The 115,741-nt window shown below is 32.8% G+C and overlaps 9 protein-coding genes across 11 annotated transcripts; 5 read left to right on the top strand and 4 right to left on the bottom strand.

Annotated features, from left to right (window-relative positions):
- The first annotated feature begins 19,501 nt into the window (after positions 1 to 19,501).
- LOC122596415 (auxin-responsive protein SAUR36-like) lies at positions 19,502 to 20,481 on the top strand. Its single transcript, XM_043768987.1, has one exon. It carries the CDS (start codon positions 19,825 to 19,827, stop codon positions 20,314 to 20,316), a length of 492 nt encoding a protein of 163 aa, XP_043624922.1. The 5' UTR covers positions 19,502 to 19,824; the 3' UTR covers positions 20,317 to 20,481.
- Positions 20,482 to 25,028: 4,547 nt separating this feature from the next.
- On the bottom strand, positions 25,029 to 26,123 carry LOC122597186. Its single transcript, XM_043769816.1, has 2 exons — positions 25,649 to 26,123; positions 25,029 to 25,345 (listed from the first exon to the last, which is right to left on the bottom strand). The coding sequence occupies exons 1-2, from the start codon at positions 26,121 to 26,123 to the stop codon at positions 25,029 to 25,031; spliced, it is 792 nt and encodes a 263-aa protein (XP_043625751.1).
- A 13,185-nt stretch (positions 26,124 to 39,308) lies between these two features.
- Positions 39,309 to 41,343, top strand: LOC122597774 (plasmodesmata-located protein 8-like). The gene is made up of 3 exons (XM_043770341.1): positions 39,309 to 40,150; positions 40,895 to 41,002; positions 41,180 to 41,343. The coding sequence occupies exons 1-2, from the start codon at positions 39,439 to 39,441 to the stop codon at positions 40,999 to 41,001; spliced, it is 819 nt and encodes a 272-aa protein (XP_043626276.1). The 5' UTR covers positions 39,309 to 39,438; the 3' UTR covers position 41,002; positions 41,180 to 41,343.
- Positions 41,344 to 44,564: 3,221 nt separating this feature from the next.
- On the top strand, positions 44,565 to 49,770 carry LOC122597918 (mechanosensitive ion channel protein 1, mitochondrial-like). Its single transcript, XM_043770506.1, has 7 exons — positions 44,565 to 44,727; positions 44,814 to 45,543; positions 45,629 to 45,900; positions 46,164 to 46,264; positions 47,350 to 47,457; positions 47,690 to 47,911; positions 49,390 to 49,770. The coding sequence occupies exons 2-7, from the start codon at positions 44,840 to 44,842 to the stop codon at positions 49,489 to 49,491; spliced, it is 1,509 nt and encodes a 502-aa protein (XP_043626441.1). The 5' UTR covers positions 44,565 to 44,727; positions 44,814 to 44,839; the 3' UTR covers positions 49,492 to 49,770.
- Positions 49,771 to 50,368: 598 nt separating this feature from the next.
- On the bottom strand, positions 50,369 to 64,463 carry LOC122596057. Of its 3 annotated transcripts, none has more exons than XM_043768565.1 (11): positions 64,297 to 64,463; positions 61,989 to 62,977; positions 61,662 to 61,706; positions 60,330 to 61,328; positions 59,068 to 59,955; positions 56,938 to 57,084; positions 56,139 to 56,245; positions 52,022 to 52,379; positions 51,783 to 51,911; positions 51,583 to 51,701; positions 50,369 to 50,986 (listed from the first exon to the last, which is right to left on the bottom strand). In XM_043768565.1, exons 2-11 carry the CDS (start codon positions 62,967 to 62,969, stop codon positions 50,578 to 50,580), a joined length of 4,182 nt encoding a protein of 1,393 aa, XP_043624500.1. In that variant the 5' UTR covers positions 62,970 to 62,977; positions 64,297 to 64,463; the 3' UTR covers positions 50,369 to 50,577. The 3 variants fall into 3 exon arrangements, with proteins under 3 accessions (XP_043624500.1, XP_043624499.1, XP_043624501.1); XM_043768564.1 differs by lacking the exon at positions 64,297 to 64,463 and adding an exon at positions 63,323 to 63,398; XM_043768566.1 differs by lacking the exons at positions 50,369 to 50,986; positions 64,297 to 64,463 and adding an exon at positions 63,323 to 63,406 and having other exon boundaries at positions 51,613 to 51,701; positions 51,984 to 52,379.
- Positions 64,464 to 70,776: 6,313 nt separating this feature from the next.
- Positions 70,777 to 74,527, bottom strand: LOC122596433 (protein GRAVITROPIC IN THE LIGHT 1). The gene is made up of 3 exons (XM_043769009.1): positions 74,393 to 74,527; positions 72,992 to 73,048; positions 70,777 to 72,406 (listed from the first exon to the last, which is right to left on the bottom strand). The coding sequence occupies exon 3, from the start codon at positions 72,343 to 72,345 to the stop codon at positions 71,068 to 71,070; it is 1,278 nt and encodes a 425-aa protein (XP_043624944.1). The 5' UTR covers positions 72,346 to 72,406; positions 72,992 to 73,048; positions 74,393 to 74,527; the 3' UTR covers positions 70,777 to 71,067.
- Positions 74,528 to 81,199: 6,672 nt separating this feature from the next.
- LOC122596214 (arginase 1, mitochondrial) lies at positions 81,200 to 86,253 on the top strand. The gene is made up of 7 exons (XM_043768755.1): positions 81,200 to 81,343; positions 82,109 to 82,254; positions 82,671 to 82,830; positions 83,609 to 83,742; positions 84,052 to 84,261; positions 84,835 to 84,945; positions 85,722 to 86,253. Exons 2-7 carry the CDS (start codon positions 82,120 to 82,122, stop codon positions 85,980 to 85,982), a joined length of 1,011 nt encoding a protein of 336 aa, XP_043624690.1. The 5' UTR covers positions 81,200 to 81,343; positions 82,109 to 82,119; the 3' UTR covers positions 85,983 to 86,253.
- Positions 86,254 to 86,723: 470 nt separating this feature from the next.
- LOC122598459 (protein NRT1/ PTR FAMILY 7.3-like) lies at positions 86,724 to 92,870 on the bottom strand. Its single transcript, XM_043771055.1, has 5 exons — positions 92,762 to 92,870; positions 88,847 to 88,961; positions 88,541 to 88,758; positions 87,843 to 88,399; positions 86,724 to 87,650 (listed from the first exon to the last, which is right to left on the bottom strand). Exons 1-5 carry the CDS (start codon positions 92,834 to 92,836, stop codon positions 86,819 to 86,821), a joined length of 1,797 nt encoding a protein of 598 aa, XP_043626990.1. The 5' UTR covers positions 92,837 to 92,870; the 3' UTR covers positions 86,724 to 86,818.
- Positions 92,871 to 98,204: 5,334 nt separating this feature from the next.
- Positions 98,205 to 104,839, top strand: LOC122596073 (probable tRNA N6-adenosine threonylcarbamoyltransferase, mitochondrial). The gene is made up of 13 exons (XM_043768587.1): positions 98,205 to 98,590; positions 98,700 to 98,744; positions 100,511 to 100,585; positions 100,753 to 100,849; positions 101,215 to 101,305; positions 102,089 to 102,138; positions 102,721 to 102,911; positions 102,993 to 103,078; positions 103,263 to 103,338; positions 103,437 to 103,520; positions 103,657 to 103,771; positions 103,929 to 104,017; positions 104,468 to 104,839. Exons 1-13 carry the CDS (start codon positions 98,327 to 98,329, stop codon positions 104,600 to 104,602), a joined length of 1,398 nt encoding a protein of 465 aa, XP_043624522.1. The 5' UTR covers positions 98,205 to 98,326; the 3' UTR covers positions 104,603 to 104,839.
- Positions 104,840 to 115,741: the final 10,902 nt, after the last annotated feature.

The raw sequence follows: 115,741 nt of genomic DNA on the forward strand, positions 1-115,741 counted from the left end.
CCAGATATATTTATTAAACAGTAAATGAGTTATGTTCCAACTGTCCCTTATCAATGACAGTGTTTCCATATTATTCTCATGTGTCGCTATCAATGACACTGTTTTTCTACACATGTTGTCAATTTGGTTCAAATTCTGACATTTTGTTTTCAATTCTTGGCATTGATATGTTACATTAAAATAGTTACTGTTTTGTAGGCTTTTAAGTAGTGTTAAATAAAGGAGTATGATATTTATTAAAAACTACGTAGAGCAAAATAATGATACTTTACATCATTATAATTTACAATCAATATGAAATTGATATGACCTCAATGTTTTGAAAAATATATTTTATATAATCAGTTTATATATCTTCCATAAAAACAAACAAAAAACTTTTTTTTAAAAAAAACAATAAAAAAAAAGTTTAATGAACTTGATCATGTAATGTATTGGTAAACAAATGACGAACGCATCAAATGTTTCCACTGATTAAATATCAACTTTGATCTTACCGTTGTGTAATTCATATTTATAATCTATAATTGATAATTCAGTAGAGATGGAAACTTATATTAATATTGATGATTAATATAAAATATTTATTATCCATTACTCGTATTATTATGATGTTTTATTATTTATACGAACTTCATATATGTCGATCATCTAATCTGTTGGTGCTATCATGTTTTATTATTTATACGTGTTTTGTGCAAAATCGTAGTGGTTAAGAATATAAACTAAGTGCTCTATACTTCATATATGTCATCTAATTTATTAAAATATAACCGTTTAGTAATAAAGTGTATGACGTCTGTAGCAGCAAAAATATCAATTATTGCAAAGAATATGCATTAGTTAATAACTTTGGCTACTTTAGCATGAACTAGCATGGTACTTGCGCAATGTGGTGGCGGTGGTAGGGAAGACGATTTAGTGGTGTCGGTGATGATATTATTGGTGGTGGTGGTGGTGGTGGTCTTAAGTGGTGTAGGTTGATGTAATTGTGATAGTGAAAACTTTTAAAAGATAAGGGCTTAAAGTGTTAATTATTAAAATAAAGGTTTATAGTGTAAATTATAATTCATTAAGGGCAAAACATAAAAAGTCAAAGACAATTCTGGTAATACAAAAGTAGAATATTACCTAAAATAAAAAGAGGTATTTGTTTTATAAAGGAGTAAAAAAAGATAAATATAAAGATAAAGATTAGGGTGTTTATAAGTTATAATGAATACATTATATATTAAAAAAAACAGAAAAATATATTTAAAAAGGTTTAGAGCTTAGGGTTTAGGATTTAGGGTTAGCCAAAAGCGAAGATGGCAGCGGAGGATGTTAGTATCTTTGTATTATTTTTTTTATTTGATTATTTGTTAATTTTTTTTTTAAAGACAAAACGGATAAATGACTAACACCCGCCAATTTTAATTATATGTTAACTAGTTGTTACCTTTTGCGTCCTTACCTCACTAGTTTCGCAAATGATTTCTTCATGGTGCATGTTGCAACATCTTTTTGTTTTTGGATGATATTAATAATTAATAATGTGGTCTCATCACACGTTTTTAGAAGGAAAAACAAAAATGAAAAAAGATCTGATTCAAGGTATAATGGTGGTCGCTTGCTAGATTATTTGAAAAAGTAGGAATTAATTGTATTTGAAAACAAACATATAAGCTGGGTCAGGAGAATCTTAAGCTTAATGTGTTTAGTTAAACTTGTAAAGCATTTTTAATTTAACCGAGCATGTTAAGCTTAACACGTAACCTTAATCAAAAATAAGCAAACCTTTTACAAGAAACTATGGTGGGATGGAATGGAAAAATCGAGACATTCATTATGCACAAACCTGCTTCAAAAAACTATTAGAAGGTCAAATAAACTTGGCATGGTCTCTTTTGAACCACGATTGAAAATAATAGTTTTAGACTGATCTGTTTTAACCCGTTACCATTCCCACCTATGTTGCCTAGTACTCATGAAAGGAATTAATAAAGATATCATGAATTTTTGATTAATTTACTACAGCTGTATTTGCTTGTACAGTATCATGTTATAAAATCTCTTTTATGTGATAAATTTATTAGTTTGTACGTACGCGCGGTAAATTAAACTTTAAGATTAATAGATGGAGGAGTTGGAGGACATCCCTTATTTAACAATATTTTTAACCTTATCAGTCAATATATTTACCAAAATATAGATTGATTTTATTGTATACAAAAGAAAGCCTTATATAGATACAACATATCAAAAGAGATGGAATTGATACAAAAATATGAAAAATCACAAACGCATGTGGCTAATTAAACGAATTGAACAGAAAAACAATCCTATATATGTTCCGATGATAGTATTATACATTTCTCCTTTTGGTTATCGAGGTGAACCGTTAGTCAATACTCAGTAGTCACAGACTCTTGGTTTCTCTTTGTTGGATTTTGCCCTATGTTTATTACTCTATCATATACAATTACAGCCCGATAAAAAAGTTACGGCCCAATTAGGGGTCCCTAACTGTTGATGGCCTAAGCAATGGCCTAGCCCAATATGCCTATATAGCCGGTACTGCCAGGACGATTTTCAACCAATCAAAATTAAATAGAAACGAGAATGGGGTGAGAATGGTATATAACCTTCTGCAGCACTTAAACTTCAATTATGGAAATGTATAATATTTGAGTAAATTGGTTCAAAAGGTATTTGGGGAAGTCGTCCAACATTTCAATAATCCACCATTTTAATATTAGTTAAAAGGTGTAAATATGAGATGTTACCGTAACGGTGAATATGTAGAAGGCATGGAAGTGATATGTACATATATATATATATGTAGTGTAAAGATGAGACCTTAATAGAATACTAGTGTCCTTTAATTTAGTTAATCTTCAGTTTATTCGCCTATTCATGAGAACGAATTGTCTTGTGGGTTACACATTTTAGCGTACACGTGTGGTTCAGATTTTTTTTTTTTTTTTGAACTTCGTAAAAAGAAAGAAATTAAGACTATCATTTATCTTTCCTTATGGATAGGTAAAGATGAAAACTACGATAATTTTAATCGCGCGTATATATGGAAACATTTAATTATCATTGTACGTACCATTCTTGAGACAGACAGACAATAGTAGAGTTTTAAATAAAATGCATATATTGCTGCCAAAAAGATTATCACCATTAAACATTTAAATAACGAAAGAGACTTTGACAAAAAGCACAAATCTCAATTAAGAGGAATTACGACAAGAAGCAAAAATCAAAAGAAGATAAATTACCATTCAGTAAATAGAATAATCCTTTTTAATTTGGTTCTATCTAGCTTTTCATCTTGATTTAAGTTTTGGATATTATTAATTTCTTGTTTATGTTCATCTTCGTGATCTTTATTTTCATTTATCATAATAATAATAAGGGGAGTTAAAAGAAAAAAAAATAATAATAAAAAAAAGAAATCACATAATGAAGAATTGATTTGTGTGATTTATGTACCGAAGGAGATTGAGAATATGTTGTTTTTTTTTTCGTGAGAATGTATTGTAGAGTTCATGGCCAAGAGAAAAAATTTGCTTTAACTATATAGAAACGATAGTTCAAAATTTTTTGTTCAGATTTGACTTCAAAAAGTGGTTGTAATCAATCTCTTGAAATTAAAAGTTAATGAAAATGAACTTGTTGTAAACCATTATGAATCTATGATGTATGTAATTATTTTATTTTTCTATTGTATTATGATCTCGTTTTTACATCAATTTCTTGAATCAAGTTTGACTTCCTTTTTTATTTGTTGAATATCGCAATTAGACTGTGTGTATGTTATGAATAATAATGCAAGTAAATGTTTGCCCTTATCTTTCATTATGGATCTATTTTCGTGTAAGTTGGCGGATAACCTTATGAACTTATTAACTGGAGTGGCCTAGCTTGCTTGATCCTTAAATATTGATTGAAGGATGTGTAAGCGGTTTATCATCATAATCTTTGTATTATAACTACTCTTAGATTATGTATCGGCATGAAAATACTTAGGAAGTCAGGATGCTAGTGTTCGATGTTATATATCCTTTGCTTGATTTAAGTTGATTTCATTGCCGTAATACTTCGGGGGAGAGAATGTTGGCTTGCAAACCAGGGATCGAATTTCAATTCCACATGGTTTCAACCATTTACCTCTTCAGACGCGTGAAGGTCGTGTTATCGCATCCTTGGTTTTCAGGGGTGTTTTTGGGTTCTAACCAATAGCATACTACCCGCTTCGATGTCACTGCTAGGGTTTGAACCACTAACCAACTAGCGCCGTTCTAAAGTTAAATAAATAAATAAAAATTATATTGGTAGATTACGTTTATTAAGAAACAAAGTTAATGATTTATTAGATTGATACATTTTCTTCTGTTCAAAGAAAGACAAAAAAGATGATACATGTTTTTGCTATAGTTTGGGCCTGGAGATATGCTACTAATCCTACTATCGGTCCAAAGCTTGTTCGTTGCTATTGTGTTGGACCGAGATACTGTTGAGGATTTGAGGTAACTAAGTACAAGTAACTTACTACGTGTCCAACCATACCTTTCATCTACAAATCTATATCCACCATACGTTAAATAATATAAAATTAGAGAGAAAATACGGAAAGTATGAAAAATTGTATTATTGTGTTGTAATGAAAATGATTTACAAGATATATATATATACAAGAAAATTAAAACTATATCCATTTTGTATCTATTAGTTTAACCGCCTAAACTATTTCAAAACTAATTTTGAATATAACTAACTAATTTACATGTTCAGTCCCTATGTTATATACAAACTCTAATAAGACCCCAATACTTTTATATTTCCCCCTCAAGTTGGAACTTCTTGAAGACCCAACTTGTTGCTTAAGAAAGAATGTTGAGAAGTTCCTAAAGCCTTCGTCATGATGTCAGCAAACTGCAAATGAGTGGGGATATATGCAGTTTGCAGACAATCTTCCTGCACTTTATCTCTTATAAAATGACAATCAATATCCAAGTGTTTTGTTCTGTCATGGTAACAAGGATTGGCTGCTATCTGTTGTGCAGCTTTATTATCACAAAACAATGTAAGTGGCACTTGCACAAGTATGTGTAAATCCTTTAAAAAGTAAGTCAGCCAAACCAGTTCACAAGTCTTAGTTGCCATGCTTCTGTACTCTACTTATGTTGTTGATCTTAAGACAGTGGCCTGCTTCTTAGTCTTCCAAGAAACCAGAGCATGGCCAAGGAAAATGCAGTATCCTGTAAGAGTTTTTTTGTGGATTAAACAGGATGTCCAGTCTGCATCACTGAAGCCAGACACCTTTAATTGAGGTTGAACTGGATAAAATAACCCCCTTGATATGGTTCCTTTCAAGTACCTTAAAAGATGTAAAGCAGCTTTCATATGTGGTTCTCTAGGTGTAGACACATATTGACTCAAATGTTGAACTGCATAAGAGATAGCTAGCCTAGTCATTGCCAAATATAGCAATCTTCCAACCAACCTTCTGTATGCATCTAGTGAAGTCAATAAATTCCCTTTGTCCAAGGCCAATTTTTCATAAGCGGGTAGAGGAAAATTAACAGGTTTAGCTCTAATTAACCCAACATCCTTTAACAAATCAAGAGTATACTTTCTCTAATTGAGATAAGTACCATTTTTGGTTCTACATAATTCAATTCCAAGAAAATATCTTGCAAGACCCAAATCTTTGATAGTGAACTTGTTGTCTAAAACAATTTTAGTATCTTCTATCTTTTTAGAATCATTTCCAGTGACAATTATGTAATTCACATACACTAATATAGCGGTAAAAGATTACCCCTTGGCTTTGAAAAACAATGAACAATCATGTTTGGATTGAACAAAGCCCAAAGAAACAAGAAATTTGGATGACTCAATATTCCACTGCCTAGATGCTTGTTTTAGTCCATAAAGTGACTTATTCAACTTGCAAACTTGATTAGGAGAAGCCTTTATATATCCTTCAGGAGGTTCCATGTAAATTTCTTCTTCAACAAAACCATGCAAAAAGGCATTTTTTACATCCATTTGATGTAAAGGCCACTCTTTTGCAGTGGCAATAGCAATAAGAACTCTAACAGTTGCAGCCTTTGCAACTGGAGAGAAAGTGTGCTTATAGTCAGTTCCTGCTTGTTGATTGAAACCCCTAATGACAAGTCTGGCCTTTAATCTTTCAACAGATCCATCCGGATTGTATTTGGTCGTAAACACCCACTTAGAAGTGATTGCTTTGTGATTGGGTGGCAGTTGAGTTAAAGTCCAAGTGTCATTCTGCTCCAAAGCATTGAGCTCTTTATTCATTGCCTCTACCCATTCTTTATGTTGAATAGCTTGAGCATAAGTAGAAGGTTCAAGGGTAACAAGAACATGTGCTAATGAAGCAACATAGTCAGAGGGAAAAAGATGAAATTTCTCTGGTTTAAACAAAGCATAAAGAAGTGAAGAAGGTGAATTATCAAGAGTCACCATAGAAGCACTAGCATTTTTGGTTGTAGAAACCACAAAATCTTTCAACCAGGCAGGAGGATTAGCATTCCTGTTAGATTTTCTAACAGGCTTAATTGGCAATAGTATTAATGCGTGAATTATGAGAAATATTGGTAGGAGAATTGTTATTTGTGGAAGGAACAAAGGAATTAGAAGGAATGGATTCAAGGTTATGATCAACAAGATTTGGTGTGGCTGATTCTTTTTCTTCAACAGGAAAGAAAGAATGATTTGGCAAAGAAAAAATAAAATCATTTTGTTTGTTATTTTATTAATTTTCCTTAAAGGGAAAACAATCTTCTTCAAAGATAACATCTCTACAATGAAATATTTCCTTAGTTTCCCAATTATACAAAATGTATCCTTTTTTACCAGGAGGATAACCTAAAAATACACTCTTAATACCTCTAGGTTTAAATTTATCCTTATGAGGAGTAGTTATAGCAGCATAACAAAGACAACCTAAAAATGAGTTTTCCATGAAGCATTTCAAAAGGAGTTTTCCAGTTTAGAACCTTCATAGACATTTTATTTATTAGATAAGTTGCAGCCAAAACACAACGCCCCCAAAAATGAGTTGGTAACCCTGCATTAATTTTCAATGCTCTAGTAGTATCTAACAAGTGCCTATGCTTTCTCTCCACCACACCATTCTGTTGAGGGGCATAAACCATGGACCTTTGATGTAAGATTCCTTGAGACCTCAAATATTCCATACATTCCTTATTAACTATTTCTGTTCCATTGTCAGACGTAATGTATTTTGGTCTAGTTTGGAAATGATTATGAACAAAAGAGACAAGACTAGGTAAAACAAAGGTCACTTGATCTTTTCTATTTAACAAATAGGTCCAAGTATTCTTAGAATAATCATCCACCATGGTAAAAAAATAATGAGCTCCATTATGAGCAGCAGTTTTGTATGGACCCCATAAATCAACATTGCATCATCTCAAAAGGCTTAGAAGATCTAGAAACACTTATGGGAAAAGGGATTATGTGTTGCTTTGCCATTACACAAGTATCACAAAAGAAATGAGATACATTCACATGCTTACAATAAGATATATGAATCAATTTAGACATTGAAGTATGCCCCAGTCTAGCATGAAATGGTGCAGTCAACATTCTTATTAGGAGTATTTACAACCATATTTACAAAGGAAGCAAGCACAGAAGTAAAAGATTTGAACATAAAAGGGTCATTGATGACAAAAGGTCTGCAGATTTAAAGGTTCTTGATGCCTTTTCCAACTGCAATGACCTGTTTAGTTGAAAGGTCCTGGAAAATAAACCAAGAGTCACCAAAAATGGCAATAAGTGATTTAGAATTGAGCAATTTGCCAACAGATAGCAAATTAATCTGAAACTCAGGAACATACAGGACATCATGCAGAGTTAAGGTGGAACTAATTGTCACTTTTCCTATGGTGTCCACCATTTTAAAGGTTCCATCTGGCAATTTAACTCTTATAGGTCTTTTTAGAATGACAATATCCTCAAAAAGATCTAAATTAGGTGACATATGGTCTGTTGCACCAGAATCAGACACCCAATCTTTCTTAAAATCAATGACAAACTGAGTGGCCAATGCATGTAATCTGGCATGAAAAGACATACCTGCATATGACTTATTCATGTTACCAAGATCAGTATTAGACCCCATGACAACCTGATTAGACTTTAACATCTTCATCATTTCAGCACATACAGCTGCAACAAGCTTTTGATCTAACTCAGATTTGTTGTCATTAACCATTTCATTCTCATATTCCATATAAAATGAAGAATCTCTCTGCACATTCTGATCTCCGAGACTTGTATGATTTATGCAGCCAATTTAGGTCCCTTTTTAACCTTTTTCCCTTTGTACCAATCAGGATATCCAAGTCTTTCAAAGCATTGTTCATAGAGATGACCATCTTGCTTACAATAGGTACAATACTTCTTATCACCTCTTGTTTCTAATCCTGAATCCCTTCTAGAACCCTGATAAGGCCTATTTTTGTTGTTGACAAAGAGAGCAATAGGATCACTCACATGATTAGTCACTTGTTTCTGCCTTTCAACTTGTTGCACAATATAATAGGCCTTGTTAATATTTGGCAAATGATCCATAGCCAAAATCTGATTCCTCAAAGATTCAAAATCATCATTCAATTTCATAAGAAACTGCATCAATCTAGACCTACTCTCAATCTCCAAGTACTTAGCAACTATACCACAAGAACAATGATCCATTTTCCGACAAGTACAAACTGGTATTCCATTTAAATTATGCAGTTCATCCCAAAATCTTTTCATTCTATTATAATAAGCAGCCACAGACATGTTACCTTGTGAAACTTTTCTCAGTTCTCTTTCAACTTGAAAGATGGGAGGGCCATTGCTTTGTCCATATCTTTCTGACACTTCCTTCCACAACTCCTTGGCCGATTGAGCATACAAGAATGATTCAGATAATTCAGCAGACATAGAATTCAATAACCAACATGTAACCATATAGTCAAATCTAGTCCAACGCCCATAATCAGCATGAGTTGCATCAGGCTTAGCAACTGATCCATCTATAAACCCTAATTTCAATTTTGCACCCAACTCCATCTTCACAGTACGACTCCATCCAAGAAAATTACATCCATTAAAAGGTGCATTAGTCAAAACCCTCCCTGGATAATCGGAATTAGCAAGGTGTATTGGATCATTAGTAACGGATTCAGTAACAGAATGAGTAACGGTATCACTTGGATTCGCCATTTAGTTATTTCAAGAATTAAAAGGATTTTAATAGGTCTGGAAAAATATTCAAATTGAAACCCTAATTTCAATTTAAGAACAGAAAATCTGGGGAAAAATAACAAAAGATCGAATAAGAAGCGAAATCGAACAGACTATGGATTTCAAACGCAAATTGATTGAGCGATTAAGAAATCAAATAGTCTATCGGACGACGATGTGCGAATCCGCCATTGAAGAACTCAATCTTCTGCGCTCTGATACCATATAGAATTAGATAGAAAATGCGGAAAGTATGAAAAGGTGTATTATTGTGTTGTAATGAAAATGATTTACAAGATACATATATATACAAGAAAACTAAAACTATATCTATCCTGTATCTGTTAGTTTAACCGCCTAAACTAATTCAAAACTAATTTTGGATATAACTAACTAATTTACATGTTCAGTCCTTGTAATATTATATACAAACTCTAATAAGACCCCAATACTTCTATAAGTCTTAAAATTTAAATTTTTTGTTATATATTTATTAAGAAGTAAAAATAATTTCAATCAATTATTTATATTTTTAAATATTTCACCAATTAGTTAATACACAATTTAAGCACACTGGTACGCTGGATTACCAAAAGATTATAATCGGTGAAACCGACTATCAGTAGCCACCCTCATTCCTAAATGCATATAATACCTATTTTTTTTAAATTTTAATTGGCACTAAAATGTACATATTGATGAGAAATTTTCAATCTTTGCGCATTGTGTGAGCGATATTTCATTTCTATACTTTAGATTTAAAGGGAAAAAAATTTATCCTTATTATATATTACTCCCATACAAAATCGCATCTCCAATCATTACTCTAAAAACCATATAATATAATTAGTGGTTGACTTGTTTGATGTTTTAATATAAATTGATTAATTTGTTTGACCGTTATTATAATAAGATATCATATATATGTTTGAAGGCGCAAAGTGTATGCTTATCTAAAAATACTATGACCTTAGAGGCGACGCCTTAAAGTACGGGGTCTGGGCAACGGCCTTACTAGCAGAGTTCAAGGGGCAAAACCCCATCTGACAAGGGACTGGGATTGAGTTATCCGTTTAGGCAGTTAATAGGTCTAATAACATTCAATAAACCCGTGATTATCATTATGGTTATTTTTTTTCTGGTTCATACACTCTAAATACCAACACAAAAAAATTTATAGATCTCTAAGTTGTATCCAATTGAATAGTTTGGGTGAACCGCCGTATTCATTCAATCTCAAAGCACACACCTTTTAAAGATTACCATATATCCGGTTTGATTCTTTGTTTACTGATTTTCTCCTACATTAGTTGTACCTTTAACTTCACTTTTCTTTTTCGAAATAAAAATATAATCAAAAGTTTATTTTAAATAATGATTAATAATCCTCTGTATGTACGTAGAAGAAAGTTGGGTTCTTCTAAAAGTACCTTTATATATATATATATATAAGCTTAAGTGTGGGGTGGAAATATAAAGCTGTCGGATATCTAAGCTTAGGTGTGGAACACTCACATATTGTTTTTTTAATCCATAAAAATCATGGGGGCCCATGTATTTATTCATTAAAAAAGAAATAATAAAATATTATTATGTGAGGGGTTCCACATCTAAGCTTAAGTGCCGGACAGCCTTATATCCCTTTTCCCATATATATATATATATATATATATATATATATATATATATATAACCTATTGAAATGAATATTTTGCTCTGTATCTATATTTTAAAGATACAAAACATTGGAGATGAACTTTCTCCCTCGTTTGAGTGTTAAGGCCCGTTTCATTTTTAAGTCATTAAGTGTTAGAGTGTATTAAGTGACTGAATGCATTAAGAAAATTTGTATGTATTAAGTGAAATATAAGTAGTTGCGGTTATTTTTATTTATTAAGTTAAAAAAGAAACATAAAATATTAAATTCTTAATTATTAAGTTTATTAAATAAAAAAGAAATAGAACCTTAGTGATGAATGATTAAATTCTTAATTATTAAGTTTATTAAATAAAAAAGAAACCGAACCTTAGTGATGGATTTATATATCTTTGGACGTCATAGGGTAATGAAGCACGTCTCATTTACAACCAAATATCACAATTTTCGGTTGTTTTGTAATTTGTAAGTCCGTACAATATTAATTAAATTAACCAAGAGATCAACCTCGTCTATCAGAAATAACAAATGCACTACTCACGTAATGGGACAGTAGCGGTTATTCAGGGCCGGCCCAATAGTAATAATGGGTTAGGCACAAAGCCTAAGGCCCACCAACTATTGAGGCCCCCAAAATAATGAAATATACATTAGTCCTACAAATAGGAGTATACTGATTCATTTTTTATGGGTTAATATTTTGTTATCAAGTTCATCTAAGTATGTAATAAAACACCACCTCAATTTTGTGAAGTGTGAACCGTTTCAATCGTCATCACCTTTTTTGAAACTCTAAGCTCCATTAATCTCTTAGAAGTTTGCTCTACGTACGGTTTATAATCACATGACATTGGAATATATACAATTATATTGATTATCCCTCATCTTCAATTTACTATCTCTTGCTTTCTCTAATCTCTCGCTATGCTTTTGCTTTCTGTAATCTCTTAATTAGCTATCTCATTTCGTATGTTAATTAACTAGGCTTCCGAATTTGATCCCGTTTAAGACCTCCAAAAAACTTGAGCCGGCACTGCGGTTATTGTTTGTGGTGTCAGCATTAAGTAGTGTAAATTGACGTATATATAATTGATGTAAAGGTGTAGGGGAAAATATTTTAAAAAATAAGTGTTTAAGGTGTAAATTAATATTAAAAAATAAAAATTTAAGGTTTGAATTAATTTATTTATGACAAATTGGATAATAATATTTTATATTTAAGATATATGGAATTCAATAAAAGTATCGTGAGCAATGTCCCGAGAAAACTAAAGAATTGACGACTACATTGCATTTGCTTCTGAAATATAGGTTTGATATTTACGACCGAAATTGGACCCATTTTCCGTTCTTGTCACTTTAATTAAAGATTACAATTTTATCTTCTTTTTCTTTTCTTGTTTTTACTTTTTATCCTAAATCCTAATCTTTTGACACAGGCAGGCATAGTGTCATACCACTAAGGGACAAGACATTTTATGTTACAGTATAAAAACTCATACCTTTATTAAAATATTAAAGGGCAGTTATCTATATCTATATCTATAATATATCTATATTATCTTATAAAGAAATTTGCATTTTTCTTTAAAAAAAATAATTTAATCTACTTAAAGTACTCTTCTTTATTATTTACTAATTTAAATATCTCTACCTAATATATCTAATATACCCTTAAATTTACACCACTCATTTTTTTCTCTCTCTTCAAATCTCAATCACTCATTTTTTTTCTCTCTCCTTCGTAGATTATTTTATTCCTCTAATTTATTCAAAATCTTTTATCTCAAAAACCGTATGTAGATAAATTATAAAAATTGTATGGGTGTTCTTAAAATTTCATGTTCTTTCATTAGAGAGGTCATTCGATATACTTTCGACGAATTTTTAAATTCAAATGCGGAGCCAGAACAGCTAAGGCATTTGGCTATTACTAGGGATAGTAGATAAACCCGTACCCGATGGGGAAAACCGAAACCCGATACTTTTGAGCCGGGTTCGGGGCCTGGTATGCGGGTCTAAGGCCGGGTATGGGGATGGTTTTGATTATTTTAGCGGGTTCGGGTCCGGGTACGGTTTTAAATGAAAACCCACAAACCCTACCCGTATACCCGAAACCCGCCTCGAACCCATATACCCCACTCGTATATACCACATAATATAATAATAATATGTTTATATAATAACTAGTTTATATCGAAATGACATGCAACTAGTTAATTCAGTTAGCATTTTATTTTGTGCTTTATGATAATATATCAAAATCTAGTAACGTGAAAATGTTGGAACAAGAAATTAGTCAAAAGTAAAGTTCACTTAATAATAAATGAACGTCAATACTAATCAGTAGTGTTCCCAATTTATTTTAGCTACAAATCATCTCAATACTACAAATGTTATGACTAAAATTTCAAAAGAAAATATTAATAATGGATTCCCGATTACCCGCGGGAAAACCCGTTACCCGGCGGTTAGTGAATAAACGGGAACCCGGCGGGTCCGGGTATGGAACTGTGATTTTTAACCGGGTCCGGGATTACCTAAACCCGGCCCGATGCCATCCCTAGCTATCACACTCTATGACTTATTACCTCCAATGACCTATCACCCCATCATCTCACCGCCGTAACGCGCGAGCACTATGCTCGTTATACTCTAACACATACGGAGTATATTAGAAATGAAATTTTACATTTTAGTGGTTTATTATATTTTAGACTCGTGTCCAACAATGGACACGAAACTTACGATATTATTAGTGTTAAATGCTTTTATAACAGTTAATTGTGGACATTATTGAAACAAAAAGTTAATACATATATATAAAGTGAGAAAATTATATCTTTTTTATTGAAAGATGGTATAAATCTTGAATGAATTTCATATTTGTTTGAATTGAGGACTTTGTATTTTATAAAGTTTTACTATAAGTTTTTAATAGTTTTTTAATAACTTAATATTTATTTTTAGGTAGAATTGTAATTATTGTATACTTATTATTTAATTCTAATTTAATATTTATACATATGGATACGGAGTGTAGTCGACATTTTATTGCTATAAAATTTAGATACTTTATTTAAAAATCTAATATCTATATAATTATTAAAACAGTAGTTAACCGAGCTTTCTAAAGCATCCTTAAAACTCAAAACTATTTTTAAAAATTGCCACGTAGGATTTATCCTATGTGGCATCCCCATATTTTTTCACAATTATTTTAATCTTTTTAATTATAAATATATCTAAAAACTCTTTTAAAAAGATTTTAGATGTTTGCACTAATTAGCATCGTTCACTCCTTTTTGTATTTCATCATTAGGTGTTGTATCACAGACATATATCGTGATTTTAGATGTTTCTTTAAAATATTTTATTATACTTTAATGTTATTTTTTGTTTGTGAATTTTAAGACTTATATTTTATTATGATACTTATTTAGAACCAAATATTATTTTTGAGTGGATAATAATTGTATTTTGACTATTGTCATTGAATTGTAAGTTTTGTAGTATTTTATTAGTATAATATATATATATATATATATATATATATTTCTACTTTTACTAATCGTCAATTAATTGTTACATCGAAACTTTTTTAATTTACGTAAATTATTTTAAACTATCGTGCATCGTGCGGGTAAAATACCTATCTATATATTAAAACAGTAAGAATCATAGCCTTCTAAAACCTTCTTTCAACCCAAAGCTAACTTTAAACATTGCCACGTACATCTTTTTTACAATATTTATCTTATAACCTCTATATTTTCTCAAACCAATCTAATTTATTTTATTAAATATAATATAAAATATTAAATCAAAACAAGATTTAAAAAAAAAAAAATCAAAAACCATATTAAAGAAAAGGACGTCCAATACATTTAATAATTTGGCAAAGATATTTTTGACAAAAATAAATAATATTAATATATATATATATATATATATATATATATATATATAACTTTTAAAACTATATCAAATTTTAGAAATTATTTGAAATATTATTAGATTATATATGACAAATTAACTTTGGTGTTCCTCTCCTTGGGCGAAACACATAAAATAAAGTAACCAAAATTGGTTGTTATTCTAGCCACAAAACAAAGTCTATTATATAATGATAATAATAGTTAATTAAGTTTTACAAATGAGTTTGTTATTGATGGGGGTAAAATACTTTATTTTTTTATTGTATTTGGGATTTTTTTTTCTGTCACTACATGAGGTATTTCTTTCATATCTTCAGCATAACTGAAAGCAAAAACCATAATGATTTTCTCTTATTTATCTTATTGGTTTTTACTTATTCGTATTGTATATATATGTATTTTATGACTAAATTATTGTCATGTTTAGCTTTTTGCTTTGTAAATATTATTACGTTTGATGAATAGACATCATGCTAAATTATCTATTTACGTTTGATTTGTTGTAGTGTTAATCTATCAGATGAATACATTCTTACGCCATTTATGGCTACACAAATGATGTTGTTGATGATATCAAAATATCTTAGGTTAAATGTTGTGAGAAGGCGTATGTAAACAATATAGTGGGTTAAGTGAATGTGATATCGACAAGTTGGAAAAGACAAAAGGCAACCAGAGTGATCCAGAAATTAACCATTAACTATAACATAATCAAATTTTTCATAATAAACCTATAGAATAGCTATTTACTAATGCATAAAATAACCTTTTTAATTAGCCGCGCATCGCACGTGGTAAAATACCTAGTACATATATATATATATATTTACCAATAAACTAAAACAGGTTTGTGATGTTTTTGAAACGACAAGTGGCGTAATCCTTGATCGACACGTGTCCTTTTAATTTATTTATTTTATTAAATTAACTTTTTTAATTGTATATAGATTTAAATTCCTTATTAAACTTAGAATTAAACTCCAACTCTTGGCTTATTATATAAAAGACATTATAACCTTATTTGATTGATCGTTTTCTTAATAATAAATAGTCTCTTTTTCTCTATTTATTCTTCTAACTCACATTACTTATAATAAGTTATTAACATGAAGACTTCAAAATTTTGAGTTTACGATCCGAAATCACAAGGCTATTTGTCCTCATCCACTAAGCTTACAAGTTCCTATTTTGATGTGATTTCTAAAAATTTAAGGTAAATTTAAAAGTCTAACTAAAGATATATTAGATTTATCAATAAGTGTTTATTATAATTTAACTTAGATCATCAGTTTAGTTTAAGCACAATTTATTTCATACTCACGAATCATGTATGAGACATATTCGAATTTCTTATGATACAATCTATATAGCTACCGTATATCATACGGGTATTAGAACTAGTATATATATATATATAGGTATAGAATTAGTTGTAAATTAAAAAAAAATGATTCTTTTCATTTGGTTTATCGGTTATTGAATCTAACTTTAGTTTTGCCCGTTGCAACCGCAACTGTTGAAAGATGCTTTTCGGCAATGAAGCTTGTGAAGTTAGATTTGCGTAATCGAATGAGTGATAAATTTATGAATGCTTGTCTGATGTGTGGTATAGAAAGGAAGATACTTGAAAATATTCTGACTAAGAATGTGATTGCACGATATTATATGCAAGATCATAGAAGACAACTTTCATGAATCATGCTATTATTGTTAATCATTTGTTCTAAAATATATTAATCATTTTCTTATATATTATGTTAGATAAATTGTATTACGGGTCATTTGGAATCATGTGTTCCCACTGCATTAATACCGATTCATGTATGACTAAAAAACGATTGGAAAGTTGGTAGTGGCAGAAAAGGAATACAATTCTTTTTACATAAACAAATTGGACTCTTTGTTCGTGTGTGTTGAGGTCCACATCTACGAACCGTACGCTTCCACCCACCAAGTTGGAACTAATGACGTGTCATTTTTGCTGCCGACAATGTAGGTCCCACTTCTTTGTTGATTGGGCCGGCCACTATATCGATCGATCGTATATGTACGGAGTTACGGATATCAAACAATTCTTCTTTTCTTTCAAAATAATATTTTCATTGAAATATATACTACTTTTGTTTCATACAGAAAATTTCAAATCTAGACTTAGAAAAAAGGACAAAGAAATTCTACGTAATGCCGTAACGGCGTTATTCTTATTTTGTTTTTTTGTTGTTTGAATAGTCTTTTAGAAATCTCAAAGGGTGATATATGTTCGGTACTATACACTTGTTGTTATCTATATATGGATCTATGAAATAAAATATTCTAAATCTTAGCTACACAAGTCCAAATACGTGTAGTTAGTAATCTATTTAAATTAAATATATATATATATACATATATATATATATATATATATATGCCTCCATGCGTAAACGTGTGTGTCCAAAAAGAAGAATATATATATTAGACTGTCGATAATTAATAAATTACATAAACCATATCTACGTGGTTTTTATCTATTTATTTATATTCATGCAATTTGTCTTGTAAAATATGTTTGATATCTATATCTCACAAAAGTCATCTCTTGTACATTTAAAAAATATATATGTAAAAATGGAAATAGAATGTATTATCTTTAGGGCCTGTTCCAAAGTTACTAAATTTCTAAATTTGGAGTTTGAAACGTGTTACGACTTACGAGTATATGTTTTCACCGTATATATATCTTTTTTGGAGAGTTTTTTGGAAGATCTAAAGACTAATGTGTATCATTCTTTTAAAAGATTAATCTTTGATTTTAATATATTTTTTGCTTTTGTATAACCTTTTAGTTGACTAACAATTAGTTTGTTTATCAGTTATTTAATTCAATTAAATCTATACTATATTATAAAGTAGATTTTTCTTATATTTTTAATATTGAACTTAAAATTTTCAATATTGATTTCAAGAACTTCCTCAAAATGTCCCTCCTATCTATTCTATATTTATTTAAAATAACTATAATACCCTTTCTCTCTCCTCAAATCTAAACCAATCATCTTTTTTCTCTCTCCCCCATAAATCATTTATTCCTCCAATTCATTCAAAATCTTTTATTCTCAAAAACCGTACATCGATAAATTATAAAAATTGTATGGGTGTTCTTAAAATTTCATGCTCTTTCATTAGAGATATCATTCGATATACTTTCGACAAATTTTTAAATCCAAGGGCGGAGCCCGACTAAGGCATTTGACTGTCATACTCTATGACATATCAACTCCTATAACCTATCATACTCTATGACCTAGGTATCACTCCACCATCTCACTGCCGCAACGTGCGGGTATTTGCTTTCGTGTTGCATAAAGATTGAGTTAAGTTAGTTTAATTAGAACTCTCTGGAATTAAAGTTTTTCACTACTTTTTTTGAGTAAGGGTTGAATATGAAAATTATGAATCAAGATTATTTTTTACAACGTACCGATAAGGAAGTTGAAGAAATGGAAAAGTTGGCGTCTTCGCTCAAAAAGGTTCGTTTGGGTAATGGTAACGACATATGGGTTTGAAGTGGGGGAAAACACACTGTTTTGTTGATTGGATGAAAGCAACGAAGATTGCAATAATAGATTCGTCTTCAAGGGTTCCAAATGGGTATGTAACAAAGAAGTGTAATATCTTTATGTGAAGGCCGGTTGGAAATGAATCGGATTCTGACTACTACAACTCCTACTGCTAGGTTGTGTTGTGACTAGAGGGATGAAACCGTGGACCACCTGATATGTGCTTGGGGGGACTGCAAGGAAGGTGCTCAAATGAATACTCTTTGTGACTTGTTAGGCCACATGGAACGCGAAAATTAAACAAGAAAAACTTTGACAAGGTAAAGACGTGTACTCATTAGGTCTTCTAAAAAGTTAAGAGTGATTGTTTTTTCTGGTATAGTAATAAAGCTAAAAGTTGTTCAATTAATTAGTTGACAGGATTAGTTTAATTTTCAAGTTGAAATAAGTTTTTTTTTAATTGTAATTTTGCTACCACTCATTATTTGTATAAGTTGGTGTTTTTGTGAATTAAAGTTACCTTTAAAGAAAAACAAAAAAATAAACAAACTAGCTAGTTCGTACAAATTACGTAGGTCGGTTACCTTTTTATCAAAAAGATCAATTACATGAACAAACAAGAAATTAACAAATACTAAATTTTAGGATATATCTTATTATATTGAGAGTAATGACAGCATATATTAAAGTTGTATTTAGCGACATATATGTCCTCTCTTTCCTACGAGTTCTCCATCTATACTAAACCTTATCAACTTAATTAAAGTAATCAACACATTAAAAAGTTAAAAAAAAAAAGTTACAAAGTAATAATAAAGTTAAAATAAAGTAATTGTGCCGATAAAAAGGCGTCTTGTTAAATGTCAAATAAGAATCTTACACGCGGCATATCCAGCTGATAAATTCCACTTTGGACTTTTTCTCATTATTCCCAATCAAATCTCACGACCAGCTCCCTCTGTTTGCTTAGTCCGACTTCCATTCAAAAACACACACATCGCGTGTTTTTAGTGCGTGTTACTTGTATATATATCTATACATACACACTTACATATATACACTCCACACTCCAATTTTTTCTTCACAATTTGTCACCTACTCCCATTTTTCAACCTCTTTCATCACCATGCCACTAACTTTGTAACCATAAAACAAAAAAAACTCCCATTAAAACCAATATATGAATCAAATTCTTTCCATCATTAAATCATAGCATACAATACTTTTATATATCTTATTACATATAGCCATGTCTAATATTGACCCTAATTGGCCTTTTTCTTGAAAAAAACAATAAAATTCAATTCAAATTTGATCAATTTCAACTCTACTCTAATCTTTATTTCAAGATTCTTGAAACCCACTTCTAAAAACTCATTTTCTGATCTGGGTATTCAATTTCTTGAAAAAAGATATGAAATTTAGAGGATTTTTGATCAAAAACAGGGTAAGCTCACTTTTCCGGCGAGTTTACCGACGAAGCAACTCATTTCCGGCGGCCTACAAACGATTAGACCAATCACCAACGTCCATATCCAAGTTTCTAAAGTGGGGTTGCAAGATAAAGACAAAAGCAATAGCCATGTGTTCAAAAACGCCTAATTTGCAAGGAAGAAACCCGGTTCTTGAAAGACTATCGTCGCAGCCGCGTGCGGCGGTTCCGAAAGGGAAGATGGCGGTTTACGTCGGTCAGAAAGATGGAGATTTTAAAAGGGTATTGGTACCGGTGATATATATAAACCATCCTTTGTTTGGACAGTTGTTAAAGGAAGCTGAGGAAGAGTATGGGCATGATCATGCAGGAGGGATTACGATACCGTGTCGGTTTTCGGATTTTGAGAATGTTAAGACTCGGATTGCAGCTGTTTGTGGTTGCCGGAAAATGTTGACGTGGAAACGTCGTTGATTATGATGATAAATAATTACGGTAGGGTTATATTAGCTAGGGGAGTTTAATTTTTCTAGTTTTTGAGGGTATTTTTTAGGTTAAATTTTGATAATAAGTAAGTTAAATGTACAGTTTATTTTGGATTCATTTGTCTAATTTATGGCATAGATTTTTTATATGGTATATTTTTGCTTCTATAGTTGATTTTTTTTCTTACTTTCACATTCATTTGTTGGGGATCCGAACTTATGGTGTCATAAGCACTACTATAAAATTAAAAAATTTGAAAAGGAAATACGAGCATCAGCTTTGTGTATTTAGCTTTGCGAGTATTCCAAGCAAAGGTTTTTATGATTAGGAAATCATCCGTTTTGAAGTTTTCGATTAATTAAGCAATTCTGTCTTTTAAAATTTATTAAAATTTTATTAAAAGATGGTGATATTTATATCATTATTTTTGATGGATCCATTACCATTATGCGTTAGTGTTTTATACAGTTAGTTGTATAAACTGTATAGCGTGGTACACATTGGCGAGTCAAATATAATTTATTGATACTACGAGTCAAATAAATATAGGATACAGTTAAATTTTTGTAATATAATTTATGTTTTTTTGAAAAATGATGAATTTTTTATTGATACTACGAGTCAAATAAATATAGGATACTGGTCAATGTAATTATTAAGTATAAAATTTCAAGATATTTTTTTTATCAAAAAACTTCTAAAGATGTATTTGTGTAAATAAATGTGAATTGAATACGATCAAATATCCAAAAACTCTTTAAACCCGTAATAAATAGAAAAAAAAAATCCAAAATAAATGATAAATTAAGTCGTAACAATCTAAATGTTATTAATACTTTACGCTGATACGAAGCCCGTGAGAAAAACTTGTATTACATGTAACATTCGATCTTGGTTTCACTGCTGGTTCCAAATATGGTGATACCAATATCATCACTCTTTATTAAATGCACATTCAAAAACATTCAAAAATTTTAAGTTATGCAAACACTGTTATGATTTTGCGTTTTATAACTTAGTTTACATGAAAATGATGAGTAATTTTAATTTCAAATGTATATGGTCCGAGTGGAGTTTTGAAAACGTTAAGTATGATCCGCAATTTATCGAAAGGAAAAATATCAAACTAACAATATCGCGCAAACGCTAAGTATCATTTAAGTAATTAACTCCACTAATAATTAAACCACAGCTATTTGAAAATAAAATTGATAATCTTGAGTAATAGATAACCCCATTACGTTTAATTAGCTGTATACAATTCTCAACCCCAGTTTTCTAAGTCATCTTTTTTGGCTTTATGCTTTAATCTATCTATACTCCATATAAAAGCAAACTACCTATTTCAACCATTCTACCTTTGAAATACCTATTATACCCTCCTACAAACAAATATCTCTTCCACTCTTTTAAGTGATTTCCTGTACTACCCTTCTATCTATTTTCCAATGTCTATCCCTAATCCCCTTTTCTCTTGCTCTCGCCTGAACCCTAATATAAAAATTAGTTTCATCTCGACAGCAATCAACATCAACCTACAAAAAAGATTGGTTTCATCTCTCTCTCGCTCTCTCTGTTTAACTGCAAAAATGTACCGACACAAAAAACCATCACTTTTTCAAAGGAACCGTCGCATCGCGCGGGTACCATCTAGTTAATCAATATTTTGCTTTGGTTGGTGATCTTCAATATTATATGTTTTATTATAATTAGATAATTTATTTAAAGTATAAAAGATCGATTACTCTTTTGTTTTACATCTAACCATTAACTACATGTATACTTGAACTAAGCAATTTATTTTGGCTTTATTCATATGAAAGTAAATAAAATATACTCCGTAACAAATGTCACGTATGTGGTGGTCGTCCTTTTATTACTCCATTATTTTCACAAACTTACAAGTTAGTTAAACTTAACACACCAACCCACAAAAATATATAACTTGAATTTGGTCCTTGCATAAATAAATGATGATCATGAAGGAAGGAGTATAATACATGGGACGTGATATCAGTAATACTTACTTTGATAAATTTGCCATAACTATGCAATATTGGTTTATACAGTTAGCTTTAAAATTTGTACATTTTAGTACATACATCAAAAATCGTGGTACGGATATCATTTCCCATAATATATATGGAAAAATGATCCGTACTGCAAACTTTATCTAAGCTTAGGTACTGCCACTTTAAAAAAAATTATAAATTAAACCTTTGAATTTGATGAACATACATAACACTCTTGAATTTTACATAGTTTCCCTTTGAATTTTACATAATCCCCCTACTTTACCTAAGATAGATACTGCATTATTACCTAACATTTCTCCGATATATACCAATTAAAAGTGTAGATTAAATTAAATTAGAGTCGGATTCAAAGACCCATTATGCAGTTGAGTAATGATTATATATTATTCCTCACAACATTGGTGTTACTTCTTTGTTGTACGTTTCATCTCATACGAGTATATAATTAGCATTTTAATTAAAATAATTAAGATAATTAAATCTCAACTAAGCATAAATATTGAAATGAAAGGATACTTTTTTCCATGTAGTGAATCGGATTAATTAACTCAGACAAACAATATATAACAGGTTTGACTTGTTAGGATTAGAACGTAAATCAACCAATAAAAAACACTAGCTAGCCACGACTGCGACCTCTAGATCGGAATATTATCGGATCTAAAACAAAAGCAAATTTTTTCGATAAATGAGTAACAAATGGGAATCTCGAGTACTTCCACCTGCATGCTGTCCTTACATGTATTATACTAACACGGTATCCATTTTTTTTTTTTAAAGGTGCATTTCAATGAAAACTTCTTGTCGTGATTCGATAACGGGAAGTTTAGCATACGTTGTTTTAACTGGGTCCGCGCTAGATAGCTTTCTCGAAGTAGAATTGCCTATTTCAAATACCCAATGGGGGGAAAACCCCCAACTAATTCGCCCGAAGGCACGAATATTAATAAGGGTAAACCCTGTCCCCTCAGACTTAAACCTGGGTATACCCAAGTCAAGTCCTCATAAAAGGACTTAATACCAATGTCACCCCCAAGCCTTAAACTCGGGATCTCATATAACGGGGGATGGTCATACAACCATTGTCCATTGAGCTAATTAAAACTCAAGGACAACACGGTATCCACGTAATACAACAATGTTGTGATGATGACAAAGACTAGTGGTAAGGGCATTAAATGGTGTATGTAATTAATGCGGAGTATAAACGTATTTGATTTATAGATTAAAATTATTTTATAAAACGAGCTTGGTACTTGCGCAATGAGGCAGCGCTAGCGGGAACGACGGTTTTGTGGTGTCGGTGATGGTATTATTGGTGGTGGTGGCATAAAATGTTTTAGAAGATAAGGGTTGAAGTGTAAATTAATTTGTTAAAAATATAAAATATCAAAGGGCAATTTCGGTAATTCAAAGACAGAACTTTCTAAAAAGAAAAATAGGCATTTTGCTTTATAAAGGAGTAAAGATAAGAGACTGATAATATAATTTAATATCAACGGTTGATGATAATTTAATTCATTAAGGTAGTATAATATAACGGTTGATGATGATATAATTTTTATATAGTAGTATAAAAATATAGATATGGGTTTTCCAGAATACACGTACTGTAGTTATGATGAACTATGTATATTGTGTTTCTAAAAAACAATTACATAAAACGAGCATGGTACCCGCATAATGCGGCAGCGGTGGTGAAAAAGCTGGTCTAGTGGTGTCGGTGATGGTACTTTTGGCGGTGGTGTAGGTTGATATAATTGTGATAGTAAAAATTTTTAAAAATTAATGGCATAAAGTGTTAACTATTAAAATAAAGGTTTAGGGTGTAAATTAATTCATTAAGGACAAATTTGGTATTTTATGAAAACTATTTCCATAGTAAATGTATTATGGGAAATTTAGTAAATTTATATGTAACTATTGTGTAACTATTTCTAAAAATTGGGGGTGTGATAATTTTTATAAAGGAGTATAGATATATAAAAACAAACTTTGGTCACATTTTTACTATTTATAAAAATAACAATCAAAATATATCTACAGTACTATCTAATAAAGAGAATTAAAATACTTTTGGAAATGTTAAAAAGTTGCAAAGATCAAAAATACTTTCTCTCATTAAATCTTCTCTACCGGTAATGATAAAATAATCAAAAATCCCCCTTGAATGTGAGGGCAGTCGTTCCAAAGATCTGAACAGTTGCAATACAGATAATTTGCCTACATATATACATATGTACATTATAATAAAAATTTGTTAAAAAGTAAATTAGGCCTCACCACCTCGGCGTCTTCAACATTTCGAACTCTCCCACATAAGACTAAGAGGAGTGGTGTCGGAGGAAGGAGGGGGCGACTTGTGCCATGTGGCATGGAGGATAAAAAGAGTTGCCCCTCAAAAAGGGTGGAAATGGGTGGGTTTTTAAGTAAGGGGCGACTTGTGCCATGTGACACTTTCAATGATTGGTTTTAATGATTGATTTTTTTTTTTAAATTTTTTATGATTTTCATATTATTTTAAAAATAACAAAATTTCTATAAATAGTAAAATAAAATACTAACCATTAAAATTAAAATCCAACACATACAAACTAAAACATAAAAACCACACATCAAACACATAAAAAAAAAATTATTCGATACACAAACACAAATAAATAACTAATAACTAATCATCATCGCTAAAGTAGTCATCGACTTCCAGTGGCACGTATGGTGGATGATTTCCCCTCTTGTTTTCCAAATCCACAAGTCAGTAGACGCAACCGCCTGAAGCATCAATGATGGTCTACCAACATCCCCTCTGGTGTGCGAACCGCGCCATGCGGTTGGACACATCTCCCATGGCCAGTGCATGCAATCAATACTACCGATCATACCAAGGAAACCATGAAGCTGTTCATGCACATCGTATATTCGTTCAAGATCCATAGATGTAGGTCTCCGTAGGTATGTCGGTCCATACATTTCATTTATACCTATTTAAATTATTTATAAATACGTAAATGAATTAATATAACTAAATATTATGTACGTAACTATATAATATGAATGTAACTATTTAATATATAACTAAATATTATGTACGTAACTATATAATATATTACTAAATATTATGTACGTAACTATATAATATTTATGTAACTATGTAATATATAACTAAATATTATGTACGTAACTATATAAAATGTAACTAAATATTATGTACGTAACTATATAAAATGTAAAATTAATATAAAATGTACGTAACTAAATAATATATAACTATATATAAAATGTACATTTACAAAAATATATCAGCGACTCCCGGGAAGTCCTAGCCGACATCTCCAAATGCTCGTCAAACAAGTCGACGCTACACCCATATGCTAATTGACGAAGTGCGGAGATAGTCTTGTGTATCGGCATGAAACCCAGCTTCTCACGAACATCCATTCTTTGTTGAAAATATGGATAACTTTCTTCCAAGTCATTTGTAATTCTCAAAAATAGCCGCTTGCTCATACGATAGCGTCGTCTAAAATCCCTCACGCCAAATACGGGTCGCTCAGCAAAGTAAAGGCGGACCAATCGCGCGTATGCCTCCTCACGTCGACGTTCCAGGACCGTTCTTCTTCTAGGCGAAAGTTGGTCTTCCTCGTCCTCCTCGTCTTCCGCGGCTTGAATCATAGTAGTAACCGTCAAAGCAACGGTACTAAGAATAGCGTCGTCGAGATCGATTGAATCATCGGATGAAAAGGGTGATTGAGGATCCATATCCGTAATATATGTATATATCTATGTAAAAATGAAAGAAGATTTATGTGTGTGATGGTGTTTTATATTTGTATATATGTATATGTAAAGGGTGTAGAAGATGAAGTTATTTATAGGAGGTGGAAGAAAAAAAAAAGGAAAAAGAGTCATTAATGGCATGGGAAAGAGGAAAAGGCATTGATTTTCGGAATGGTCAAAGAGGAGTCGGGCGAGGTGGGTGAGTCGGGCAAAAGAGAAGTTGGTGGACGGGGGTGGTGTGGGGGCGACGTCGGGCGGAAAGGGGCGAGGGTCGGCCGAAAAATATGCCACTCCGTTTAGTCTAACAATTTGCTAGACGCCGACTTAAAGACAATCGATCCTTACCTATGGACTATAGTGTCTTGAAAGACACCCCTCCTGGATGCCATTTCAAGACCACGTACTATAGTAAGCGGCCTTAATCACTTCATTTCAAAAAGAGGAATAATGAAAAGTGTATAAGCATGGATGTATCATTTATTATGTATGTGTGAGGTATATATATTTAAGAACGGTTTTTATAGCTAGCGTACAATTTAAACTTTGGATATCAAGCCCATCAGCGATGGGTTTAAAAAACCAAACCCGTTCGCCCTTAAAACCTATGCACATAGCAATTTCATATCTAAACCAACACTCCTTAAAATTTACCTTTACCACTTTTTTGGTTTGAGTCGTATTAATGCCAATTTTTCTTTTCGTATATGATGATTTGCACGATACAGTTGTTAAGCAACTATGTTTAAATGTTTAAATTAGAGGTGTTCATTAAACCGTCAGACTGTTAAAACCGGACCAAACCGGGATACTTGGATTGGTTTGGTCGTATTAAGTTGCTAAAGTCTGGTCTAACGGCTTAAGTTTTGAAAAACCGGGTTCCTTGGTCCGGTTAGAGTTTGAGCAAATAACAAACCGTCAAAACCGGACCGGACCAAAATATACGTGTATGTATTAATATATATATATATATATATCATAATCTGCAACTGAGCATATCGAATATCACAACAAGCATTAATTTGGCATTTGGAGGTTTGTTTATAGTTACGCATTATGCCGTGTATAATTGGAGGAACGTTTATATTCAAGAAAGCTTCGCAATGGATATAATATAGAAACAAATTGGAAGGCATAATAGTGACCCTATTGCAATTCTTTTAAATGAGATATATATAACTTGAAGAGTCTCTCCAATATATAAAGTTTAGTTGTCTTAGAAACCGTCGAACCGACCAAACTGGACCGGCTTACGTTGTTTGGTTTGGTCCGGTTAGACAATACACTTGGTCTAGTTTGGTTTGATACATGTAAAAACCGGATATGTCGGTTTGGTTTGAGATTTAGTTAAAACCGGACCACGAATACCCCTAGTTTAAACTAGCTTCTTTGAATTATATAGTTTCATTGTAAAACTATTACGAGTAATGGTAAATGTTCATTTAAAAGTTTTTCATGAAACTTAATGACCAAATCCTAGCCAAATGATCATCTCAATCAATAGCTAGGATTGAAACTTATGCCCTATTTAAAAAAAAAACACGGAGGGGCATATAAGTAAATTTGCTTAACAAAAAAAAAACTTTCTTTTTCCCTTTCCTCCTCCTGATGGAAACACACACAAACACACACACAAAAACACACACTCTTTCCCTCTCTTCTCCTCCTTGGACGGTGACCACCACCACCACCACCATATCCGACCGCCGCCACCACCACTACAATCTGGATCTTCATCCCAAACCACTAGCAACAACAACAAGTGGAAGATGATGTTTTAGATATTATTAGAGTGATATTTTATGTAGTTTATCTTTTTTATAAAAAAAATGGATAAACAAACCATTTTTATCCATGATTTGTAGTTTTTTTCTCTTATTTTTGTTTTTTATATGATAAGAAGTTGTATCTTTGGTTGTTGTTGTTTAAAATTTTTATAATGAGTTTTGCTCACAAAGTGTTTGATGAAATGTCTAAACCAAAATATATGTACTAAATCAAATTTGATTATATACATATTTACTGATTGTACAGCCAATCATACTTGATTGTACATAGATCTATTCTAAAATTTGAATTTGTTAAATTTGTGTTTTGTAACTTTGTTTGTGCAATCAAATTGGATTATGTATTGAGTTTTTAGTTACCTATGTATTTGTGACTATATGTCTATAATCAAATTTGATTATGTGTTAATATTTTAGTGATTTCTATTTTTGCAACTTTCTATCTAGAATCAAATTTGATTATATATAAAGATTTTAGAGATTTTGATTTTGTAATTTTTTTTGTACAATCAAATTTTATTTTGTATCGAGGTTTTAGTTACTTGTGTTCTTATGCCTAGAATCATATTTGATTTTACTCTTACAGTGTGAAAATCCTATATATAATGAACTATTCAAAATCAAAAATGAATTTACGCATACATTGGGAAAAACCTATACAAAATCATATTTTATAACACATTGAGACAAAACCAAATGAGTTCCATACAAAGAAAACCATTTAAGATCAAAAATAATTTTACCCATAGAGTGTCAAAATTAACCCTATATAAAATCATATATGATTTTATTCATACATCTAGACAGTAAGTTCGGTATCATTAAACCTATTAAAAATCATATATGATTTTGTATATGCTTTCATACAAATAAACTTATTCAAAATCAAAATTGATTTTAAGCATACACTATAAAAAATTTATTCAAAATCATATATGATTTTACGTATAAATTTGATACAAGGCAAATGAGTTCTATACAAATAAACCTATTTAAAATCAAATTTGATTTTATGCATACAATGTGAAAAACTTATACAAAATTATATACGATTTTACGCATACATTGTCAAGAAAATATACAAAATTATATATGATTTTGCATAGCACATTGAGTCAAACCAAATGGCTTCCTTGAAAAAAATTTTATTCAAAATCATTTTTGATTTTACTCATAAAGTCTGAAAACCTATTCAAAATTAAAAATGATTTTATGCATATATTGGGGAAAAGCTATACATTGATAAAGTTTTAGTTTAGGGTTTGCAGTCGTTGGGTTAGGCTAACCCTACGACTTCAAACCCTAAACTAAAACGCGGGCCGCAGGCCCCCGTAATCACACTCCCCCCCCCCCCAGATTAGCTTTTAGCGCCCAACGGTTTAATTTTTAGAATGTAACTTTTCTAAAATGTATGCATAAAATCATAAATGATCTTGCATTGATTTTTAACATTATACACGTGAAATCATTTTTGATTAGAAATTAAGCTTTAGTTTAAGGTTTGTAGTAGGCTAACCCTACGACTTCAAACCATAAACTAAAGCGTGGGGGCCCGTGATAAAGGCTAATCCTACGAATTCAAACCCTAAACTAAAGCACAGGGCCGAAGGCCCTCGTGATCACACTTTCCCCTCGGATTTGATTTTGAATAGGTTTAATGAAATTCCATATATCTATACAAACAAATGAAATTCCATCAAATTTGATTTTGAATAGGTTTAATGATACCAAACTCATTTTTTTGTCTAGATTTATAAATAAAATAAAATATGATTTCGTATGGGTATTTCACACTGTATGCTTAAAATCATTTTTGATTTTAAATGGGTTTCTTGGTATGTAACTCATTTTGTTTTGTATCAATGTGCTATGATTTTGTATAGCTTTTCCCCAATGAATGCGTAAAATCATTTTTGTTTTTGAATAGGTTTCAGACTTTTTGAGTAAAATCAAAAATGATTTTGAATAAATTTCTTTTTAAGGAAGCCATTTGGTTTGACTCAATGTGTGATTTTGTATATTTTCTTGACAATGTATGCATAAAATCATATATGATTTTGTATTATTTTTTCACACTGTATACATAAAATCAAAATTAATTTTAAATAGGTTTATTTGTATATAACTCATTTGGCTTGTCTCAAATTTATACGTAAATTCATATATGATTTTGAATAAATTTCCCATAGTGTATGCTTAAAATTAATATTGATTTTGAATTAGTTTATTTGTACGGAAGCATATACAAAATCATATATGATTTTGAATATGTTTAATGATACCGAATTCACTTATTTTTGAAATCATATATGATTTTGAATATGTTTAATGATACCGAACTCACTTATTTTTGTCTAGATGTATGAATAAAATCATATATGATTTTGTATAGGATTTTGAAAATCTATTGGTAAAATCATTTTTGATTTTAAATGGTTTTATTTGTATGAAACTCATTTGGTTTTGTCTCAATGTGCTATAAAAAATCAGATATGATTTTGTATAGGTTTTCCCCAATGTATTCGTAAAATCATTTTTGATTTTGAATAGGTTTTTCACAATGTATGCGTAAAATCATTTTTGATTATGAATAGTTCATGATATATATGATTTTCACACTGTAAAAGTAAAATCAAATATGAATATAATAAGAACACAAGTAAATAAAACATCAATACATAATCAAATTTGATTGTACAAAACAAAGTTACAAAACACAAATCTATAGAATATATATCAAATATGATTTTACACATATAGTTATAAAAACAAAAATCTCTATAATCTCTATACATAATCAAATATGATTATGAACATAAAAGTAAGCAATAATAGATAACAAATCGAATTTGATGATACTCATACATTTCCACAAAACAAATGGAGTTTATATCCACAAACCTGTACACCAAAAAATTTAATTCAGAATCATAAAAGTTGATTAAATCATATTAGCAAACATTGATTTAGACATTTCATCAAACACCTTATGCAATACTCAATCAAATGTGATTTGATATTAAATCATATATAAGAAACTTTGGTTTAGACATTTCATCAAACACCTTGTATGCAATATTATACCAAACAACAAAGTCAATTAAATATCTAATAAAATTTAACAAGTTCAAATGTTAGAATAGATCTAATCACATATTATCAAATTATATTTGATTATCACCTGAGAAAATTCGAATTTACATAACAAAAAGCAATATATTTGTATTCAATAGATATTCCATTGTTTATTAACATCTTCAAGATCCATTGATAAAGACTGATGGAGATGATGATGATGACGGAGGCAACGATGGCTATACTTTCGATTGGAACATGGTGGTGACTTGAAGATGGTGGTGGTAATGGTGGTGGTGATTTTCCAAGAGGGGGAGGAAGAGTTAGCAAGGGATTAAGATAATATGTCAAATGACAAAACTACCCTTCCGTGTACCTTTTTTAGTTTTTAACTGACCATTGATCTTTTTGATCCAAGGGCTGAGATGTAACAATTGGATCTCACCAATTTTTAAAGATTTAAGTGAATACAACTCTACGAGTAATATAGAAGTATTTATGGTTGTATAATTAATTATTTGTAATTATATTGCTTATTTAGTTAGTATGCAGTCATTTGACATTTGTCTCAAGTGGCCGAGGAAACGAATAAATTTATGTTTTTAAGAGTTGACATCCAAACATTCAAAGATTTATACTTTATATTGACAAAAAAGTCTTAAGTGGGTCCATTTTTAGACAGATAAGATGGTCCAAATATGAGAGTTGGGTACTCAAAAAAGACGCCCCTGGTTCAACTTGAACACTCCAAATTCCAACTTGATATCTTTTGTTAGATTGAGTACGTACATACTAGCTTCCAGAAAAGATTTATGGCGTGTTTGGTTCACAGAATGTTTTTGAAAGGAATGAAATCTATCAAAGAAATTAGAATTTTAAGGAATGGAATTTGACGGAATGTATTTGATTTTTTGTAAATTCAAGTGTGTGAAAAAATGAAATTCCTTTCTCTATCCCTAAGGAATGGAGATTCCATCAAATGATGGAATGTTTAGGAATGTGATTCCTCATTCTTTGAACAACCAAACATACTAAGGAATAAAATTCAATTCCAATTTCATCAAATTTCATCAAATTATGTGAACCAAACGCGACCTTAGAGTCGAATGTCGATTCAAAATGAATGTTACTTTTGCATGTTCAAGGACCGTTCTTTCTTGCACAATTAAACATGTGGAAAGAATATTTTCCTAGTGATTTTAAGATCTGGAGTAAATCTGATAGCGAAAAGAAAAGTATTAGCTTACGTAGTGCCTTAAAGAAACATGCAAAGGGTTTGGAAAATTCAAATGTCCATTAGATCTCTTTATATTTGTGGCTTGATGCAACAGGTATTCAGCTTCGTTCAACAGGTATTCAGCTTCGTTCATAGGAGGTCATTCTTTTGACATTGCGTTGGGGCTTCCTTTCTTATCATAAGAAGATGTTGGTATTTTGCATGTTTGTTTAGTAATGCTAAAAAAATTTCTTTATTTTCCTCTTTTGTTTGTTCGTATATACTAGTTTCTTAATTACTAGCATTTTTTTAATAATGTTTCTAATGCCGTTTAAAAAAAAATGTTATATTTTTCATCATTTATTATGAATGGAAATGGTAGACATCTTCATGTGATTATGTTTAAAATGTTATTATGTGCATAGATATATGCATACAATGATATACTTTAAATCACACCCCGTAAGTATAAATTATAGTGGTATTTAGTGTGCAAATTATTTAAGTATGTAAGATGTTAAACATAATGATCATATATAGGGGAGGTCTTGGGTTCGAGTCTCGCCAAAAGCAAACTTGAGATAATCAGGGCATTATTAAGTGGTTGAAAATCGCCTAGACACTAGCCTAACTGGGGGATTAGTTAGTACATGGATACAGATCCAATTACCCTTTTTAATGATCATATATAGCAGTTATGTTTATCATAGTGTGTAGTAGTTATTGTTGACAAGCAATCCATTATTAGACCTTCTTCCATTGTCATAATACGCTACACTTAATTTGGGTGGGTACAACATTATACTCACTTATATATATATATATATATGGGACTTTTTAAGAACCCATTGTTTTGTAAGAACAGTGAGAACTCCTAAATTTCACATTGAATTACATGTTTTTTTTATTCATTCACAAACGTTATAAAAGCATATATTGCAGAATAAATTTTTTTCCAAATCCTTATATATAGCCGTTTGTCACATGTGAACAAAAAACGTAAACAAATTCATTCACGAGTTCACAAAAGGCTATTTTGAAGGTTTCTTAAAAAAATTTTCTTCTACAACATACATTTTTATATCATTTCACATGTGAATGAACAAAAAAACATGTGAACAAATATATATTTTGCGAGTTCTCATGGTTCTTACAACAAAAATGGTTCTCAAAATAAGGAAACTATATATATATATATAGGGGGATGAGAATATAAGGCTGTCGGGTATTAAAGCTTAGGTGTGGAACACTCACATATTGTTTTTTTTAATCTATAAAAATCATGGGGGCCCATGCATTTATTCATTAAACAAGAAATAATAAAATATTAGTATGTGAGGGGTTCCACACCTAAGCTTAGGTGCCGGACAACCTTATATTCCCTTTTTCTATATATATATATATATATATATATATATATAAGGGTGGGTTATTTGTAGTACATGTACTTTTTATAGTACATGTGTAACATGTGTAACTTAACTTACACACTTCTTCTTCCTTCTTCCTTCCATCTCCGACCACCACCATGATACTCCGGCGACGACGACCATCTCCGGCGAGAGTTACACATGTGTAAGTTAACTTTCCGGTGAGAATCAGGTTCGTTTTCGGGTGGATACGGTACGGGCCAGAGGCCCTCATCCGTTCTAAGCTGACCGTCAAGGGACGCATATGGGAATCGTATGGATTTGATGGGCGGCGATCCAAGAGATGGTGGCGGTGTGCTACGGTACGGGCTCCGCCCTTGCTGCCGGCACCGACGCCGTCGCTGAGTGGTCGGAGATGATGGTGGCTGGTGGTGGTTGTCTCGCGAAGGAAAAAACCTAGAAATTTTAAACGCTAAAATGCTAAAAAAAAGTTGTATTTACACATGTGTAAGTTAGTTACACATGTGTAAGTCTCGCCGGAGATCGTCGCCGGAGGATCATGGTGGTGGTCGGAGATGATCATGGTGGTGGTGTTGGTGGTCGGAGATGGAAGGGAGAAGGAAGAAGAAGGAGAAAATACCTTGTACTTTTTGTACTTTTTCAAACCCTTGTACTAAAAATAACTTTCCTCTATATATATATATATATATATATATAGGTCGGCTATCCAATGCGAACGACTTGAAAATGCGAATGCGTAAGAACAAGTTTTGGACGTTTAATGTTAGTCATCTATGGTTGAGATTTTTTAGGGATTTTCAGTTTTATTTTATAATAGAAAAGGGTAGAATAGGAATCAAATGTTTTACCTTTTTTTCCTCTTACGTAAAACAATATGAAAAAGTCAAACAAAATAACAAAACACCCTCTCTCTTTTTCCAGTTTCAATCAATCTAGTAGATTCATATTCACAACAATATTTACCTCTTCAAATAATTTCCAAAATGTGATTTTCATCTTCAAATAACAAATACTGTTTGTAAATTTGTACCACAATTTTTTGCTATATATTCCCAAATCTCCTTTGTTCTATATATATTTCCATGGGTTACCCCTACTGAATCCAATGATAGTCTTTTTTTCTTTACCACATATTTCTCTTGCCAAACACCAGATTTGTTCCTCTCATCTCATTTTTCTGATGGTGGTTATGGTCGGAAACGACGGTTGTGGATGGTTATGGTTGGCGGCTATGATGGTGGATTAGTGGGGATGGTGCCGGACATGTTCGCCGGAAAAAGCCCTACAAGGAGGCGTCAGTGTCTTAGCGGGATTAATGTGGATGCATTTATGTTTATTATACTTTTATGGATGAATAGTTCATCTAATTACAATTTATATATAAAAATTTATAATTTATTTTTGCATCCTGAGATTTTTGTTCCATGTTATGGTGTTGTTGGATCTAAGTATTATATTTGTGACTTAAAAATCATTGTATAGTACTGTTTTTTCCCTTTTTCTCTTTGGATGCATAAATTTGTGGATGCATTTTTATTCAAATCTTATGGATGCACGATGCATCCTATTATAAATAACTAATATAATTCGTAATAACAATTATGGATGCATTATTAATCAGAAGATTATGCATCTTATATATTAGTTATTCTAAAGCTTAAAAAAAATATATGCATTATTCATCAGCTTGTGCAAGGCATGGATGCACTTTTTTTTTGTTATTCATCCATTAAAGTTTTATTAAAAAGTGCATCTATCTCCACTATAATTTTATTTAAAAATGCATCCATCAATTTCTTAAATCAAAATAAACAAATTTGATATCAAATTGAAAACATTTGAAAACTGATTTTTTTTTATATCCATAATTTGAGAAGAAATATAAATATGTAAGTTATGCTGGATTAAAAAAACTTTTGGACGAGTGTTGGTTACATGAAAATTTGGGAATTAAAAGGAAAAAAAAATACCTATAAGCCAAATTCCATTTATGTCCCTGTTCTCACTGGTTCTCATTTTAAAGGTGTTTGTAGGGGAAGGGGACCCTATATATATATTATATATATAATTTATGATCTATATACTCCCTCCGTCCCATTTTAGTTGTCATGTTGACTAATTTTGACCGTAAATAACTTTGTTTGTATCATGTAACACTTGATATAAAATATACGAATGGATTGGGTTTTTAATGTATTTTTCGTTCATATAAGTTTCATTAACCAATATATAGTACAAACAAAGTTATTTACTGTCAAAGTTAATCAACATGACAACTAAAATGAGACGGAAGAAGTATATATGTATCTTTTACTTGATGATTAATTGGAAGCAGACGAACAAAAGTAATATATGGACCGCTGTTGTGATCATCTCAATGAACACTTTTTTTTCTCTCTAAAAGACCTCATATATAGTCATATATATAGTTATCTAATCTCGGTAAATAACTAAGAGATAATAGTTTTTTATAAGAAATGATATATCTATATTAATTTTTTGTCATCTACAACAAACGTACATATTATACTGCACAGTGTACAACTGTATAAAACGTGCATTGTTGTAGATGGCAAAAACTTGTTGTAAATTTACCATTCCCTTTTTTGATTAGTTAGCAATTATGAGTGTACAATTGTATGAGTGAATGCTATGCATTCTATATAAAATATGTGTTTAATTTGATTTATCTTTAAATTTTATCTTCTTATAAAAATCTAACTAAATAAAATTCGGTAAACATTAATTTTTTAGATCTTTTAATTATTTAATTATATCTTCAAATTCATCATTCATATTAAAATACTAATACTAATATAAATATATAATAATAATTAAATTTTGTTTTACTAATGTATTATATCTTATAATCTTATAATAATAAAAAAATTTTTTAGATATATCTTATAATCTTTAATCAAATATTTTTAGGTGATTTATGGTATTACTTAAATGTTCTACATTATTATTTATAATATAATACCTGTATAGATAATCTTATCTTCTCTCTCCATATAAGTAACATATGATATGTTTTTTCCAAGGTGCTATTTTAGTTTTTGTCACATTAGATTTTTAATAAGTTGTCATTATGTTGTTATGTATTATCTTAATCATCAATTCTAATCATAATCTTAATTATTAATATTTATTTTTCTATTTTTTATATGAGTACAAAGATGTTTATATAGATTATACTATGTTTTTTTTTATTAATTCAAGAATAGTTTTTGTTTTTACAATGAGATTGTTTATTCTATTATGTTTATCTTTTTGAAAAGGTATTTATTATATTATATTTAATGAATATATATTATACATTTGTTTATAATTTATAAATATTTATACTCAGTAATCATGTTTTAACATATTTGATGTATATCATAAACTATAGTTTTATTGTTTGAATCAGTCGTAATCTGACAGATTTTAATATTATCATAAATTTATCAATAATAATGTAATTATTTGTTATTGTATTTTTTTTTTATTTTATGTTCTCAGTTAGTCCCGCACAACGTACGAGTTTAATCTACTTGATAATATAATGCGATAATTGAACTAGTTGACGACTAACCTGAGCAAGTTGGTCCATAAGTGCATTATTATATAAAGCAACATTGAACATCATTATGTACGATTGTGAGTTGTGATCGACATCAACCAAAGCTATGTTATTTTGATTATTTGATAGGTTCAATTATTTTTTTTTATGATTATTTGATATTGTATAACGTTATTTCTCAGTTTTTTAATTATATATATATATATAAGAAATAAAAAAACAATTTTTTTTTTATCTGAAAATCATTGTGTATCATAAAATATATATATAAGAAATAAAATAACATTTGTCATTGTCAGTGACAATTCGTTTAGATGAAAATTACTACTGAGTGTGGAGTAGTGGCCACACAAAGTTTATGATCATGAGAGGTTGATATGAATGGATTTGGCTATGGAATGCTAGTTGGATTCAACTGTTCCAGCTTTTACTATTGCCGTAAGACATATAATGATGATCAAATCTTAATCATTTAATGGCCCTTTTAGATATCTATTATGGAAAAGAAAAGAATAATAAAAAAAAAGCATGAATGAATTACATATAGATTTAAAAATGCCATACCCATAAGTGATATCTTTGTAACTATTGCCCCTTAACTAGTTAACTTAATGAGAAAGTTAAAATTATTTTTGTTTTCCGTATAGATATATCATATATGTCATAAAGAAATGTCCAAAACTTTATTGTTCGTAACATTTTGTAAATATGTGCCCAAAAAGAGTGTTATGCGACTGGAAGTAAACAGGTCTTCCATGTGTTTACAATAAAAACACATTTTACCTTCATACACGAATTGTCAAAATTTTACTATAATAAAATTTTAACATGAGTTTGAAAAAGACGACTCTTGAAAAATTACAAGCCCACATAGAATTAACCCTCCTAAAGAAGGCCCAACAAGCAAATCCTAAGCTTTTTGTTTTTGTTAGAATTTCATATAGTTTGAACGAATTAATTAAATATTGGTTCATGTCAATCGTAGCTTGTTTCATATGGTTTGCGAATTATGGTTCATAATATGGACCAAAACCAGATTTGTTGAGCACATATGAACCACAATTTACAAACCAAATATATTTACGATCGTAGCGCTAGAGATGATGGTAGCCAGCTATTGACTTCGAGTTATTTGACAAAACGAGTATATTTAAAATTGTGTTTTTTTATTTACTTGTTAGGAACGATATAAAAAATAATACCCTCCGTTGTTAAAAAAAATGTAATGTAAGATCTTTACTCGAATGTACGTTTTAATAATACACTATAGATAATACATCCAATTATTGGTGGTCTAATATTGCTAAAGTAACTTGGACCGTGATATCAAAATGGTTTGACATTATTCTGCCATTCCACCTTCCCCCTCTTGAGCTTTTGGAAGCAATTGATCAGCTCCACCTAAATTCTTCTAAAAGGGCTGTCATCGAAACCGTTGTTTTTGCTACCTGGTGGCAGTTGTGGAAGTTTATAAAAATGAGATTGTATTTCAATCTTATAAAAAGACGGCGAACCTATTATTGGTGGTCTAATGAGTTTTTGTTATTTCGATTGTTGATTTTTAGATTGTTTGTGTAATTGTAATTTCGGGCAACTAGTACCTTGATGAGTTGTCCTTATATTTATATTAATATATAATTTTCTGTCGTTCAAAAAAAAAAAATAATACATCCAATTCTTTAAAATGCAAGTTTTTGTAGTTTTTATCGATACAGGAAAATGCTACTATTGTGATAAATGAAGTTCAATTAGTTTAACGTGCACTGAATATAATTCTTTTAGGAATATATATAAAAGAGGAATCCGATACTTCTCTTTTCTATGGATCGATAGGGCATATAAACCTTTTGCTATGATAAATCTACATATATTCTGTACTCTGTAATAGATATATTATATATTATACATAAGAATATATGCCTACTTATAAAAGCAATGGTGATCATAAAAGGATAGTTTGTTCCTATGAATGACTGAATTAGCTAGCGTATGTTATATAAAGAGATAGATTTTGATATAATAAAGTAATATTTGATACTTAAAGATAAACATGTTTTTAACCATATATCCTTTTTAATTTAAGGGCATATATTCACTTGTTATAACGAATTCTATAATATTTACTTGATGACCGAATGCTAAACGTTATTTTGGCGAAATGGAGGAATTACAAAGATATATAATTATCAAGTGTAGCATTTTGAATATTTAAAGCAAAATACAGTCTATCTCCTAGAAACAAATATGATACAACAGTACAACAAAAATGTTCAAATATCACAAACTCTCTATAAACCTTTTGTTGTTCTTCACTTTCTTCTCTTGTTTGGTCAAATCCCATAACTTCATCTACTATGGATGCTCTCAAGAAAAATTCCAAGCTAACACCCCTTATGAAACCAACCTCAACTCTCTACTACCCTTATTTGTTTCTTCCTCGTCCGAATCCTTATACAATAGTTTCGCCATTGGAAACAACACCTCTTCATCAGAAACCGTTGTATATGGATTGTACCAATGTCGAGGTGATTTAAGGACACAAGAATGCACAAAATGTGTAGCAAGTATAGTTTCTCAAGTAGACTTGGTTTGTCCTTACTCATATAGTGTTAGTATGCAATTAGATGAGTGTTTAGTGAGGTTTGAGAATTTTGATTTTTTGGGTAAGTTGGATACTAACTTAAGGTTTCATAAGTGTAGCCAAAGTGTTACTCATGATGCGCAATCTCTTAAACGCCGAGATGATGTATTAGTTGAGTTGGGTGAAATTGATCAAGGGTTTAGGATTAGTAGCTCGGGATTGGTTCAAGGCTTTTCGCAATGTTTAGGGGATTTGAATAAAAATGATTGTAGTTCTTGTCTCGGAGAGGCTGGCTCAAAGCTAAAAAACATGTGTGGATCATCGAAGGCTGGGGACATTTTCTTGGCGCAATGTTATATGCGATATTGGGCTTCTGGTTACTATGATTCTCATTCGAGTACTTTTTTTTTATCTCAATCTCTTTCTTTTGTCATTCTTTTGGCATATTTTTCTATTTTTTGGAAAATAATTTGTGTAAAATTTAATGCAAAATGATCCGTACTGCAAACTTTACTCAAGCTTAGGTACTGTCACTTTAAAAAAAGTTATAAATTAAACTTTTGAATTTGATAAACATACACGAGCATGATACCCGCGCGTTGCAGCGGATATCATTGAAAGAGTTTCGATTGTTGTAATCTTAAAGTCTTTTAATATCGTTAATTACGACCTCCTCTTGATCTTTAAATCTTCGGATCTCGTTAATTACGACTTTTGCTTCATCAAGATCCATATGAATAGACGTTGTACCGTCATAATTGCCGACTCCATATGAATGTGTTGTGTGTATTTTAGGGTATAGAGAAGACAGATATTAATGTGTAATGACTTAATGTGTCTGCTTTTGATGAAGGGTATTTTTATTTATTGGGAGAGGGAAGACTAAAGGGGTGAGGAAGGGCAAAAACGTAAAATCACATGTCCCAAATCTTGTAAACATTCAACATGGGTGGATAATTTTTAATAGGGAGTATAGATAGTCCTTCCTGAATTTTACATAACCTCTCCTGAATTTTATATAATCCCCTGTTTTACTCAAGATAGGTACTGCATGCTTTACCTATCTTACCTAAGATACGCATGCTTTACCTAATCTTTCCCCAAAGTTTAATCACAATAATTGATTTAAAATGACATTTAGGATCATCTGGAGATGACAATGTGGGAAGAACAATAGCCATAATTGTTGGCGTCGTGGGAGGCCTTGCTGCTTTTATCGTTTTTCTTTCTTTTTGCCGAAGATCATGAGGTAAGCTTTCAATCTAATTAGCACTCAATTGTAATGTTTATACAAAAAACATCACAGAAAAAACTAGCTAAAACAAAATCATATCTTTTGAATTTATCTTCTTCTTTTTTCATGATTTTTCCTATTGCCCTTTTTATTATTTGTTTTCAATTAACTTGAGGTCGTGTTTTATTCTAGGTTAATAAAGAAATCATGGACATGTGGTGGCTTCTTGAAAGAGGTTGAATGAATGAAAATCTAATTGGGTCATGACTTTTATTGTCAAACTTGCAAATTCTAATGAATTGAAGTTTATTTCATAATCAAGATCTAGTTCATAATAATACTGTAACAATTTACTACTCGTATTGTATCACAAGGTGCTAGTCTAACTTTGAATCCTAACTGATTGAATAGATCAAATAGATTAATTAACTTAACTGTAGCGTATGTTCTTCACTTATATATCAACTTATCAAATAACAATATTTCATTATTTTTTCAAGTTTATAAATCTACTTGTTTTGCGAAATCAATGTAAGTATGTAACTCAATATATTTGAAAGTTTAACTTCTGAGATAAAAACTTTGACAAAAAAAAAATGAAGTTTACATCGAGTTTTCACTAAAAAAATTTTATTTATAAAAAATAGCCTTTTCAATTCAACTTGAATAGTTCATAATACACTACAATAAAAATCACCGTTAAATCGAGGACATGCATGTTTTCGCAAAAAATCCTCACAGCTGGTTTCTTGCAATAGGTATTTTCCGAAGGCTTTTCTCAATCTAATGTGTTTTTTCAATATCAAGTTATATGTTTGTTTTTATCATAAAGCATTTGAAACTAGTATAAGACTTGTGAAATTAGTGTTAGTCGAAAGAAAGATTAGAAGAAAATCTTATGATTACTAATAAGACTTATAAGTTATTATCTATAATAAGTTAATAACTTATAAAACATATTGTATTCCCTCATTTAATCTTTTTAATATCTCATATTTTCCTTAATTCACACATTATCTTTAATTCTATATCTCTATACACAATCAGACAAACAATATACCAAGATCTAACACACTCTCACTTCTTTCTCTCCTTTCTATTTACACACACGCATATTAATTCCCCCTCCACTGTTTTGTATTATCATCACCGTTTAAATATCGCAACACGTGAGCACTAACCCTCATGTATAAATAAACAGGTTAAACATGGCGTGTATAGTCATTTCAAACAAAATAATACGGAGTATTAAAAATATAATGGGACTAACATGATAACAAAACTGTTAATAACAAACTCTACACATATCTATATATATATTAAAACAGTAGTTAACCGAGCCTTCTAAAGCACTCTTCAAATCCAAAGCTAAGCTAATAAATTGCCATGTAGGATTTATCCTATGTGGCATCTTCATATTATTTTTACAATTTAATATTTTATATTATTAAAAAAAATATATCTCTAATAAATCTTTATAAAATCTTTAAATATTTTATACATATCACAAAATCATTACGCAATATTCACTTTTTTTAAAACCTACAACTTTATTTATTCTTTTTTAAATTTGTTAAAGATATTCGTTGTTATTTTTATTTTGATTATATAGCAATTATATTTTTACGTACTCCATTTATTTTCTTTAACTTTTGGTTCAAGTATAATTAACACATGGTCTTAAGGGTGAGTTAAAAAAGACATTATATTTTCATTTACAATTGCAAGTCTCTCACCAACTAAGATCATTATTGTTTTTAGTTTGATTTATTTAACCTATTTTAATTTTATTTTTTCTTAAGATTTCTTCTTTTGTTGTTCATAGCAATTTTAAGCCCATAAATTTTGTTTTTCAGTTCTTGATCATGTCAAAAGTTAGATAATTTATATTTTCTTATTTGGTCGATTGTTCTATTTTTTCAGTGGTACATAGCAAGAATTAGGTCTAATTCTTATAAATATTTTCTATTCACGTCTCCGTAAAAACAAACAATGCAACAACACCACACTAGCAAAACCGAATTTTGTTGGTTATCGATGCCAATATTGAAAGTTTTAAAAAATCATACAAAAGCCGCGCATCGCGCGGGTAAAAATACCTAGTTGTTATATATAAAAGCTAGAGACATCAAAAATATTCTATTTATCTCATTTAAACATTTTTCACTCGAGAAATGATAGATCTTTTTAAACATCATTTTCCATTTCATTTTCCTCTTAAGATTGATCCATAGGAAACTTTAGGTTTAACCTCATGAGTCATGACGGACTAATTAATAGCTTAATTAGTAGACAAGTCTGTGAGTTTCTTTTCTGAATCACCTGTAACGGCTTATGGTTTACATCTTATAGTCTAGAATACGTGCAAGACTTCACTATTATGCAGTGAGCCACTGAGGTGTTCCCTGATATCAAATACCAACTAACTGTAAAAAAAAATGAAGTATTACAATGTAAAAAAATACAGTATATATATTCAAACTTACCATAACCACACTGTGGCCCTCGTAAGACCGACCAAACGCTTACCACACTGGTGATTATCTATAATACCTTATAAAGCAAACTGGATTCCTCCCTTAACTTAATTAAGAACCTGATAAGACAAAAATGCCCTTAAATAATCTTCCATGCTAAGCACCCTCTCACGCGATATACCAACTATGCCCTTCAACCATTTCGTCTCTAGCAAAGTAAAACCCTATCAACACCACCACCAAATTGTCTTTCCCACCACCGCCGCATTGCGCGGATACTATGCTCGTAATGCTCAACGTCCAGTGGCCGACGTGATGGATAGAAGACCCAGCTACTCGTATTACATACTCTTTTAACTGTTTTAACTAAAAAAATATATAAAATAAAAATAAATTTCCGGAAATATATGAAATCCTACAAGTAGAGGTGCACAAAAAAACCGGTTAACCGAACCGATTCGAAAGTTAACCTATAATCGTAACCGGTTAGTAACCGATACAGTACAAACCGATTATAGGTTAGGAAAAACCGCCGGTTAGTAATCGATTTGCACTTTCAAAACCAAAAACCGATTCCTAATCGGTTAACCGATAATCGGTTTTTATTTTTAGTTTTAACCGGTTAATTGATTAATTATATATAATTGGGATTGTTTTCTATTTTATACCTACCACTCACCACTTACTGGGTGATATATATATACACATCGAGATATAAAAAAAAAAATGAAGTCACATACATCTGGAAAGAAAGAAAAAAACATCGGAGACCGGAGAAAGAAAACCCCCAGTCATATATATATATATACATCGATATATGTGACGGTCATGAGGGATAGATGATGATGAAGAGAAATGGTGTTATCAGTGGTGTTTGTGGGTAGATCCGGACGGAACAACTTGTTTTATATTGAAAAAGAAAACCCATTTTGGCTTATATATTATTGATAGTGGGCGGTTAAAAAAATAACCAATTAGGTTAACCGGTATCAGTTAACCGGTTATTATTAACCGAAACCGATTACACCGGTTATAGTTTTTTAAAACCCAAACCGGTTATTAACCGGTAACGGTTAACCGTACTCGGTTTTTTTTTTTTTTTAAATAACCGGAATCGGTTAATAAAAAAAATAACCGAAACCGGTTAACTGGTATTTGCATCTCTACCTACAACTCAAAGGCATCTTCCTTCATTTCGCTGCTGTCTGCATCTCTCATTTCCCCTGAGACTCGCTAAATCTTCGTCAACACAATATCCACTAGGTCAGTATATATCTCTATATCTATATCTATCTCTATATGTATATATTTTCTTCATTTTGTTGATTTGATTAAAATTGTCCGTACAGTTAGGGTTTTACATTTTGGATGCATCATGACTAGTGGAATTAGGCTTTTGTTCTCGACAGCGAAAACGTCGAGTAGTAGGATGATGACGTGTAACACTATTCCAAAACCTAACAATGTGAATCAAGTTGTTGCGAAATTGAGACCTTGTTTTAGTAGTGTAGGCCGTCAATATTTGACTAACCGAAGTAACAATATGAATGTAGTTCCACCTAGAATGTCGAACCTAAGCCTTGAGAGTAGTTATCCGTTTTTAGGATTAGGCACGGCGTGTTTGTTGAACCGTAGGTTGTTTTCGTCGTCTGCTGGTGGTAGTCGTGGAGAAAACGTGGCAAGTTCGGGTGCTAGTAGTACTAATGGAGTTGACGGAAATGATTTGATACATAAAGTGAAGGAGGTTTGGGAGTCTGGTGTGAATATAGTTTCGCAGACTGGGGAAAAGGCGAAAGAAGCTTTAGGTGAAGCGTCTCCTCATGTGGAGCAGTTACTTGAGACACATCCGTATCTTCGTGATGTGATTGTTCCGGTTAGTGGAACTTTAGCTGGGACTGTAGCTGCTTGGGCTATCTTGCCGACAGTTTTTAGAAGGTTTCATAAGTACTCTGAACAAGGGCCGGGTTCGCTTGTACCGGCGGGATCATTGTGGGGAGCGGTGCCTTATGAGAAAAGTCTTTGGGGTGCTTTGGAAGTTCCAGTGAAGTATCTCATAACTTTCATGGCGTTTTCACAGATGTTAGTAAGCTGTTTTTTTTAACTTATTGATATAGATTTACTTTCAACATCAAGTAAATAGTAATATATGTTCTGTGCTATATAGAGGTGCGATGGTAGCTCCAACAACAATTGCATTGCAGTCCCTTGGACCTGTCTGGAAAGCTGCTGTTGTTCTCTCGTTTGTGTGGTTCTTGCATCGATGGAAGACAAATGTCGTGAGTCGTGCTTTGGTTCTGAAATCTGGTGCTGACCGTGATAAGTTGATGGCTTTGGACAATTTCTCTTCTGTTGGTTTGTTTGTAATTAGTGGCATGGTATTAGCTGAAGCCTCTGGGGTGGCTATGCAAACTGTATGGACTGTTGGAGGGATTGGAGGTAACTTCTGTTACCGTTATACTTTCATATACTGTATTACTCAATAAGCTAACTTTTAGGAGTAATAAATTGACTATTGCTTAAAACATAAAGCATTTGTCATTGGTTCTATATTGACTGGGAAAAAATGGGAGTCTGAATATGGATAAATTAGCATATTGTATGGATTAGAAGGAACACTTCTCTTTGAGGCAAGTTTTTTTACTCATGGAGACACGTTTTAGGAATGTCAAAATCTAATGACCATTATCTTATCGTTTTAGGGATTGCAACTGCTTATGCTGCTAAGGACGTCCTTGGCAATGTCTTGAGTGGGTTATCTATCCAAGCTTCACAACCCTTTTCAATTGGAGACACAATCAAAGTATGTAAATGAAGTTATGTTGTCTTTATATTTTAGTTTGTTCTTGTATCAACATTCAAGCCTGCGTTCTATAGATATCTATAGACGCTAATGCATGACCTGCCTTCTACTCTTGTTCTGAGATATATATTTTGTTAAGTCCCTTTTGTAATTATAGTACAAGATTGTAAGTAGTGGTCTCTGTTTCTGTCCCAATTAACAGAGATTTTTTTTGGATAAACCTGGCTATGTTTATTCACTTTGACCATAAGTAGCCATTGTTAAAGGATTTTATTGCTAATGGGAATGCATCAGTCACCCTGAACATTGAAAACTTGGAGGCAAATGCTTTCCCTTAAAATGTATCTGTCCACAGCAGTATTGGCCAGCACAGAAGCAAGCATTGTTACAGGTTGTGGACAAATGAATCGCTTTCCAAAGGAACATGTCATTGGCAAAATCCACGAGCCCTTCTTATAGAATTTGAGAAGGACATGAAGAGATATTGGGAAGAGTTATGAAATATATGAATTCAGATAATCTAAACTGCAACTCTAATATATATCGTTTAGTGTCCGTGTCATGTTATAAACGCACACCTTTCGATCCGTATAATGTATTTGTCTATCAGAGACATATGCATCTTCTTTTGGGACAAGGTGATCGCCAATTTTAGATGTAGGCATATGGCTTTTGGAGAGAACTGACCGTGTTAGAAACAAACGCTATTCATTTGGACAAGGTGATCTCTAGATTATAGATGTGGGTTTTAGAGCGAATTGACTAACATGGAAATTTTGGTGGCAAATTTGGAAACTGAATTTTCACCATTTAAAAACTCATCTGGCACACAGTTCATATGCTGTTGTTCAGGGTACCTTGAGCTGTAACTTTTGGTGAGCTTTGATTCTTATCATTTTCAGGCATTATGTGATTTTGTTCTTTCCTTGTTGAGTTTGTATGCATAGATAAAGAACTCATCCGAGGCATCTAGGCAATGTAGAGTGCATCACATAATTAAATTTTCATGTTCACTATCTGTATTGCCTTGTATTGTTCAATTGCTTTTCGGCATTTCCTGACTTGCACAACACTTTTCCTTGCAGGCTGGAGCTGTGGAAGGTCAAGTTAAAGAGATGGGACTCACAACTACCTCATTGCTTAGTGCAGAACAACATCTTATAGTAGTTCCAAATTCGTTGTTCTCTGGTCAGGTGAGCATTAATTCATTTGTATCTACCACCCTACTCTTCGGAATGTCATTATTCAACCCAGTTATCACACTGTAATGGATATTAGTTATGAATTTCATGATAACAAATGTTAAGTGCGTGGATCATCTGTTTTGTTGCTTGATAAATCACCTCTACATCATCCTTGATTTATTTGTCATTGATAGGTTGGAAATTTTCTGTATAACGATGTCTTTGAATGTTCTATTCATAGGCTATCGTGAACAAATCACGTGTTGGATGGCGTGCTATGGTATCCACAATACCTGTGCAGATTGATGACTTCGATAAGATCCCCCTGATATCTGAGGAAATAGAGAACATGATGAAAGCTAATGCCAATGTTTTCTTGGAAAAAGATCAGCCTTATTGCTATCTCTCACGAGTGGAAAGATCGTTTGCAGAGCTTAGTCTTGGATACAACTTAAAACAGATGGTATGTTTAGTTTCTAAAACCTTTCGAAATATATAGCTGGCCCACCAGTAATGTGTTTGTGCTTTAGTTTGAACCATTCATTTATATCCATATATATAAATATATATGTTAGCTGCTATAATGATCTACTATCGCATCTTAGTACTTATGGATGCCACATGCCCACCTAGGAATGCAATAGAGCTGGCCATTTGCACAGCCGTTAACATGATAATTTAGTCAACGGTGGCACTTTTAGTTTACTAGGAATAAGTTGATTGGGTGATATTTTATTTAACAGTTCAAATGGGTAAACTTAGACACAAAAAATGTTTGAAGGAAAAAAGACCAAATGTGTACTTAAACATGTCAAAAGTTGCCGAGAATTTATTTCCAAGGCATAAACCTCCCAAATCAGTTTCTTTAGAAAGTTATTTTTTGTTTTACAAAGTAAGAATGAATCAACGTATAGACAAAAGGGTGTTCCAAGGCAACCTGACCTAGCCCATTTACCAGCTTACTTCCCTGCGCATTATTTACCTCATTTTACCAGCAGTCCAAATTCCAAAACGTGTTAACTGACCCAGTGACCCGCCAGTTTTGCCAACTCTACATTATACAGCTACACCTAAGGTATTTTTTGTCTTATTAAGAATATTCATGAGATTTTTACTCTTTACCGAGGAGGATGTAAGTTGTGAAATAGTGATTTGTGAACTTAGTTACATGATGGAAAATTATGTTGAAGCCATGTTCTTTTCTGTAAATATGATAATAATTTAGTTTTTTTTATTTTAAAGATGTCATGTCTCCTTTCATTCAAAATTTTCTTTCCTTCCCTTCAAGAATTTAGGAAAGCTTGTGAAGTCCTAGTATACAGGATACTAGATTTAAAGTATGGTTTGCATAGAAGAACATTGATTCATAGCAAGAATAACAATTATTTAGTATAATATTGGGTTTTAATTTGTTAGCTTCATAATGATTCCATTTCTTATGTTTGATTCTGGTTTTCATTATTCATTAAGTTGTAGCAGATGCTTCATAAGTTTGATGTTTTTGGTAAACTCATTTTACATACTCTTAAGTCTCAAACATGTTTCCTTATATCCCAAATAAATGAACTGTTCTGACTTCTGTCACATATAGTACTATATCTAAGATGGCCTTCACTATTGCCAAAGTAATGTGTTCAAATGTTAGTTGAATTTTCTAAATTCTAATATGTTCTTCAATATTGATAAAAAAAAAAAAAGAGAGATGGTAATGGACGAGGATGTATTTTTTTGAGTTTTTGACGAAGTAATAAAGTTGAGATGGTAATCTGTCTGTCATCTACGAAGGATGATAGATTGACAGCGTTGATTTTATTTACTTTCAACTCAATTTATTTAATATTGATTGTTGCAAGTTTATGGGGGTATGTCCCTAGCAAATCTCGTTAATATTTTCTCCCTATATGAAGCTAATTGCAGCTCCTTTACTTGTCCTCATTGCAGAACAAAAACAAGCTATTCGCTGCACAGCAGGATCTTATTCTCCAATCTGCTGGGATTATTAAGAAGCACGGGGGCATGTTGGCTAGGACATGGGAAACATAGAAATTTGGTTAATTTCTTGACTTAGAAACAAATACTTCAACTAAATAGGTTACCTATATGCCTATATCTCTACGGTGAATAGTAAATACTTGGCAAGATGCTGGTTGATAAGTACGGTTCCTCTTGGATCAAGTCTTTTGAACTTAATGAGCGCTAATGTTTGACGAGTACAGTTTGTCACAGATGTAGTCTTTTGAACAAAATGACTGTTGGTATTTGACAAGTAAAGTTCCGCACGAATCAACTCTTTTGAACTCAATGAGCATTGATATCTTTGAATGATTGTTGTTCATTTAAAATATTTCTGATGTTTTTGGATGACTGGCTTATCTAATATGCAACACAGTTGAGTGGCCTTAATCAAGTTCCACTATTGGTTTGATAGTTGCAATTGTGCAAACGTCAAGCGTGCACTCTTGCGCTGCATATAAAGTTCGAGCTTCAAAACTTTATTGGGAGTTGCATTATCTTTGAAACCTGGAAGAGTTGGGTTTTGCAATTTCTGTCCATTTACTAATTAATAAGCTGATTTAGGTCATGTTTAAGAGCTGCCGGTGGTAAGCTCTTAAATCTTAAAATAAAGAATCCAAACCAATGCAGAATCATTTGTACAATACCCATGTGACATGCCATCTGAGCGCTTTTTTGAGCGTATGATTTATTATTTTAGTACATGTTTATGTTATTTTTAGCTTGAGTTTTTTTTTTTTATCTATAAATCAAGTAAACTACTTGCTATATCTTCTTATAGAAAAGAAATAATAAAAAAATAATTTAATTAATATGTAAATCTATGATACTCGTATATGATAAGTGGCTTAAACGTGATGATAATGTGAATCCATCAAGTTATGTAAAACTCTTGTGTATAGGGAAATATGGTAAACAGTTATTAACGGTTTTTGTGGTGAACTCTTACATATTTTTTTGTTTTTCCTCGTAGGGGTCATTTAAGCCCCTCACTAACCGGTTTCATAACCAGCATAAGAGAAGGTAAATCACATAACACCATGGTACAAACTCGTGACCTCATTCTCAAGGTAACTCGGTTGCAACTATTAAGATGTGGAATACACTCACATGCTTTTACACTAATCGAATTTCAAGGCCGCTTACTATAAGGCCATACATAGTTCCTTCATAAGTTATGAATTTTATATACAGAGGATTATGATTCTTTTCGAGCTCGGAAGCAGGTAAGTTTATTATCGCCACAAGAACCTCCATCCATCCGTCATCCCTTTCTTCAGGATCCCCATCAATATCACATAAATTCCATGTAGTTGGAGCTCTAAAACAAATAAGTCCAAGCTCTTTGTTTTTCCGATCTAAAACATTTCTTACTTTCACAGGACAATGCAACCCATGACATGTATCCGAAAGCTTAAATACAAGGTAACACATATAATTTGTATCTGGTGACAGCATTTGACTTTCAATATTGCCTTTAATAGCAAATACTTGTTGCTTTGAAAGCTCAATTTCCCCTTCAAATCTGCATGAACAATATGTGAGTGCATAATTCCTAAAGACCGTAACATTAACAAGATATCAAGATCTTGAATACCACATCAACCAACTGATGAAACTTTTGTGATTCTTAGTACCAAATAACGTAATCAACCATGCACGATGATCATAGTGTGTAGTGTACTTCAACTTTGTACATTTATGTAAATCACTTGTTTTTCTTTGTCCAAATCGTTAGTTATCGTCTTACCGGCTAGATAGTTAGCCAGTTTTCAATTGATTTTTGTTAATGCTTTTTCTTAGGATAGTGTCTCAGAATGCAAAAAACTGTGCACAAAGTTACATTGTGTGTAACACCCTATACACGAATGTTAATTTGTGGTAGCATATTCATATTCAAGAGATTTTATTATACGGAAAAAAAACGTTATATAGCTACAATGAATATTTTTGAAGTTGGGCATAGTGTGATCATTCATGCATAATTAATTAAATTTTGAGACATTAAGCTGGTAGAAAATCTATCAAGAAAGATTGTTTACGACAAATAATATTCAGTCTAAATATAAATATGAATATAAATGGGAAATGTGGATGGATATTTGTGTTAAAAAAGCAAACCTCGACTGGGCTGAATATTTTAAATGAAAAGGCTTTGCTTTCGAAGACTTGTATGGAGCTTCCATTTCCGAAAGCATAAAACATATCTTTTCATTTTGTACTTCTTTTAGCAATAACTCCTGTTCACCAAAATCTGAGTAAGCTAATTATTCTCTCTATATACATTGTATATAAGATATAGAAGGATATTTTTTTTTAACCTCGTTAGCATTTCCTTGGCTCTTGATCAAGTTTTCCTGAGAATCAACTAGAGAGTGTTGTACTTCCGTCGGATTCTTGATTTCTTCATATTTCTCATCGATCTCTTCAGTCCCATCTTGTTCATATTCCTGAATATATTTAGTTTTCTTGTCATAAACATATAATGTAGGACATGAACTTGTACCTGCAGGTTCATTTACCATGTTCCAAAATGTAAAACAAAATATATAGAACTTGCATTGTCAATGGTCCGAAACTCTATGCCTTCAATATAGACGCTACTTCCACAGTAGCTTCGCGAAAAGCTCTCCAGTAAAACTTCAAATACAGTATCTTCCTCGTAATTCAAGATTTGGCCCAATTCAATCATCATCCACCCGTCTTCTCTCCATGTGGCGAAATCTGAATGTAAATTATCATTCCCCCTCTTGTACTTTAGGTTCACATACATGCGTTCAGCTAGACATTTTCCTGGTTCACGAAACTTAAAGACTAGATGGACCCCATAGTTAACGCCTGGAAATAAAAGTTGAGGTTTTATCTTGATTCGGACCTTCAGATTCGATATATCTAGCATTTTCGCTGCTACCTTAAACCTGCGGACGGTACAAAAATGGTAGTTGCATTAAAGGTGCATCATAGGTGAGATACATGTGGAAACGCAAAATCGCTTACTACACTTCATATATACATTAATTTACGACCACTTCACACTAGAACTCGACTATATTTTATCAAAAACCTATATTCTTATGTTTACACAAAACATGTATCACACTCTTGTTTGAGATCAAGGGGAGAAAAAGTAGTGCATGAAAGTATAATAAACATATATATAACTCTTACTTTTCACGATTAAGGTATCCAACTTGCAGAGTATACAGGGGATCAAACGTATTCAGCTTGAGGTGAAACTACTAGTGAATGATCGTGAGCTGAATGTTGAAGGAAGAGTTGGATAGAAAGAGCCTCAATGTTGTTAAAGTCAACTTGCTTTGAACAAACAAAGTAAACAAGTAATGGTGTTTATGCGGTTCAGGAAAAGAAGTGTTGATGTAGAGGCTTGTGCCGATGGATAACTCAGTATTTTACAGGAAACAATAAAGGGGACTTAAGCGTGCAAATGGATTGGGTCTGTCTTTGATGGTGTTTTCCAAGATCAAAGGGTATGAAATTTGCTAATGAAGTAGTGAAGATTGTAAACATATTATTAGTCTAATTATTAGTCCAAATCTAATTAATTTTGCTAGTTTTCTACTAATCTATTTCCAAATTTTCCTCGTTACCAACAAATCATCAATAATACTTTTTCCAGATTTTCATCAGAAATCACAATACAACACATAAATTTATGACAGTATTTCAATACATGGTCAAATTACTCGCTCTCCAAATTTCAACTTCACATGAAAACACTCACTTCCCATATAAGTTTACTTTTTCTTCATCAACAACAACAAAAGAAAAACATAAAAACTTCATATACATATATTTTTATCCATATAAATATTATAAATACAATAAAAATCATTATATCGGAAAAACAAGTTTTCATGTGGTAAGGCCGGAAGGTACAGATCTGAGAATGCATAATCAGTAACAGAGGGTGAGGGTGCCTGAAGGTACTATAATTTCATTTTATGGCTATGTATAGATCAGAGGATGGATGTTAAGAAATTTTGTATATCCAGTATTATATCATGTCTATTGCTATATATGTGGTACGACGGTTGGTCAAAATTTTACAACAATTAACATGTTTTTTTTTTTTTTAAAAAAATAGATTTGGAATCTAAAAATCTGATTATGTTTGCTAATGAAGATGATACATATATAGATGATGTATGTATGTATTATTAGTGCTTTTATTGAATTAAAAAATTCGGAGTTAATTCCCTTTTGGTCCACAAGAAAATATAGCACATGATGGGTACTTTAACGTCCATTAGTAGTTTGGGCTAAAAGTGTAAACGGAACAAAATTTTTTGGACCAAAACTGTAATTAATGAAAGTTAGGGATGAAACCTGCAAGTAGGGATCGACGACAGGGACGAAAATTGTAATTAACTCTATCTTTAATTACTTTTTTCACGATGAAAGAATCGCGTCCACATAAGTCGAAGTGGTGGAAGGCCCCCTGAGTCAAAGGGAGAGCTTCTACGCCTCTCTCCAAGAGATACGATTCGGTAGTATCTGAATCGACTGAAGGAGAGTGAGAGTTCGAAGTTGACTATATGTCTTAATTTGGTTTCTTTTCTGTTTATTTTGAACGTTGGTTCTGGTAGAATAATAATCAACGAATAGAAAGGGTTACTTTCTCGTACTCTGGGCAATAATCCACAACAAAGAAGGGGTGAAGAGAAGGATTCTTGGTTTCTTGGTTGGTGGTTGGCTACAAGGCCTAACTATACTCAACTCAAGTGATAAGCGTCCATTTTGTGATAAAAACCCCTATCGAAAGCCTCATTTCTATGTCTTAAATGAGTTAATATTCCGGAACTATCGGTACTTAATGAGCCGTATGTTTACGCAGGTTCACGGAAGATGCGAGAGAGGGTAAATGGCATCAAGTAACTCAAGATGAAGGCCTATGAAGTTGAGGTGATTCGGGAGCCGAACAAATAAGTACGAGAAGCAGCGGCAGTTGCGTCGCTGGCAGCCAAGCCAGCGCCGCTGGCCTATGCCCAGTGTCGTTGGGAGCCCATCTAGCGCCGCTGGGCGGCCCAGACCAGAAACCGACCTCAGCTCCTATTTAAGTCGAATTGACCCTCAAAACCCTAAGAGAGATATTCAACCCTAGGTCGACTCTGCATATTCTAAGGAGGTTTTGGAGCTTCTAAGAGCTTACGATCTTCATCCTCAACCTAAATCTATACTTTTACTTTGCTTTCACTTGGTAAACAATGTCTTTCATCTTTTTAGACTTTGTTATTCCTTTAATAATGTCAGGCTAGTAGGCTAGCCTGAATACTTGTTTGGATCATTGTGATCATGTAGACGCTTATTGTTTTACTTTATTTGTTAGATCTGTTGGAGTGTGTTTTACTGTTTATCGTAGATCCATGTTTTACTGTTCTTCATATTATTATCGGTTCTATATCTGCATGTATTGATTTAATTCTGATGCTCGGTCTATAATCATACACTAGAATTAATAAATAAGGATGGAAAACACTAGTCGGTCTTTAACTAGTTGTAAAAGGTGATTCACTTGTAACCGAGGGATCCAAAACCGTAGTAATTAGTTTCAATAGAACATGATGCTTGTCAATGGCTTAAGAGCCGGGTAACTAAAGATGAATTAGTAACACAAACTTTAGGTCATTAATGCTTAAACAATTAATCTAACGAGAATTTGTTTATAGGGTAGTGTGAGTCTAGCGACAACACTAGTTAATTAGGCAAAGTGAATCTAATGAGAATCTGAGTCAGAATTAAGTTTCCAACAGACTAGCAAATGGGTAGGATAGTATTTGGTCGTACCATGATATCGGAGATGCCACGTATTTTAATTACTATTATTTGCTTTTTTAAACTATTTTCAAACTAAGCCTCTCGCTGAATAAGCGGTTGCGGCTTCTATTTACTTTTCAGTTTTTAATTAGTTTAATAAGAAATCGTGACAACCCCACAACGACTAGAATTACACGTATTACTAGATTAGGTAAAGCAATGCGTCCCTGCGAACGATCCCGTTCTTATCACTAAACTTTACTACATCTAATCGGGTCCCCTGTCCGTTAAGGTGTGTGTGTTTTGAGGTAATAACTTGTACAACATGTTTATAAATTTAAACACTAGAAAAAAACCACCGTCATCAAGCAAGAGATATAAGGGTGGTTCCATTAGCTTTATGGTTTGTTGATTTTCTTCAAATACATGATAGATTTTAGAAAGCACAAACAACGAACCGGATCAATCAAGAATCATCGAGTACTCTTACTTTGCGATTGTCGAAGGCCATCACAAGCCGCCATAAGCCACCAAGTTTAATCAAAAACCACATACACACACACGTACATGAATCTATTTATTGAATTACGAGGGTAAATGCTAGTGTAAAATGTTAGTGTTATAAGGGTATAGTTATTATACTTTTTACACTCTCTTGCTTTTGACTTGTTTGGCCGAAGGTCCTTTTGTAAGCAATCTCTACCTCTGGGTAGAGACAATTTTGTTACATCTCACCTCCCTCATACCCCGTATGTAAGTTTTGGGTCCAGTTGTGTTGTTGCTGCTGTAGGTTAAAAACGTATACCACCTTTTTTTTTCTTAGTTTATCTTATCTAATACTCGTATAACTTCATGTCTCATGCAACAAATACCGATAAAGTAATTGAAAATGAAAAATGAACCTTGATTTTGAAATTGATTGCCACTTGCGTTGCCGACGGTTGGTGTATGAAAATTGTTTTGCTGATACCATCACATGTCTTTTTCCGTTGATCCCCAAAGAAAACCACTGTTATAAGAAAAAAAATATTAATCGAACCAAATCTTTAGATGGAGATACATGCATGATTTATGCGCTATATATCCATTTTAGAAACAAATTTGTTTTTAAGTACTAACTAATATGATGTCGATTATTCGGTATGCGGCGCACCAATGGCTAAAGATACGCACAAATTCGCCGCTATTCTAGACACACGGAGCCCTTAGCTCACTTAACACCAGATCCGGGGAAAACCAACTAACCTGCTCGATCGCGCCTAAAGGCACGAGCGAATATGTATCTAGCTAACATAATTGAGACAAGTTTAATTACCTTCTTGGTTCATACTTCCTACACTCTTATAGAATTATTACTTGAAAGGGGTCAAGAATATGTTAACGAACTAATCCATATATTAGTTTTTTGATTCAATCCATTGACGGGGAGCCCAACTTTGCAAAGTCGCACAACCCATGTAGTTATGCATAATGCAAAATTTTGAATAGTAAGGAAATGGTACGTGAGTAGAAGATTTTATCTAATTTTTTTAAATGTGGCCACATGAGAAGATTAAATTTAGTCAAACGAAATATATAGCTAGATGCATATTCTGATGAGTTGCCTCCTAATCATCTTTAGTACTAGTTATATGATAGTCAAATAATGAAATGTGTTGCATGTTTGCTTTAACGTATACGAGTATTATATATCGTACATACCGCTTTGTCTTGTTGAAAAAGGAATCCATCACATAACATTTCGTAGAACTCCTTGAACATCGTTGGGGAAGTAATGTGTACACCTGACATATCACGTAGTTTTTCATAGTCCATAGGGATTTTGGGCAACCATATCTCATTATCTTCCTGTATATTTTAAACAATTGTAAAATTTTGGTGGGAATAAGTTTTTATATATTTTCATTCACTAATTAAGTATATATATGTAAAAATAAATTTTATATATAGGGGTAAGTTATTTAGAGTACAAGCCATCCAAAAAGTACAAAAGTACAAGGCACCTTTGGATTTTCTTCCTCCTACTTTCTGCGAGACTGCCGCCGCCAGCCACCAACTTCTTCTCCGGCGACCGCCACACCTCCTCCTTCTTCCTTCTTCTCCGGTGAGACAACCACCTCCACCACCTGCCGGCGAATTTTCCGGCGAGAATCAGGTTCGTTTTCGGGTGAATATGGTACGGACGTTGCCCTCATCCGTTCTAAACTGTTTGTCACGGGATGCATATGGGAATCGTATGGATTTCATGGGCGACGATCCAAGAGATGGTGGCGGATTGATACCATACGGGCGAAGCCCTTGCTACCGGCGCCGTAGTTGGGGTGGTCGGAGATGATGGTGGTGGCAGTGGTTGTCTCGCCGGAGAAGGAGGTGGTGGCTGGCGGCGGCAGTCTCGCCGAAGAAGGAGGATGGAGGAAAAAAATATCCCCTTGTACTTTTTATACTTTTTGGATTGCTTGTACTATAATTATCTTTCTCATATATATATATATATATATGATAGAGATCAAATGAGAAGATACCTTAAGGAGAGAAGTGAGAGAATGTTAGTTTTTTTGTTTTTTTAAGCTTGTTTTTTCAACTTTTTTTCACTTTTTCATTTTCTCTTTGATTAACTAATTTCTAAAAAATTTAAAAAATAATTTTTTTTTCAAAGGGCGTAGCCCGTAAGCTATAGGTGAAGCCTTTCAATTTACGGCGGAGCCATGATGACTAAGGGCGAAGCCCGTTAGGTAGATCAACCCATGACCGATCACCTCCTATGACCCTGTATGACCTATTACTCCCACCAGCTACCCCTTATTAATATCCTTAAGGGCGAAGCCCGTACTCTTACATGAATAACTCACTAACTCGGGTTAGAAATTTTTTTATTTTAAAAATTTTTAAATTTTTTTTTTATGGATTGTATTAATTAAAAAAAGAATGAAAAAATCAAAAAAACAAGCTAAAAAAAAAACGGACCTTCTCTCCTTAATTAAGTACCTTCTCTCTCGGCTCTACCTTATATATATATATAGAGAGAGAGAGAGTTTCCTTATTTTGAGAACATTTTTTAAGTAAGAACCATGAGAACTCTTAGATAATATATTTGTTCACATATTTTTTTTGTTCATTCACATGTGAAATGATATAAAAAGGTATGTTGTAGAAGAAACTTTTTTATGAAACCTTCAAAGTAGCCTTTTATGAACTTGTGAATGAATTTGTTCACATTTTCTATTCACATATGACAAACAGCTATATGTAAGGTTTTGGAAAAAAAATTTCTCCTGCAACATATATTTTTATAACGTTTCATATGTGAATGAACAAAAAAAACATGTGATACAATATAAATATCAGGAGTTCTCACGGTTCTTACAAAAAAATGGGTTCTCAAAATAAGGGTCCCCTATATATATATATATATATATGAAAGTTATTTTAGGACCACTCCTTATTTTAGGACCAATTAGGACATCTGTTTTTTGTAACTTACACACCACCATGATCATCTCCGACCACCACCATGATTTTCCGATGACGGGGACCACCGGAAAATCATTTTTAAGTTGACTTACACTTACACATGAGTAAGTTAACTGAAACATGATTTTTCAGCGGTGGCGGTGGTCGCCGGAGCCGGAGGACCATGTTTTTGGTCGGAGATGATCATGGTGGTGGTGGTGGTTAGTGATGATGATTATGATGTGGTCCTAATTTGTCCTAAAATAAGTGGTGGTCCTAAAATAATCCACCCCTAAAATTATATATATATATATATATATATATATCATATTCATCTTCAGTCGTGGACTCGATTTTGAATAGTGAAAGGAAATTACTTACTTGAAATGCTAGGGCCCAGGTAAGTAATTCAACCACCTCACTAGCATTTTGCTGGTGGTTTTCTTCATCAAGGCATCGAAAGGTGATCTCAGAATATATATCCAACAATTCTGGAATAGTTTGTTCCTTTATACCCTCAAAGATCAAATCCTTGAATTCCCCTTTATCTTTCAACCATGTAGCGAAGGTAACAAAAGGAATAGGTCGAACAAAATGATGAATAAACCGTTGACTTGATCTCCCACACAACATCTCCAATAAAACAACACCTAACGAATATATGTCGGACCTTTCGTTTCCGAGGCCTACTGTGTAGATGAAAGAGCCAAATGAATCGACACGCATGAATGTATCAACTTCGATACCATTTGAGAACTTCTCGAAATTTGAAAGTTTAGCCCTCCAATCTCCATCAAGTAGAATGCTACTGCTGTTGATGCTTCTATGTATCATCGGAGTACCTTTTATCATGCCACCCGTGTGAAGATGTTCTAATACCCTTGCAACATCGAGACCTATCTTGAGGCGCTTTATCCATGTAAGATCAGCATTGTCCAAATGCTTATCAAGTGTTCCGTTAGACACATGCTCATAAACAATTATTTTCTCACCCATCTCATTACAATATCCTACCAGACCAATAAAATTCTCGTGCTTATACTCAAACAGAATTTTCAGCTCTGTCAAAAATTGAGAGTTTCCCTCATCACCCGACAAGCTATCAAATCTCTTTGCAAGAATGGGCCTACGCCCACTATTTAGAAGTAAAATTTCTCCTTCATACACCCTCCAGAGTCTTCCTTTTCCAGTGCAATTGCAGTCACTGAAATTTTGTGTGCCCACTTTTATGGCTTCAAGTGAAATTTGGAGGTTGTCCTTGCTGTTATTCTGTGAATCACAATACGTACATACTCTCGATCAGCTTTAATTTATGAAGTCAAATGATTGTATATATCTACTTCATCAAGGCTGACTCCTAAGTCCTTTCAATATTATAATTACCTTACTTCCAAGTAGTGGTAGTTATGACTATACATACTTTAGGTTTTACTAAGTTATAAAATAAATTTTCTGAGATATCAATCGACAGAATTTTATACATAAAATTTTCAATTTGTGCTTAGTGTATCACGATTTTATGCTTATGCTTCACTGACTTATTTCATATAAATATAGCTTGTTTATGTGATGAATAAACTATTCCCTCTACATGATCAAATCATCATAAAAAGAAAATTAAGCTAAATGAAAACAATACTTACTTGAAGGTGTAAACATTTATCAAGCTCTATAAGGATAACTTCCATGGTTGGACGGTGAGCCTGAGCTTCTGCCACACATTGACTTGCTATTTCTGAAAATGTATATAGTGAATCGAGATTGAGCCCTTCATTGAGCACAAGAGTATTTTCACTAGATTCCTTTATATGTGGATCTACCAATTCCTCTATAGTTTTGTCATTAAAGCATTTTCGTACTATTGATGGAAGCCCCATTGTTTCGTAAATATAATCATATGCCAAATTCCCACACATAATTTCACACAAAACTACTCCGAAAGAATAAATATCTGAACTAGTTTTCAAGTTACCAGTTTTCTCATATTCTGGATCTATGTACACTTGGGTACCACCAATATTACCACTAACGAGGGTGCTACGTTGGTTATATGTAGGATGTAGCTTGGAGAGCCCAAAATCTGCGATCTTTGCCTCCCACTTATCGTTCAGTAGAATGTTTGCACTCTTTATATCTCTATGTATTATGCATTCTTTGTCTTCAGTAACTGTGTGAAGGTATTTTAAACCATATGCAACATCAATGCATATTTTTATACGTTCAACCCAAGTAAGATTAGTAATCTTATCATTTTTTCCCAGATAATCTTCAAGACTTCCATTAGAAGCATATTCATAAATCAAAATCATCTCAGGTTCTTCATTACAAAAGCCAATAAGAGAAACTATATTTGGATGGCTACACTTGCTAAGCAATTCGATTTCAGCTAGGAACCCTTTTTCTCCTTGCCTGTCTACCCTATTGAAGATACGTTTAATAGCAACAGTGCTACGTATTTTGGGCAAGTCAACTTTAGTCTCTCCTATATTCACAGTTGAAGAACTTTTGGCATCAAAATGGTCAAGTTTTGCTTTGTACACGGTAGCAAACCCACCTGATCCAATGCGATATTTGTCGGAAAAATTTTGTGTTGCCGACTTTATGTCGCTTAGTTGAATTTTCAGATGATCCAAAGTGTTCACCTGTAATGGGAGAAAAAGTCATGCATCTTTTCCTTGTCCTTTATAAATGTTGAAACTTAGTTTTTCATTACTTGGTAGATACTTTTCATAAATCGGCCAATGCTATTAAACTATTTAGAAATCTTTTTCAATTATTTATTGAATTAAATTGGTTTAATTCACATGCCATGTTAGTTTGTAAGATTATACTGTAAATAGTTTGTAAACATATCATTAGCCTTGATTTATACTCGTATTTATTTTATACTTTGAACAACTAATCTGCTCAAAACAAATCTAACAGGTGACAAATGAACTGACATTGATATATAGATTTAGTATGTCGTTAATTACCTTCAAGTGGATAGATGACGTATCTTCTCCCGCCGCTGAATGTTCCTATGAAATTCAGAATAAGCTGTTGTTGAGGAGCCAACTTAATTGTTTAGTAATGTTTTTATTTTTTTCCTTCATTATTTTGTTTCATGCTGTTTTTAGTTAATAAAAAATGAAAAAATTTGGCTTAATGTAATAACTTTTTTAAACAAAAATAAAAATTTCATATATTGAATTACCGAATTGTAGATCGTATGGCCACTAATCTAGTTTATGTATATATAAGGATATATAATAATGAAAGTAAAAGGTGAAAACAAAGAATTTAAGGCTTGATGGTCTTACTGGACTTTGATGTTTGTGCTGAAGTTCCAACGCTCGCTCAAGTCGTAGGAGAACTTTTTCCATATCCGGACGTTGCACCCGCTGCTCCTTCAAGCAAAAATAAGCCGTCTCCGAAAAGATGTTCAATGATTCAAAGTTCATTTGTTTTCGGAGATCAGGATTGATCATATTATCTAGTGTCTTATCTTCATAATGGACTCGGACCAATCGAGTAAAGAACAATGCAGCATTGTGACTTAGATTTCTAGTACTGGGTAGAACAGATGATGCATCCCTCCCACACAGGACTTCAAACAGAACGACACCAAAGGAAAAGACATCTGACTTATGAGTTAAACCTCCAGTGGTTTCATATGCTGGATCCATATATAATAATGAGCCATTGTGTTTATTTGTAAGGTAGCGTTGATTCCTTTTAGCTCTAACGGCATATCCAAAACCATGTAGCTTGGGTTCCCAGTCATGATCAAGTAAAATTTTGGAGCTCTTAATGTTGGCATGTATCAAACTATGATTCTCTTCTGCATCACAATGAAGGTAACTCAATGCACGTGCTATCTTAACGCATATATGTAGTCTTTGCAACCAACCGAGCGTTGAGATACTACTAAGATGTTTGTCCAGGCTTTTATTAGCCGCGTGCTTGTATAACACCACTCCATTATCGTTGTACCGCTCATCACATATTTTAAAAATTGAAACGATATTTTCATGCCTCAGATCTTTTAACATAACAACCTCGTTGACTAAAATGTGTAGTTTCCTACATGTCCGTACAACAACATTGACCGGTTCTCCTGATGCTAGCATGAGTCTTCCTTTGTAAATATTTGAGGAAGAAGTTTGTGTGAGGAGATTTTCACCAGCAAAGTCGTTGGTGGCTGATTTGACCTCTTCTAGTGAAATATGAAGAGCGTCGCCATCAGCATACTCTATTAGGGACTTAAAAGATGTGTCGACGTTGGAAGACGAGGAAGCCATAAGTCGATCTGTAACGTATTCATAAATAAATAGACAGATGTGAAATTTTAGAAAGAGCACAAAAAATGGGATTGGAAGACGATTAGTATTTTTTTTTTTTTTACAACAGCCGATAAATGGCTAACACTCTCACACGGGTGCACCCACATCGGTACGACTCCTGACAACGCCTTAAAGGGTGTGCTTTAGACGGGTATAGCGCTGCTAAGGTCCCTCTAATGCATGTGGGAGGAGAAAACCATATTGTAAAAAAAAATTACTCGGCTATCCCCCAATGACTATTAGTAGTTAGATTATTATCAAATATATCCCAAAGGAAAAAATAAAAGATAAAATATTATAGACGTGCTTACCCAAAAATATCCCCTTATTACTGCATTATACCGTATCTCATCTCACATCCAAAATCAACCATTCATCTCACTTTCAAAGAAGAATTTTAAATAAACATTTGAAACATAAACCTACAGAAGAAAGAATAGTACATAAACTAACGCATGAAGACTTCATATATAAAATAAAACAAGTATTAAAGTAAAACAAATAAAATAATATTTTTTTTCCACTGAAAATCATCATTCATCATACAAATCATGCTTCGTGATTCTTCGTGCATCAATTTAATCATCATCTAAGGGTCAAGATCTCCGTGCATCAATATATATATATAGGATAGAGATCAAATGAGAAGGTACCTTAAGGAGAGAAGGTTCGTTTTTTATTTTTTTTTAACTTGTTTTCTTGACTTTTATTCTTTTTTTCACATTTTTCATTCTCTCTTTAATTAACTTATTCCATATAAAAATTTTTAAAAAGTTTTAAAAAATATTTTTTTCAAAGGGCATAGCCCGTAAGCTATAGGCGAAGCCTTTCGACTTATGGCGGAGCCATAATAGCTAAGGGCGAAGCCCATTAGGTAGATCACCCCATCACCGATCACCCCCTATAACCTATCACCCTCTATAACCTATCACTCCTACCAGCTACCCTTTATTAATAACCTTAAGGGCGAAGCCCGTAACGTACCCTTACATCTATAACTTACTAAAACGGGTTAGAAATTTTTTATTTTTATTTATTTTTTAAAATTTATTTATGGAATGAATTAATTTAAAAAAATAAGAAAAGTGAAAAACAAAATAAAAGTCACATATATTTTAAACAAGCTAAAAAAACGAACCTTCTCTCCCTTCTCTCCTTAAGAATCTTCTCTCTGGATCTCTACCCTATATATATATATATATACACATATATGGATATCATCACAGAAATTTGAAAGAACATGAAAAAAATATTATTATTAGATCTAAACAAGTTTGTGACTCACTTTAGTTTGAGATTCTTTATATATAATTACTTCTTTATCCGTGTTTAGGCGTCGTTGGTGGGCAGAGCAGAGATGTATCGGTGATTGGAGATGGTGGAGGTGGGATTGGTGGTGAAGTAGTGGAAACTGGTGGTCTGTTAGCTGGATTTTTCGGAAATTTACTTATTTGTTTTATGGTTCATCATCATAAAGGAAAATGACATGTATGTAATTATATAGGATTAATCAAACCAATAAAATAATACTCAGTAGATGTGTTATTAACTATAGTTACATGTTATTTTCCGTGTTTCGAGTAATTCTTGATCCTCACATTTATTTTTGTTTCTATTATGATTATTAATTATATTTTTCTTTGTTTATAGGTAACTAGAAATTTGACCCGCTTCGCTGCGGGGTATTGTGCGGAGGGGTAGGTTAAATTAGGGACTTCTTATTTTAGGGACTGTTAGGGACTCGATTTAAACCGTCTATTTTCATCAGATCTAATCACAACTGATTATCTCCGGCCATATTCATCTCCAGCGAGACTTACACATGTGTAAGTACAACACGTGTAAGTTGAATAAAAATTATGATTCGGAGCGGGCTTCGCCCTTAAGCATGTTCATAAACCAAAGCTGGTGGAGGTGATAGGTCATTGAGGGTGATAGGTCATAGTGTGATAGGTCATACAGGGTGATAGACTGATAGTTCATATGGGCTGACTGGTGATGGGTGATCTACCTTAAAAAAATTGTACTTAAAACATGTGTAAGTTACTTACACATGTGTAAGTCTCGCCGGAGATGGTCGTCGTCGCCGAAGGATCATGGTGGTGGTCGGAGATGATCATGGTGGTGGTTGTGGTGGTCAGAGATGATGGTGGTGGTGGTCGGAGAAGGAGTTAGAAGAAGTCCCTAACAGTCCCTAAAATAAAGAGTCTCTAATTTAATTTCCCATTGTGTGGATTCATTAATACGGAGTAACATTTTATATAACGTTTGTCTTAGATATATTTTCATCGAAAAACCAATCTAAAAATTGTTTCGTTTTTGATGTGTCATAAACCAAATGAAAAGTAAAAGTTAAGTGAAATCATGACCAAAAAAAAGTCAATAAAAATATGGAAAAAACAATGACTAAAAAGCTACAGTTATATACATAAACGATTATTGTTATCATATGCTTGCGACGGGATTTAAGTTATTTTATGTAAAATATGTAATATATATTTGTACAAAATGTTCGGTACATGTTTTGAAAAAGAGAATTTCCATTATCTAATAGTGATTCGTCAATAATATGTAAGATAAATTACGTCGATTATTAATAAAAAGTATTTGCATCTTAAAAAAATAATAATAATAATAAAATAAAATATTTCACACCATGCAAGACTTTCAATCTTGAATACCCTCATTTTCAATATGTAGAGTGACATATGTCTATACGTGTCCTAAATTACCTGCTTCATATTACAGTATCTTTTTACTATCTAAACATATCCTACACCACATACTCTCGTAGTCTCACCCACAAGACCGGCCACCAACTACATAGGAGTAGTATTTTACATGCTATATGTGTATCTATATATTTTCCTAGTTCTTGTACTAACAAAATCTTCAAACGGAAGGTGTGTTGTTGGGTTGGTGATTACAAAGGTGATTATGAAATGTCATTGTTGCTATTGTTTGTTAGTAAACGGAAGCTGACGGTGGTTAATGGTTGCTGCTTTTCCCGGCCATTTTATCCGGCGATGGTCAAATCGTAGTTGTTATTTTTAGATTTGCTGTTCTGTAAAATTTTTTGTATATCAGTATATGAATATTTTTTTTATAGCAGTAGTATGTGTATATGTTTTCTATCTTTCTATTTGGGCATAGATATCATGCTAATTACACTACTGCCATCATGAGTAAGAGAAATATAAAGAAAAGAGAAAATTTCATTTTTGGTACCTCAAATTGGCAACTTTTGCACTTTTAGTCTCCGACTCAGAAAATAGCAGTTTTCGTACCTAAAGTTTCGTGTTTTTTTCACTTTTGGTACCACGTTCATATGGCGTTAATTTTTGCTGTTAACTCCCTCACGTGACAAACACATGAGGGGTATTTTAGTCTTTTGAACCCCCATCTTTTTGAAAAATTACACTTTTAATACCTCAAGTTGTCAATTTTTTCACTTTTGGTACCTCAAGTAGACAACATATTTTTAATACACTCTCCAATTTCCATCTCATATATTAGCATCTATCAAACAACACAAACTCAAAAATCAACACACATTGCGATCATCCATATATCCATGTATACCTATATCTCTATAGCATACCAAACCCAATACATAAACATGCATAAATAAATTCAAATCTCTTATATGAATCATACACCACCAGAAAGGGTTGCCGACTATCTCCCTCCCCATCAGGCACCACGACCTCCACCTTAGCTAGAGATTCCGATCTAATCTAGTTTGTAGCAAATATATTCATATGTAACAGATTCCGTTCAGATCTCGTTTGTAGCATATTCCGCTCAAGTTTCGTTTCCGATCGAATAAGATGGTAATTTAAGGGTGAGAGGGTGTTCAATAATATGAAGAAAAGAGATCGATGGTGGGTGCGTTTTCCGACGACATGAGTTTTTTCCGGCCATCGATCCACCAATGCATTCAGTTCCTCCACCATCACCCGTAATTACACCAACAACATATAATATTTCAAGAATGTATACACAACATTGGGTGTTTTTTTATGAGCCGTAAAAAAAAGTAAAAAATAAAAAATCATGTGTGTTGATTTTTAAGTGTGTTGTTTGACAGATGCTAATATGTGAGATGGAAATTTGAGAGTGTAATAAAAATATGTTGTCTACTTGAGGTACCAAAAATGAAAAAATTGACAACTTGGGGTATTAAAAGTGTAATTTTCTCAAAAGAAAGGGGTTCAAAAGACTAAAATACCCCTCACGTGTTTGTCATGTGAGGGAGTTAACGGCAAAAATTAACGTCGTATGAACGTGGTACCAAAAGTGAAAAAAACACAAAACTTTATGTATGAAAACTGTTATTTTTTTAGTTCGAGACTAAAAGTGCAAAAGTTGTCAAGTTGAGGTACCAAATGTTAGGGGGCCCACAAAAATATTAAAATAAAAAAAGAATGTGAGAAGGCGCACAAACCATCACACGGTTTTTAATCTATATATAGGAATATATTTATATATGGATTAGTTCCCTCGAATGTAAGAAACTTTAAACGAATGTCTATAGTAGGAAATAACTAAAGTTGTGTGTATTGTATGTAAACAACTTTGAAATAATGTTTATTGTATGTAAGAATTTCGTTTCAACAAATTACAATCTGACAAGTGGCACCTGTATATGGTTGCCACGTATGTTTTCTTACATACAATAAACATTTTTTCAAGTTGCTTACATACAATACACATAACTTTAGTTTTTTCCTACTATAGACATTCGGGCAAAGATAGTTACATTACAGGAAACTAATCCCATTTATATATTCTAGTTCACATGTTTTATTTTTCGTGTTCCGAGTGATTCATCTTTATTTTATTTTAATATATCACGACAAGGCGAACCAAAGGCTTCTACGAAGGAAGAAGCGAATCAATTAGAATGGAGACAGGGAGGAGAGGTAAAAGATATATTTTCGACCCGAACATATAAGCAACCTTCTATCTGGCCTCTGTATAAGTAGTGGAGTGGCTTGCCATTTTTCAATCAGAAAAGGCAATGCACAAGAGAAAGAAGTTGTCCCCTCTTCTCTGGGAATCCGTCGCCGCATATGTCGAAAAAAAGGGAGCGGGGAAGGAAGAACAACCGTTTTACTTTAGCACATGAGGTGGCGGGTTTGGCAAGGTCCTAAGTTTAATCCTAAACAAATAGAAACTCTTGGATAAGTTCCAACTTTGATTTAGAACCATTATTACAAATTTAGTTATTTCATGTTTATAGAATGACGGTATTAATACTTTCACTTTATATGATTATACAAAAAATCCCCTCTTTAAATTTAATTTACACTTTTTGGTTTTCCATAACAAATTTATACTTTTTACCTAATAAATTATAGTATTACAAATCAAAAATAATACGAGTAGCTAGTATATATAAAAAAGAATAATCGTTAATATTATATACCGAATAGATTAATAGCTAATATATATCCTAATAATAATATTATCTATCTTATATCTAATCCAATAAAGTAATAGTTAATATCATATAAAAAAAAGGAAACAGAGCATATTTTAATCGAAATATTTAGGATATGTTTCATTTAAAATATATTGGTAAATTTTTATTAATAAAAATAATAAGTTATATTTTAAACCATAATAAAGTAAAATTGAATATTAATAATGTCGTAACACCCTGTATCTACAATAACGTCGGGTTTAATCAAATTATCAACAGCAGTGTTGAGAAGGCCGAGTTTAGCTTAGGTAGGTGACAACTTTGGGAACTCCAACAGTCCAACCTTTAACATGATCTGCAATTTTGGAGGATATGGTGACAGAGAAGTTGCACTCTATTAAACAAAATAAAATAAATTAACGAAATTAATGATATATAATTTAGCTTGTAAACATACATGACTATTGTAGTTACTATTATAAAAGAATTTGAAAAAAATATAACCTATTTACATACAATTGTATTATCAATATACTGTATATTTACCCAATCAACTACATTAAATTATTTTATCAACCTCTTTTTTTTCCAATTCTATTAAAATCAAAACAACTCAAAATTTTTACTCTACCAATAGAGAGTTTATCTCAAAACTAATGTTTCCAACACCAATGTTGTACTTCCAAATAAGAGGTTTATGATAACAAAGTCGATGTTTGTATGTATTCTTTATTTATTAATATTTTGTAGAAACAAAATTACAAATATACTCTTAAAAAACTTTACATTGTACCAAAATTAGAGTAGGGACTCCATATATGGTTATCTTTCATAAATTTTGCAAAGTTATTATAGAATAAAATCTAAACTCAATACTAATTTGTTGTTTATGGTGGATTCTAACTCCGCAGTTCAAAGTATTTAGGATATATTATTTTTCTTTATTTCGATTGATAAAGATCACAATTTTAATTGTTTTTTGGTGGAAGGGTAAGGGAGGAGGGGGCGGGGCCGAACTCGAAAAATGAACCATAATGGATCGACTGGAAGGCAATTGTCGGGTAAAAAAGTAGGTGGTTTAGGTTTTGATGGTCTCGATGCTCTTAATTTAGCATTGATATGTACAAATGGATATGACATGTGGTTCAAAATATGGATGTCATTAGTGTTAAAATCATCCATGTAATTCATGATTTTGAGTATGTGTTCTTTTCTAAACCAAATGGTAATAATATATGGGAAAATATATGTTTCTTATTCTCTGAGACACACTCGATTGCTAGCCCCCTTAAGATGTTATTAAAGAACAGTTGGGAGTGAAAATAAAACAAGATTCTTGAATGATCATTGGCTTGATGGTGGCAATCTCGCAACTCGATTTCAAAGGTTGTGTGCCTTGACACCATCTAAAGAATGTTTCATGTGTGATACTCGTATTTTTTATAATATGTTCTTTGTCTTTAAACACAAAGAACGATTAAAAGGGTTAGTAATTGTTGTTTTAACCCAACAAAATTCATGATCAAATTATATAATAATATACTCGTATAAACTTACACTTTGTCAAAATTAATGTTTGAAAAAATGTTATTATATGTTCTAATACAACGAGTATTTATTGTTGGTTGTTTATATTTATAAATAAAAGAGTATTCAACACAAATATTATACATACAATTTGCTGTTAACAAAAACCAAATATGACAAAAACGCAGCGAAGCACGAGTTATAATTCTAGTTATTTTATTCCCCACTAAATTAGATAATCGAATCATTATTAGTCCCTTACTGGACCAACATGAGGAAGGCTCCCACCATGGGTACTTTCATTAGCCGTTAGCCGTTAGCTCTAAGTTAAGTTGTCTCATTTCAATAATTAATTTCACCAGAACCTTTTTTTGTTTCTCGCAAATCACATGTATTTGACTGATATGGCATAGCTGACGTGGAAAATAAACTCATAAAAGTGAGAATGAAGATACTTGGGGGAAAAAACTGTTAGAGATAAAAGATAGATAGATAGATAGATAGATAGATAGATAGCAAAAAGAAAGGGTTTAAGGGCAGCTTTTTTTCACGAGACTGAAGTGAGAAAACTACTCGTACAACTTCAAAAATGTATACACTTTTATCAATTATTGCTATCGTCGTATATTGTATATTTGTATTTGTATTGTATGTATTCAACTTTAAAAATTTACTTTTATTCATAGGCGAACATCTTATAACCTGTAAACAATTTCAACTTACATTTGTGTCACTCCAGAAAGACTTCCAGCCTAATTACTTGATAACTATTGACTAAGATAAACAATATCAAGAAACTAAAACTTTGAATAAATCAACAACTAAAAAGCTTAATATACATAATAACAAAACATTACAATTCTATATAACACTTATGGCCTGTTTGTTTCTTTACTCATGCTTTAACCCAATCGTACGATACAAATCACCTGTAATGGAGGTGCAGGCAATACAACACATGACATCTTCAGTTTCATTCAGAACTAGTTGGTATTTAGTATAAACCAAATACACCACATGATTAAAGGCAGACATAATAGCACACGAATAACACATTATACATTTCATCTTACTACAACTTTTGAGATAACCGCAAAGGGGTTATTCAATTTCCTTAATTCCAGTCAGGTAAACCCGACACTGAATCACGCTTCCTCCAATTCCAAAACCAGGCATTACCATTAGACCAACCTTCGGCTTCTCAACATTTTCATCCACAGCGAAATTTTTAACCACGCTATCCATGTAAACCTCGGAAAACTCTGTCCCTTTGCTCACTTGAAAAACCTTGATTACGGGTTCAAAAGAATGAGCCAAACGGTGCAAAAGCCAGATTGCTTTTGCTAACTTAAGAAAAGCTTGATAAAACGGTGTTCTTGGATGGCCACCTCCCATTATGTAGTTTCTGTGATCCAAATTACCAAAAAATGAAGCTTCCATTTTTGGATGGACCACAAGTATGTACTTGCTCCTGCAAAATTTTCCAAAATCTGAATCGGGGTTTTGCCCAACAGAATCAAGTGGATCCATTTCCCGTAGAGAAAGATACTGCTGAAAGAAGCTTTCTTTACTTGTTTTGACATCATCTTCTGATTTCAGACCAAAGTATTCTTGTTGAAACCCACTAAACATCTTTTGGCAGATATGGTATTCGAATGCATATTTCTTGTGGGCCCGTTTTGCATAAACAATATCCGGTTCGATCGAGTTAGCAGCTGCATCAAGGTCCCAACCAGCAGCCTTCATCATGTTTATTAATGGTTTGGAAAAATCATGAATGGCTTTAGAAGCAACCTCGACGGCTGACTTGAAGAGTTCAGGGGTCAAATCTGTAGAACATGCTTCATTTTCATCAACGGAGCCCTCAGACGCTTTAGAAGATGACGATAAACCCCGCAGTTTTAAATTCTTTTCGAGTTTAGCACGTTTTAGAGTTGCCTCTTGAATATGTTGTTGTAACTGAACTATTTCAGAGTCTTTATTATGGATTTCTGACTGAAATTTCTTTACCATGACTTCATACGTCTTCAAAAGACTCTGTTGCTCTTGAATTTCAGCAGCCAAACGAGAATCTTGAGGAGATATGTACGTGGGTCTTGGATTATTCTCTCTGTAAAAATGTTTGAGTTCAGAGAGATTCTTAAGCTCAGAAATTACGAGCTTATCGGCAGCTTGGATCTTGTCAGGGTCGTAAGGAGTATGTGCGGCCTGGAGACGGATGTAAGCTGACTTCAAGGAAGAAATGTTTGTGAATATTTTTGAGACTAAAGCTTCAACAGCTTCAGGATTTTGGTTTGCAGCCTCTTCCATAGGTTGTGGGTGGACCTTCTGGTTACTGCTGTCTCGGTTTTGGGAGTCTTTTGCTCCACCCAGTTGCATAGCTACTTCCTAAGAACGGGATGTAAGGTAGGTCCCCCACCCAATAAAGGATTGAGACGGGCTGCAACATATGCATTAAGATAAAGTATATAATAATAGGAAGTAAGGAACTAACGAACAAAAGGATAATGAAATTAGAACTTATGTGCTAGACTATGAAGTAAAGTTGGAACTTACACAGCCGAGACTAATGACTATTGACTAGTGACATGAAAAGAATGAATCATCAGAAAATGTTAACTGAGTATATGTGCATGATAATACATGATAGAAAGAAAGGGTTGCACTTCAAAGTAACAGTTTCTATTCATAGCCCCTAGTTACAAAGTATAACGGGCATATGATATGATCCCACATCGGCCAAGTATGGGATTGGTTGGTGGTTTATAAGCCTAGGTGTCCCTCCTCCTTTGAGCTAGCTTTTGGAAGTGAGTTCTACACTTAGCTTATGGCATGATGCGAGCCTATTATGGGATGGATTCGTATCAGCATATTTATTAACTGGTTCTACATCTTAATATGAACAATTATTTTCTTTCACAAATCTTTTTAATAGGGTCTCATTCAAGTTCAAATGAAGGTAGCTTAAGTTAGTTATATAATCCAACTGCAAGTAAGAATAAAGATATCAGAAGTTGCAACGTACCTAAAAAATCCAGAGACTGGTAACTGGATTCGCCCAGTAAACATAATACTTTTCAACCTGAATACAAGATAACAAGAACAACAATCAAGTACAGCACTTTCTGAAAATATTACACTAACTCAATAAAAACATCAACTTCTCAACAAATAGCTTGGAATAAAGTCCGCTACGAGCACAGAAACGAAACAATTCCCAGTTTCAGGTTATATAAATAAAATACCCATTATATTTATTACCCCACAAAGAAACAACTGCCGAATGCTGTAACAGGGAAGACCCCTTAGTTAAAAAAACAGCACATGTAATATTTTAACTCAACCAAAAAAACTTTTATCTCTGCCCCCTTTTTTGTCAAATTAAGAAGGTCACTCTGATCTTCAAATTAAACTACTTTCCAACTTTAAAGTTTGCCGGTATTGGCAGATTTAAAAAAACGAGAACAGTACCCGCGCGTTGCGGCGGCGGTGGAGGTGGTGGCAATGGTGATGTAATGGCGGCGGTGCTGGTGGTGACGGGTGATGGTGGCGAACGGAGGTGGCGGCGGCGATGGCGAGTAGTGTAGGTTGTTGATGTAATTTGGTTTTGATGAAATGTTGAAATTTAAAATGTTAAACAAGGCTATTTGCTTTATAATATAGTATAGAAGTATAGATGATGAGTACATTAAACATAACGGTAAGTAAATAGTATCTCAAGCCAAAAAATAAGAGTTACCCTTGAACCAAAATCAACCTCAACTTTACATTACAGCTATAATGTCATCAATACACATAAAAAGGTGAAAACAAACCTAGTTAGCAACTTCGGAAGTAATATCAAACAAATCATCTCAATACTTAAAAAACTTTGACCGGCCGATCTATATAGCAAGGTGCAAGTTCAAAATATAAACCAGATGCTGAATCGGCTAGTAACGTGTTACACTCTTTAGATAAAGATCTTAGCCTAATGGCATAATGCCCACAGGAAACAGGTATCTTTCTCGATAGATCAAAATCGCTACATGCCACACTTATCCAATTTCATGGGAAACATAAAAGAAGTTAACTTTTATAGTGCCATGTAAATATGTCATCTTCACATTATTTTCAACTTATAAACTTAGATTAACCAATAATGTATTAACTATTAAGTAACATTTTTTTTATATTCCAATAATTTAAGTACTTTTAACTACAATAAAAACAATACCCACAATAGATATACAGCTAGATCCAACTCTGATACATAGACACAAACCAAAGTACTAATACATAATTATATATATACATATATATATATATATATATAAAGCAGCAAGCTTTTTAACAATCTTTGATCAGGGTATTCAAAAGTTTGAATCTTCAATTCAAATCAAGAATATTTACACTAAAAAATGGAGTAATCATGAAAAGAAGATACCTAACAGGAAAGTTGTCGCAAGAATCAAAGACAAGTGAAACACTGGTACGAGATTTGGTATGTGTGTGTAAGGGAGAGACGAAATTGAACCCTAGGAGAGAGATAGATTGAAGAAGAATCTTTGTTGCCTTTTATTAAGGAAAGCTTTTGTTTATTTTAGTTTTAAAGAATTTTAATTATTCAAATTGATTGGGCTTTGTTGTAATCTCATTCCTTTCAATTTTTAGGCCCAACCAGCATATGTCAATAGTCACTATACTGGTGTCCACGTAATACAGTGATTGTGAGACGATGACATTGTAGTTATGAAAGTAAATTCATTCGGTTAGTGATGGTTCTTAAATTTAAGGGAGAAGGTTTAGTTTCTTTTACAAGGGATTATAGATAGAAAACAAAAAAAACCATTGTGACATCACATAATGTATGCTAGCGAGGGAATGAGAAAAATCCAAAAATACCAGTATCGTTTAGTATTTAGTACTGTATTTGGTTTTTGTTATGATGATAACTTTCTAGTATCAAACGGTTCGATATCGATATTACTAGTTTTAATTCGATTGTGAAATCATAGGGTTTTCTTGTGCATCATAACACTATTTTAGTATTTGTTTTTATATTGTCGGTGTATTTAACTTAATTAAGATTGCTATTTGAAGCTGACTAGTATTGTAAAAAAATTGTTTCCTTACTAAATTTATTAGAGCATTGGGTATGGAATCAATATGCCAAACCCCAAATGATGTGCTGGCAGTCGGCACCGGATTTCTTCCATTCCCTCTCAGTTCTTTACGGAATGAATCTTTACGGAATGAATGAACGAATGATACATCAAGAATCATCAAGATTCATGGTTTTCTTACCAATGTCCGACATGTTATGTTTCTTCTACTTTTAGTAAAAAAAAATGTAGGCCCACTTGTTACTTTAATAAGCTAACAACATAATCTTCCTTTAATATATTAAAAGCATTAATATTTGTAGAAGTTTATAATATGAAGTATGATGTCTATCTATCAAATATGCAATATGTTTCTTTCGCATGCATATGTTCTGGGTGGTTCTTCATCCATAACTGCTTAAAATTGATGAAATGGTAAAAACTGATATGATGCTGAAATGACGTTCTGGATGGTTTTGTATTCTGGATTTATACCTGATGCTCTTAACAAGGATATGTAAGTAAAAGTTTAAAGGCTACAAATGTTCATTTTTGATTTATAAGTATCATACCTTTGTAATATATTACAAATGCGGTAGAGAAAACACAACAATATGATTATAGACTTCATCAGATGCATATCCTTCTTTCTTTAAACACCTTTTAAGTGTTGATAACAGAAAATTCAAAAGCATTAATGCATTTTTGCCAGAAAAAGAAGGTAAGCTTTTTTTAAAGAAGCCTTTTTGGAAAAAAAAAATGGCTAAAAAAGTTAAGTTTTTCTGTTTTTCTAAATACCTTATAAGTGTTAGTTTTTTTGCCAAACAAAAGGTGTAAAATGCATAAAGGTTTTCTTAAAATAACGTTTATACTCCAATGGTAAAAAGCTTTTAGTGCTCAAAAGTAAATATTATATAATTCTCAAGATGACAGAGTTAATAAAAAACTCAATAAATATATATACAAATAATAATATATTTTATTCAACTTTGAGTTAAAAAAAGTTTTTGTTTTTGGAGTGTTAGACTTTTATTGGAAAAAGCTTTTACAAACTCTTACACAATTTTTTAGCAAAAATGTTTAATAAAACTTACCATTATACACGCTCTAAGTTGACGGTGGATGGTGAAACTTTTGATGGTCAGTATATAAAAATTGTATTTGTTAGTTGTTGTTTATTTAAAAAAGTACATTTTAATATAAAACCTAAATACTTTATAATATGGTGTCAATATATATAACAATCATATCTAAACATTTTATGATTTGATATATAAATAATTTTATTAAGAATATCATGGTAAAAATATTTAAATTAGTGACTAAAAGAAAAAAAGGTAGTTTAAATATTTTTAAAGCTAAATGTTGAATTAAAAAAATGACAGAATGGTTTGTTTTATATTAGTTATGTGTCGCGCGGTGCGACGACATTGTAGTGGTGGCTTTGGTGACGACAACAGCTAGTGTTAACGGCGACGAGAGATTGTGGCGGTGATGATGGCAGCGGTAACACTGTGATTATCAATGTAAAAGCATTTTGATGTCAACGAATGTGTTGGTGACCCATTGGTAAGGTCTTAGACCTTCGGGAAATTCACTAGGGTTAGAATCTTACTTCATACATTTGTGTAACGTCCCGACTCGACTCGACCAATTTTTTTATATAGTTGATTTTGTTTGACCGTTTTCAACACTTAGAAAAATATTGTCAATTTTCACCAAAAATCAAATTCTCCAATTCCAGAAATGACAAATGGAATATTCTTAAATTGATGTAATTAGACTAGTAAACAAGTTTCGAGACTCGGAAAAGCCAAATGAAGACTCGAGAAAAAGGTGTGTCGAAAACAGCGAACGGCGGATGCTATGGCGGATGTCCGCCCTAAACTGTTGATGCTAAAGTGTTGACCTGCGAATGCTTTGGCGGATGTTGTGCCAACATCCGTCTTTTTCTGCACACAAAAGCTCCACCATTTCAAATACATTTAACCTCAAACACTTTGTAAGTGTAATCTAGAGGGGGGTTGAATAGATTATACCAATTATTTAACTTCTTTTTGAAAATCAAGTTGTAAAACAAATATTCAAATCTTAGTTTGTGCAAGATACAATCACAACAATAATTATATAACAAATAAGATTGATATGAAAAAATAGAGTAAGAAGATATCACCAAATCAAGAGACACCACGATATATAGTGGTTCGGGCGAATGTTAACGAATTCGCCGTAATCCACTCCCCGATTCACTAATCGAGAGTTTGTAGCACTAATCTCTCCAAACCCGGTGGAGAATCCGAAATTACACCAAGTATTCTAACCACTAGAATACACCAAACTCTTGACAATTCAAGAGATGAACACACAATCTCTAACCACTAGAGATATCAATGAAGATGAAATCCTAACTACTAGAACTTCAACCCTCTATCACACTCACTAGTGCGAATACAACACAATTTGTAGGCTAATCAATATAACACATATATTTCCTCACTACAATTGTATCACTCTTGCTAGATTGATGTTTGATATAAGATATGAGATATGAATATGTATTTTCCAGGAGATGTAGATGCAAGAGGTGAAGTCCAAATATGCCCAAGTCTTCAATTTATAGTCAAAAAGTGCTTTATTACCGTTTGACTCAGACGGCTCCAAACAGAGGCCGTGCTTCATGGCACAAGAGCCGTGCTCCAAACAAGAGCCGTGCTATACCTGGAAAACTACAAAAAGCCTTTGCAACCTCCCATGAAATCCCACTCACAACAACAACATTCCTAAACCAATAATGATATCAAAGGATAAAGAAAGAAAGTTGAGAAGATGCTTACCAAGAGAGGGAGATTTGGGGAATGAGATAGTCACAAGATGAGTTATGGAAATGAATCAAAATCCCACTATCTTTTCAAATATAAATCTGAATTTATTCATTTGTTGACCAATTTTGACCACTTAACCAATTTTGACTTTTGTTGACTTTCAACACTTAGAAAAAATTTAGCCTCCAAAATTTGGTGAAAAATCAAGTTGATTAGATTAGTAATTTGACATTTTCAGACACCTTAGAATGATACTATAAGCCTTACGGAACAAGTTTCGGGTCAATAACATAAGTAACGAGCGCTTGGTAAGATTCTTTGATTTAAACAGAGAGAGGACGACCTCTAATCCTGCAAGAGCCGTCCTATGGAGCCGTGCTCTGAAGAAGAGCCGTGCCCCATGAAACTTAGAAAATATTTCGACCTCAAATTTGATGAAAAACGAAAGTTGTTATTTTTAAGATTTGCCAAATACAAACATCTTAGAATATCAAAATAAGGTTATGGTACAAGTTTTGAGTCACGGAAGTGAGTAACGAAAGCCGAAGAAACAAAGTGTAAATTTGACAGAGAAGGATAGCCGTTGCAGGGCACAAAGGCCGTGCCTAAGAGCCGTGCTACCAAAGTGGAGCCGTGCTCCAGGATTTTCGACGAAGTGCTACACCAAACTCAAACTTGACGTTTTCATTGTTTTAGGTTCGGAAATAGCGTATGTATGCCTAAGTTAGCTTTTATATCATTTTGCAAACATTAAAATGTATTGTCACTCATTATCAAAACAACGGAGACGTTTGAATTAACCGTAATGCCTAAAATGCACCAACACACTTGAACCAAAACACCAAAATTTGGAAGAAAACACATACCTCAATATAAGAAGACTTTCTTTTCATCAAACATTTCAATTTACAAACCAATGACCAAATTGGTCAATTTCTAGCATTTGCCCAAATTGCCATAACAATATTAAATCTTCATATTACATTTCAAAACCTTATAATTTCATGACTCAAGACTCCAGCTTAACATTACCACAATTTAACCAAAATGACCCAAATCATATCAAGAGCCAAAAGTTCAAAGGGTCACTATGGGTTCTATCAACAATATTATTTACGCAAATAGCTAATATATCCAAAGCAACTTCAATCTTCAAGCACTTATCTTTGTTTCACTTCCGGAACAACCTATAAAAAGGGTAACAACTAAAAGAATAAGGCAAAGCTTAGTGAATACCATTGCATACGCTTATACACACAAAGGAGGGCAAAAACACACAAAGGACTATCACATGTAGCCAATGGTATCGTCATACCATCACTTGCATACTCACCTTTGCGCTAACAACACATACATGGATCCATATACGCTAAACAATAATCTCAAGGGATTCTTAGGCCCCAAAGGTTCTTAGGCCTTATCTTAATACAACAAGAGGTTCTTAGGCCTCATCTCAAATCAAATATGGGATTCTTAGGTCCCGGCCTCAAATTAGGCCCTAACGCCAAATCGATTACCACACACGGAATCCACCATCATATGGTAATTGACCCAACGTACATATGATTGTATGCAAGAGTACCCACCTCCTTTGCGACAACCAAATCCATGATGACCATCTAACAATCATATTGCTTTCTACCTAGCAATAATTCACAATTTACACATATAAGGTCATCAAACTCAATTACCTCATACACAAGACTAACAAGCCATACATTACAATCTTTTCTAGCATCTCAATGCCCAACCCTATTTTTATATAATTCACATTCTCATCATTCTCTAAAGTTGGCTTCTTTCAAAATCTCAATTTTACTTCACAACATCATGGCCATAACTCATTTTTTATACGAAAATCACCATTTCATTATATGACCACATATTACTCAAAAATCATTATTTTCATATTTTCATAACCACTTCTATATGGTCATACTACATTATTACACAAAATCATCATTTTCTTGCTTTCGCCATAAAAATCACTAAAACACTTTCATTAAAATATTCATGGATTCACATATCAACATGCTCCATTACAAGTAAGAAATTAGAAAAGCATTACAACATAACCAACTCATTTCAAAATTCCCAATTTGTCAACTTTCATGAACCCTAGCTTGATTTTAAGTAAATAACCCATTTAAGAAAACCCCCCAATTTTTATCAATTCAAGAACCCTAAATTGAAATTAATCTAAATGGCCAATTTCATAAAAACCCCAAATTAATTACTTGCATTCACCCTAATTTAATTAATAATGAAGTGAAAATTATACCTTGAAGGAAAATCACAACAAGATGGAAAAATGGGAATGTCACTTGCTTTCTCTTTTCTTCATTTTGTGTGCATCAACACACACCCAACACACTCTCTAAAATCTCCATTTGAAATTACTAGAATAATTGAAGTTATTATTATTACTTGAAGAATTTTTTGATTATAGAGGATGAAGCACACTCAATTTTAAACCCAATTTAATTGCCAAAAAAATAAGAAAAAAGATTATTATTATTCTTGTTCAAGTTGAAAGATTTCATTAATTATTTGGAAATAAACTTTGATTTGAGATGGAAAGAAGAAGAAGATGCAAGAAGAAGATAAAGTGAGTGTAATGGAAAAATGACTCACCAAAATGGGAGGATGGATGACATCTTTGATGCCACGCCTCTTTCTAGTTTTTGAGGGTATTTTATCCGTTATCCGCTAAAGTTTCAACTAAATTAATCCTGTATCCAAAAATAAGATACTAGAAAATTATTTTAATGTTAAAACTACAATAAAGTTTAATTTTCATTGGCTTAAAAGTTTTAAGATGTTACAATTTGTAACAGTGGTTTTTTTTTTGGGGGGGGGGGGGTCGAGAGTTCAGGGTTTCATCCTAGGCATCCATGGTTCGAGCTTCGCATATTGCCCAATAAAAGAGAGGTATATTTAAGAAGATAAAAGGGTTAAATGTTTTATAATAAACTAGTATATGTTTTTATGGGAAAATGTTAGGTAAAACATGCAGTACCTATCTTAGGTAAAACAAGGGAATTATGTAAAATTCAGGGGCTATATATGTTTATTAAATTCAAAGATTTAATTTGTAAATTATTTTTAAACTGGTAATACCTAAGCTTAGGTATCATTTTCCCATTTTTTACATAGGAAGTGAGAATTTACCAAATTTTAATTTATAGTGACAAGCTAAGCATGATCACGTACATTATGAAAAAAAAGAAGTATTGTTTATTTAATTAGGAAAAATCCACAAACATTCCACTGTCTTAATCTTCTTATCTTAATCTTGATAATAATTAAATATATTTCCACAACAATCCTAATCTGTATCTAAATGTAATATAAATATGTATGTCATCCTTTCTTTGTTTTGTAAGATAAAAAAAAGAGTAATTTAATCTTTCGTCTTCACTACGTATAATTTACTACGTGCTGCTATTCATTTTCGTTTCATTTTCACAGGTAACTCTTCTTTTATCATCTCATCAATCTTATTTTATCTATTCTTATATATATATATATATATATCAAATTATGGGTGTCAAATTTTCATGATAATTCTTTTAGAATTGCGTTTTGATTTGATAATTGATAGTATAACCCAGTGTCAAATTATTATTAGTATGTTACAAACCACCTCCATATGGTGGCCAGAAACGGTTTCTAGGCGTCAAAGGTTCGCGCCTAGAAACCGTTTATCTGTGATTAGTATGTTACTATATTTTAAAATTTTAAAATAAATAGACTTTTTATGCTCTTACTTGTTCAGTCTCAAATGGTTATGCAGAGATTGTTTTAAGTTTTTATTAAAAATGATTTTTTTTTTTTTGTTTTTATTCTTCAAATATACAAAAAAGAAAATTTTTTTATTTGGGTTTTGTATTAACTTTTGCTGTGATGGTGTTAGATTTGGAACTGTGGTTGCAGCTAAATTTGCTCCACATTTTTTAGGTTTTATTAGGAGACAACTATTTATTTGGCCTGCAATTCTGTTTTGATACCCATCGTCATGATTTTAAAATTCTTGATCAGACCGTTTTTCCACAACGGATTAATTGTTTCGATAAAGGAAGTGCCTTGATCATTTTACTAGTTTGCTAAAGAGTATATTGGCCCATTATTTTGGTACGGAGAAATATATGTACCATTAGTTTACACCATTGAATTGTATGCTCTTTTGTTGGCTTGAGCTTGAAAAGCTTTTACTTGACTTCATGTCTTTCATAGCTGCGGCAACTATGATGAAGATTGGGAAAAGAGGACTTCATTATCTACAGACGTTAAATAATGTCCCTAAGAATTTGATAGAGAAGGGCCAGAGTAGAGTCATTGAGGCATCTCTTACTCTTATTCGTGAGAGAGCAAAACTTAAAGTATGTCCCGGATCTTGATTTCATTATGCATATTTTTCCAGTTCACTTGTTTGTTTAATAGTCATCCCTTACATGTACGTCATGCTATAATTAGTAGCGGGTATATTTCCGTCGTTTGCATATAAACATTGAATATCCAGCTTCTAAAGTAATTTGTTTAGCAGGGAATAAGAGTATTAGAACATTTAATCCGGACTCACAACTCACAGTTCTTCAAACTATTAAAACTGGTAGCTGATATTAAGATAAATTCCATGAATAGTTTTTTTTTGAAAAGGTGAAAATTCTATCATTTTCTTGAAGGTTTATTACATCAAACTACAGTTAAAATCTAGACAAACTTTTCACTGCCGTAGCAGTTTTTTGTATATAGACGAATATTGACATTGTGTGTTTGATATAATTTTTTTTTCAAGGGAGAGCTAGTCCGGGCGTTGGGTGGTGCTAAAGCTTCAGCGACTCTTCTTGGAGTTCCTCTTGGGCATAATTCATCATTTTTACAAGGTCCAGCATTCGCTCCACCAAGGATTCGAGAGGCCATCTGGTGTGGAAGCACAAATTCGAGTACAGAGGAAGGTAAGCATATTGGTCTTGGTTTTTCAAAAAGCTTCCAAGTAGGAAATAGATGAGAGAATTTGTTAATCCATAAGTTTTCCTTTTGGAGATAAATGCCTCATCATTGTCCACAACTTTTGCAGGAAATGTTTAAATGTTTTTCATTAAGGGCATTATCGAATTTTTTGACACTACTCTTTAGATCTGTGGCTTCTTTATGGCCCTTAGTCCCTTACCAATAAGTTTCAATGCTCATTCTTTAACACGTCAATTAGACCAAATAAAATAAAAATTTGTTAAAAGGCAACGGGTCAAATGGGTCAAACATATCAAAGGTTTCTCAAAATGTATTTTATTGCTTGCAACCTTATAAATTGTTTGTAAAAGGTTGTTGTAATATGGTTATTGTAGTCACATTTAACAATTATTTTATAAAAAAGGTTCTTTTACATCAGTAGCTAGAAAACAGGTCCTTAGCTTCAACAAGTTTTTTTTGCACAATCTTTCAGAGATAATGTTGTTATGGATGAGAAATTGTTAGACTCCTGGTGGAGTAGAAGATACCAAGTGTTCCTTTCAGGTCAACCAAACTTTTAACTTGTACCATCATTTTAATCTGTTACCCGGTCCGCCTGACCCTCTATGTAGTTAATTTTCAGGGTTGAAGATATTTGCTACTAAGAGGCATCCCGTGTTAATGTTCATCTTATAATGGAACAGACATACTTATACCATACTTATTGTTGTGACAGGGCCATTATGTGTTTGAGACATAAATCTTATTATCTTGTGGATGCAGGTCAGGAGTTGGCTGACCCTAAAGTCTTAACAGACGTTGGTGATGTTCCTGTTCAAGAGCTTCGAGATTGTGGAATAGATGATGACAGATTGATGAATATTATCAGTGAGTCTGTCAAATTAGTAATGGAAGAAGTAAGTTAACTGTAATTATGAAGATACCAACTAAATTGTTAGATTGTAGTTTAGTATGCTGATTCTCACGCGGATTGTTGGTGCATATATAAAGTCCTAACCTTCTATTTAAGCCTTTTGTAATTCTAAGTGCCATAACAATCTGTTTCGTTGCTTCTTTGCCTGTCTCCAAAATATAAAATATAGAATTGTATGTTCCATCCACCAAAAATGAGTTGAAAATAATCTGAATATGTTACTATGATGCAAATATGAGGTGTTTGTCTGGAATTTTGCCTAGTTGTCTAAACTATATGGTTTCTTCCACAGAGTCCATTGCGCCCCTTAGTATTAGGAGGTGACCATTCAATATCATATCCTGTAGTTAGAGCCGTGTCTGAGAAGCTTGGAGGGCCTGTGGATGTCCTTCACCTTGATGCACATCCCGACATCTATGATTGTTTTGAAGGAAACAAGTATTCACATGCATCTTCTTTTGCCCGAATTATGGAAGGTGGTTATGCTCGCCGGCTCTTGCAGGTACTCCTTTTTTCCTATTAATTGTATCTGTATTGTTTTGTTTTACTCTGGTTAATAGTTTAATAGAATGAGATGATTCAGGTTATATTTTTCTTTAACAGGTTAATTAGACCAAAAGTCCCCCAAAATGCATATTTAACGCATAAGACTTGTAAATTAATATATTCAAAAAATCAAATAGCTGATGACGTAATATAAGTTTGCAATTATATGCGGCTCCCTAAATCTAATATTGGAAAGCCTACAAACCAGTGTTTTGTTTAAATTCAACCCATACCAACGCATTTGGGTTCATTACCCAACTGCTCATTTTTGTGTCCATATCTTTCCACCTCTAGAACTGGCCTTGGATGTTAATGTGAGAGGATGATACCTAACCAAATTTAAATAAACAATAATAGAAAGTGAGAACATGCTTATTCATATAGTTTCAATATGTTTAAAATAAATGGTTCAACTAGCAGATTATATGAAAAGTTGGTTCTCTATACTTTTTCCATTTTGTTTTTTGGGCTGTATCAGCTATTCATGTGACAGTTCTTGATCGTTAATATATAACTTCTTTTTTTTTAGGTTGGCATTCGGTCAATAACAAGTGAAGGACGTGAACAAGGGAAAAGATTTGGAGTTGAGCAATATGAAATGCGAACATTTTCTAAAGATCGTCATTTCTTAGAGAATCTGGTATCTTTCTCTCTTGTCTCTTATGAGTGTGTGTATTTGTAGCTGTCACTGTGTGTCCACATTACCTTTAATGGCACTATGTTTTGTAAATATTCTGCCAAACAATAGTCCACTTTTGACAGAATACTGTGGCAACACCTATAGTCTGCACTGCCTTTTTATTGAACAGCAAAATAGTCTGCACTGCCTTAAATGACCAATGTTGGTTCTATTTGATTTATAAGGTTCTAACTATATCCGAATCATTAGTTTAGTACTTTATATGTAGATGAGGCAAAATGGGCAGGTTGGTAGCAGGTCGACATAGGTTCGGGTTAAAACTAGCAATTTCTTAGTGGGGTCCAAATTAGGCTGCATCAGGTTGACCCAAGAACACCATTTTGTCCATTTATCATTATCTATATAATAAGTTAACTTGTTTATTATGATTACAACGATGATCCAATTCTCTGAATATATATGGTTTAGGAGTTTGCATACATTGAATTAGACTTTGGTGAACTTTCTACCTGTCTGATTCTTTCTCCTTTTAGTTATTTTTTTGGATATAATCTTTTTGACCTCTTTAGCTAAAAAAAATAAGTTGATCCATTCAAAATTTAAAAAGAGTTCAGTAACACCTCTATTAATATGACTTCCAAAAGAAAAAGCAAATCTAAAGTATGATTTGTTGATGTAATAAGGACTGGACAAACCAAGAAGAAACAGATTGATATATTTTTGCGATATAATAATTAACTCACTCAGAGTTTTTCTTTCTATTGTTATTATTATAGAAACTTGGAGAGGGTGTTAAGGGAGTGTATATTTCAATAGACGTGGATTGTCTTGACCCTGCATTTGCTCCTGGTGTTTCCCATATCGAGCCCGGAGGTCTCTCTTTTCGAGATGTTCTCAACATTCTCCACAATCTTCAAGCTGATGTTGTTGCTGCAGATGTGGTCGAGTTCAATCCACAACGTGATACTGTTGACGGGATGACTGCCATGGTTGCTGCTAAATTGGTCAGAGAGTTAACTGCAAAAATATCAAAGTAGATACTCTCACAAGGCATGGATCAGTTTTCATGTTTGATCTTTGTGACATCTGAAAGGTGAGTTTCGTTTGTCCATTATCAACTTGGTTGACCAAATCTTCTGCAGTCTAGAGCTGTTCAATAATTCAATTGTAACTTGATGACAGTCATTCAGTCAGTTTCTTGTTGGAATATATCTGAAGAACTCTGATTGATTGATATAGTTCAAACCATCTTTATAACTAATTATGCTTGCCCTAGTTTAAATAAAAGGTTATAAACTTTAGTCCGTTTCTAATTTGGGTAACTATCTTTGGTATTTTTACTCATAGAAACACTCAAACTTCTAAACTTTTGAATTTAACGTAATCTTACGTGGTTTTTAAGCACCATGTCAGTGAGAACTGAGAAGTAAAGATGATCAAACTTACCAACACATCATCTGCCATGTCCTCTTTTTGACCTCTTTTAACCTGTACGAATTACCTTAAACTAAAAGTTGAAGGTTTTTGTCAAAACCTTTGTCTGACGGTTTGCAGTGTGCATAAGAAGTTAGTTAACCAAAACACAAATCAAACTAAAGTTGATTATGTTTTTATGCAAGAACCCTGATGTAGAGTGAAAAAGGTAGGTACTTCAGAGAAAGTTACATGCACAAGAACAGCAAAAGGTAGCCATCTTTGATAACAATTTTTGAAAACAGTTAGATAGGAATATTTATACCGTCAAATTGGGTTAATTTCAAAAGTTAAACTTGATCGAATTACGAATATAAGGTATCATATAATATAAGTTGTATTTCTGTTTCTTATTGCAACATTAACCATGACCGTTAAGCTTCATTTTGCTTGGCCGCTTTTAATCCATTTCACGTGCTTCATCTCTTCTCTCCACAACTATATTCTTATACTTCTTAGCACACGAAACAAACAATACAAGATTTAGTGCAGTCAACGTTGCACAAAGAAAGAAAAAACGATCCAAATGTCCGTCATTTAAGTTCGCTGGGACCCACCCGGGTTTCCCATTTTTTGAAGTAATCTTCATTACCACGGACAAGATAATGCTGCTAGTATAACTCCCCATTGCTGAAGAACACATAGACAACCCCAGCCCAATACTTTTCAACTTATCAGGAACTTGTGCTGCAAAAAATTCCCACTGGGCCACGTAAGTAAATGCTTCGGCTACTCCCACCAACACATATTGTGGAGTTTGCCAAAATATACTCAATGAGCTGGTTTCTTTCGGTCCTGCACTTGCATATCTTAGCCTGTGATGTTCCACTACACCTGCTGTAATGATCGCCACTGTAGCTATAGCGAGACCAATCCCCATTCTCTGTAGCTCACTAGGCAATTTCGGTTTTCTTTTTGTTATTTTGAAATATAGAGGGAGGATGAGCTTGTCATAGCAAATAATGAATGCAGATGTGCTTATTATGTCAAAGATGGTCATGCTTGCTGGTGGGATTTGGAAGTTTGACATTTTTCTATTCATAGCAGCACCTTGTTCCACGAAAAGTGAAATCATCTGTATGAATACGACTGATGATAAAATGGTACATAACCATATTGGTAGCAGTCTTAGTACACATTTGACTTCTTCAACTTGAGTGACAGTACATAGCCTCCATGGATGCGGGTTTTCACCATCATCAGGGGTCATGATAGAAGCACGGTCAAGAAACCTGCAAAACGGGAGTATTGGAAGTTTGGAGTAGATGATAGGTATCATAAACAAGTTGGGTGGGTTGGGTACTTAGGTACTATACTAATTGGATATCGAGCATAGACTAAGTCAACTATTCATTAACTTTGTGTCAAATACTCAAAAATGTCACATCCATCTTTAACACAAGTATAGATCTAATTGAACTTACTTGAAGTCTTTAGTGTGATATATCCTCCTTGACCCACTGTCATCTTTGGAATAGTCTTCATAGAGCCCATCTCCATTGGAAGGCATTTGAAGCTTAAGTTTCCTCACGGAAGCAACGATGACTTGAGAGAATCTTGAGATAGGGTTACCTGAAGGCTTGAAATGTCTGTATCTGAAAGTTCCGCTCACTATAGCCATCAAAGCAATGAAGCCACATGCAGTAGATATCCAGAAAGCCACCACATACAGTCCCATGGTTTCAATGTAAACTAATACTGTTTCTGAGATCAAAGAACCGAGATTTAAGGCAACATAGAAGTAACTCAAGAATGCTGTTTTCGCTTGTTTTTCTTCAGGATCTTCTTCATCAAATTGATCAGCACCAAATGTAGCAAGCGCAGGCTCTGCACCACCGTTTCCAAGGGCAATTAAGTAAATCGATACATAGAAGATTGCTACTTGGTATGGTGAATGAGGCTCACATAATTCTCCTATTCTACCACAACCTTCGGGTTGTAACATAAAAGATTGAGTTGTTAATGACAATGCAATTAAACCCTGCACCAAGAAAATAGATATGTGAGACCCAAATACTTATTTATGTTGTTTAACTAATACGGCCAGATAGGCAGATACTGATCTTGATCAATTTAAGAAATATATGTAGAAAAATGGTAAAGAAGGTAAACTTTGACTTACAATGGTCAAAATAACTTGAAATATGATACAAGTGAGATATCTTCCAAAATATGAGTCACTAAAAAAGGCACCCAAAAGAGAGAACAAATAAACACTGCCCATCCAATTGCTAAACATGCTGGCTGATTCTGCATTTGATTGTCTCAACACAGATTTTGAAAACAAGACCATATTCACTTCCACTCCTGTGAATGCAAGTGTTGCTAATCCTTCATTCACTGCATCAAACAACCAACGAGCCAACCATTCATTCATTAATTTGAATTCAAGTTTTGCTAGAGCTTTTTAAGAAACGCATGAACATACCAAGCAACAGCATGCCAGATTTCCATCCTCCAGTTTTTCGTTTTCTTGCTGGTTTTCCATACCAATCCAACGATCCGTCTCTAGTGCATTCATCTAAAAGTCTTTCCTTGGCGTTCTGCATAGCATAGTTGATTAAAAAAATAAATTGTGACTTCTAAAAAATGAACCTACTTTCTTTTTATGTAAGTTTGGCTAAGATATATAACATCGTGTTTGTGTTGAAATTTTTATCATTGTAGTTTTGTTTAATTTAAACGGCACTTTTGGTCATATACTTATTTCCAATTTCAAAGGAAACCGGCCGAGAAACATTTTGTTCATATCCGGTTTTGAAGAGTCTATCTATTGCAAATAGGGATTTCAAAGTTTAAACAATGTCTTTGTTTATTTTGTTATAATTTATGACATTTTTAAGACATTTGAAACCATATATCTTTATGTATTTGACGTTTATATCTTTGTACTTGCACATGATAAAGAGAAACAAAGTGGACTTTTCAAGTCTTTGTATTTTCGGGTGGTTTCGGATTAACTTTATCATTTTTGTTATAAAATATTAGAAATACATCTATATCTTTGTAGAGAAAGAATGTAAAGACATAATTGATATTCTTCATGTGAATAATTGTGTATGATTACTTTTACGAGTCATGAAGCTCTACCAACATTTTATTATGTTAAAGAAATCTTGAAAATATGTTAAATAAATACAAACGATGATGATGGTGTTTGTTGAAAGTAAATATCTTTTTTGGTGTGAAACTCAAGATATAATTTCAGGTCACTTTTCCTTACTTTCTTTTAAATTTCTTTTTCTTGGGTCAAATATACTCTTAGAGGAAATGTTCTCTAGCTACTAGATATCGATAATAATTGATGATACATATATGTTTATGTATCTTGAGAATGGATTTCAAACTTATCTATCTATGAGAATATGATAATATGAAACTTCTGTTTAAAAGTTAATTGATGATACAAAGTCAAAAACATAATATATTGATATGAATAATCATAGAGTTAAACTATTTGTGTATGTTCATCTTGAAAAATGTTAGTATCTATATTATTTATTTTTATTTTTCTCTTATTTTTAGTTTAAGATGTTGAACCTAAGAGTATTCACAATTTCCTCGTCCCTCATCCGTTCTCCACCCGTTCTGACTTGGAGGACGAGTAAACACTACTAGGTGTGACTCGTCCGTTCTCCAAAACTCGTCCTCTGGTCCCCCCAAGGACGAGTGGTTTTCATCCCTTCAAGTTATTTTTAGTGGGTTTCGTCCTTTAACTTTACATTTTTTACCGGATTACATTCTTTTGAGAGATGAAAAACACGAAAAGTGTTTAAACTTTTTTAGCATCTTACATCCCTCAAAAAGATGTAATCCACTAAAAAGGTAAAGTTAATTGTTAAAGAATGAAAGCAACTAAAAATAACTTGTGGGAATGAAAACCATGAAATTATGTAAACTAGGGGATGATTTATGCAATTAACTCATAACTTCAAAACTTACTTGCAATTCTTATTTGAATTCTAGTTCCTATAATAGTTTAAAATTTTCAAATGAAAATGATGATGTGGCTTGAGTTTAGTCACCACTAGCTTGGATTACTTTTTGTAATCAATCAATAAATCCTAAGCCGTATATCTTTATAGGATTAGCTTTATATAGTGTCCAAATAACTAGAGTTATTATTGTGTATCCATTTTGGGTATACAATATAATTCAGGACTGGCAAACCTTCATCACGTTTCATGTGCTCAAAAAAACATGCATGGAATTTATTCAAGAAACAAATATCACGTAAAAGTGGGTTAAAACATATTAGCTAGGTTTTATTGTTGATTTCGTTTCATATAATATATCAAATTAGGTGGCAAATATAGTGTCTCTTTTTAACGGCAAACATACAAATTAAATATATGAAAATGTAAACACAAGGCAAATATAGTGTTGTTTAAACTTTTTTAATAATATTTGTTGTATATTTTTTTTTTAGCAGCGGATTAATAGTTAGTGGTTATAATATGCTTACTTATTCCTATGTTTTGCTAAACTTTTTGAAGATATATATACTGTAGATTACATATCAAAAACTTCATAAAAACAGGTGTCTTTATTATCCCCAAGATGTCTCTGTCGTCTTTGATAAAGATACTTATCTTATAAACATAATTAGTAAGACTAGCATACTTTCATCATTATTCGTTTGTGTTACAACCAATTAAATAACTAGCCATTCATTAATTATACGGAGTATATGTCACATGTAAAAAAGGGTAGAACAAAAAAAATAGATATATAGTGGTTGATTTATAAGTCTAACATTAAAGAAAAAAAAAGTTAATACAAGTCAAAACATGCAAGCCCGTACGGTGTTGATGCATGAACAACATTTCTACTCATATATCATTGTTTTCCTTTTTTTTTAATGTGAATTTCGTTGAAAACTCGTGTTGCGATTCGACAGCGGCAGGTCTAGCATACGTTGTCTTAACCGGGTCTGCACTAAAAAGCTCCTTCGAAGTAGAAATGCGTATTTCAAATACCCGATGGGGGGACCCACTGCTAATCCGCCTGAATGCACGACGATTAATTGTGGTAAACTATGTTCCCTCAGACTTAAACCTGGGTATACCCAAGCCAAGTCCTCATAAAAGGACTTAATTCATATGCCCTCCTCAAGGCTTGAACACAAGACCTCGTGCTAAGGGAGATGACATCTTAAATATGAATGTAATTAAAATGATGATTATGATAGTAATAAATTTGTAATAAGAAAAATTATGTTACCTAATATTTAACAAAAAGTAATTTACAGTATGGATTATAAGTTTTTAATACTTGTTTACATTTTGGTTACTTAATTGCCAGCTTATAACCATATAAGTTGTCATGTACCTCTAATGATTGCATAAGTAAGAGCGAGTGTAATGTAATACTCGTATATATTAAGTTCAGTTTTATGTAGCGTAATTAATAAATTAAGATGTTAGTTAGACATTATTAAGTTCTAGTATAAAATCATAAAGTTAATTATTCACTTCTGAAATACGTAAAATTTGTATTTTTCATATATATCTTCCTACGTTACTAAATGAAATCATGAATATAATATATTTTTCAGAAAATGCTACCTTGTTATCGCGAAATAATTGAAGTTTGCTTCAATAACTTTCTACTTTGAGATATTCATTGTGACTCATGTAACAGTGTGGTAAATAACTGACAATGTAAATTTATTATATATTTAAAAATTTGTACATTATACATTATTATAAAGGGCTCATTTTTATTTTAATCATTAAGCGTCGAGCATATTAAGTTGCTAAATGTATAAATGATGTTTGCATGTATTAAATACAAGATAGGTAATTGACGGTTATTTTTGTTTATTAAATAATTGACGTTTAATTTTGTTTATTAAGTAAAAAATAAACATGAAATTTGACTTAATTATATTAAACTTATTAAGTAAAAAGAAAACGGCGCCTAAATCACTTAATTTCACAATACTAAAATACAAATCTTAACGAATTAGTTTTTACTTAAAAAAAATAACGATAATTGTCAAATAATAAGGCTTCGATTAACCGCGATTAATGTTTACTTCATTAATTACCATAAAATCTGGTTTTATGTCTTTATCAATAAAAACAAAAACAAGAAACACGTACGGGTTCTTTAATAATATAGCAAGCATTTGCAACAAAAACACACTTTCAAATAACACAAGACTCAAATATATGTCCATGTTTTGAATTTATTTTATGAATTAAAAACGTTTGGGTAATTGGATTTGCTTATTTGAGTGGTTTAGAAATCCTAAATATATATCATAGACAAATGATTTATCAACCTTTTCCTACTTAGAATTAATTTAAACATATATAAGAAATCGAATTATCAGTACCTGGAAATCATTGTTGCATAACATTGAATTGTGATCTGCTGTTGAAGGTTGACTGGATTCTTTTCTTGACTCCATATATTTTAGTGTGTGTTTTGTAGTGTGTGCTTTGTGAAAGGAGAACCAAAAGGTTTATGGGAAACTCACTGTCTCACCCCATTTATATGTATGGAGATACAAATGTAACATACAATATAATATTGGAAAAATATTAAAGTGCTTTCTCCTAGTACTGGAGTGTGGGAGGTAATTTGGGTTGGATTCAAGTTAACAGGTTTGATTTGACAAGGGTTCATCTATGATTAATGATAAACAAGCACCTACAATATACTAATTAAAAGAGTATCAAATATTTTTGGAGTGACATGTGGTACGTAATTTGTTTGATCGATACATTTATCTTTGGTGTTGGACAGTAACGGATTCAAGATTTCAAGTCCTAATGGTTTTGAGATTGTCACGATAACTTAGTTGAGACAAAAACAAAAAAACTAAACGTGTCAGGTCTATTGGCCGGGTCACAAATGCAAACCTATAAACATAAATAATTGTACTATAGCAAGTAATACTTGTAACCAGAGCCAGTCCTAGCATAGGGCTAGCTAGGCAACAACCCATAGCAACAAAAATCTACAAAATTTTAGGGGCAGCGTTATATTCATTCATATCCATATTAGAATACACTTGGCTCAATTTCTACTTTATAGTCTCCTTTTATTGAAAAAGCAGCGTGGTTTGGATCATCCTGATCTTTGGATCTTTGGAGACAGAGGTCAAAGATTCAATTCTCATCCTATGTAAAGGCCGGAGGTCTTTTTCTATCTTGGTAGGGATAAGGTCTGTTTACATCTTAACCTTCCCCATACACCGTCAAGGTATTGGGACTCAAAAACCCGCGGAAAACGACACTTAGCAGTTTATTTCTTTCTTTCTTTAATCTACTTTTATTGAGTAAATTAAGTGTTTAGTTTTTAGTAGGCTTAGCTTTTTTAGCTCATTATATACACGTAGCCACGTAGGTAAAACATGAGATCAATGCAGCAAACAAACATATTTATCTGTATAGAGACTTTACATGATCAATGCAGCAACTTACAACCAGCATTCAAATTTAAAGGTTATATTATTCTATTATTTATTTACTTTTATTCTTTTTATACAAGGACTTAATTTAATTTAATTTGGATTCAAACATGTAAGAATTTTTTTATTAGTTTTTATATCATGTCATGGACATATTTTTAACCATCACGCGCGTCCTCATCGTCCTGAGCATCCAAATGGTGAGGACCGGCACTGCTCATAACTTTTACAATATTATTCGATGAGGTTTTAAACTTTGGATATGTTGTTGAATAGATAGAAATTGTATTGTAAGTTTTTTTTAGTTAAAGCTTTGGGCTTATTTTCTTGAATATAATGAGTTTTTATTTTGTAAGGGGTTTCACCCAAAACTTCTAAAAGGGTTCAATTAAATTTTTACTATCAAGTGATTAGTGAGGTTGCATCCATATGATAGAGTATATGTTTAGAACTAGTTTACTAATAAAAAAACGTGACACCCACAAACACAACATGATAATTAATTATCACGATGTACCTAGAATGAGCTTTAATTACTCGTGCATGTCCAGCTTGCGGAACCAGGATTCAAAGTAACCCGTAACACAATTTTTTTAATTATCACTAGTTTTGCATGGGTGTACAGTAACAATAACGATTAGATTATTGTTTCATTTTTAAGATTTTTTGGGCTATTCTAGTAGTTTTTAAAAGTTTTTCGGCATTTGATAGTTTATATTTCTCATTTAGTTGCACATGTATGTATTTATTCGTTTATTTTCAATAAAACCTTTTAAAAGTTTGAAACTAGTTACATTGACCGAAATCTCAAATTACTTTGACCCGTAACACCCATAAAGAATACATTATTTTTCCAAAAAAATCGCACTACATTGGATTAACAGATCCGTAGTCCCGGCTACCCCTAAGGGCAGTTTCGCCTATATATGTATAGCTACTGTATGTCGATCGCACATAAAAATGACTCATTTTAAATGAGCTTTCGTCTTGTATGAACATTGATACGAACCCATCCCATAATAGGCTCGTATCATGCCATAAGCTAGGTGTAGAACTCACTCCCAAAACCTAGCTCAAAGGAGGAAGGGACACCTACGCTTATAAACCACCAACTAATCACATACTTGGCCGATGTGAGATCATATCAAACATCACCTCCACACCTTTTCTTCATGTTTTGATAAGAAGAGTATTACCTCCTCTAGCTAGCTTGCCACTTGCCACATAAAATCTTTAGCTCATCTCTTGATTATTACTCCCTCCGTCCCATTAATCTTGTCCAATTTTAAATTTTCGAAGTCAAACTTTACGAAATTTGACCATAAATATTTTTGTTTGTGTTATAGATTATTCCTTAAAAATTATATGAATTGATTTTGTTTTAAATGTATGTTTCATTGGTATAACTTTAATGAACTATTATATAACACAAATAAAAATATATATGGTCAAAGTTTATAAAGTTTGGCTTTGAAAAATTAAAAGTGGATAAAATTAGTGAGACGGATGGAGTACTAATTATTACTCCGTATATATGTGTTTGGAAGATTTTAAGCTTTTTACGTTTATGATGTTTGCTTTAAACCCAAGCATGAATTAACAAAAGTTGTCACCCAATCATATGTTCATTTCTAGCTCATCTCTTAGACTCTTATTGCTAACTATATTTGTTTTTTTCTTTTTAATGAGCTACAAGAATCACAACTAATAAAAAGGATGGAGACTTGAAAGAGATTAGAGCATATACTAATATTTGGTCCGAGATATATGATGAGTAGCGAACTTTCATTTGTTTGCAAATCTGAACCATATATTAGTGAAAACAAAATGACTAGCGAAAAATTGGAAAAGGGAAGTAGGGAGTAATGTTAAATATTTGAAACATAAACCGATGGAAAGTCCAAAATGCTCAGACTTAAGTAATCAACATTACCTAGCTAGTTAGTTCGACTGGACTTGATAATCAATATTTAAATAATATTAGTATAAATAATAATTAAATTTGTATTGAGCTGATGAGCTCAGCTTAATTCGACTCGATATTTTGTCGTTCAACTTTGCATGATTTAATAATACTATATTTATATGTTAAAAAATACCATAGTTTTACAACCTCGATAAGGCTCATAAGCCTTATGAATTTAGTCTTTTGTTACTCGAGCTCGACTCAATGACTAATTGAGTAATTGGAGTTCGACTTGATTTAACCAGGAGCAAATTCAAATATATTGTGAGTCGATCTTATGTAGATCACTAGGTGTGTACAAAAAAAATAAATAAAGCAAGGGGTTGTCGGATTTTATTTTCATTGTTATTGTAACTTTATATATGATAATGTTTCGATGGAGAAAGATAATTTGAGTATGAGATAAAATTTGGGCTCGGGGACTCTTCCCAGCCGTCCGATCACTGCATCTTGATGGCTCAGATCACTTCTATCAGATCATTGCATCTTCCTCCTTTTCCTCCTCTTCCTTCCTTATTCTCCGGCGAGAAAACCACCGTCACCGCCTCCTTCTTCTACCTTTTTCTCCGGCGAGACAACTACCGCAAACACCATCATCTCCGTCCACCCCAGCCACGGCGCCGACGTTTTCAATGGCAAGGGCTGCGCCCATATTGTATTAAACCGTCACCATCTCTTGGATTGCCGCCCATCAAATCCATACCATTCCCATATGCGTCTGGTGACAATCCTTTTAGATTGGATGAGGGCAACGTCCGTACCATATCCACCGGAAAACAAAACTGATGATTGCCAGAGATGTCGCCGGAGATGTCGTTGCCACCACCGGAGATGTCGCTGAATCAATATGATCAGTGGTGATTAGGTCCGATGATGAAGACCCTTCCATGTGTCTTTTCTTTCCTTCTAATCTCCAGATATGAAGGTCCAGATTGACCCCTTATTTCCTTTTGATTGCTTGTTCCTAATTTAACCCACTCTATGTTTCGATTACTCTTGTATAACTTTGTTTATTATATACTTCTTTAATCCCAATTTAGATGTTTCGTTTGAATTTTTGGACGTCTTTTATTTTAATTTTGACTTTCAATATTTTTACTAAATAATTAATCCTGATAAATTAATATACCTGATGCGAACAAATGATATACACCTTTCAAAAAAAAAAGAATTATATAATAAAAAAAGAGTTTTATTAATGACAGTTTAAGGGTTGTCAGTAAAAAATAATTTGGCGCATTAAAATTTGTTTTTGCTGCATTAAAATTTATAGCATTAAAAAATTCTAATGTCAAAGTTGAAAAAAATTCAACAAGTTAGACATTCAAATTTTACTTTTTTTAACAGCTAGTCGGTATTCTACACTAGGGGACACCTCACTGTATAATGGTGAAACCCTGCACGTACTCTAGACTACGAGATGTAGACTATAAGCTGTTACAGGTGATTCAAAGAAAAAAACCCCAAGACATGTCATTCTAGTGAGTCGAACGCATGACCTGAAGTAAAACCACGGATGACTCCAGCCAGTTAGACATTCAAATTGAGACAATGTGATTAGTAAAGTAATTAACATTTTAATTGACAACTAATCGTATTATAAACTTTATAATATATACTAGCACGGCACCTGCGTGATGCGGCGGTGGTCGTGGCGGCGACGGTTGGTGGTGGAGCGGCATTGAATTGTGTATATAATTGATGTAAATGGTTAATGGACATATTTTAAAAGATAAAATATTGATAGTGTAATTTAATCATTAGTGTCAAAGGGGTAATGTATGTGAAAGTATTTTAAAAGGTGCCAAGTAAAAATATTACACATTTTCAACATTATCAAAAATAAAAATGGTTATTCTTTTTATAATACGAGATGGGTACCCGCGCAATGCGTCGGCGGTGACGGACACGGATGGTGTTAGTGGCGGTGGTGGTAACGATGTGATTATTAAAACTTTATTAAAAATATTATAGAGATATAAATGATAGTATAGTTATTTTATGATTAAGAGATGTATATTTTATAAATAACTTTATTAAAAATATTATAGAGATATTAGGTGGAAATATTTAAATTAATTAATAAAGGAGATAGATAGTTTAGAAAAATATGGGTGTAAGATATTTTAAAAATATATTGGGTAGATTTAGTGTGTGAGTTAGGAATGTGTTGAAAATTAAGGGTAGTTTGTTTATTAATATAATATAGATATAGATTTAGGAATAAAATGTTTGGTGGTAGTGTAAATTAAAAGGGTAAAATAAGAATTTTAAAGATAGAATGTTTAATTTGGAAGGGAATAGTTTGTTTATATAGGGAGTATAGATATAGATAGTATAAATAATAATAGAGCCCAATAGATAAAAAATCTTGGCCCATCAAAAACCCCAACCAAAATCATTTCTTCGGAATTCTTCCCTCTGCCACTCACACTCACACAAAACCTATACATACATACACTGTATATACACATATACATACAGATACAGATTAATCATTAATCACATAAACAAAAGAAATGGTGTGGATGACGCCGACTCTTTCGGCTACAATCTCCCGCCTAAATCTATTGACAAACACTCTATCACATAATTATCAACACACCATCAAAATCTTTAAAACATTATCAAATTCAAAACCAAGACCTCAAAAATTACCTTTTAAAACTTCATTTTCATCCACTAATTTCAACTCTAAAAATTCAGTATCAAAAATGGGTCTTAAAGATAGTTTGGTTGTTTTGGGAATTGAGACTAGTTGTGATGATACTGCTGCTGCTGTTGTAAGTTTCTTTATATATATATATATATATGAGCTGTTTTGTTTTGTGTTTTATAATGAATAAGTAGTTGATAAAGAATGTTGTTTTTGGGTGTTTTGTGTTATACTAGGTTAGAAGTGATGGTGAAATCCTTAGCCAAGTTGTATCTTCTCAGGTAACAAATATGTATATTTTTATAGATAAACTTGTGGGCATTCATTTAACAGCGTAAATTTGATGCTAATTCTTTGATAATGTTGCACGGAAATACGATGCCAGTCCCTAAGATTTACTGTATGACAAGTCCAAAGGATTAAATAAGACTTAATACTTATAATGAGAATATTTCCAAATGAAATATTCCCATCTACATGTGCTACGTTACCGAAATATACATTGTCACAAGTTAGAAATTTTGCTGGTTATCTGGCTAGTAAATGCCCAACAGTTTAATTCGAGCAGAAGACCCTTTAGTTTTTTAATACAATTTTGATAAATCTTTTTTATTTTTATTTTTATTTTTTGTGCAAGTATGGACGAAACTGGATTTTTATTTTGATATCACTTTCATTAAGAACGTTTTTTTATAGTCAACCTGTTATTGAGCAAACAAAAAAAGATATATGATAAGTTCGTCAAACTAGTAGAAGTGGAGTTTTATGGTAGATCCCGTCCAAAATGGATAGAAGAAGAGAAGTTGGACGTTATTAGTTTTTGAGTTGTTGGCTACTAATAACTTTCACTATGATTATTAGGCTAGAGATACACAGTTATTGGGTTAGCTTGTTAATATGGGGTTGGGGTGTTATTGTTACAATTAGAAATACTTAGGAGTTAGCAACTTAATCTTTAAGGGTCTTGGATTGAAAAAAATTTCAAAAGTCGAAAGACTATCATTTAAGTCAGAAATGACCATGAATAGAACACCACTCACCGTTATAAGGAACAAAGGGAATCAGAGTGACACTTGTCTTGGGAATATGTGTTTTCATTTTCTCAAATGGTGAGAGCATCACCATTCTTGTGATGTTATCACTACAAAAAGTGGTTTCATGTCACCATCACACTCTTATCACATTGAACACCCCCCCCCCCCCCCCTCCCAATTGGAAACTGATACCCACAGTACCCCACAATTTCTCACCTAGTACCCTACTATACCCGCATAGAAAGAAACTCAGACAACACGTGTGATACCGTTCGTGCCGATGCCATCGCGCTCGTCTTCGCGCTTTGCCGCCAACTTTTCTTCCCAGGTTTGCGGTGTGATAGGCGCTATTGCACGCTACCACACCAAGCGTTGAAGACACTCTTAAATTCTTAATGTAATGTACTGTCTGTATTCAATAGAAGTCCCTGTACCAACCTTTTAAAATTTGGTTGATTATGATGGAAATTCTTGTTTAGATCTGAAAAGTTGTTAGTAGCTTGAGGGGTTAGATAAACTTAGATTATTAGTAACTTAAGAGATAGTTATCATCTTCTTTGATTTTTAGAACCTCTTCAGGTGATCTGTTGAGTTCAGTGAAAGCTGGGGATGGTTTAATTTTATGTTGTTATACAGTGGAACATGAGAAATGAGGGATTAATTATGGGTGCTATGATATATGCTTTCCTATATGTCAGTTATCATGAAGTGTCACTAAGTGAAAGCAGGATAACCCAATAAAATGAACCAAATATTCGCATTAGTGTACATGGAAAAATTTATGCATGAACCTTATGAAATATGAAAGGGAGAGATCATCAAGTTATGTGGTCCCCGCTGTCATACAAGTGTTTGTCATGACCCTAATGCACATTCTTGGTCTTTTGTGCTACATATCATGTGTGCCACATATGCTGCAACACGATTTTTGAGCAAATGTACATACTTCAGATGAAATTCGTAGTGTTTCAAAATTTCACCTACTTCTAATATTCTAATGTATGCTCATCAAGGCAGATCTTCTTGCCAAGTATGGCGGAGTAGCTCCAAAGATGGCAGAAGAAGCTCATTCACAAGTGATTGATCAGGTAAAAGATCCGCCAATCTGCATATTTTGTTTTTTAACCTATATTTTGTTTTATAAGTGTGTAACATAAGTGAAATTTTTTTATTTATTATCGATGCTAACTTAGCACCATGAACCGTCAATGATGTAAATGATTGTAACCTCTGTTCTGTGGTGTAATGCTTTTAGGTAGTACAGGAAGCACTTGATAAGGCTAACTTGAAGGAGACAGATCTTTCTGCTGTTGCAGTTACTATTGGTCCTGGGCTAAGCCTGTGTCTACGAGGTACGTCTGATTTCTTTCCACTACTGTCATCATTTAATGCACTTGCACATGCGTAATTTGATATATAAAAATGAGGCAATTAGTGCTCATGCTGATTAATTTGTTGTTCTGCTAGCATTATTTTATAACGTTTAACCACAGAATACACATCTTTATGGAGGGACATAATGTGATAATGCTTATATCATAGTTTGTGCATTTTATATGCTTTGATTTAGTAATTAGCAAAATGAAAGTATATGAGGTTGCAGCTCTGGTTTTGGTGTGTTTCTGGTTTTTATATTTTTCCGTCCCTTTCCTAATGAAGTTATGTTGTCTGGCTTGAAGAGGAGCCTAGCTCCTGATATTTTGAAATATTATTGTAGTTGGTGTGCAGAAAGCCCGCAAAATTGCTGCTACTTACCAGTTGCCATATGTTGGTGTGCATCACATGGAAGCTCATACTTTAATAGCCAGGTATAGTATAAATGGAAGACGAGATCTATAATTATGTAGCCCATACAGCTTAATCTTTTCCATAGAACCTGATTCTGATATTTATTCATTAAATTTGTATGTTTCTTTGTTTATCTCCTTTATACGAGTTTTGACTATCTTTTGTTTGTTTATTGCATATGTAATTTGGTTGAAAGATAAACTAAGGGGTCACTTGTTTATCTTTTCATTTTCCACTATGTCTTTTTGCATCATTTTGGTGAATTCGGTGGGTGGGTAGTTTGATCGTTATAGTTTAAAGGGTAACCTGGATCCACCTGCTTTAGAAAGATAAACATGCCTGGATAAAGTGGTATACAACATGACCCTTGTTGTCTTTTGATCTAATAATTATGTGTTTGCTACTTTTAAAGTGACTTGACTTTTCTACTACAATGATTCTGGCTGTCCACTTTCACCACTAGATCCCCCGACCCCTTTGATAATTCTATTGGCTTCAAGTCACATTGTTGGTTTTTTTTCTGGATATCTTTAAATATATAATTTAAAACACTTGCAAGTGAAATATATTCATCATTTTTTCTCCGACATTTCACAATTTCCCGTATTGCTTCTTTCTTGAAAGCTAACCAGTATATTTAGTTGACTAATAGGCCCCATCAATTGATGGTGTTCCCTTATTGTGTATCCAAATCATTGTAGATTAGAATCATGAACTTAACATGCTTGTGTTTCCTAGACACACTTGTTCGCTGTGCAAAAGGTGCTTCCATAATCGAGTCATAATCCTTTTTCTCTTTTTAGGCTGTGCGACAAAGATTTGGAGTTTCCTTTCATGGCACTTCTTATCTCAGGTATAATCAAGTACCACCACCGTACACTATCTTAAAGTTGGGCAGTTAACAGTTGCAGAATTTCAGTACCCTGGTAAAGGTTATATTTTTAAAGTAAATCCCAGCTAATTAATGATTTACCATTATGAAGTGGAACAGATTTCATAGTAAATTTATAGTAATCTTAAATCCTTGGATATCAAGACCAAAGAGAAACATTAAAATATGTTTAATATTGGAAGAAAGATTTGTATGCTACTATGCTAGACATATACGCAATATGGAACTCGCTATTCAGATATTCACAATCCACTATCAAAACTTGGTAAACAACACGAGATGTTGTACATGAATAATTTTTACTATAAAATAAGGTTGATCATCTTTCCATTTCTTAGATCATGATGACATTGTTGTTTTAGGGTTTTCCCAAATTTAAAATAATGTCACTTGTTTTGATAAAGCTGTCAACCAAGGTGAAGTATGTCTGTACACGACAAGGAACTTAGACATTCATGTCATGTGTTTTTTATTTGAATAGTTTCTGTTCCAAATTGCAGAACATATTACTCAATCAGGAATAAATTTCTCTTGCATTCTTAGGAGGACATAATCTCATAGTTCTTGCACGTGATCTTGGTCATTACTTACAACTTGGAACTACTATTGACGATGCTATTGGTGAGGCATATGACAAGTCTGCAAAGTGGCTTGGCCTTGATTTGAGGAGAAGTGGCGGGCCCGCCATAGAGGAGCTTGCTCGACGCGGTGATGCTAATTCTATAAAATTCTCTGTAAGTTATTTCTGAGTGGGGCATGTAGAATATGTACATTGATATATCTGTATAATTCTGTTCGTTTCTTTTGTGGTTCAGGTTCCAATGAAACAACATAAAGATTGCAATTTCTCGTATGCTGGTCTAAAGACTCAAGTAAAGCTTGCAATTGAATCCAAAAAGATGTAAGAAACGTATTGCGAATAAAATTTCATAAATTGTCATGAATTCTCTATATGTGGCCTAGTCAAATCTGATATTAACCATCAACTATTCATGCGATAAATATCATGTTCTTGAAGTTCGAATACTTGTCTATGTTTCTCTTCATATTTCAATAACTTATCATTCTAGTAATATTTCTTGCAGTGATGCTGGCATCCCCTACTCTTCTGCTAGTATTGAAGATCAAGGCCTACGAGCTGATATTGCCGCCTGTTTTCAGGTGACAAATAAGACATATACATCATTTTAGGTAGTAAATATCTGCATGGTCTCATTGTTTCATGATTTCCTTTTTTCCTTTCTAAATCTTCTGTACAGAGAGCTGCTGTATTGCATCTAGAGGAAAAGTGTGAACGAGCTATTCAATGGGCATTAGAGATTGAGCCTTCAGTTAAACACTTGGTATAGTTTGTTAGCTCTGTTGTTTTCAGATTATTTGACTGAAACCATTCACGAGTAGTTTTGGTATTCTGGCATGAGACCTACTTTGGTTGTATTGTATACCATTAATCCATTTCATTGGTTTTGCTATCTGTAGGTTGTCTCAGGAGGTGTTGCATCGAATCAATATGTGAGGGCTCGGCTCCATGAGGTTGTTGCAAGGAGCTCCCTTCAACTTGTCTGCCCTCCACCAAGTCTCTGCACAGACAATGGTATTTTGTTTCCCCGCACGAAACGGAACACAAGCACATCTTATATCTGCCCAAACCTTGTACATAGATTTAGCCATTTAGGAAAATGAAGAATTCATTTTATTAAAAAGATCAATTATAGTATTAATCCTAATTCTAATGTAGTTTTCTCTTTTAGGGGTAATGATTGCCTGGACAGGCATTGAGAACTTCCGCTTGGGAAGATACGATCCTCCACCACCTGCCGTTGAACCCGAGGACTGTCAGGTTTGTTGATGTTTCCATTTTTTTCTCTCCTACTATCAGGACTGGCCACCAATTTCGGTAACTAGTTTGGATAGATGTCCTTTCTGGTAAACTTTCAAATAAGAAAAACCATAAGTGTGGTACTTGTCTAGGTTTAGCATGCCTACTAATTTCACTTAATTACCTGCCAAATTTTATTTGAATTCGTCTATCTTGTAAAAATATCCTTTTTGAAGCTTTTCAATGATCAATCACTTTAAAAGGGGTATTTTGACCATTGAATTTTCTATTTGGTTTATATATATATATATTAAAGAACTACATGAATGTGCACATGATAGGCTCCGGACGAGCAAGCGATTCAAAATGGTTCCCTTGTATGAAATCTCCAATGATCCTCAATATACATTTCTGTTTGATAAGTATTTCTTTTCTCCAACTATCTGTAATACTTGAATGTTATAAATACAGCTTGATTTGAGGCCAAGGTGGCCGTTGGGGGAGGAATACAGTAGAGGAAAAAGCATAGCTCGGTCAATGAAAACGGCTCGTATCCATCCATCTCTTACTTCTCTTACCCAAGCTTCTCAACACCAATGTTTATAACCTCCACTAGCTCGCATTCATATTCTTCCAGCTTTTGGTTTCTTTGACGTAAAATGCTTATATTTGAATGTTTTTGTCTTCGTATGCTTGGTAACCTAACAAATGTTGTTGGTTTGAGTTATAGGTTATTATATAGTCTGTAGGCATATATAGAAATGTATCTCAACCTTATATATGTATCGACCAACTATTGTAAAACTGATTGTTGTAATTTTGTAACCCTCATTTTTATTCTGATTTTGATCTAGTTTGAATAAAGTGATCCATCTCTGATGTGAGAATTAGAACTCAAAGGCTCTAAAGTATGGGTGGATTTAGTACCTTGTGCAGATGCTGCTAAATCCCGATACCAAAGTAACCCTTGAACCAAAACCAAATAACATAGCGAAATTGTTATACCGGTAATGGTTTTTGTACCGGGGAATTAAACCAACTTAACACCGTTTATGTTCTTGAGTAGGGCTGTCACGAGCTTTTATCAAGCAACTCGAGATCGAGTCGAACTATTATCGAGCCCGAGCCCTAAATTAAAGCTCGAATTAATTATCGAGCTCAAGCTTTACATAGCTCGGCTTGTGTACTTATCGAGCTTTTCCGAGGTTCAATATATTATGGTATATATTTGTATATATAATACCTGAATAGTCAAGTCCTGTCGAGCTTTTTGAGCCGAGCTCGAGCTTGCACACTGAAAACTCGTGGAGCTCGGCTCGGCCCAATAAAACCCGTATTCTTAAGTTGTAGCAATGTTTTTGGGTGTTAACACTTCATTACAACTGTACATAGAGTTATATATAAGTTTTGGCCTAGCTTATATGTTGCAAGAGAAGAAATTATACGTTTCTGTTCGGAATTGTCTTTTACCTATTCTCCATTTAAAAGTGATTCAGAAAATGGTTTTGTAAATGATGGCCTGGTGGGTGCCTTGTACATTAATTTATATAATATTTTTGTTGAAAGAAAACAATATCATCCACTATATTTATTAATGGGCTAACCATCCATGCTGTTGACCGCATGAATGTTAGTTGCAGTTACCATGAAAATTAGGAGGAGATTTTGTATAATTCATAAACTAAAAGGGTTAAAATGTAAATTTCTTTTAAAATTTGTTACTGTTAAAAATCATTTTCCCTTCATTAATATATGTAAATAAACGTATCTAATCTCATTTGTTTTGAATTGTGTGATGGCATTTGCTAATAAAACCAACCGACACCATTCGATACCTCTTTCGGTTTCCTTCTTATTTGGTACCGATCCCAAGAGTACCAAACTGAAGACAAAAATTACAAGGAATTTGTAAGTAGAAAGTCTCTTTTGTCAATTTTGTGAAGACAACGAAAAAACAATTGACTATTTTCTTATTTCCTGTCCCATTGCAACATAAATCTGGTATTATGTTTTCTTATGGTGCCAAAAACCTTCACTATACGCATACCACGCCAAAAAACTCTTCCTTACAAACCAGCTTGCTCTCCGGGTCTCATGACTCTCATCTACCAAACTTAAAATCATTAATCTTATCATCCTCTCATCTAGTTGACATATTTGGAAAACTCGGAATGATAAAGTCTTTTCTGGTAAAAATCCCAACCCATGACAACTCTTCAAATACACTCAACACTCAACACTCTTATGGTTAACCGTGAGATCAAAGTTCAAGAAGTTGGACTGGAACTCTTGAAGCTCCTTTTATTGTAATAACTTATTTTGACTTTGGTTTTGCTTGTACTATTCTAGCATTCCGCTAGCTAGTTATAATAATAATAATACTTTTTCTTCCTTTAGAGAACTTGAGAAGGATGCGGTAGAGGCTTATTGAAAATGATATGAAAGTTCTCCGTGACTCAAGACATTGGAGCACGTGCTTCTCTCATATTTATCATAGGATTAGCTTTGCTATAGCTAGGGGAGTGGAGGCCCAGATAATATCTCGACTTCCCACTAATTTCTTGTAAATCTTATGAATTTTTAATAATAATAATAATAATAATAATAATAATAATAATAATAATAATAATAATAATAATAATAATAATAATAATAATAATAATAATAATAATAATAGAAAGATAAACAATATACCTGGTAATAATCTTTGCATGGAATTTGTCATTTCAATCTAAAAGCATAGCAAAGAAGGACATGAAACCTAAATTTTTGTATGGAGAGAGATACACTGAGTTACACTTGAGGTTCCCGGTATAGCACAGTGGTTTCTCATTCTCAGGTCCTCCCATGAGGCGAGAGTTCGAATCTTGTTTAGGGGGCAAGGTTAACATTAATCAAACGCCGTGCTTTCTGTAGCGGTTTAATTAAGGGTTTTCCTCCCCTGTGGTTCCCTGATTTTGTGGATCGATCGCTAGTGACTGCCTGCCTGTATGGATGTAATGGCTAGCCGTCCCGTGACACAAACGTTAAAAAAAAAAAATCCCAAAAAATACACGTTAACCTAAAAAAAAAAGTCGACCTTAAAAAAGATGCAAAAAGACGAAGACCATAACCAAACAATTCAAAACCTCACTTTTATTTTATAAAGTGTATTAATAGTGCTTATGAATAATTGTTCATAAGTATTGCCATTAATGATAATATATATTACAATTGTTCATAAGTATTGCCATTAACTAATGATATTATATACATTACAATTATAATATGAAGAATATGTGGCTGTTAATTATTTGAATGTGAGTGTAAAATTCTTTATTTTTTAATCCATAAAAAATATAATACCCAATCATTTATATATTATACAATAAATATTAAAAAGTTAGTATATAAAACACATAAAATGTAAGTATCTAAGCCGCACTCCCACCTATTCAAATCCCAATTGATGACATACCCACCTAGACCATCAGTACCCAGGAAGACACCTAGATGCAGACTACATGCAGGGTGTGACACCCGTCACCAAAACTGATTGTTTATAATAGTCTCCAACTTGAATTTCTAATTTCTTGACTAGTCAGTGTGCCTACATACTATAACAAAAGTAGAGGTGCGTGACCATTACAATAGTGTAAGATTTAGACACTCTTTCTTCCTAAATGTATACGGTTATAATTATTTCTATTGATATCATTATATGTCATATTCATTTCTGGACATTAATAAATCTCTATACACTACTTCGTAGTGAGTTTAAGTCTATGATCATTAAAGTAAGTTACAATAGTTACACGAGGTGAATTAATAATAATAATAATAATAATAATAAAGTATAATATAAAAAAAAGATATATATATCTAAGATTTATAAGATCAACATATATATAAAAATCACACAACATAGACCAACATATGGAGGATGTGTCTCGTTAGCAAGTCGGCCAGATGCAAAAGGATTTAAAATCCCATTGTAACTCATTTTTTTTTATATAATAAGATAATACTAGATAATCTATCATCTTAAGTAAATTAAATACAAGCAAATTAGTCATAATACAACATACTATATGCTAGCTTGGAATTCTCGGTTTAAAGGAATTGTAGTCCAACATGATTATTGTGTATAATAAATTATCTATCCTAATTATAAACTATATCAAACACTTATCCCTACACTTATAAAATATATGTAAAATTAATGATCAAAACAAAAATCTCAAAACACAACTTCTTTTTGCTTCTCTGCCGTCGACTAGAACTCATCACCAAAGCCAAAGTTTATAAACTTTATTTTCAAGGCATTCATCCTAGAGAATTTTTAGATTTTGGTGAGTCTAAATTAACTTTTCTTATGTTTTTAAAAGATCTTTTATATAACAATGTATGGTCAAAATTCTTATATAATTATATTTTATTTTGTCAAGGTATTTAAGAAGTGATCATCAATTTTGGGGTAAATTACTTATCTTTTCTTTTTATATATATTATATATCATTATATTTGTTGATCTTTTATTATAAGTAACATATTTGATGAATATATATTATGGCAAATTTATAATAATGAATGAAAGGGTTTTTTTTAAGGTTAAATCAAAAGATTGAAGTATAAATCATATTAATGTTAAAAGTTTACGTATTTATTGTAGCATAATAATTAATGTAATTAGAGAAATTCAATTATGAAGGCATGGAAATCATAATAACAGATGTAAATAGGTGTTGGAAAGATTTGAAAGTTTAGATATGTATATTAGTTGTAGTAGTCTTTAAAACAGTAAGTTTGAGTTATTTCAGAATCTGGACAGATTCGGTTTGTTAACTTTGAAAGGTCGTATCTTGGTCATGGAAGATGGTTAAGTCACGTTTTTGGTGTCTAAATTTAATTTCAGGAAGTCTACTTTCTGGTGGATGTGGTTTCGTGTCAAAATATGAAGTTTAAGGTTATCAAACGAATTTTATAACAAAACTGCGCAAAGCTGAGTTTTCCGAACAGATTTTGGTCAAGTTCAAATAGTCATATCTTGGTCGATTTTACGAACTGGAAGGTTATTTTTTTTCAGAGATATTTTTAAGATGTTAAGAGTGTACACTAAAATTTTGGATTTTTTTTGAAGCTTCGAAGACCCTTAACTTTTATAAAACTTTTCTGCGCATAAACAGTGAATTTTCTGACTAGTCTGTGATTATGGAATTTTTTAAAAATAGTTAATGTGCGAAATAAATTAAGTCAAAATTCATGTAAGTTTATAACACTCTAAGGTTACAGTATTTAAGATTTGAAAACTTGAATTGGTCATTTCATCCTAATAAAAAATAGATAAAGTCACCAAAAATTTTAGTGAATATGAACTTGTAGAAACCAATGGTATATCATTAAAACAAATACACTATATAAAGTTATGTGACTTGTAACTTAATAATACATGACAAATCAGTTGTGAATATTTTGAAAGTAGCCATATATGTATATCATCGAATGCGGGTTACAATGGACGGTTATTGATCATGTCCATAATTGTAACTTGTACATGTATATGTTGTGTAGATTCTAGTGATCTTTTGGACTTTGCACAACTGCTTGCTGATTGGGGTGAGTTTCGTGGCCCCTTTTTATTTTATTTCTTTGGGGGAAAATGATGCTCAAAACACTTTTCATTTCTTTATTAGTTGTGCCAAAACTTGTTTTTTTTATTGGACAAATACGTGTAATTATGAAATGTGTATGTTAGCTTTGCTTGTGTTGATTCTCATGATGCAATAGATGTCTGTCGATATCTATTGAAGACAATTTATGACAATGGATAACAATGATAACAATTAACCAACTTTATACTCCAGCTGGTAGTTTGTTGGTATAACAATGTGTGATTGAGTTGTTGGCAAGTGATGTGATTGAGTTGTTGGCAGGAGTGATGGGGATTGTGTTGTTGGATAACTATGATGACATTGATCAGTATTTGGATTGCATACATGCTGCTACATGTTTATATTTACACTATTGTCCAAACCTCATATATATCATGCACAACAAATTCATTTGTATTACTTTAAATCTACGAACTCACCAACATTATGTTGACATTTTCGAGCATTCATTTTCAGGTAATAACAATGCTTAAGGAGACTAAGCATAAGGACTTTAGGAAGACTAATAAAGGGATCCTTCATGGACTCCTAGTTTGCATTTGAATCATTAAACTCTATCTGCTATTTGCTACATTTTTCTTTTGCTATTTGAGGCGTGTTGCCTAGACTTATCCCACTTGTGGGAATTACATTTATTTGGATTTTCATTTAGTATAACTCTATTACAAATTCCATGTGCTATTGCTATATCTTTTCGTCATATCCTACGATTCCGCCTAAGGTTGGGTGTGATACAGGGTACTACACGCAGGCTGCACCCAGGCTGCACAGAACCTTAGCTGAAAGGATAAGCACGAATAAAGGCTATCATATCACTTCCTAAATTAGAGGAAATCTCCACCAGCAATAAGAGATTCGTTCTGATCCTATTTTCTCTCTTCCAAGTCATATTTGCACTATAAAAGGAGAAGGAAAAAAAGGGGAGAAGATCATGATCTTTATTACGGAGAAAAACCCTAAATGATCATCATCATGATCATCATGGGAAAAACCCTAAGACAATCTAAACACATATCGATTGGCGTACAAGGGAGCAAAACTCTTACCAACAGGGAATCGCCATCAAACTATCCAAACACCTCTCCTCTTCACATAACCTAATCGGATGTACAAACAATTGGCGTCATCCGTGGGACCACCGCCTGATATCGCCTATTTTATATATATTTATTTTACGCGATATCGTTTCTTTTATTTATTTTATGTTTGATTTATTATCATTTTTATAGACAATTATACTTAATATGTGATTTTATATGATTATAGGTCTATAAAATGAAATATTACGAAAATGAGCTAATTGGAGCTGAAAAGACGATAAATGTGATATATGTTGGGCTTGGCTAGAAAGTAGTAACAAAAGAGAATTGGAACTTATACTATACCATTATTATTGTTGGGCCATGAATCAAGAAATATAAATAGAAGAGAAAAAGAGTTGGATTCTAAGTTGGCCGAAAGGAAGCAGCGAAGTGGGCATGAGTTTTTGGACGTGGCCATCACAATACAAATCCATATAAAAAACTATATATCTATCACAATTAAAGAGTTGAAGGATTTTTGGGAAGTTGGCTGAGTCGGTGGACATAAAAGTCCTACATCATCTATTATATGTATAGTTATTATATCAATATTGAAAGAGGGTGCTTTGAGGGGGTCGGTCGAATTGGGGTTTTTTTGGTACGAGAGGGAATTGGAATTGTTTTTCGTAAGGTCGGCTAGTAAGGTGAAGTCGACAGGAGAGATTGCAAGTGAGGTGCTTTGGTTCGTGGGGTATTCAGCCGCCAATTCTCTTTCGGCTTTTGTTCCAACTTCGACGCAGCAGTTTACTATTATTATTAGTTGCTTATTGATAGACTATATTATTATACAATTATTATCATGAATTTATTTATTTAATGATTGTTAGTTTAATTTATCTTGCCATTAGTAGCTAATTGTTTTTACACCCACTTGGATAATGTGAGCATGACATAAAGTTGTCACTTTGTTATAATTTTTATTGTTGAACGCGGTTTTTATGTTTAGTCGAAGATCCATGTTTGTCTAAGTTTATATATTGTTTTGGTTTCTTATATAAATTAGTTGGTAATTAAATATAGAAGTTCGAGAGAAATCTATAGATTTGCTAATTAGTTTATGAAAGAATTAATCGATCTTTAATTAATTCAAAGTCATTGGAGTTCGAGAGAAACTAGTGATAGAGATTAAACAATCGAATTTGGATGAATGTGTTAGTCGTTTATGATAGAGTGATCTAATTAGACGATTAATAAGCAGTTCGAGAGAAAGCTTTTTAGATTAAATTGTAAAACCAACTTAGGACTTAATGCTTGATTGTTAGGGTAGAAATTATCCGCGAGAGCGATAACTATATTTTTGACAATTAAAGATTTAAGTATAACGAGAGTTCATCTTAATTACATATTAAGTAGTTCAACGTAAAAAGTGACATTGTGATAATTTGACATGTAAGCTATTCCAAGTGGGTGTGTTTTTTTAATTATTATTGTTTTCAACAAAACTTCTTTTCAATTGAATTCTTCGGAATTGCTAACTTTTTAATTCAACTAACTATTTTAAAACCAAGGTGATCCAAAATCTTTTTTTTTTTTTAAAACTACTTAAAACTCCCTTACTCTAAATCAGTCCCTGTGTTCGATCCTGGACTTACTGATAGCTTTACTATACATGATAAGGTACACTGCCTGTGTGTAGAAGTTTAACTATTAGTATTTTCTTGTTTGCACCGAATAGGTCCAAAAACCTAAAATTTTTTCTCATATAAAAAAAATCTCACCAAAAAAGACCATTCTAGATTCCCTGTAGCGAGATCCAATTCCTGAAATGTACGCCGGAACATAAATCGATAAAATAACTAGCAAATCTTAAAGATCCCAGCCTTTGAAGGTTCAAATCTAAAAGATCCATAATTTTTGCAGCCTTTGAAGGTCCAGATTTTGAAGATCCATATTTTTTCAAGCATTTGAAGGCCCAGATCTCGATGATCCAAGATTTTCGCATCCTTTTACGCCCAAAAAAAAATCAAGAAAAAAAAAGATCCAAATTTTTCGCAGCCTTTCAAGGCCCAAATCTCGAAGATCCAGATTTTTCAGAGCCCAGATCTAAAAGATTCAAACTTTTCCGCAGCATACCAATATCCCCCAGGATACGACAAATTCAGTGTCACAAGGAAACATACAGGATACAAATACCCCAGGATATTACAACCAAGGGGCATTCACCCAGGGCTTTCAGAACGATGGTCAAAGACCCATCATGGCAGGTTACTAGCAATACTCCCAAGGACAAATATGTCAGGGCCTTCCAGTTAACACCCAGGGGTCAACCATGCCAAGAGCACAAATTTATACCCAAGGTCCGTACATGCAAAGCAACAATCAGATCTACGAGCCCCAAGCCAACCAAGCAATGCCGCACACGCATGCAGGCTTCGCCTAGGGACAATATCAGCAAGGGTTCCAAGTTCCAGGCCAAGTTCCATGCATTAAGCACAAGACCATAACGCCAAAATGCAGGATTTCAAGCCGCAAATACAGGTCAGGGTTATAATCAACATTATTTAAATAGCCAAGGCATTTATAACCAAGGGTATGAACAATACTACCAGGGTGGGGGACCCAACTTAAACACCTACGGGACAAACACATAGGCACCAAATGTGTACCAAACCCCACCAGTGTATCAAACAAATATACCTAGACCATTCAGCCTTAGCAGAACACCACCAAAGTCGCCATTCGCCGAATGGATAAGGAACTACCCACTACCAGCAAACATGAAATACCCAGCCCACCTAGGAACTTATAATGGCAAAGATGACCCAGAAGCTGAACCGTAAGGTACGCCCAGGATAAACTCAATCTTCGATAAATACGGAAAGCTACGTACTTATCGATAATCCCTGCATTTAAGGAAAAAGATAATACCGCATCATATATATTCAGAAATGATATACTCCATATCAAAAACCCTAATTGGGGACTAAGTCATGAATCCCCTATAAATAGAGTAAAGGATGACTAATCGAAACAGAATAGCGATATGCAAGAATAAAGTGATACCATACAAGGTTTCAAACATCTCCATGAAGAATAAGAGGCTGATTACAATATATCCCAACAGATTAGAGTCTGAGAAATTCACAAAAGCATATCAAAGGATGGCTAGAATAATAGCAGTTCGAAATACTACGCAGCCAATAATACCTAGGGTCTTGAAACCCACACTACCCAGGGTTTTCAAAACAACAATCAGAGGCCTTTCAAAGAAAGGGCACCAAAACAATCCCCGAAGGCAAATAAGGGTTTCCCACTCAAACGCCCAAGAATCAGTAGCCCCAGGATTCCAGATCTAAACCCAGGGTACACCCGTGCCAGGGTCAATAAACCCAGCAAGCGCATAGCTTTCAAGCCAACAAATAAGGTCAACAAACCCAAGAAGACTTTATTTATGGAGTGCAACCGCAAGGATCCCAGATGCCGGGACAAGTACCAAATACCCCAGGTATACAGCAGTAGAATGCCAACCTAGGCTTTCAAAAAACAAACCAGGTGTACCAAGTGAATACAGGTCAGGTGCATAACCAGAATTCTTTGAATAACCAGGGACTGCACGGTCAAGGATATCAACCTCAATGCCAAGGAAAATAAACCCAGAGTCGCAAGTAACCTATGTTACGCAGACAAGCAAAATGAATATCCCAGACTCTCAGTAACATAGCTTCAAAGGGCGATTACACACCAAACACTCATGCTTATGTCTCCAAGAACACATCCTAAGGAAGACAAAGATGCCCGAAGTCTCACAAACAAGCTGCGAAACAAAAGATAGTGGATCACAAAGATTCTACGTGATAAACCTCTACATTAAAGCCCAGACTTTACGCAGACTTCATAATTTCAGACAGTGAAGATCTAGACTTCCCCTAGCCTCTCATGGCATTACATTCAGAAGACCCAGGTCATCTGCAGACTCCCGCAACCTTAGTAAGCGACGTTTACAAAAGGTTAGAGCTCTATGAAGACTTTTTACTTGAGGCCTTTGCGAGGATTGGATTTTGGTCGGGCATACGTGCTTGTGAATAAGGAATAGAGCGTCGTGAAAGATGAGACGTTTTGGTCCTTTTCTGGCACATATACTAAGTTTATATCAATAGTTGTCGTGTTGGCACTTGTTACGCAAATGCATTAAGATAACTTCCTTAGACTAGAAGGAACCATTCAGAACTCTGCTAGAGACTAAAGGTCACACAATCGTTCACATCATGGTATCACCCAGAGTAATGGATGGGTAGAGTCAATAAAGAAGCAAACCGTGAAAGTCATGGATATATAGTTGGAACGCAACCATATAGGCTGGATTAATGAATTACCCTTGGTCTTATAGGCGAATCAAAGTCCTAAACAAAACAATGGGAAAACTCCGTAAAGCTTAGCATCTGAAACGAAAACTATATCACCACCCGAAGTCTAGGTATCTGCCTGTGTAACAACTACTATTTAAATGAAGGATACTGATACGGAGCTTAAAGTCAACCTAGACCTCCTAGAAGAAACAATAAGAGGGATAGCCACTCAAGAAACCACATATATCAGCAAACATAAATATTCTTCGAAGACGAAGACCATGTTTCAACATTAAGGAGCGTAATCCAAGTAGGACACCTGGGGAAGACGAGACGTACCTGGGAGGGCTCATATTGAGTTGATACAGTCATCAGTAACGGCGCTTACAAGCTCTCAACAACAGATGGCAATCCAGTTAGCAGGACGTAGAATGCGACAAACCTCTGTAAGTTTTACTGCTAAATAAAGCAAAAACATATATAAATAAAAAGAGAAAAGAAGAGAAGATCTTCAACTCTTATGGATGAATAAAATAAACGTTTTATCTCATTTAAAGTGCACTATTTAAAATTACAGGCTTGGAATATTAAAGAACGGTGGGGATGCCTACCGGACAAAATACAAGGACGGGTTACAAACCCTCCAGTATACAAAAACATAAAAAAATGGCCACAGTAGCCGGAATCAAGACTTGGATAAAAAAATCCGAGCACCAAAAAGTATGA

The sequence above is a fragment of the Erigeron canadensis genome, chromosome 4, assembly GCF_010389155.1.
Source record: "Erigeron canadensis isolate Cc75 chromosome 4, C_canadensis_v1, whole genome shotgun sequence".
Classification (NCBI taxonomy): Eukaryota; Viridiplantae; Streptophyta; class Magnoliopsida; order Asterales; family Asteraceae; genus Erigeron; species Erigeron canadensis.

Coding starts and splice junctions, on each gene's coding strand:
- LOC122596214 (XM_043768755.1), top strand. CDS start 82,120: ATGATGAAGATTGGGAAAAGAGGACTTCATTATCTACAGACGTTAAAT. Junction 82,255..82,670: donor GTGAGAGAGCAAAACTTAAA/GTATGTCCCGGA, acceptor TTTTTTTTCAAG/GGAGAGCTAGTCCGGGCGTT. Junction 84,262..84,834: donor ATGCTCGCCGGCTCTTGCAG/GTACTCCTTTTT, acceptor CTTTTTTTTTAG/GTTGGCATTCGGTCAATAAC.
- LOC122597918 (XM_043770506.1), top strand. CDS start 44,840: ATGACTAGTGGAATTAGGCTTTTGTTCTCGACAGCGAAAACGTCGAGT. Junction 45,544..45,628: donor TTCATGGCGTTTTCACAGAT/GTTAGTAAGCTG, acceptor TGTGCTATATAG/AGGTGCGATGGTAGCTCCAA. Junction 47,912..49,389: donor GATACAACTTAAAACAGATG/GTATGTTTAGTT, acceptor TCCTCATTGCAG/AACAAAAACAAGCTATTCGC.
- LOC122597774 (XM_043770341.1), top strand. CDS start 39,439: ATGTTCAAATATCACAAACTCTCTATAAACCTTTTGTTGTTCTTCACT. Junction 40,151..40,894: donor TTACTATGATTCTCATTCGA/GTACTTTTTTTT, acceptor AATGACATTTAG/GATCATCTGGAGATGACAAT.
- LOC122596057 (XM_043768565.1), bottom strand. CDS start 62,969: ATGGCTTCCTCGTCTTCCAACGTCGACACATCTTTTAAGTCCCTAATA. Junction 52,380..56,138: donor CAATCAATTTCAAAATCAAG/GTTCATTTTTCA, acceptor TACCGTCCGCAG/GTTTAAGGTAGCAGCGAAAA. Junction 50,987..51,582: donor AAATATTCAGCCCAGTCGAG/GTTTGCTTTTTT, acceptor TTGTTCATGCAG/ATTTGAAGGGGAAATTGAGC.
- LOC122597186 (XM_043769816.1), bottom strand. CDS start 26,123: ATGGATCCTCAATCACCCTTTTCATCCGATGATTCAATCGATCTCGAC. Junction 25,346..25,648: donor GCTGATATATTTTTGTAAAT/GTACATTTTATA, acceptor TAATTTAAATAG/GTATAAATGAAATGTATGGA.
- LOC122598459 (XM_043771055.1), bottom strand. CDS start 92,836: ATGGAGTCAAGAAAAGAATCCAGTCAACCTTCAACAGCAGATCACAAT. Junction 88,962..92,761: donor TATGCAACAATGATTTCCAG/GTACTGATAATT, acceptor TATGCTATGCAG/AACGCCAAGGAAAGACTTTT. Junction 88,759..88,846: donor ATCTGGCATGCTGTTGCTTG/GTATGTTCATGC, acceptor TGTTTGATGCAG/TGAATGAAGGATTAGCAACA.
- LOC122596415 (XM_043768987.1), top strand. CDS start 19,825: ATGAAATTTAGAGGATTTTTGATCAAAAACAGGGTAAGCTCACTTTTC.
- LOC122596073 (XM_043768587.1), top strand. CDS start 98,327: ATGGTGTGGATGACGCCGACTCTTTCGGCTACAATCTCCCGCCTAAAT. Junction 100,586..100,752: donor ATTCACAAGTGATTGATCAG/GTAAAAGATCCG, acceptor TAATGCTTTTAG/GTAGTACAGGAAGCACTTGA. Junction 100,850..101,214: donor GCTAAGCCTGTGTCTACGAG/GTACGTCTGATT, acceptor ATATTATTGTAG/TTGGTGTGCAGAAAGCCCGC.
- LOC122596433 (XM_043769009.1), bottom strand. CDS start 72,345: ATGCAACTGGGTGGAGCAAAAGACTCCCAAAACCGAGACAGCAGTAAC.